A 144,179-nucleotide genomic window follows, 5' to 3' on the forward strand; every position below is an offset into this window, starting at 1 on the left:
CTGGGAGAAGCATCTTGTCAATGTGATAGCGCTGACCGACTAGCCGTTCGGCTGCATGGAGATAGTCTGCGTCACCTCTAAACTTGCCGAGTTCCGGTTGCGCAGGCATAGCTGTCTGCCACTTAGTGCGGAAAGTAGGCCGCTCGGGAAAACGAATATAGAAAAAATGCTCCTTCCAGTGTTTGTTGGAGCTCGGCATATTATCGAAAAGGACGAAGCCTATCCTAGATTGGAAAACAAAGGTACCCCACTCGGCTTGCTTGGGATAGTAGAAGTAGTGGAAGATTTTCGGGTTTAAGGGAATGCCGTTCAGTTTGAACAAAACTATCACTCCGCTCAGCAATCTAATAGAATTGGGAACTACTTGGCCGAGCGGAATGCGGAAATAGTTGCAAACTTCTAAGAAAAACTTGTGAGGAGGAAAACGTAGGCCGGCCAGGAATTGATCACGGAAGAAGACAACAGTGCCGGAAGGAGGATCGTTAGGCCGATCGGAAGGCATGGCTAACACTATTTCGTGGTCGGTCGGTAGGTCATATGCTCGAATAAGGCGCATGGCGTCTTCCTCGTCGAACCGACTTTCCATGTTCGAGTACCAAAGACCCGGAGCACCGCCGGTTGACTGCGAGGTACTGGTCATGATCGAAAGGCCAGAATGCGGGATAGAAGAGGATGGTTCAAGCAAAGGAAGAAAACCGACTGACGAGGATGATTAACAGAAAGAAGAACGCGTCTCGAGCGAGAAAAAGGATCTTACAATCGAGGGAGATGATCGGAAGTTGCCGTGTGATCGTCGGGAAGTCTGAGCACAAGGTCGCCGGCGAAAGGAGGAGCGACAGGAATCTGGAAATGAAGAAGATGAAATGCGGCGGAAACGGAGTCAAGGGCTTTATATCGCCGCCCGGAAGCGATCTCCACCGTCCGATCCAGGTCGTCGATATCGAGGTTGTCATCTGATCGTCCGTTTCAAACGGCGGCTGTCCCATCGGAAGTGACGCAACCGCCATACTCTGACAAATGCACGATCGCCACGTGTCAGCCGGTTACTAGCTGCATTTAATGAACTCCCCTTACCGTGCGCAGAGCACGTGATGGGAGGTGTGGGAGAACAACGGACGTCGATTCCAAGAAAATACAAGGCATGGACAAAGTATCGCCGAACGGACAGATATCGCCGCATGGATGAGCAGCCGTATGTCGCGCCGAGCGGCCTAATGCAATAATCATTGTTCGGCAGATCGGCAGTCCAGTCAGTCGGACTTTGCCTCCTTCGACTAGACTCGAGAGGAAGGCAAGTGATCCGGCGGTAAAAAGCCGGAACCCCACAAGGAGTCAACGCTGAGGGGAGGTCAAAGGGGCCAGTGGCTCACCCGAAAGGGGCGAGCCGACCGGACTCGGAAAAAAGGGAAATCTGATAGTAAAAAGACACCCTGGTAGGGACCAGGGTTCCGACGCTCAAATGAAGCAGTGCACAATGACCGAGCGGAAGGAAGCACCCCCCGGACGGCGCAAAGAATCAGGGCCGTCCGGACGACTTTCACCGCGTCCGGACTTTCACCGCCCGCCCGGTGGGCCGGGCTCCCCAGACAGGTGATGGGTAAAAGATGGGAACATTTTCTGACAGCCGTCAAGTCGTATGGCTATGCCATACCTCTAGCCTGACAACGGGGGTCCTGCCGTCCCATCAAAGAACATTCTCTCACTGTAGCAGTATGGGATCAGGTAAGCTCTCTGACAAGTGCATACCGTGGTATGGGTTGCTGACACGTACGCATCTCGATGGGCGTGCATCAATTCTTTCTCCGTCCTATATAAAGAGGCTATTACTTCGCCAAAGGTACGCATGATACAGATTTAGCAGCCACTTTCTCCATAGCCTACCTGACTTGAGCGTCGGAGGACCGTCGCCGGGAACCTCTCCCGGCCCGGTTTGTTGCAGGTTCGCCGGAGCACTCGAAGATCCAGCAGAGAGCGCCACGTGCCCAGCGTCCGCTGACTCTTGGTTCGGACAGGATCAACCACCAAGTAAGGAATCTTAATAGTAGAATGAGAAAGTACAAGAGAAAGTGAAGGAAACATGAGTAGCTTATAAGGAATTATATATTTGTAAGTATGAACAAAACTTAAAAAAATATACAATAACCAGGAAAGAAGCTAAGAGAGTAGTGAATGAAGCAAAGAATGAAAATTTTGATGATTATAAGGATACAAAAGATGAGAAAAGAGACATTTATAAAATATCTAAAGTGAGAGAAAGAAAGACGAGATCTTATTTAAACAAAATGTATTAAAGATGAATGTAATATGTACTAGTAAACGATGGAGAAATAAAAGAGCAGTGAAAGAAGTATTTTGATCAACTTTTTAGTGAAGATTTAAGCGACCAACTTAACTTAGGCAATTTAAGGTCAAATGAGCATAGAAATTTATTTTTTTATCACAGAATTCAAATTTCAGAAGTAGAATCAGCTTTTAATTGGATATACAATGGAAAATCCATTGAACTAGATGTTATTCTGATAGAAGTATGGAAGTGCCTAAGGAAACAAAGTATTGAATGACTTTCAAAATTATTTAACATGATATTGGAAACAAAAAAAAGTCTGAGTAATGCAGGATAAATACTCTAGTTCCCTTATATAAGAACAAGGGAGACATACAAGATTGTGCAAATTATATAGATATTAAACTAATGAGTCATACTATGAAACTTTGGGAAAAAATAATAGAAAAAAGATTAAGGAGACCACGGTGATCAAAAATTAATTTGGGTTCATGTCTAGAAGGTTGACAATAGAAGTTATACATCTTCTTAGACAATTAATTAAAAAATATCGGGGAAAAAAATAAAATCTACATATGGTATTCATTGACTTGGAAAAATCTTATGATAGAGTTTAAAGAGAAATTATATGGAGAATTCTAAAAAAGAGAGGTGTTAGCATAATATATATTGAACTAATTAAGGATATGTACAAGAATGTAACGACTAGAGTAAAGATTTCAGACGAAGTAACTGAAGAATTTTTAATAAAGATAGAGTTACATTAAGGATCAACTCCAAGTCCTTATCTTTTTATACTAATTATGGACGAACTCACTGCATACATTCAAGGCACGGTACCATGATGCATGTTGTTTGTAGATGATATTATTTTGGTAGATGAAGCACGTGAAGGAGTAAATGCTAAACTAGAATCTTAGCGGGAAACACTAGAATAGAAAAATTTTAGGCTTAGTAGAATAAAGACGGAATATATGGAATTTAAGTTTAGCAATATCAGACATAATGAGACAATTGTTATGATAGAAGATAATGAGTTGTCCAGAACCGAGAGCTTTAGATATTTAGGATCATTTTTGTAAAATGGAGGAATTGAGAGAGAAGTCGTACATAGAATACAAGCATGATGATTGAAATGGAGGAGAGTGTCGGGTGTTTTAGGTGACCATAAAATACCTCTAAAACTTAAAGAAAAATTCTAGAAAATCGTAGTTAGACTTACTATGTTATATGGAGCTGAATGTTAGGCTATAACTCGAGCACATGAGAAGAAGATGAGAGTTGCAGAGATAATGATATTAAGGTGAACGTAAGATGTACGAGAATGGACAGAATAAGAAATGAGAGCATTAGAGAGAAAGTCGGAGTTACATCTATTGATGAAAAACTTTAAAAGATACGTTTAAGATGATACGAGCATACTTAGACAACCAATAAATGTTCCAGTTAGACGATGTGAGACTATGACAAACATGCATATCAAACAAGGAAGAGGAAAACCAAATAAGACTTGTTTAGTAACAATAAAATAAGATAAAATTTATTTAAGTATAGATGACGATATAGTAGAAGATATATCTTAATGATGTAAAAGTATCTATATAAATGATCCCATTTAGTAGGATAAAACTTGATTGTTATTGTTATTTTTGTTTAGGATGAAGCACTTGTTATTTTTATTCACATTTTTTTTTTAATTTTGTGTATGCTTAGTCTATTTGTTGGTCACAGAGATGGAATTGTCATAGAACTTGTAAAAAAGGCTCCTTTAACATCAATGGTCAACTAAGGCACACAATCTATCTAATTTGGCATTTTCAGTCCTATATTTATCGTGTTGTTCGTATGTTATCATTCACTACCACTGTTCATATGGGATTTTATGTGCTAAGCTGAATTTACTTTACAAAACCCAATTTAAAGCCATGGCTCTAACACAAAAGAGGATATGACCATTAAAGTGAACCTTTGGGAATAAACATGAAGGAGAAATTAAGATTTATTTCACATATTATTATGAAGCATAATTAAGATTGATAATATTTAACATATTATGAAGTATAATTAAGATTTGTCATTTAACTGATAATGTTTCTCATATTACGAAGCATAATTAAGATTTGTCATTTATGCAAAAGATCAACAGTTCATCAATTACTAATTGAGCATCAAACCTTGCAATATAAATTAGTAAACTTTTTACATGTTCAACAAATTCACATAAAACCCCAAAAGTAAGAAATCACAATCAACACTATTTCCAAAGTTATGTCATTGTAAGGAAACAAAGCATTTCTCTTAGAGCAGACGGTTTAGCAGTCACCGATCGGTGTCTTATGCAACAAATCCTAAGCAACCTATCGAATTATGTAGACTCGGAGGAGATTTTGATAGATACCAATAAAAGGTTAAGACGGTAGCATTTTCCATGTACTAGCGGCTGCATCACTAGCCACCTTGCTAGTCGTGCCTTCACCACTGGCGCCCCTTGTTGTCGGAGCCGATTGGCTGAATTTCTCACTGAGTCAATATTGCTTCACCACGTTTGTTTAACTCGGCTTCATCGAGCCTCATAGTGCTACTTACGATTTCCTTCCACGTGGTTCTATCTGCAAAATAAAAGGAGAACTTCAATTAGCAATAATAGCGAGGAGACTGCACTTTTCTTACCAAAAGAATAAAGCAGCTGGGTCTCGATCGGACTCAATCCAAAAATATAATGTCCTCTTGGAGCAATTTAACAATGTTAAACTTCAAACCGGAAGGCCTATGAAGCAAACAAATAATTAGGCTCCCAATGAAAGACACCCAATTTAAGAGAAGGAGGAAGGTCCATCTACTAGTCGGTCGGTCATTAAAAGAGAGTCCGGTCGGACAAAGAAATAGTGAGACTTTCATCCCTTATTAGAAGAAGTCATCTTATCAAAAAAGACTGCCTTCGGTCGAGCTTGTAAAATGAAAACCCCCGCCTCTACTTTTTTAGGATAATAAAAATAATGAAAGATATTGGGAGATGGGGACTCGACACAACTTGAACAAAATAACTACCCCAAATAGTAAGTGAATCGAGTTTGGTGCCACTATTGAAGGAGAATGTGAAAATACTGAGAAATTTCAATAAAAAAAGCCCGGGATAGAAAAACAAAGGCCCCCTATAAACTAATCTCTATAGAAATTGACATAGCTTGGAGGAGAGAGATGGGGACAATTGAGGGTGTTAGGAATAATAATATGACAGTTCGACGAAATGTCGTAAGTTAACTTAATCTGATCCACCTCCTTGCCATCGATATCTGAAAGCATGACAGGTACCATAGGGAGGAGATGTGAACCAGAATTTCTAGAGCCATAGAATCGAAACAAAGAGAGAGAAAAACACTAAGAACATACGAAAGAAAGTAAGAAGGAAAGGAAGAACGAGGGCGGCGAAAAAGCAGCTGGCGAGAAAACAAGGGCGACTGGGGAAGATGAACGCATGGACATTTACTCTAAGTGGCCTCAGTTTATATATCCCTTAGGGTTTAGGTGCTTACCGTCCGATTGCTTGGACAAAAATATAGATTAAAAGATCACTACCGTTCGATCAACGAAATTCAGATTGTCAAATGTCTCTTCAATAAACCTATCATGACTAGCGACGTGGGTAAGCCACGTGGTAGCATAAGAGGAATTGACATTTATGATGGATGAGATAGATGAATCATAACCATGATATGCCCTCACACATATTGTCGCGTCTTACCGTACATTTATGGCACCTACATAGCATATCATTTCCCATTATCAAAACATTTATGAGGCATGACAACCCATTTTTTGAGGACGATGGTGGCAAAAATAACTTGATGGAAAGGTATCAAATTGTCTATCTAATAGACAAAATTAAGTCAATGTTTTTAGTCACTCGGCATGAATCTCCTTCGACTAGACTTGAAGGGGAGACTTGTGATATTGTGAATAGAAAAAGGAGTCAAGGAGCTTGTATAGGTGGCAGTCAAAGTCCGCGGATGGTTAGAGAGCCGACTGGCTAGCCTAGAAGTGCCTCATATTCCCGATTGGCCCTATTGATTGGACTATTCCCACGTGGATCCCTCTCCCAGCATAGACGATTCCTGTGGGACTCAGTGTCCCACATTCTTGATTGGCCCTGTAGAGTAGACATGTTCCATGTGGACCCCACTCCCATCATCGACCGGGCTCCTATGGGACTCAACGCCCCATATTCTAGATCGGCCTTGCCGATCAAACAAGTCCCACATGGACCCCTCTCCTGACATAGACTAGATTCCTGGGAGACCCAGCTCGCTTCCCTCCCGATCGGCCTTATCGATTGGAAGTGCTATCTGTGGGACAATTCCAGGTTGATCGAATTCGCTCGGGGCTCTGTTCCCACTCTCTCGATAGGACGAGCCCTAAAAAAAAGCCAATGTTGACTTGCTAGACCGCTCATCAAACTATATTTCCTTTGAGGATATCACTAAGACCCAGTTAGGCTATATATATAAATGAGCTATCTGAGAAGCACATCTTCTAAATAGCAGCCCAAGAGATCTCTCGGCCTAAAAACCTAGTTACTATCATTAAACATCACATGGGTGTGTCAGAGGATCGTATTTGTGGACCGATATTTACCATATATGATGTCTCCATACTGATGTGATTGATGGATGTGGTATAGGCATGATGATGGGACATATTGATTGATTGTAGGATACTGCCTCATTAATATACGATTAATGCGGTATAGTCAAGGAGCTTGTATAGGTGCCAGTCAAAGTCCGTGGATGGTTAGAGAGCTGACTGGCTAGCCTAGAAGTGCCTCATATTCCCGATTGGCCCTATTGATCGGACAATTCCCACATGGATCCCTCTCCCGACATAGACAATTCCTGTTGGACTCAGTGTCCCACATTCTTGATTGGCCTTGCAGATCAGACATGTTCCACGTGGACCCCACTCACATCATTGACCGGGTTCCTATGGGACTCAACGCCCCATATTCTAGATCGGCCTTGCCGATCAAACAAGTCCCACGTGGACACCTCTCCTGACATATACTAGATTCCTGGGAGACCCAGCTCGCTTCCCTCCCGATCGGCCTTGTCGATTGGAAGTGCTATCTGTGGGACAATTCCAGGTTGATCGAATTCGCTCGGGGCTCTGTTCCCACTCTCTCGATAGGACGAGCCCTAAAAAAAAGCCAATGTTGACTTGCTAGACCGCTCATCAAACTATATTTCCTTTGAGAATATCACTAAGACCCAGTTAGGCTATATATATAAATGAGCTCTCTGAGAAGCTCATCTTCTAAATAGCAGCCCAAGAGATCTCCTGGCCTAAAAACCTAGTTACTATCATTAAACATCACATGGATATGTCAGAGGATCATATTTGTGGACCGATACTTACCATATATGATGTCTCCATACTGATGTGATTGATGGATGCAGTATAGGCATGATGATGGGACAGATTGATCGATTGTAGGATACTGCCTCATTAATATGGAGATTGTGAGAGACATTAAGGGGGTCCTTCTCCATTGGCATAGGTACGTACACACACACACACATACACATTTTGTTTCCCTTTTGCTACTTGTATGATCTTTGCACCACCGTCATTGTTGACTGGATCATCAGAGTAGCTGTGTCAAAGACCCCCTGGCCTACTTACTAACGATTTGCTTATCTTCTTAGGAGTTCGTGGACTAGTCAACCTACGAGTCATATCACTGGCGGTCCATCCTCATCGCTTTCAAACAGGATCAAATACTATTCATGTAGTTGGACAAACATTAATCAACTCGATTCAACTAACCCAAACCCAACTAGTGATCTATGGGATATCCTATTGAATAAAAAAATAAGATCATCCAAGTAAACACAACATTAGTGGCAAAACTACATTATGATCAAAAATATTTCAAGTCAAACATTGCACATATTACAATGTCCATCGAAGTCAATCAAACCAGACGAGTATTATTATTTTTAGCTAAGAAAATTATACAATCCTTTTGCTATTGATTCATCTTAGGACTTAATACTATGCTCTTTCATTTTATTTCTATGCAGTATTTACACACACACAACCAATCTATAATTTATAATTTTCAAAATGGATTAGTAGTTTTAAATTTCATTTTTTGTCATGAGGCTTAATAATGAATTATCTAGTATATGGTAATCTTCATGATCATGTCAGTCTTATATTATCTAGAGGATCACTTACGGATCAAATTGAGCTTTGGTTGTAGAAGTCTGTCCATTAATATGAAGATTTACTACTTAACAGTTTGTGGGCGGTTGATGAGGGAGATAAACTCTGTCGATGCAAATAAGACAATCTTTCAACAATTAATTGGCAAGATAAAATAAACTGGTTCATGTTCTAAATTTTATTTTATTTTTTTCTTAAATATATATATATATATATATATATATATATATATATATATATATATATATATATTTGCTTGCCACGAGATCGAATTGTATGGAGAAGGTAAAAGAACTTACACAGGCATTATGTGCATGTTGAGGTAAATTCCAGTACTCAGTTCTCGAGAATTGACCCTTGACCATTACATCAGAGATGTCATACGGTCATCGTCTGCACTATGCCCTGGTGCATATTATTTTTTTTTCTTTTAGGTTGATGCACTTGTTTTTTTTATTTATAGTTTTACCATTTCTGTATGCTTAGTCTGTTTGCTTACCACAAAGATGGAATTGTTGCAAAACCCGTAAAAAAAAAAAGCTCCTTTAACATCAATGGTCAACTAAGGCACACAATCTATCTAATTTGGCATTTTTGGTCCTAGATTTATCGTGTTATTCATATGTTATCGTTCAATGTGGCTGTTCATATGGGATTGTATGTGCTATGCTGAATTTACTTTTCTAAGACCAATTTAAAGTCATAGAGCTTAGCCATTAAAATGAACCATTGGGAATAAAGATGAAGGAGAAATGGTAGGACTTCATCTGCTGTAGTGAATTTTATTGTAACCAAGTTTGATGGCACATGAAAGATCAGTAATATTTTCTATTCAATTGTGAGGTACGGTTGTGGTGGTAAAACATGTTGATAAACACAAGGCCTGCAAGCACAATCTAATCGAGTCTATCCAGGGAGAAATAAAGTAAGAGTCAACTCCCCTTGATATGATTGAAACCACACAAGCTTAGAACGCGGTTTGATTTGGATGGACTCGTGCTCCATTGAGGAATATTTCAACTATGATTTGATTGAGCCCGTGCATCATGGTACAAAGTTTGAAGAAAATTGAAGTTCCATCCCATTCCCACCCCAATAAGCATATATATGCATCCTTGATAAAGTTCGAGACGCTACGATTATTAGGCTACTACACCTTAGTGTAAGCAGTATAATTGATTAATCATCATCGACTATGAAGCATAATTAAGATTTTTCATTTTCGTAAAAGATCAACAGTTTATCAATTACTAATTGAGCATCAAAAACTTGAATTGGTTGCAACACACACATTCTGCAAACCTTGCAATAGAAATTAATTAGCTTTTTACATGTTCAACAAATTCACACACAAAAGTGAGAAATCACAATCAAAACTATTTTCAAGGTTAGGTCACGGTAGGGAAACAAAGCAGCAAGTTCTGTGCTAAATACTCATAACACGGTCAAATGTTGTGTGAAGATCACTTGCAAAGAATCTTTAGGCTCTGGAAGCAACTTCTCCTTGATGATAGAAAAGCATCCCCTCCCACATCATCTCTCTGGTCTTCCTCAACATCATCATCAAAACCAAGATCGACGGGGCCATCGGTAGCAGGATCAAACAGGGGGTCGTAGAATGAAGCCATATAAGGATGTTGTAGTGCCTCAGTGACATCGATTCTCTTTGATGGATCAAAAACTAACATCTTCTTCAGCAAGTCGATGGCAAAGGGATTGGCATGGGGGTATATGCTAGCGAAAGGAATGCCTAGATTCTGTGGCAGTGACTTGATGTACTTGCGAATATGTTCATTGCCAACGGAGTTGAGATCAACATCACCCTTGATGCCAAGAACATTGACAATGAGCTCGAGTTGGTTGATATCGTCAGTGCCGAGAAAGAGAGGTTTGCGCCCAAGTTGCTCAGCTACAATGCAACCAACAGACTACATAGCAATGGAAGTATCGTATCTATCTGAGCAAACGAGCAGCTCTGGTGCTCGATTCCATTGAGTAGCAATATATGAACTCATTCCTCAGGCACTTTGAGTCATGGAACGAGCTAGTCTGAAATCACCGATTTGAAGCTTGCAATCGGTGCCATTGACAAAAAGATTCTCTGGCTTCAAGTCTGTGAATTACATTGGCCGAGTGAAGATACTTCAGTCCTTGAAGCAACTGTATTAAGAAAATTAATTCATTGTTACACCTACACTTTCATCCTCAGCCGATGCCTTCTACCTCATTCGATGTCTGAGTGGGAGGAGAGTTCAATGCATGCTCCCTCTGAACATGAGGTCAATCTTCAGGACCTCACTCTTTCGGATAGGACATTGACAGATCCTCCGATGTAGATTGACTACATCGTGGCGTTGACAATATCTTCTCTACCTCCTCCACCAACAGAGTCGATTGGGCCTCGTGATAAAGGCCTCTACTCACAAATTGGATATACGCCCAAATCAAAATTCAAGTCAAGCTTGCAAGGGTCTGAGCCCGTTAAGGTCAGCGCTACATTCAAGTTGTCTTCTCACAAATGGCTCTGTGCACCAATCCTTCTGAACTCTTCGCACCCCAACATACAATCAGGATGAAAGGTCCCCTAGCCTAGACCTGAGCCGACTGCTTGGCACACACGCCCGAACGCTCTCCATAAGAACTGACCGATCGCTTCTCTTAAGATGTCACCGGGGTGAGCGTTTTCTTTTAGTAGATTTTCCCTTTTTCTTTTTTTTTTTACTTTTCCTTAACCTTCCCTTTTCATCATTTTTGGGTGGTAGGATTGGCCCTATGCCAAAAGATGGCAGAAATGAGTCATGCCTATCGGACCTAGGGTTCCACTCGATAGAGGCAGGAACTTCCTCTACCTCCCCCGATCGACTTCGTGTAGAGATGACCCATCCTAAAAAGGATTTGGAGGTCCATGGTGGACTACTACTAAGGGCCGAGAAGGTTGTCACTAAGGAGAAGGAGAGAGGACTCACGCAGGAGGCTAAATTGGAGAAGCTCCAGAGACAAGTATAGACCGCCGAATCCCGCCCTAAGTCCGAGACTGCCCGCAAAATAAGGACCATATCTGATATGGACCAGAAGAATGTCAAGGCCAGGGCACTTGCTGAGAAGCTAAAAGAAGTAAAGACCACTCACGCTTTTGAACTGGCTAACAAGGTAGTGGAATTGATTACGAAGGAGTTGTAGATTGAGGAGAAACAATAAGTCTTTGATAGCAAGGACGCCGAGATGGAGGAGTTAAAGACTGAGCTGGCCAACTCTAAGGCAAGAGAAGTCGATCGGTTTGAAGCCCATAGAGTGGGCTATCTCCATTCTCATGCATTTAATCTCCTCCTCAGCTGGTGGACTTCCAAGATGTTTACCTTCAGCGTGGAAGGCGCTATCAAGCAGCTCAAATAGGTTGGCCACCTTACAGTGGACCTCCTAACCAACTTCATCAGCTGACAAAAGATCTTAGAAGATGTTCCAGATGATGCCTTCTCGGACTTTGATGAAGGGTTGTAAGAACTTTTACTTTCGGGGTTTTATCCCCTTGGTGTTGTAAGATCTCGTACTACTTTGCTATGAATATCTTTTTATTATTTTTTGGCTCTCGTATTCTTTTGTTTATGTTGTGTCGAACTATATGTATGAATTTATCCAAGTAGCACTTAAAAAGATGTCGCACGACTAAGCATCACCTCGACTGATCAGACCCTTGGCTAGGCAATCTTCTAAGTGGCACAACTTGTTTGAGGGTTTATCAGGAAAACACTGAATAAGCAAACAAAAAGTAGCTAATTTTTGGTCGCCTCAACTTTATCATGAATGTGAGGTGCTCAACCCCTCAGGCATTTTCCCATGAGCAGCAGACAGTGGAATTCTAGGCTAAAACCTCAGCCATAACCCAACTTCCCTATCCCCGAGCAAGTGGCAATGCATCATTAAGCATACGACCGAGCAATGGAGAAACTATACTATTAATCTGCATCTTTAATGGGTGCACTTCTGGTGTACTTGAGTCTCCGACTGGATGTCCGAAGGGCATAAAGAAACCTGCTTATAACTCGGCACGGAGGCATGGGACTTTGGAATGGAACCTTTGACTGAATGGTTGAAGTGCATGGGGAAATCCGCTTTAATTCAGCATGAGAGTCTGAGACTTGGGCATGTAAGCAGACACATTTATAACTCAGCCGAGCGGCCTGAGAGTCTGGAGATTTACCTTCGATCAGACGATCGAAAGGCACTGGAAACCTCGCTTGTAACTCGACGCCAAGGATCGAGACTCTGAGACTTAGGCATGTGAGCATGTACGCTTATAACTCGGTAGAGAGCCTCGAGAGTTTGGAAATTTACCTTCGGCCAAATAGTCGAAGGGCACGGGGAAATCCGCTTATAACTTGGAGCGGCGGCACGAGAGTCTGAGACTTGGGCGGTGAGTAGGTACGCTTATAACTCAGTTGAGAGGCTCGAGAATCTAGAAATTTACCTCCGACCGGATGGTCAAAGAGCACAGGAAAACCAGCTTATAACTCAGCACAGAGGTACTAGAGTATGGGACTTGGGTGCGTGAGCATGCACGCTTATAATTTAGCAGAGAGGTCCGAGAGTCTAGATCTTGGGGCGCATGAGCAAGCATGTTTATAACTAAACCAAGCAACATGAGAGTCTAGAATTTGGGTGCATGAGTAAACACACTTATAACTTGGTCGAGAGGTCTGTGAGTCTGGATCTTGGGGTGCGTGAGCAAGCACGCTTATAACTCGGCCGAGCAGTATGAGAGTGGAATTTGGGTGGGTGAGTATGCACACTTATAACTCGGTCGAAAGGTTTGATGCTACAATTGCTAGAAAGAAGGTCACATAAAGAATGAGCTCAAGAAGGAGAAAGAAAAAGGGCCAAGGTGAACGAAGCACAAGAATCTCAAGGCCACCTGGGATGAAAGTTCTTCATCATCAGAATCCGAGATAAAAGCTTACACTGGACTAGCACTAATGGTGAGTCGCGAAGAATAAGGTAACTCAAAAGCAAGCATCGATTAAGGGGGAGCCACATCAGAAGACAACAATGATGAAGGGGGAGAATCGAGCTTCAATCTGATATGGTAAATGAGATATGTCTTTTACCTCCTAATCAATCATATTCATGTATAAAATCTATGTGTAAGGCTCTATGTAAACTTAAAATAAAAAATTAAAAATTAAAAATTAAAAAGGAAAATTTTAGAATTAAGAGTAACCTTAGCAGAATCTTGTCGATCAGAAGATTTCGACAAATTTAAAGTTAAAAATGAAAAGTTAAAGGATCAAATAGAAAAACTAGAAAAAGATCATTTATGCAAACACGTTCAAAATTCTAGGAACTATTAAGGGTTAAATTGATATTTTAAATATCACAATGGCCAAATTAGAAAAGTAACAAGGAAATATATTTCAAGAAAAATCTTGATTAATCTAGTAGGTAGGAATCTATATTGGATTCCTAAATTATACTTAGGTTAAATCTTTACACATGTTTTAATTTTAATTTGTCTTAATATTTTCTTTTCTTTGCATGCTTAAAATTGTTTAATTTTTCAAATAAATTGTCTCATATCCTTTTGTTCGAAATTAATTAGATTTTAATTTTTTTGTTGTGAAAAAGGAATTTATTACTTATTGATAGAAAAAATTGAGAATTTTTTTACCATCAAATAATTTTTTATAAATTTTTTAATGAAAATTATATTTTAATATTTAAAAAGGTTTTGCAAGTTATTTTTGTAAAAAATTATTTTTCTATTATAAAATATTATGTTTTTTGCTATAAGAAAAGTTTTTAATATTTTTTGTCTGTTAACTGATTTATTTTGAATTAATTACCAAAAATAATGCTCTTATAATTAAAAATTATCTAGATACTATCTTTGAAAATTTTAGTTTTTCTCTAGATACACATTAGATTTTCTATATTCAAAAAATTATCATGATTTTTAGATATCAAATTTTATTTTTAAGCATTTAATTATGAAAATTGGTATCTTTGATTAAATAATTTGTACTAGCCAAAATCAATATTTATTTGTCATCAAATTTTTTATTTTGACTTTTTTGTTTCTATTTGACCATTAGAAAATTTTTCAGTATTTTTGAAAACTTAAAAATAATTTTGAAATTATTTTTACCAAAACTGATTGTTTTTAACTGTTGGAAATTTGTATAGTCATAAAATAATTTTTGAAAAAATCTTCTCAAACTTAGATTTTTTTTTATAGTTTTTTTAACCCCTAATTTTTTGATATGATCAAAGGGGGAGAGTAATTTAGGGGGAGATACTTTGCAATACTTTTCTTTTGTACTTAATAGAAATATCCTACTTGTAATAATTGTCAAATTATTATATTATTACAATAATTACTTATTTATATTTTGATTAACCTTAACTTAATTTGGGTTGATGCACATCAAAAAGGAAGAAATTGTGAATACTCCAGATTGGTTTTGATGTAGTTAACCAAGTCAAGTTAAGTCCTGTTGTGTTTTGATCCCTGTGTCTAAGTGTGTAGGAATTTAGGAATACAAGAAGTCAATAAGAAGATGTCGACGACGAGAAGGATGACACGAGAATCGAGTCAATGGGCTCGGTGCATCTTATGGACTAGAAGTTACGGAAGAGTATACCGGTAGAATGAGAAGGATGCATAGTACTTCCGAGGGACGAGAAGCCGGAGCGGAAGACTACTCGAGGACAAGGCCGAAGTTAGGTTCAGGTGACCTCAACTTTGAATTGTCAGATAATCACCCAAGCATTCAGAGCTAAAGTCGGACAAAGTCAATGCTAAGTTGACCTTGTCCAAGCGCATGGACCAAGTCCAGGCTCCCAGAGTCCGGGCGCTTGGACCCCCTGAGACCGCAGGGGTGCCTCAATGAGCCGTTACTACGGATGATGTCGTATGTCCATGTCAGCAACACTCCAGGTACCAGGACCGGATCTAGGTGCTCAGGCGAGGATAAAGTTTTATTTACTTAGTCATTTCGAGCAGATGAGAAGCACCGCTAGGGGCGCCCAGACTGGGTCCAGGCGCCCACAATCGCTGTTGGTTGCTACTCGGAAAGCCTAACTATTCCACTGTACAAAAATTTTGTACAAAGGTCTGAACCTTTTCCTAGCTACCATGTGTTCTTTTAAATTAAACTTGGATCACCTGCGGAACTTAACACGTTTGATCCTAAGTTTAACTTATTTGTTCTTTTAGGTTTAGACTTGGATCTCCTGCAGAACTTAACACGTTCGATCCAAATCACCTAGGTCACGAAGATAATTAAATATCTATTTCCAAAATCGGCTTCCAGTACTGCATGGCGAGGCACTTGGCCTTCTTGGATATGAGAGCAACCACTACCGACTAGACAAAGCCTTTTAAGGAAATTAAATATTTAACCTTCCCATAGTAACCCTAGGTTAACCACTAAGAACAATCAAATCACAAGGAAAAGAAAAAAATAAAAGAACACAACTTCGAAAACTAATTCGAAAAACTAGAATCGCATGCCTCTTGTATTTGGTATTTTTTTTACAAAGAAACAAAACTAACATGATGCGAAAAACAATTATTAGTTATACCTTTCTTTGTGGATAATGACCTCTTGATCTTCTACCGTATTCCTCTTCTAATCTCGGATGTTGTGTGGGCAACGATCTTCCGAGAGGAGAACCACCTAACACTTTCTTCTTCTTCCTTCAAGTTTCGGCCAAGCACAAAAACTCCTAAGGATGAAGAACCTTTTCCACCAACCAAGCTCCAAGGGATGTAAGCTTCCTCTTCTTCTTCTCCAAGCTAGGATTCGGCCACCACTTGAATTCCAAGAGGAAGAGGAGGTTCAGCCACAAAGATGGAGAGAAGAGAAAAGGAATAGGCCGGCCACACCAAGGAAGAAAAGAGGGAGAAATAGAATAGAGATTGTATCCATGAAAGCACCCAAACCCCCTCTTTTATAATCCTTAGCCTTGGCAAATAAGGAAAATTTAATAAAATTTTCCTTAATTCTTTTGCCATTGAAAAGGAAAATTTTAATTAATTAAAATTAAAATCCTTTTCTTAATGCATATGGCCGGCCACATCAAAACAAGCAAACAAGGAAATTTTTCGCTAGAAAAATTAAAGCTTCCTAATTTGCTTCTGAAAAAATTTTAAAATAAAATTTCTCTTTAATAATCCCTTCATGGTTGATGTTATAAAAGGAAATTTCTATAATTTTAAAATTTATCTTTTCAACATGTGGATGATTTATAAATAAGGAAAGTTTTTAAAATCAACCTTTTAATCTACAAATAAGGAAAGAGATTTAACTCTTCTCTTAATCTTTTGTAGAATCTTATAAAAGGAAATATTTTAATTTTTAAACTCTCTTTTAAATCATGTATTCCACATAAGAAAAATTTTAAAATTAAAATTCCTTTTCTATTTTTAATGGCCGACCACACATAGATTGAACCCATGCTTGGGTCGACCACAATCATTCCCATCTAAACATGGTTTGGCCGGCCCTTGCTTGGGCTCCAAGCAAGGCTTGGCCGGCCCCTTTTAGATGGGTACGAAGGTGGGTATAGGTGGGTATAGTACTCTATAATTAAGAGGCTACGATAGGGACCGAGAGGAGGAATTGGTTTTGGTCTCCTGATAAAATTAAGTATCCCGTGTTCGCCCCGAACACACAACTTAATTTTATCAATAATAATTCATCCACTAGAGAACTATTATTGAACTACCGCACCAATCCCAAATTACATTTTGGGCTCCTTCTTATTATGAGTGTGTTAGTCTCCCTGTGTTTAAGATAATGAATGTCCACTAATTAAATGAGTTAATGACAACTCACTTAATTAATATCTTAGTCCAAGAGTAGTACCACTCAACCTTATCATCATGTCGGACTAAGTCCACCTGCAGGGTTTAACATAACAATCCTTATGAGCTCCTCTTGGGGACATTCTCAACCTAGATTTCTAGGACACAATTTCCTTTTATAATCAAAAACACACACTATATGTAATATCATTTCCCAACTTATCGGGCTTATTGATTTATCAAACTAAATCTCACCCATTGATAAATTAAAGAAATAAATATCAAATATATGTGCTTGTTATTATATTAGGATTAAGAGCACACACTTCCATAATAACTGAGGTCTTTGTTCCTGATCCGGTTGTAAGAACAGGGGCCCCCCGTCCGGTGGAGTCAACGCCACGTGCAAGGCAAAGTGGCAGGTGGCCGGCCGGAGAGGGATGGGTTCGACCGGCAGGGCGGCCAGCCGGTGTCTAGTTGATGGTTGAAGGCGCCCTGTCGAAAGTTAGGGTTCCGACGCTCAGCGGACAAGATCGCAGGGCCGATCGGACTGCACGCTCGGCCAAAGCCATCAGGTAGCATACTGCTAATAGTCTCCACAAAGCACGTGATTGAGAATCTCCCTAAGTAAACCACCGTATACGTCCGGCCGGATATTGCGGAAGCTGGCCGGCCGGACGCTCTCCAGGGAGTAAGGACAAAAGGACAAGTGACATCTTTTTCTGACAGCGGGTATGTTCCACATGTAGGCCATACTCCAAATCTTATGACAGGGGGTTCCGCTGTCCCATCGAGGGCATGCTTGGACTGTACCAGTATGGGTCAGGTAAGCTCACTGACAAGCCCTTACTAGGGTATGGGCCGCGGACATGTGTACACCTCGGTATGTGTACACTCGCTTCTCCGTTGCCCTATATAAATGCCCTCATCCTTCGTCGGAGGTACGCGTTCTGATATTTCGAGAGCCACTTTTTCACTGCTTGCTTGCCTGACTTGAGCGTCGGAGGGTTGTTGCCGGGAACCCCTTCCCGGCCCGACTTTTGTGCAGGCTCACCGGCGATTCGTGCGACCAGACGGAGGCCTACGTCATCGACTAGGAGAGCGCCACGTGCCCAGCATCCGTTGGTTCAGCGATTCGGACAGGATCAATTTAGCGCCGTCTGTGGGAACGCTCCTGCATCCGAGCGGAAGCAATGGACGAAGCTGGACGACAACACACGGTGACGCTTTCCACGGAAGAACTCGACGCTCTGATCGAGTTGAGGGCCGCCAAGCTCGTGGAGCAAAAATAGAAAGCACCAGCCGAGCAGCCTGAGCAGCAAGCCACATCCGCTTCAGGTGGCCGAGCGGAAGCACCACCAGCCACGGTTCCATTCCATCGAGCTTTATTCCGCACCCCTGAAGCCACAGCAACTAATCGAGATCGGGGATCATCTTCGGATGAAATGCCAAGACGAGATAGCAGAAAAGGAAAAGCCCCCCGAGCAGATGCATCGCCCGAGCGGATCAACCGCCAATTTTCAGAGGCTATTCTAAGAGACCCTTTGCCCAAGCACTATGTGCCTCCGACGATCGGCGAGTACAATGGAACCAGCGACCTGGATGATCATTTAGGTAAATTCGATAACACCACAACTCTGCATCAATACACAGATGGGGTGAAGTGTCGAGTTTTCCTCACCACCCTTTCCGGATCGGCTCGACGATGGTTTCAGAGGCTGCCGGACGGATCCATCACAAGCTTCAAGGACTTCCGAACAGCCTTCCTCCATCATTTTGCAAGCAGTCGGTGCTATCAAAAAATCAGCGTTAGTCTGTTTGTCATCAAACAGGAAGCCCGCGAATCGCTCAGAGCTTACATCCAGCGGTTCAACAGAGTGGCCATGGACATTCCAACGGCCACCTCGGAGACCATGATGAATGCCTTCACACAAGGCCTCGTGGATGGGGATTTCTTCCGGTCACTCATTCGAAAGCCGGCCCGAGACTACGACCACATGCTGCACCGGGCTAACGAATACATCAACGTGGAGGAAGCACAAGCAGCCCGGAAAAAAGAAACTCCAGCCGAGCGGGCTCCTCATGCCGAACGGAAGCCGCACGCTGCTCATCAGCCACCCAGAGGACCAAAGGGCCGAAGCAATCTGCTCCCCCCATGCTAGGTCCCACGTGCAAGAGGTAGCTGCCGCGCGGCCTAGGCCAAAGAAGAGATGGACCCCGATGTTCTGCTCCTTCCATCGGACGGACACACATAACACCAGGGATTGCCGTAGTCTTCCACTAATCGCCCACCCCGTTCCCAGAGGTGGCGGTCGTCGATCGCCATCAGTCGACAGACGACAGAAGCCTAGTGAAGCCGATCGGACGGTAGCCGACAACAGACTCCCGAGCGGCATCGCTCTCCGAGGCGGGAGAATCTTCGGATGTCTAGGGAACGTCCCCGACCGTCTGCTCGGGAAGAAGAAAATAGAAGCAATACTTCCCGAGGCGAGATCAACATCATAGCTGGTGGGCCGACCGGAGGAGACTCTAACCGAGCAAGAAAGGCGAGCGTCCGGCAGCTCCAGATCCATGCGGTTGGCTGCAGTCAGGAGCGAGGACCCGAAATCAGTTTCGGGCCGGGGACTTGGAAGGAGTTGAAGCCCCACGACGACGCTCTCCTCATCAAAGCGGTAATAGCCAACTACACTATTCACCGCATTTTTGACACAGGAAGCTCGGTCAACATCATATTCAAAAGGCGTTTGATCAACTACAAATTGACCGAGCTGCTGCCCATGACAACCCCTCTATGGTTCACGGGCAATGAAGTCCTACCGGTCGGACAAGCTATCTCACTGGGAGAAGAACCGCTCAAGAGGACGCGAACACAAACTTCGTGATGGTGGACTCTCCTCATCATACTAACGTCATTTTGGGACGGATTTTCGTGAGTTCCGGGCCCACCTTCCACCGGAAGATCAAGTTCCCGTCGAAGACAAAGTGGGAGAAGTACGGGGAGATCAATCGGCCCGGCGATGCTACGTCGAGATGGTCCGAGCAGAAGCAAATTCCGCTCGGAAGTCGCCACGGATCGAGGTGAATGCTATAACTGAAAAGCCTCCCTGTTTAGTTTATGAAGAAAAAGAGGAAGTGCAGATACACCCGACCCGATCGGAGGCCACGACATTCATCGCGTCCAATCTGGAAGCGAGTCAGAAGGAGGAAGTGATCCAATGCCTCCAAAGGAACCATGATGTCTTCGTCTGGTCGACCCATGAGCTGCCCGGAATTTTACCAAGTATAGTGCAGCATGAGCTCCACGTCCGACCGGACGCTCGGCCAGTAAAGCAAAGAAAAAGGGACTTCAGCGCCGAGCAGAATGCTATCATCCGAGCGGAGGTGGAGAAACTCTTGGAGGCCGGCCATATACGCGAGGTCCAGTTCCCGAGCTGGCTGACGAATGTGGTGCTAGTTTCCAAGCCCGGCAACAGGTGGAGAGTGTGCATCGATTTCCGGGACCTTAACAAGGCGTGCCCAAAGGACTTTTACCCCTTGCCCCGAATCGATCAACTGGTGGATTCTACGGCCGGCTGCGAGTTGATATGCATGCTCGACGCCTATCAGGGATATCATCAAGTGTCGCTCACCCGGGAAGATCAAGAAAAAGTTAGTTACATGACGGTCGATGGCACCTACTGCTATAATGTGATGCCGTTCGGATTAAAGAACGCGGGAGCCACTTATCAACGCTTGATGAACAAAGCGTTCAAGGAGCAGATCGGGCGGAATCTGGAAGTTTATGTGGATGACATTCTTATCAAGTCCGTCCGAGCGGCCGATCTCTTCAAAGACATGGAGGAAACCTTCCGAACGCTGCGGAAATATGCAGTCAAGCTAAATCCCCAGAAGTGCTTGTTCGGAGCAAAAGGAGGGCGTTTTTTAGGTTACATAGTGACCGAGCGGGGTATCGAAGCATATCCCACCAAGGTGAAAGCTCTACAAGACATGCCGCCTCCAAGAAATATGAGGGAAGTGCAGCGTTTGACCGGTCGGATAACTGCTCTCTCCAGGTTCATCTCCAAAACTGCCGACCGGAGCCTTCCTTTTTTCAAGATCTTGCGCAAGGCCACTAAGTTCCACTGGGACGAAGAATGCGATCGGGCGTTCGAAGATTTGAAGGCATATCTGTACTCTCTCCCGGTATTAGCCAAGCCGGCTGCGGGTGAGCCACTTTGTATCTACTTGTCTTCAACCGAGCAAGCAATCGGCTCGGCACTGGTGAGGACGAGCGGAGAAGAGCCTGTGTATTTTCTTAGTCATATTTTAAAAGATGTTGAATCTCTCTACACTGGGCTCGAGAAGCTGGCTTTCGCTCTGGTCCTCGCCGCTCGGCGCCTTCGTCCATACTTCCTGGCGCACACCATCATTGTCAAAACCAATAGCCCGCTCGGGCGTGTATTAATGAATCCAGAAGCATCCGGGCGGCTCATCAAATGGACGACGGAGTTAAGTGAATTTGACATCCAATACCAGCCCCGCTCGGCAATCAAAGCGCAATCCTTGGCTGACTTTGTGACTGAGGTGCATAATTCAGAGTCGAAAGCTATGTGGAAAATATTTGTGGACGGATCGTCCACTCGGCTCGGAAGCGGGATTGGAATACTGTTGCTCTCCCCTCAAGAAGAAAAGATGCACTTATCCGTCCGGCTGGATTATAAAGCTACAAACAACGAAGCAGAGTATGAGGCCCTCATAGCCGGATTGCAGACAGCACGGCATGTGGGAGCCGGTCGGGTAACGCTCCATTCGGATTCGCAGTTGGCCGCTCAGCAGCTCTCTGGCACCTTTGAAATCAACAGCGCTCGGCTCAAGCTCTACGCTGAAGCCTTTGAGAAGCTCAAAGCCAATTTTAGAGAAGTCATTGTTCGGAAGATACCCCGATCGGAGAACCAAGCCACCGATGAGTTGGCCAAACTCGCAAGCTCAATAACGCCGGTCGCCATCCAGCAGCCAATTGAACAAGTTTCGCTGGTGGCTCATGTCGACCGGATGGAGGGCCTCTCGTTTCCGAGAGACTGACGGACACCCATCATGGAGTTCCTCCGCTCGGGTTCTACGTCGTCCGATCGGGATGAGTCCCAGCTACTAAGGAGGAGAGCCGGTCGGTTCACGCTCATTGGAGATCAACTATACAAGAAGGCTTTCTCCCGCCCGCTTCTGAAATGCGTGAGTTCAGAAGATGCAGCATACATCCTCCAAGAAGTGCATCAAGGGTCGTGTGGGGACATCCGGGCGGGCGATGACTAGCCAAAAAGATACTGCTGGCCGGATACTTCTGGCCAACTTTACAAGCAGACGCCGCTCGGAACGTCGCGAGGTGCCTTTCTTGTCAAAAGTATCATAATTTCTCTCACCGACTGGCGGAAGAAATGAAGGCCGCAACTGTCTCTTGTCCGTTCGACCAATGGGGAATGGATATTGTGGGTCCGCTTCCCATGGCGATCGGGCAGCGGAAATTTTTACTAGTAGCAGTCGATTATTTTTCCAAATGGGTGGAGGCCGAGCCGCTATCACCGAGCAGATGGTCAAGAAGTTTATCTGGCAGAACATCATCTGTCGGTTCGACATCCCCCGACGACTTATTTCCGATAACGGGCGGCAGTTCACAGGAAAATTGCTTGAAGATTGGTGCAAAAGCTATGGCATCGAGCAACACTTCACATCTGTAGCCTATCCCCAAAGCAACGGTCAAGCCGAAGTAGCCAATCGGGAAATTCTTCGCATTCTGCGCGCTCGGCTCGACCATTTGGGGGGGAAGTTGGGGGGATGAAGTGTCGGGCGTCCTATGGGCCATCCGAACGACTCCAAAGGAAGGAACGGGCGTCATGCCTTTTCATCTGGTATACGGCGGCGAAGCGGTGATTCCCGTGGAAGTCGGTGTCGAGTCCGTCCGAATCCAGAATTACGATGAGGGCAATGCCGAGCGGAGGAACATGGAGCTGGATTTGGTTGATGAAGAGCGAGCGAAGGCTTCCGTCCGGCTGATGGCGTACCGTCAACGGATGAAACAAAACTACAACAGGCGCGTAATCCCCAGATCATTCCAGGTCGGCGACCTTGTCTGGAAGAAAGTCAAGCCGGTCGGCGACGTCAGTAAGCTGGCAGCTCCCTGGGCGGGCCCCTTCAAGGTCATCGAAAAGCTCCGCTCGGGCGCTTACTATTTGGAGGATGAAGATGGGCGGCAGCTGGATCGGCCATGGAGCGCGAATCATCTCCAGCCTTATCGAGCCGGATGAGAGGTGCACTAATGTAACTCATTTTTGTGTATATTCTAGCCGCCCATGCCCTTGTAATGCAGGAAGCAGAAATGAATTAAAGAATGGCTAGTGTGTCCGCCGAGCGGCTATGTTAAAGTTAGCCTTTAAGGCCGTCGAGATCCGACATTAAATATCGAGAGACGAGCCGGTGTCTATAAATAATCCGAGCGGAAGACCGTCGAGCGCCGACGTTAAATATCGAGAGACGAGCCTGCGTTTATAAATATTCCGAGCGGAAGACCGTCGAGCTCCGACGTTAAATATCGATAGACGAGCCGACGTCTATAAATAATCCGAGCGGAAGACCGTCGAGCTCCGACGTTAAATATCGAGAGACGAGCCGGCGTCTATAGACCGTCGAGCTCCGACGTTAAATATCGAGAGACGAGCCGGCGTCTATAAATAATCCGAGCGGAAGACCGTCGAGCTCCGACGTTAAATATCGAGAGACGAGCCGGCGTCTATAAATAATCCGAGCGGAAGGCCGTCGAGCTCCGACGTTAAATATCGAGAGACGAGCCGGCGTCTATAAATAATCCGAGCGGAAGGCCGTCGAGCTCCGACGTTAAATATCGAGAGACGAGCCGGCGTCTATAAATAATCCGAGCGGAGACGCCGAGCTTGACGTTAAATATCGAGAGGAGCCGTCTATAAATAATCGGGCGGAAGACCGTCGAGCGCCGGCGTTAAATATCGAGAGACGAGCCGCCTATAAATAATCCGGCGGAAGACCGTCGAGCGTCGGCGTTAAATATCGAGAGCGAGCCGACGTATAAATAATCGAGCGGAAGACCGTTGAGCTCCGGCGTTAAATATCGAGACGAGGGCGTCTATAAATAATCGGCGGAAGACCGTTGGCGCAGCGTTAAATATCGAGAGCGAGCGGCGTCTATAAATAATCCGGCGGAAGACCGTCGAGATCCGACTTTAAATATCGAGAGACGAGCCGACGTCTATAAATAATCCGAGCGGAAGACCGTCGAGCGCCGACGTTAAATATCGAGAGAATGGCGCTATAAATAATCCGAGCGGAAGACCGTCGAGCGCCGACATTAAATATTGAGAGACGAGCCGGCGTCTATAAATAATCCGAGTGGAAGACCGTCGAGCTCTGAGGTTAAATATCGAGAGACGAGACGACGTCTATAAATAATCCGAGCGGAAGACCGTCGAGCGCCGACGTTAAATATCGAGAGACGAGCCGGCGTCTATAAATAATCCGAGCGGAAGACCGTCGAGCTCCGACGTTAAATATCGAGAGATGAGCCGGCGTCTATAAATAATCCGAGCGGAAGACCGTCGAGCTCCGACATTAAATATCGAGAGACGAGCCGGCGTCTATAAATTATCCGAGCGGAAGACCGTCGAGCGCCGACGTTAAATATCGAGATGAGCCGCGTCTATAAATAATCCGAGCGGAAGACCGTCGAGCTCCGACATTAAATATCGAGAGACGAGCCGGCGTCTATAAATTATCCGAGCGGAAGACCGTCGAGCGCCGACGTTAAATATCGAGAGACGAGCCGACGTCTATAAATAATCCGAGCGGAAACCCGTCGAGCTCCGACGTTAAATATCGAGAGACGAGCCAGCGTCTATAAATAATCCGAGCGAAAGGCCGTCGAGCTCCGACGTTAAATATCGAGAGACGAGCCGGCGTCTATAAATAATCCGAGCGGAAGACCGTCGAGCTCCGACGTTAAATATCGAGGGATTGCAAGTGTCCGAGAAGCTCTGTCAATATCGTTCGACCGAATCTACGTCCCGCTCGGCTCAGAGCCAAAAGGTAACAGAGGCGTGATTGTAGGCAAGCAGACAACACACATATTCACCAGCAAAAGGGCAGAGTACATGAAAGAAAAACATTGCATTAAAATTAAAACTTTAGGCCGGACGGCCTAAGTACAGAAAAGATCATTTTTTGGCCTAGAGGCCCAACTACATCTACCGACGTCTACTCAATGTAGTCATAAAGGGTCTTGGGGATGTTATCCAGAAGCGCCACCTGATCGCCAGCCGGAATAGTAGCGGACTCCGGAAGAAGACCTTTAGACTTTAGATATGTGGTGGTAGCGGTTATAGCCAAGTTGAAGGCTGTGTACATCCGCTCGCAGATTTTCTCCGAGAATTCAGGCGAGCGGATGTAACTATGTCTCAGGGCAGCGACTCGACTCAGCTCGGCCTCTTGATATTCTTTGAGAGCCGTCTGGGAGGCAGTGAGGGCCTCATCCAGATTTTGAAGCTTGTTTGCATCTGCCGAGCGGCCCGCCTTTTCTCTGTCGAGCTGCTCCATTAGCTCTTTTACCTTCAGCTCTAGGCCCCGAGCCTCCACGTTCTTTTTCTCCAGATCGGAGATGGCCGTGTTTTTTCGAGTGGTGGCCAAGGTTATTTTTGTGTCGAGCGACTTGACTTGTCGCTCGGACTCGGCCAAGGCGTGGGCCTGATCGGCCGTCTTCCTCTGCTCGGCCGCCAACAGGTCTTGAGTTTTCTTCAGCTCCTTTTGCAGCTCGACATACAAGGGGCCTTGAGAGCCGGACGGGCCGCTAACCGCCTTCAGTTGTCTCAACTCCTCGTCCACTATTGCCAGGCGGTTAGAGACATCTATTTCTTCCACCCATCTCTGGCGAGATAATTAGAAGTTGTTAGTGGTTGAGCGGAGATAATGCATGCCAAACACTGAAGAAAACAAACTTACCCCCGTGGCCTCCTGCATATGGCTATTGGCCAAATTTCGAAGGGGGATCAACGCGACGCTCGCCCGAGCGTCCGCCCACATCTCGGCTAGGGGCCCCTTCAAGGTGATGGTGTGCTCGGGCATGGTTGGACGATCGGCCTCTGGCAGCAGCTCTTCAGTCGGGAGATGAAGAGAGACTCGTACAGTGCGGCCATGGCCGGGGGTCGTCCGACCGGCGGTCGAAAGAGGATCAGAAGTCGACGCCGAAAACTGAGAATGAATGGTTGAGTGCTTGACTGGTTGACGAGCGGGCGGAAGGGTGTTGACCGGAATAGCCTCAATAGGGGATGTCGGCTCGTCCCATTCAGAAGGCGTCCGGTCAGATGAAATAGCTTCGATTTCTAGCGCCTTGCCGCGAGCATGTGCAGCAGCTCGGGCAAGCGGTTGAACAGTAGAGGTAGCCGAGCGGAGTGGAGTTTCCACTCGGCGCCTCTTCGGGGCGGGTTGTCCCTCTTCCCGAGCGGAACCTTCATCTTGGACAGTTTGTCCTCCGCTAGGAGTGGCTCCGCTTGCCACATGCTGTTGAGAAGCCTGAGCGGCCGACTCTGCATGAGTCCCGCTCTCCCCTTCATGCGAGCCGACCGGCTGGATGCCGAACGCCTCCATCTCCTTTGCCGCCGTGGCTTCGAGCGCCGCCGCCTTTCTCTTCAGAATGCCGGCCATTACCGACTCCATGACGATGTCCGCTGCAAAGGAAAGGAGAGAAATCAATTAGCAATCAAAGCAAACGCCCAAGTAAAATTCTTACCGAAGCCGGTCGGAAGAGGAGTCCGAATGAGACTCAGACCGAAGATGTACATCACTCCTTCATGAAGAAGCTTATTGATGTCAAGCCGTAGACCGGCTAGCATGTTTGCAACATGGAGATAGTCCGGTCGGGTCTTGAATTTCTTCAGCTCAGGAGTGGGGGGTAGGTCGACCTGCCACTTGGTCCGGAAATTGGCCTGCTCGGGCATACGGATATAGAAAAAATACTCCTTCCAATGTTTATTGGAAGAAGGCAGTTTGTTAAAGAAGACCAAGACGGGCCGAGCTTGAAACATGAAGGTGCCCGGCTCGGACTGCTTGGGGTAATAGAAATAATTAAAGACCTCCGGTCGGAGGGGGATGTTGTGAATCTTGAACAAAACAACAACACCACAGAGGAGACGAAAGGTGTTGGGTACCAGACTGCCGAGCGGAACACCGAAAAAATTACAAACATTTATGATGAACGGATGTACAGGGAAACGCAGACCGGCGGTAAACTAGTCGCGGAAGACACAGAAAGCTCCGCGCGGCGGCCTGTGCGGCCGGGCGGAAGGACCGGCTAAAAGAAGTTCAAAATCTTCGGGGATTTCAAAATTATCGGTTAGAATGTCAAAGTCACGCTGATCAAATCGTGACTGCATGGTAGTGTACCAAGGACCAAGGGACTGGTCTTCAGGATGGGAAGAGCTAGCCATAGGCCGATCGGAAGAAATCAAAAAGGCAAAAAGGTAGGAGAAAAACAACAGCAATCGAAAAGAAGTTTCAAGGATTGAAACTGGGGAGACAAATACGGAGTAAACACCGGGAACAAGAAAGAAAAGGTATATAGCCTTACTGCGAGGAAAAAGGATCAAGGAAGAGGCGCCGGAAAGCGTCGGAAAGCAGGAATGGAATCGCCGGAGCACCGAAACGCCAGACATAAAGGTAGAAATCACGAAAGCAAGTGAGGGGAATAGGAGAAAGCGAAGATTTTATATAGCGGGGGTCGGGCGGCCTCCGCCATTGGATCCAGGTCACGGGAATTAAAGTGCACATCGCGCCGTCCATTTCGAACCGCCTCGATCCCATCAAAGCACCACACCGCCGCCGCCGTATGATGACGACAGTTCGCCACGTGGCGGTCGGTCATTCGATGCATTTAATGAGTGCATGCTCAGCCTTAATGTCGAAGATGGGCACGGGTTACGAGGAGATCCGAGGAAGGTTGCTGTTGACTAACCTTAAAGGTCATCCCTGTTAAAAGTCGAGCGGATTAGGTGTGCCTGAAAGCGCCGCCCGGCTAGGCTAACAGTCCAGTCAGTCGAACTAATCGCCTCCTTCGACTAGACTTGAAGGGGAGGCAAGTGATCCGGTTGTAAGAACAGGGGCCCCTCGTCCGGTGGAGTCAACGCCACGTGGAAGTCAAAGTGGCTGGTGGCCGGTCGGAGAGGGATGGGTTCGACCGGAAGGGCGGCCAGCCGGTGTCTAGTTGATGGTTGAAGGCGCCCTGTCGAAAGTTAGGGTTCCGACGCTCAGCGGACAAGATCGCAGGGCCGATTGGACTGCACGCTCGGCCAAAGCCATCAGGTAGCATACTGCTAATAGTCTCCACAAAGCACGTGATTGAGAATCTCCCTAAGTAAACCACCGTATACGTCCGGCCGGATGTTGCGGAAGCTGGCCGGCCGGACGCTCTCCAGGGAGTAAGGGCAAAAGGACAAGGGACATCTTTTTCTGACAGCTGGTATGTTCCACATGTAGGCCATACTCCAAATCTTATGACAGGGGGTTCCGCTGTCCCATCGAGGACATGCTTGGACTGTAGCAGCATGGGTCAGGTAAGCTCACTAACAAGCCCTTACTAGGGTATGGGCCGCGGACATGTGTACACCTCGGTATGTGTACACTCGCTTCTCCGTTGTGTAGGACCGTTGGGCCGGCTAGAAGGGGGGTTGGATAGCCCTGCAAAAATCAAAATGCAAACACCCTTCTCGAACTCTTAAACTAACACTTGTAAAATAAGAGAAATAAATGAAAGCATAAAAGTAAAAGGCACACCGAGATTTACTTGGTTACAAACGGGAAGGTTGTTAATCCAAGAAAGCGTAGCACTAGTATCTCCTTCAGGCGGAGAAGCCTTTTACAGCAATGAAGCGCACAATAGAAGCTTAAAACAGAAAATCGTACAAGTGTAGAATGAATGCTTGAGTTCTCAGTTCATTGATAGCTTCTGGACCAAGGCTATATTTATAGTCTTGGTCGGGGTGCCTGGAAGGGTTCCGGGCGCCCTGGGGGGATAAAACTTTATCCCCCAACGTCCAGAACGCGAAAGACGCGTTCTGGTCAAACTTCACGTTCCGGGCGCCCCGGACTGTTCCAGGCGCCCCGGAGCAAAAAGTCAACTCTGGTTGACTTTTGCGTCCGGGACCTCTGCTCCGTTTTAGTCCCACCTCGGTCCGGGTCTTCCGCTCCGGATCCGCTTACTTGGGTTTATTCTACCATCCGGAAAAGGGCTCACCCGAACCCAACTTCCGGTCTTCTCAAGCGGGCTTCCCTCCGGCTTCTCATCCCTCGGAATTGCCGTGTGTTTCCTTCTCGTCCGCCAGCGTACTCATCCGCAGTCTTCGTCCCTCGGTCGTCGACCTTCTCTCTAGCTGCGTCTCTTGCTCCCCGAGCAATCTTCCGCTCCGGCTTTCGTCCCTCGGAACCACCGTGCGCTTTCTTCTCGTCCGCTGGTGTACTCTTCCGCAGCACCTCGTCCCTCGGACTGCCGTCCTTCTCGCTAACTGCGTCTTCCGCTCGACTACCTGTGTTCCTAAGCTCCTGCACACTTAGACACAAGGTTAGAAAACAACGCAGGACCTAACTTAACTTGTTGATCACACCAAAACAACCTTGGGGTTCCAACAATCTCCCCCTTTTTGGTGTGATCAACCCAAGTTAAGCTAGGGTCAAAACTAGACATAAAATTAAAACAAATTATTGCAATAATGTGCAACAAAATTAAATTTCAAAAATTTTCAATTTTCAATTTCTACCTCTCCTAGACTTATACTAATTCTTCTCCCCCTTTGATCACAAAAAAATGGGGTTTAAAAAGAACTAAGGGTTAAAGACTTAGAGTAAAAAAAATTTCTTAAAGACTTTAAGCAGAAATTTTCAATTTCAAAATGGTCTTTTTAACTTAAACAAAATTGTCTTATGAAAATTTTTCTAAATTAACAAAAAATGAGAATTTTTCTAAGTAACTTAAGTAGAAAATTTTTCTAAGTGAAAACTTTGAGAATTTTTCTAAGTGAAAATTTGACTTTGGCAAAAAGTATTTTTCTAAGTATAAAAATATTTTGGAAAAAAATGTTTTTTTTTTTAACTTTGAAAGCATTAATTAATTCTAATTTTAATGCTTTGACAGAAAGTTAATTAAACATTTATTTCAATATTTTGGCTTCCAGGTCGTGGCGAGGCACTAGGCCTTCTTGGTTATTGGAGCAACAATCACTTCCTTAGACAAAACCTTATAGAGAAATTCATTGTTTAATTTTCTCACTGAAAAGTGCTAATTTTAATCTTAATTTTAAAACTTAGACTAAGCAAGATTTAGGAACCCAATAAAGGTTCCAGCCTACTGGATTGATTAAAAATTTCTTAGGGACATATTTTCTAGAGATATTCTTAATTTGTCCCGGGTGATATCTATAATACCAATTTAAATTTTTAAATTTTCTAGAATTAGATGAACATGCATGATTTTTCAAATTATCTACTTGAATTTTCAAATCATTATTTTCAAGTTTCAATTTTTCATTTTCCAATTTTGATTTATCTAATTCTTCTAGAGGCAGGATTTAACTAAGATTATTTTTAAATTTTTTATTTCTTTTTCTAATTTACAACAGTCTTTAGTTAATAACTTAACAAATTTATAAGGTTTATCGGGAGGAAGTGAACGTACCTGACTTACCTTGTCGAGTTCGTTTTCCGTGTCTCCCCCTGAACTACTACTTTCCTCTGACGAAGCTCCCCCTTCATCGATGCTCTCGATGCTCATTTCGGACGCAGTTGTCGTCTTGATGACTTGCCATTAGAGCAAGTCCGGAGAATGCCTCGACTTCCGACTCCGACGACGTATCATCCCACGTCGCCTTTAGGGCTTTTCGCTTTTGGATAGACTTCTTACCCTTTTCATTGTTCTTGTTCTTCAGCTTGGGGCAATTGTCCTTGACGTGCCTTTCTTCGTCGCAGTGGTAGCAGCGGATCGTCCTTTTCTTCTTCCCCTGTGGATGGTTAGTAGATTTGGATTTACAAAGCTTCTTGAATCTTCTTACCATCATTACCATTTCCTCGTCATCGAGAGAGGATTCTGACTCTGGTTCGTCTCTCGAAGCTTTAAGGGCGACGTTATTCTTGGGCTCCTTCATTCCTGCACATCTTGACTTATGCACTTCAAAAGTAGAAAAAAATTCTTCTAACGAGATCTTTTCTAAATCTTTAGAAATATAAAAGGCATCTACTAGTGATGCCCATTTTGAATTTCTAGGAAATGAATTTAGTCGTGCACTTTAGCGAATCTCGATTACTACCGCTTTCTCAGATTTGATAGTCCTGATGATCTCTTTGATTCTCGAGTGCAAGTGCGCGACTGTCCCAGGCAGGTGAGCTGATTCGAAGCAGATCTCTTTTGGCGAGCTTGGCCGGAAGTCCCTTAGAGCTTCGAGGAACTTTTCCCAAAGTTCCTTTGCAGAGTGGTATTGTCCGATTCTGTTGACTTCTTGAGGTGGAAGAACGCTTAGCAGATGGTATTCTGCTTTGCCGTTCGCCACGAATTCAGCCTGCTCCTTTTTTTGTCCATTGACATTTTTTCTTACCTTCTGGAGCTACAAAACCGGATTCCATTGTTAAAGTTAATTCAAAGTCTGTGGTAAAAAATACCTGCATCAAATTCTTCCACGTAGCGAAATCTCCTCTATATTTCGGCGGGTGGATGCTTGGTCCGGCCATTATCTTTACTTCGATTGGCGGTTAGTCCTCCTGAAGCGTCTTGGCTCTTATACCACTTGTAGGACCGTTGGGCCGGCTAGAAGGGGGGTTGGATAGCCCTGCAAAAATCAAAACGCAAACACCCTTCTCGAACTCTTAAACTAACACTTGTAAAATAAGAGAAATAAATAAAAGCATAAAAGTAAAAGGCACACCGAGATTTACTTGGTTACAACCGGGAAGGTTGTTAATCCAAGAAAGCGTAGCACTAGTATCTCCTTCAGGCGGAGAAGCCTTTTACAACAATGAAGCGCACAATAGAAGCTTAAAACAGAAAAGCGTACAAGTGTAGAATGAATGCTTGAGTTCTCAGTTCATTGACAGCTTCTGGACCAAGGCTATATTTATAGTCTTGGTCGGGGCGCCTGGAAGGGTTTCGGCGCCTGGGGATAAAACTTATCCCCAACGCCCGTAACGCCGAAGACGCTGCTCGTCAAATCTCACGCCCGGCGCCTGATCGCTGGCGCCCGGACTGCTCCGGCGCTTGGCCTCGGCGCCGACAGCTCGGCGCCGAGCAAAAAGTCAACTCGTTGACTTTTGCGTCCGGGACCTCTGCTGCGTTTAGTCCCGCCTCGGTCCGGGTCTTCCGCCTCCGGATCCGCTTACTTGGGTTTATTCTACCATCCGGAAAAGGGCTCACACCCAACTTCCGGTCTTCTCAAGCGGGCTTCCCTCCTCGTCCCTCGGAATTGCCGCGTGTTTCCTTCTCGTCTGCCAACATACTCATCCGCAGTCTTCGCCCCATGTCGACCTTCTCTCTAGCTGCGTCTCTTGCTCCCCGAGCAATCTTCCGCCGGTTTCGTCCCTCGGAACCACCGCTCACTCTTCCGCAGCACCTCGTCCCTCGGACTGCCGTCCTTTTCGCTAGCTGCGTCTTCCGCTCGACTACCTGTGTTCCTAAGCTCCTGCACACTTAGACACAAGGTTAGAAAACAACGCAGGACCTAACTTAACTTGTTGATCACACCAAAACAACCTTGGGGTTCCAACACGCTGCCCTATATAAAGGCCCTCATCCTTCGCCGGAGGTACGCGTTCTGGTATTTCGAGAGCCACTTTTTCACTGCTTACTTGCCTGACTTGAGCGTCGGAGGGTCGTCGCCGGGAACCCCTTCCCGGCCCGACTTTTGTGCAGGCTCGCCGGCGATTCGTGCGACCAGACGGAGGCCTACGTCATCGACTAGGAGAGCGTCACGTGCCCAGCGTCCGTTGGTTCAGTGATTCGGACAGGATCAGTTCCTTTATAAAGTCAGTATAAAAGAAATGACCTCTAATGGTCCTACTCAATACACTCTAAGTGTACTAGTGTAATTATATAGTTAAGATAAACTAATACCCAATTACACTACGACATTCCAATGGTTTGTTCCCTTCCATCTTGGTCGTGATCTACTGTTTATAATTTATAATGTACTGATAACATGATCCTCTGTGTGTGACACCACACACCATGTTATCTACAATATAAATTAATTGAACAACTACATTTATCATAAATGTAGACATTTGACCAATGTGATTCTTATTTCTAGATAAATGTTTATACCAAAAGCTAGGCTTTTAGTATACATCCTAACAATCGTCATATCAGCAAATGACTATTTTCTATTAGTGGGCTATAAATAGAGCCTCAGTTTTCTTCATTTACAACAAGATTTGACAATATTTTTTGTACTTTCATTTTCACACTCTGTACTTTCTTTTCTATTCTTCAACGCGTGTATGAAATTTCTCCGCCTCCGAGGATTCACTTGTAGAAGGAGATAGTAGTGTGCATTTATTATCTTGGAGTAGCAATCTTCTAATTATAAACCAAGTAAATTCAGTCGTCTCATACTTTCTTTTTATATCATTCTAATTTAAGTAAGTGTTTATCTAACCTAAGAAGAAAGTTTTTGAGAAGGTATTTTTGTAATTTCTGGCCGCACGGGACCAACACTAATAAGGTTTGTAAACTTCACAAAACACTATATGGTCTCAAACAGGCTCCTCGAGCATGGTTTACCAAATTTAATTCTACTAATAGACATCTCGACTTATAGTCTAGCTCTTACAATCATGCCTTGTTCTTACGCAAAATATATCAAGGGAGTGCTCTACTTTTATTGTATATGGATGGCATGGTAATTGTAAAATACCAGAAAATAGGCGAATATTAATAAGAAAATTTTCCGGAATTTTTGGAAATTTTTCGGGAATTTTTCGGAGCTTGTATGGACGAGTTTACGGGGATAAAAACGGGGTCCGGAAAAGCCTGTTTAGGCGACCCATTTTAACGAGGAAAAGTTTTCTTTTCCTTTATATTTTCTTTTCTTTATTTTCTTTTCTTATTTTTTTCTTTTCCTCCGGTTTCTCTCGACGCCGACCCGAGTCACTTCTTCTCTCGCGCCCGACGCCGGCCCTAACCGCCGGCCGGCGGTTCCTCCTCCCCGAGAGCACAAAACCCTCGGCCACTTCTTCTCCTTCTATTTCTTCTGGCCCGAGCCTCACCCGACGCCGATCGCGCACCTTCTTCCCGTGCCCTAACCGGCCGCACGAGCAGTTTCTTCTCCCTACTGCCGAAGCCCTAGCATCGCCGGAAGTTTGCTCTCTGCCCACTGACGCCGACCATCTCCTCACTTCTTCTCTGTCTCGGTGCCCTAGCCGCCGGCGACCACCCCGATCATCTCCACCGCCGCACACCGCTGAGAGACGACTCTCCACTGTGCCCTAGGTTCTTTGCTGGCACGGTTTTGCTCGGGTATGTGCCCGATTTCTTTTTTGCTCTGTACTGTTTTAAGGTATTTTAGGTTGGAGGACAGCAGTGTGTTGTTTGTTCTTGTTACCTTTCGTTGACACCTTTGATTTTGGGGTAGATCGTGAAGTCACAGATTGTATGAAAGCTTCCGGCTGTGTAGAAGTTTGCTGTCATCGCCAACCTAGGGTTTCCGACGACAAGATTTGGGTGGATTTCCAGCAGCTACTAAATTGCAGCGGCTGCCCTACCTGGCTGAGGATCGACGGGAGAAGTTTTGTGTGAATTGTTAGCTGATCATAGAGGAATTCTGTCATTGTTGATTTCTGCAGCAGCAACTCCTAGTTCCGGTCATTATCGCCCAAGGTAAGTGTCTCCGGTAGTGACTCAATAGCCGGGTATACGGATTTGGGTGAGCCTTGATGTTATTTCATTTCTATAAAGGATGATAATAGTGATGTGGATTACGGTCTTACCCTAATTTAGTGTCAGAGCTTTTTATTTAGCTATTTATATTGGAATTTTAGCTAAATAAAATATATCTCTGTTGGTATCACAGGATCTTGACGCGAGACGAGTATCTCGACGTCGTGTTCGGACCAGATTTGACATTTCCTATTGGAGGCGGGTACTTTTGACTTATTGTCTTTGATATGCTTAGTAATTAAATTAACAAGATGCATTAATTGTGTTTCTTACTTGTTTCGGTTAATCACTGCCCAATACATGCTACCTGTTGATTGATTGTTTGTTTACATCTTGTATGGATATGTACCTGATTCCACATGCTCATGGGTAGTGATATAACCATATTTTACCATGTCAGGACCTAGGTTTGATACCTTATATGATCAAATACCTTGATATGATTCATTTGCTTTGGTGCACATTATGATATGTCCAGAGATTGGTTTAGTATATCACCATGTTTAGTGACATGCACCATTCGCATGATTGCATGCTGAGTGATTGATTGCTCATTTATTGTCGAGCACTTTGCCGCTTTCATCACCGCTCGGTGCCAGCGCTTCATGGGTAGCGGGACACGCAGTGGTAACCACGTCGGTTTGACTCTTCCTCCGTTGATCCGCTCATGGGTAGTGTGACGCAGCACGTTAGAGATTCCTCCCGTCATAGTGTACGGGAGATGAGAGCATGCGCTCCCCATTTATGATTTGGGGTAGAGTATGTACTCGACAAGATCTCGTCCACTCGATCACCATCGTGAGTAGTGTTGTCTTGAGTGCACGGTTGTCACCCTACCCACCGGTCCCATTGTTGTTGTGAGTCGATTGATCGCGTGGGTGACCATGACATTGGCATCATATGCATGATGCATTTACTGTTTGTGTTTGTGTTTGTTGCACTTATATGCTGCATATTGCTTGGATACCTTGATTGACATGCATACAGGTTTTCTATACCTTTCGGACTGTTTGTCCTTTTTACCGGGTCCTGGTTAGTACAGATTCTCTCCTGTTCTCTTCGATTTGCATCTATCTTTATTATTGTCAGGAGACTGTACGCATGATTAGTGCTAGGTGTTGTTTCTTTACTTTGCATATCAATTGTACCTGCTGAGTGTTGGACTCACCCCGCCTCCATTGTTGTTATTTTCAGGTTGATGCTGTCAGGAGGGAGTTCCAGTCGCTAGTCCCCACTGCACGTAGTGCTACTCCGCTGCTGGTTTTTGAGTTGTTGTTTCATTCTAGCTTTTCGCTATCAGACTTTGTTTTAGTTTTGTTTTGGACTTACATATGGATATTGTATGGAATCTTTTCGTTGGATGGACTTTTAGTATGATTTGGATTTACTCTACTACATGCCTGCCTAGACGGCAGAAGAGGTGAGTTCGTCGGTTTTGAGCTTTACGAGTGTAGTTGAGTAGGGTGGATTTCGAGTCAGAGTACTATTGTTGTTTACTATTATATACTGCGTGGTTGTGACAGCCAGAGGCTGAATATATATATAAACTGCGTGGTGATTGTTTTTATTTCTTGTTATTATTCCAGCTACCTTGTGGTTGAGGTATATGAGATGTAGAAAGTTTCAGATTGTCCACATGGGAGATCTGTCGAAATTTTCTCGGACAGGGTCTCCTCTGGGGCGTGACAATTTAGTGGTATCGAGTACGGTTTTACGATCTTTTGTTTCATATTTTGGATTTTCGGATTTATCTCGACATCATTTATTTGGTATCGAGCGGGTTATGATACTGCTTGGTGTTCGGAGATTTATCGGACACCGTTGTTGGTATTCGGATATTTGGGTTAGCCAGTTTACGAGTCAAACTGGGCATTATCGGATTTTCGATATGGTTATGTTTCGGATTTCCGCTTCCGATTTATTTGGATTTCCGCGATATGTTCTGAATTTTGAGGTCAAATTGGGGACCGGACAATGACGCATCTCCAGACGACAAATAGGTATGTTGTTATTTTATGTTGGTTATATTGGTATTGATATCTATAATTTAATTTAACAGATATGAGACGATCTACTCGTATTGCTGCGAGACGTGGTGCTGGACGACCACGTGCGAGGACCACGGATCTCTGGATATGCCGAGATGCCCACCGTGAGCCTATCGGTCGTGATGACTCGGGATGCAATGAGCATCGGGCTCTCAAATCCCGATAGCTCCTGTAGAGATACCTACTTTGGCCACACCGACGGTATCCACTCCTACCGTATTTACGATCACCAGTGTACCATTGGCGTGCCCGACATTTGCACCGGCCAGCCTACGACGTACTCGGCACCACCGCCACGGACCTACGGCACCCGACACCGTGGCACCCGTGCCTCTGAGAAAGCGGTGCACCATATCCTACCATTACCTCGTACCGCACTCCACCGCCACCACTTTTGTTCCCAGGCAGGTACCACCGACGGCCTATGCTCCCAGATATACAGAAGACCGGGAGTTCCTCCTCGGTTTATTCCGGTACCACTGTAGTATCGCTCCAAGAGTTTCCTGGGCCTCTGCACCGCCTCGACAGGATCATCGATATTGTCAGCCATTTGCTAGGATTCCAGACCGGCCGAGTCGATGAAGACTCGTTTCACTTTCTGCGGGGATCTCGATCCAAGTATGGCTCTGTCATGGATAGAGACTATGGAGCGACTTTCTTCTATATGGCTTGCTCCGAGTGGGAGAAAGCTGGTCGCCTACCATTTACGGGATGAAGCTAATGCCTGGTGGGTTACTCAGCGTATTATTGGTGAGCGTCCATGGACCAGGTTCGAGAGGCTTTTGAGAGCCGTTTCTTTCCACTGTCCTATTAGATGGCTCGACGACAGGATTTTATGAGTCTGAGGCGGAATAATCGCTCTGTGACCGAGTATAATACTGAATTCCTCCAGTTGGCTCAGTTTTGTCCAGAGTTAGTTAGTTGCGGAGGACAGAACTCGCATGATGCAGTTTATACAGGATTGGATGGTTATCTGCATGTACAGCTTGCTTGATTAGGGATTACATCTTACTCGATGCATTGAATCGAGCTTTGATGATAGAGTTAGCTCAGACAAGATATCCGACAGAAAAGAAAGCATACTGGTGGACTTGTGGCAGTCCAAGAGACACAAGCGGATGCAGCCTCAGCGAGAGGCAGTCGGTCGTGGTACTGGGCGTCTCGTAGGCCTCGAAATCGGGCGGTTTTCTTGTGACGCTCCCTTTTCGTGAACCAAGAACCACCTTCGGTGATACTCGGTGTTTCCATGTGGTTCCAGACCACATCACTTCACCAAGATTGGAATGCCCGTTTGCTTTTATTGCAACCGCGGCACCTGAGCCGAGATTGTCGGTGAAGGCTCGGCATACGCCCCTGAGGGTCGAGCGAGAGGGACAATCTAGTCACGTGGTCTCGGCGAGAAGGGCGGAGATTCACACCCTCACAGCGTCAGCAGGGAGTAGCTCCCTCTGCAGAGTACTCCAGTGCTTCTGTAGCACCCCAGAGTTTTGTTCCGGGATCTTATTATCCGACTCGGGCGTACCAGACTCGGTCCCAGCCAGCTGCACAGTATCAGTCACCATCCTCTCGGTCTTATCGCACATTATCCAGCCGCAGCAGCCGCTGGCAGCGTTACCTCCTCCTCCTCCGCCAGAGACTGGACGAGTTAATGCGATTACCAGGGAGGATGCGCAGCGAGCCGACGGATCCGTTTTCCGCGGTATGATTTCCATTTATGCATTCTTCGCTGATATTTTGATTGATACTGGTAGTTCGCACTCTTTTATATCCCGTACCTTTATGCGGGAGATTGGTAGATTACCCACTTGCAGACCCCAGCGATTGACCGTCTCCCTACCGTCCGGTGATACTTTAGAAGTCACCCAAGAGATCAGAGGTTGCCCGTTAGACTTTGGAAACATGATACTTACGGTAGATCTTTTAGTATTGGAGATGGTCGAGTTTGATGTCATACTTGGCATGGATTGGCTGTCAATATATCATGCTACCGTTGATTGCGACGAGGGTGGTCACCTTTTGACCTCCGAACCAACCCTCGTGGAGTTTCACCGCATCGAGACGACGGCATCTCGATTATTTCGGTGATTCAGCGGTGTGCCTCACAGCCATGGTTTTCTCGTTATCGCTTGATCAAGACGAGGGAGTAGTTCTCTCGATGTTCCCGTAGTCCCGGAGTACCCGATGTATTTCCGGATGAGCCGAGTTTGCCTCCCAGAAGGCAAGTGGAGTTCGCTATTGAGCTGATTCCGGGAACCGCGCCGACATCGAAAGCTCCGTATCGTATGGCACCAAAAGAGTTGAACGAGTTGAAGATTCAACTCCAGGAGCTTTTAGACAGGGGATTCATTCGCCCTAGTGTTTCACTATGGGGTTCTCCAGTTCTGTTTGTCAAGAAAAAGGATGGTACTATGAGGTTGTGTATTGATTACAGGCAGCTGAATGCAGTGACCATCAGAAATAAATATCCATTACCACGGATCGAGGATCTGTTTGATCAGCTCAGAGGTACATCAGTGTATTCTAAGATTGATCTGCGATCCGGATATCATCAGTTGAGAGTCAGAGATTCTGATATCCAGAAGACAGCTTTCCGTATCAGATACGGTCATATGAGTTTTTGGTAATGCCATTTGGGCTTACCAATGCTCCAGCGGTGTTTATGGACTTGATGAACCGCATCTTTCTGGAGTATCTGGATCAGTTTGTTATCGTTTTCATTGATGACATATTGGTCTACTCTCGTTCCGAGGAGGAGCATGATCTTCGCACAGCTTTGGAGATTCTTCGACGGCATCAGCTGTACGCGAAGTTCAAGTGCATTCGGCTATCTTCGTCGGATTTTTGGGACACGTGGTTTCTAACAGGTATTTCATTGATCCTCGAAGATCGAGTATGCACGGTTGGGAGCGGTAGAAGTCGGTCAGAGATCCGATTTTAGGATTCTTGGGATATTACCGATGTTTTGTCGAGGGCTTCTCGCGTATTGCCACCGACACGTCTTACCCGAAAAGGCGTGAAGTTCATATGGTCCGAGTTGCGAGACCGCTTCCGAGGCTGGGCGGAGATTAGTGTCACCCGGTTTTGGTTTTACCTACGGAGAGGATGGATTGTACTTTACACCGGCGCGTCTCTCTGTGGTTTGGGCGTGCTCGATGCGACGCAGTAGTCTCGATGCTTCTCGTCGGTGAAGGAGCATGAGAAGAACTACCCAGTTCATGACTTGGAGTTAGCCGCCATCATCTTTGCTCTGAAGCTTTGGCATCATTTATACTGTATCACATTTGAGATTCTCACGATCATAAGAGTCTCAAATACATTTTCACTCGGAAGGAGCTTAATCTCCGACGGAGGAGATGGATGGAGTTCCGAAGGACTACGATTGTACCATTAGCTACCACCCGGGAAAGCTAATGTGGTTGCGAATACTTTCACAGAAGTCAGAGGACTTTGGCTTGCCACCGGACTTGATCACGGACTTGATTGAGTTTCTGAGTTAGATCTTGAGGAGCAGGGGCCCAGAGTAGGGTATTCTTGTTACCATGGTTGCTCGATCGTCGATCGGACGAGGATCCAGAGGCAGCTAGTGATCGGCATTTGCGCTTATTAGCAGATAGCTTAGGCAGACAGAGTTTACACGAGACGAGGAGGTATTATATTCTTCCGAGGCGATTATGCGTACCTCGGTCATCCGGTCTTACAGAGCTACTCAGAGGCACACCGTTCTCGATTTGCGATCCATCCAGCGAGACCCGTATGTATCGAGACTTGAGACGTTCCTATTGGTGGAACGGTATGAAGAAAGACATCGCGGATTTCGTAGCTAGGTGTCTTGTTTGTCAGCAGGTGAAGGCCGAGCACCAGAGTTACTTCAGTGATTCCTATTCCCGAGTGGAAGTGGGATCACATTACCATGGACTTTGTGGTAGGGTTGCCGAGGACACGACGAGGCCATGACGCGATTTGGGTAATCGTTGATCGATTAACCAAATCCACGCACTTTTTAGCGATTCGGAGGACCGATCCCCTGGATCGATTAGCGATTTGTATTGTCGGAGATTATCGGACTACATGGTGTTCCGTTGAGTATCATTTCGGATAGAGATCCACGGTTCTGGTAGAGTCTGCAGCGAGCCTTGGGCACACAACTCCGTTTCAGACCTTCCATCCGCAGACAGATGGACAGTCAGGGCGGACCATTCAGACTTTAGAGGACCTGCGAGATCATGTGTTATGGATTTGGAGGCGGTTGGGAGGACCATCTGCCGTTGGTAGAGTTTGCCTACAACAACAGCTTCCATTCGGCTATCCAGATGGCACCGTTTGAGGCGTTGTATGGTAGACCTTGTCGGACACCCGTCCTTTGGGATGAGGTTGGAGAGGCTCAGTTGTTGGGACCTCATAGAGTTCAGCAGGATGCAGAGTTGGTCCGTACTATCAGACGGAGGATGTCAGAGGCGCAGGATCGCCAGAAGAGTTATGCTGATCGGAGACGCAGACCACTAGAGTTCTCTGTGGGCGACCATGTATTTCTGCGAGTTTCACCCACGAAAGGGGTGAAGAGATTTGGCCTCAGAGGTAAGCTAGCTCCGCGGTACATTGGTCCTTTCGAGATCTTAGAGAGGATCGGAGCGGTAGCTTACCGATTGGCACTACCACCGTCCCTGTCAGGCGTTCACGATGTATTTCACGTATCGATGCTGAGGAGATACGTGCCTGATCCGACACATGTGCTGGCAGATATTCCAGTTCCAGTTCAGCCAGACATTACTTATGAGGAGGTTCCAGTACGGATACTCGACCGGAAAGAGCGTCAGTTGCGGAACAAGACTATCCGGCTGGTTAAAGTCGGATGGCAGCATCATTCAGACGAGGAGGCTACTTGGGAGCTCGAGGATACTATCCGAGCTGGATATCCCCATCTTTTTACATGAGGTATGTGATTTATTTACCGTTCAGCATTTATACTCTATATCTGTTGTTAGTACTTGCTGATGGTAGATAACGAAATTTGGGGACCAAATTTTTATTATTGGGGGAGAATGTAAAATACCGGAAAATAGGCGAATATTAATAAGGGAATTTTCCGGAATATTTGGAAATTTTTCAGGAATTTTTCGGAGCTTGTATGGACGAGTTCACGGGGATAAAAACGGGGTCCGGAAAAGCCTGTTTAGGCGACCCATTTTAACGAGGAAAAGTTTTCTTTTCCTTTATATTTTCTTTTCTTATTTTTTTCTTTTCCTCCGGTTTCTCTCGACGCCGACCTGAGTCACTTCTTCTCTCGCGCCCGACGCCGGCCCTAACCGCCGGCCGGCGGTTCCTCCTCCCCGAGAGCACAAAATCCTCGGCCACTTCTTCTCCTTCTATTTCTTCTGGTCCGATCCTCACCCGACGCCGATCGCGCACCTTCTTCCCGTGCCCTAACCGGCCGCACAAGCAGTTTCTTCTCCCTACTGCCGAAGCCCTAGCATCGCCGGAAGTTTGCTCTCTACCCCCACTGACGCCGGCCATCTCCTCACTTCTTCTCTGTCTCGGTGCCCTAGCCGCCGGCGACCACCCCGATCATCTTCCTCTCTGCCCACTGACGCCGGCCGTTTGTCCTCAGCAGCCGACTCTCCTCTGTGCCCTAGGTTCTTTGCCAGACGGTTTTGCTCGGGTATGTGCCCGATTTCTTTTTTGCTCTGTACTGTTTTAAGGTATTTTAGGTTGGAGGACAGCAGTGTGTTGTTTGTTCTTGTTACCTTTCGTTGACACCTTTGATTTTGGGGTAGATCGTGAAGTCACAGATTGTATGAAAGCTTCCGGCTGTGTAGAAGTTTGCTGTCATCGCCAACCTAGGGTTTCCGACGACAAGATTTGGGTGGATTTCCAGCAGCTACTAAATTGCAGCGGCTGCCCTACCTGGCTGAGGATCGACGGGAGAAGTTTTGTGTGAATTGTTAGCTGATCATAGAGGAATTCTGTCATTGTTGATTTCTGCAGCAGCAACTCCTAGTTCCGGTCATTATCGCCCAAGGTAAGTGTCTCCGGTAGTGACTCAATAGCCGGGTATACGGATTTGGGTGAGCCTTGATGTTATTTCATTTCTATAAAGGATGATAATAGTGATGTGGATTACGGTCTTACCCTAATTTAGTGTCAGAGCTTTTTATTTAGCTATTTATATTGGAATTTTAGCTAAATAAAATATATCTCTGTTGGTATCACAGGATCTTGACGCGAGACGAGTATCTCGACGTCGTGTTCGGACCAGATTTGACATTTCCTATTGGAGGCGGGTACTTTTGACTTATTGTCTTTGATATGCTTAGTAATTAAATTAACAAGATGCATTAATTGTGTTTCTTACTTGTTTCGGTTAATCACTGCCCAATACATGCTACCTGTTGATTGATTGTTTGTTTACATCTTGTATGGATATGTACCTGATTCCACATGCTCATGGGTAGTGATATAACCATATTTTACCATGTCAGGACCTAGGTTTGATACCTTATATGATCAGATACCTTGATATGATTCATTTGCTTTGGTGCACATTATGATATGTCCAGAGATTGGTTTAGTATATCACCATGTTTAGTGACATGCACCATTCGCATGATTGCATGCTGAGTGATTGATTGCTCCTTTATTGTCGAGCACTTTGCCAGTTTCATCACTGTTCGGTGCTCCGTTGTGACGCTCATGGGTAGCGGGACACAGCGTGGTAGCACGTCAGTTTGACTCTTCCGGTGCTCCGTTGATCCGCTCATGGGTAGTGTGACGCAGCGTGTAACACGTTAGAGATTCCTCCCCGTCATAGTGTACCGGGAGATGAGAGCATTGCGCTCCCCCATTTATGATTTGGGGTAGGAGTACGTATGTACTCCGACAGCATCCCGTCCACTCGATCACTCATCAGGAGTAGTGTTGCTGAGTGCACGGTTGTCACAGCCCTACCCACTCGGTCCCACTGTTGTTGTGAGTTGACCGGCGTCAGGGGTGACCATGACATTGGCATCATATGCATGATGCATTTACTGTTTGTGTTTGTGTTTGTTGCACTTATATGCTGCATATTGCTTGGATACCTTGATTGACATGCATACAGGTCTTCTATACCTTTCGGACTGTTTGTCCTTTTTACCGGGTCCTGGTTAGTACAGATTCTCTCCTGTTCTCTTCGATTTGCATCTATCTTTATTATTGTCAGGAGACTGTACGCATGATTAGTGCTAGGTGTTGTTTCTTTACTTTGCATATCAATTGTACCTGCTGAGTGTTGGACTCACCCCGCCTCCATTGTTGTTATTTTCAGGTTGATGCTGTCAGGAGGGAGTTCCAGTCGCTAGTCCCCACTGCACGTAGTGCTACTCCGCTGCTGGTTTTTGAGTTGTTGTTTCATTCTAGCTTTTCGCTATCAGACTTTGTTTTAGTTTTGTTTTGGACTTACATATGGATATTGTATGGAATCTTTCCGTTGGATGGACTTTTAGTATGATTTGGATTTACTCTACTACATGCCTACTTGGACGGCAGAAGAGGTGAGTTCGTCGGTTTTGAGCTTTACGAGTGTAGTTGAGTAGGGTGGATTTCGAGTCAGAGTACTATTGTTGTTTACTATTATATACTGCGTGGTTGTGACAGCCAGATGCTGAATATATATATAAACTGCGTGGTGATTGTTTTTATTTCTTGTTATTATTCCAGCCGTCTGTGGCTGAGGTATATGAGATGTAGAAAAGTTTCAGATTGTCCACCGTACAGGGGAGATGCTGCCGAAATTTTCTCGGACAGAGTCTCCTCTGGGGGCGTGACAGTAATCATTGGCGATGACATAAATTGCATGAATGATCTCAAATCTTTTCTTCATCAGCAGTTTGAAATGAAAGATCTTGGAAACTTAAGTTATTTTCTGGGTATTGAAGTATCCTTTAATGCATCAGGTTATTACTTGTCATAAGCAATGTAAGCCACAGATCTCATATCTCGAGCTGGCATCACTGACACAAAAATCGTTAGTATGTCATTTGACTCCACTGAGCATTTGTCCACTATTGATGGTACTCCTCTCAGTGATGATATATTTTATCGACAACTAGTTAGAAGTCTTATATATCTCACTGTCTCTTGGTCGGATATTGCCTATATCATTCATATTGTGAGTTAGTTCATGTCAACCCCTCGTACCATTCATTTTTCAGCAGTTCTTTGCATATTATGATACATTCGAGGAACTCAATTTCATGGGCTACACTTTTCTCACTCATCTCCTCTGAAGTTGTGAGCATATTCTGATGGTGATTGGGCTAGTGACCCAATTGATCGTCGATCCACCAATATTGTTTCTTTCTTGTACATCTCTCATTTCATGGTGCAATAAGAAACAAACTATTGTGTTTCATTCCAGTATTGAAACAGAATATCGAGCTCTTGTAAATACTACCTTTGAGCTTTTACAGATAGGATAGTTACTTTAAGATATGGGTATTCATTGTGTTCCATTATCCCACTCTTCTATGATAATAACAATGTCATACTGAGATTGATTGTCATCCAGTACAATGTCATGTCACTCATGGTACTTCACAGTTGATTCCTATATTATCACAAGCTCAACCAATATTTTCACCAAATCTCATCCACATTGGCGATTTCAAGATCTTGTGTAAGGCCTCACGAGCGATAATCACAAAATTAATTTACAGAAATTTTCTATGAATTTTTATTAATTTTTCGGGATCTAAAATAAATTTGTATGGTATGTTTTAAGAGAATAGAGCTATTAAGGTTGATGGAAGTTTATGGCGACACCAATTAAATAGGGAGCTGAGTGATCTAATTACCCTAAGTTAAGTAAAGTAACCTAGGTATAAATTCCCAAATGTCCACCCGATTCCTCACTGTCCCTCCACTTCGCCGACTCCCACCTCGCCCATCTCCACCGCTTCGACGGAGTTTCCCACGGAGCCTGGAGCTTCGGCTAAACGTCGCACCGCATAGCTGATCCCCATGTAGGACATCACGATCGTACATGGATCATCGTCGTCGGTGTGGTAACCTAGAGTGAGGGTTGCCGGCGGTGGCAAGAGGCGAAGAAAGGCAAGTGCATTTCCTTTATGTTGGTATGGATTCAAGGAGGTAAGGATTAAACGCTTTGGGGAGTTGAAATGTTTAGGTCTTTGATGTCCGAAGGAGGTGTTTGGTTGCGAGTCTATTTCCTTTGGAGTTCTTGTTCCTTCTCGCGATTATTTCATTTTTCGCAACGGATTTGGGTACTTGGGATTGAATTCGATGTGTCCTGCTTCTTCTTGTTGGTTCGAGTTCCTTATTAGAATTTTTCTTAGAGATTTAGGATGGGATTGATGAAGTCTGCTTCCTTCTATCACTTTCGGAAGGTTTGGAATAGGCTGAGGATGGATTAAGGTTTGATCGGAGTTGTTTTCGCTTCTTCTTGTTGTTTCTGAACATTTGGATAGATTGTTGGAGTTCTAAGCCTTGATCAAAGATGTTTTTGTTTGATTTCCTATTGCTTCAAAAATGCCAGACTGCTTTGAAAGATGTGGGTTCAATTCGATATTGTTCGGCTTCTTCAGGTGGCTGCGAAAGTTTGTGTGAAATCAATTTGATGATTGTTCTATTTCAGTAGATAGCTGCGGATGTTGTGTGAATTCCATATGATGATGTTTTGATCTTTTGATAGTTGTGGATCTTGTGTGGATGCAAACCGATGTTGTTTGGCTTTTTCGGATAGCGGTTGTTGTGTGTATTCAATGTGGTTCTGCTCTTTGTGATGGGTTCAGACTTATGTTTCTCTTGGACAGATTTAGTACGTTTTTGGTTCAATTCTGAGGGTGCTCTTGTTTTTTTAAGATGTTTTCGAATTCTGGACAGAATTGGTATTGGTTGGAAAGGATTTCAGGGTGGTGATTGTTTTTTTTGGATGATCTTAAATTTTGGGACAGATTTGGATTAATGTGTAATCCTTTCTTTTAGATAAGGTAATGTTGTAGTTGTTCCTCCTTTATTTCTTTAAGATATGCATGATTATGGAATGAATGGAGTTATGTTTCTTATGAAAGAGTTTTGTTCAAGTATTGCTTATGTTGTTGCTTTGCAAGATATGAGTAGGTCATAATTCATTGAATAGGGATGCTTAGATAGATATGTGCATGTGTGGTGACAGCCAAACATGGCTGATACTGTAATTGACGTTGGCTTCAGCTATATGATTGCATGTTCTCCTAGGAGATACCTCTAAGGTTATGATCAGGAACCAAATGAATAGGCTCAAATGATAGTTATCACATGTGTGACATATTCATCTTAGCTAGTTATATAGATATTTCAACTTAAAGTGTCTTCCTCTATTTCATATTTAAGTTTGTATTCTATGTTTTAGTTACTGGTTCTACTTCTTATGGATGTCATATTTTCATATTGGGTTGCTCTTGCTGGATCTATAGACTCATGATGTATATGATGCAGATGAGGGAGACATCCCCAGGGTATTATGGAGGGCATGCACACGGAGTAGACGAGGAGGCGAGATAGTACCCCGACACACTGCCCGGGAACCTTTAGGAGTGTTGTGTAGACTCTTGGTTATTGTGGAGTCCGTCCTTTACATGTATGAGGAGAAGTGTTGATGTCTCTATTTTCTTTTTGTTTCCTTTGCTCAAACTCAATCCCGAGGAACTATGGTTTGGGTTGGTTATGGTGGTTCATGTAATTGAGAGGTTTTCTTTTTTTTCTACTATGGTTCTTTAACAGTAATGTTTGAGAGGTTTATTATTTGATTGATTGTTGGTCTTCAAGTTGGTTGGTAAAGGTAGCAAATATTGTTATGCGCCCTCGATATGTGTGGTAAATTAAGGGTCTTTTCATCTTGTCTACAACCTCTCATGTTGTCTAATGATTTTCCACCTTGAGGTTGATGGAGGGTATTAGTGTATATATGGAAATAGCTTAGGATTGTAATCAATCATAATTAATTAAGGATCTCTTCCTTAATTAACATGTGTAGAAAATTATATTCTTCTTATTCTCTCTAAGTTTTTATAGGCCAAAAAAGTTATCCCATAACGAGTAATGTTATTTACTGAAACTTTGGCATGACATATAGCATTCCCGTGCCAGAACACCATTCCAGTCTTCCAACTAATCCTAAATATAATTGATTGAGTTATTTTCTATTTATCAAAAGCTCAAGTTGGTTAAGGATGAAATCAATACATTTATATTTATCATACTGTTCAATTAGTTGGACAAATATCAATCAACTGGATTCAACTAACCCCAACCTAACTATTGACCTACCTAACTATTGACCTATGGAATATCCTACTGAATATAAAATAAGACATTTTATCCCATTGAGTTATTTTGTTAGCAAATTTTATCAAGGCCTCTTCAACTTATTTGTACAAGTTAATAATCTGTATTATTTTTCATAAATTCTCATCTATGTCTTCCATGACTTTTGGTTGAAACAACAAGAACAAAAAAAGAAGCAGAAGGAAATTAAAGGAAAGGAAAAGGAGTGGAGGAAATCAATTCCTAATACAATCTTTGTATTCATAGGTTTTTCCTCTTCTTTTGAGTTAGGTAAATAGAGAAGTGGAGCACCGTAGGCTTGGAGATCATGCTCTCTTGTTGCTTTAAAAATCCATCCAAGTAAACAAAACATTAGTGACAAAGCTACATGATGGTCAAAAAAATATCTCAAGTCAAACGTTGCATATATTACAATGTCCATCGAAGTCAATCAAACTAGTCTAGTATTATTATTGTTCTTAGTTGAGAAGAAAATTGCACAATGCTTCTACGATTGATTCATCTTAGGACTTAATATTATGTTTACTTATAACTAAATCTATTATTTATAATTTTCAAAATAGAGTATTTTTAAATTTCATTTTTGTGATGAGGGTTAATAATGAATAAGCTACATAAATCTAAAGGATTAATCAAATATCAAATTGTACTTTGGTTGTAGAAGTTTGTTCATTAGTATGAAGATGTGCTACTTAACCATTTGAAGCCGATTGATGAGGGAGATAAACTCTATTGTTACAAATAGGACATAGACTTTTCAAAAACTAATTGGCTAAGTAAAAAAATTGGTTTATGGTCTAAATTTTAATTTCTTTTTTTCTTTTAGAATGAAGCACTTGTTTTTTTAGGGAAAAATACCTTTAACCCCCCTCTATTTTCTATCAAGTAGCATTTACCCCCTCCCCTTGTATTTTAAAAAAAACATTTAACCCCCTTTGACCAAAGTTAAATGTGAAAAAAAAATTGTTAAAGACAATTATATCATTGTCTTTTTGATATATTTTTTTTTATAATCTTAAGTGGAAAAAATCACATTGAATGTATTGATAATTTAAGTTCACTTCTACTTTGTTGATATCTGAATTAATTCTAGATAATTTAAGGCTCTAATTGATATTTTCAACATATGCATGATTATTGATTTACTAATTAAAATCAATAGATTGTATGTAACCTCCAACAATATATAAAGATTAATACTTAATTATATGAATAAAATAAAATTAAGTAGTTTAAAATATATATTTTAGTTGCTCTAGTTGTGCAGCATTCAAATACAATGTATAATAATTATTTTCTTCACTTTCTCTTAAATTTAAAATTTTAGATTTGCCCCTGTCTATAATTATATAAGGTTTCACGAAAATAGGTGAAGGTATAATTTTCTTTTCTTTCACGAAGACAAATTTTCTTCATCTTCTTCAAAATCTTTTGCTTTCTCATGCATGCACCTGGGCCTTATATTTCAGATCATCACTGACTTAACCGTTAAAGAGGGTAATACCAACAATATCAATTCTCAAGTAACAAGCTTTGCTTTGTACGATTCCGAGAGTGGACGCACCGAAAAACCAACATGAACCACAGATCCGAGCGAGTGACGAAGGACACCATCACTGGATGCTTTTAAATTTTTTTTATTCTTTTATGTATATTTTTCTCCTTGTGCACACTATCGATCCAATTAATCAATAATTAAAGAGTCAACCCCCAAAACAAATGTAATTATTTTTCATATCAATTCAATATATTTTTTTTCCTCTTAATATTATCAAAAAAAATATATAAAAAATATAAGGACATAATTGTCTTTTATAATTTTTTCATATTTAGCTTTGGTCAAAGAAGGTTAAATGTTATTTTTTAAATATAACAGGGTAAAATGTTACTTGATAAAAAATAAAGGGAGAGTTAAAGGTATTTTTTTTCCATTTTTTATTCATATTTTTAATGTATACTTGGTTATTTGCTTGTCATGCACAAAATGGAATTGTCATAGAGTACTTTAAAAAAAAAAAAAACTCCTTTTAACATCAATGGTCAACTAAGGCACACAAATAGACTAAGTTCGATTAAGATCAGTATTCACCATGTATATCTGGAAGTATAAATCAATGCAACAAGACCTAGAAAGTAGAATACGCAACATGTTGCACTCAGTGCTCATGTTTACTCCGTAAATTATTGGAAGCCAATTCATTTGTTATTCAGAAACAGAGGTCTCTGCAACATATCATCGAGTAACTCGTTTGCGCAATCTATTCAATGGCCTTAACGTGACAAAGCTAACCCAGAATGCCATGCGAATCTCCACTCGGAAACCACATCAACAGGAAAGTAATAGGCCTTAAATGAATCACACACTTGCAAGACAACCATTGATCCCTCTCCATATGAACTCAGCAACGAAATGTGGAACTTCCTGGTTCATGAAGTGAGCACGAAAGGTGGAATTTGCTGGTTCTTGGAGTGAGCATTGCTGCGGCTGAACCACCGTGAAACAGCAGTGACAATGATGATCAATACCACCAAAAAGAAACGCAGGGTTGTCGATGGGAACTCCATAATGCTTTGGTTCGACAAGGAAGGCAGAGTAGAAAGTCGAAGCTCGATTCTGCTATGGTTCGCAACCGACCTAGAGGGAGTTCTGTTGTCCGCTTCAAAGGGGAAGGGAGGGATTAGTCACATTCACGGGTTTTAGTCCCACATCTCGGAGTGGAATAGAGAGACAGCAGGCAGGCGGGTATAAGATAGGAGCTGTGTGCAACGTTGGATCATACTTACCTGGACGGGGTCGACGGGCGATCAACAAGACTCGTGGCCTAAATCAACGGCCTCCATTGCACTTCGGAGGGGCGTTGGTTTACCATCTCCCCAAGTGGGAGAGTGGACGTCATAATTTGTGACAGAGGGGGTACGCGCGTGCGCGGCCCCTGCCATTACAAATGGAAATTTGTGGAATGTGGCAGGCTGGTTGCGTGCGTGCGCAGCCCTTGCCATTATAAACAAAAGTTTAGTTTGATTTTTCGTTTTTAGTAATTTATGTATTGTAGAATTTTTATTTATGTATTGTAGAATTTTCCCACTTGGGGTTCTGCTGCTCTCATTGTAGGATTTAAAGAATCCAATGAGTAAGGTTATTTCATTTTTTTCCATCTAACTAAAATCATTTGTTTATATTAACTAATTGAACGTTTTTCATGCCTGCTTCATGATTTCCTGATCGTTTGCATCATTCTAAATCAGCCATGATTAAATAAGGTCCATCATTGCAGTGGTATCTTGAGGTATTGGATATGGTTTTGTATCTGTAACGTTGTAAATGAAACAAGAAGTAAACCTTTCAAAAATTAAGTGGCCAGGTGAAATAAATTTCATTGTGTAAATTTTAATTTCCTTTTTGTTTTAGGATAGAGAACTTGCTATTTTTACTCACAATTTTACGCACTTAGTCTATTTGCTTCTCACATAGATGGAATTGTTATAGAACATGTAAAAAAGGGTCTTTTAACATCTATGGCAATGGCGAAGTCAGCCTGGGTGATCTACCCGGGCTGTGGGCCACGCCGATATCGATGCCGACATCAACGCCCGGGTTAGCATTCGTTTTCTCTTCCGTTTTTTCCTTTTTTCTACAATGAAATCAACATTTTTTTCTTCTTGTCATCGTCGGACATCCGCCTATAGCCTGGGTAGAACTGTACCTAGTTCCGCCCTTGATCAATGGTTAATTAAGGCACACAACCTATCTAATTTGACATTTTCAGTCCTACATTTATTGTGTTGTCTGTGTGTTATCATTCATTATTGTTGTTCATATGGGATTAGCTTAATTTACTTTACTAACCCCAATTTAAAGCCGTAGCTCTAGCATAAAAGAGGATACTGACTGTTGAGTTTAGTCATTCAAATGTACCTTTGGAAATAAAGATGGAGAAATTAAGATTTATTTCACATATTATGACGCATAATAAAGGTTGATAATATTTAACAAGCATAATTAAGATTTATCATTTAACTGATAATGTTTCACATATGAAGCATAGTTAAGATTTATCATTTAACTATAATGTTTTACATATTATGAATCATAATTAAGATTTATCATTTCCACAAAAGATCAACCGTTATCATAATTAAGATTTGTCATTTAACTGATAATGTTTCACATATTATGAATCATAATTAAGATTTATCATTTCCACAAATGATCAACAGTTTATCAATTGCTAGTTGAGCATTAAACCTCCACAAAGGATCAACAGTTTATCATAATTAAGATTTCTCATTTGACTGATAATGTTTCACATATTATAAATCATAATTAAGATTTATCGTTTCCACAAAAGATCAATAATTTGTCAATTGCTAGTTGAGCATCAACCTTGGCAATAGAAATTAGTAAACTTTTTACATGTTCAACAAATTCACATAAAAAAAAAAAAGAAATCACAATCAAGTCTATTTTCCAGGTTATGCCACAGTAAGGAAACAAAGCAACGAGTTCTGTGCTAAATACTAATAACACAGTCTAATGCTTTGTATGAAGACTTGCAAAGAATCTTTAGGCTCTAGAAGCAATTTCTCCTTCTCGGTTATAGAAAAGCATCTCCTCCCACATCATCTTTCTGATCGTGTCTTCCTTGACATCGTCATCAAAACCAAGATCAATCGGGTCATCGGCAATAGGATAAAACAGAGGGTCATAGAATGAAGCCATATAAGGATGTTGCAATACCTTAGTGGCATGGATTCTCTTTGCTGGATCAAAAACTAACATCTTCTTCAGCAAGTTAATGGCCAAGGGATTGGCATTGGGGTATATGCTAGCGAAAGGAATGCCTAGACTATGTGGCAGTGACTTGATGTACTTGTGAGCATGTTCATTGCCAACAAAGTTAAGATCAGCATTGCCCTTAACGCCAAGAACATTGACAATGCGCTCGAGCTGGTTGATATCATTAGTGCCGGGAAGAGAGGTCTGTGCCCAAGTAGCTCAGGAAGAATGCAGCCGACATCCCACATATCAATAGAAGTATCATATCTATCTGGGTAAACGAGCAGCTCTGGTGCTCGATACCATTGAGTAGCCATTGACAAAAAGGTTCTCTGCCACTCATTCCTCGGCCACTCCGAGTCATGGAATGAGCTAATCTGAAATCACCGATCTTAAGCTTGCAATCAGCGCCATTGACTAAAAGGTTCTCTCGCTTCAAGTCTCTGTGAATTACATTGGCCAAGTGAAAATACTTCAGTTCTCAAAGCAACTACATTAAGAAAATTAATTCATTGTTATTGATTGTTGGTAATAAATTCTTCAATATATATATATAGTCTTTTTTCCAATTAATATTTTCATAGTGAATGCATACCTAGAAGAGGAAGTATCGACATTGGCAATCGGAAAGTGGCTGAGGTGATTGAATGATCTTGCACAAATCCGTATCCATAAGTTTAAAGACAAGGTAAACGTCTCTGAATGATCTTCTGTTGGGAGGTACCATGACGTCCTTCAATGCGATGATATTATCATCCTTCGGTTGTCTCAAAAGCTTGATCTCCCTCAGAATTCTCCATGAACGGATGAGATTTTCGAAGTTGTTGTTTATCTTGTTGATAGCAACTGTCTCTTTTGTTTCACGGTTGATCGACGAACAAACTAATGACAATAATGGAAATAATCTCTAATTGATTTCAATAATTGAGATTTATTATATTTGACACACAATTAAGATCGACATGAATCAAATAGGAAAAATAATATTTCCAAATCTATTATATTACTATGTTTATAATTATTATGATTGTATGCCTTATTTAATCTTTCCATTATTCTTCTGGACAATTTGTATAAATAAGTGTATTAATTTTAGTAATAAGATTATCAAAAAGTTTTATATTGTTTCTTTCCTCTACCTATTGATTTCTATATGGTATCAGAGTCATGATCCTCCCTTTTCCTTATCTTCCCTCAAAATAACATTAGTCAGCAACAACGTGAACATCTTGGAGCACAACAGCAACTTAGCACAACCCAAAGATCAACGTGCTCTAGCAACATCTTGCAGTCTCATCGATAATCTCCTTTCTTTCCAATTTTATGCGGCAACCTCGGGAACTTCGACAACTACAGTAATAATCTTTTTTTTTTCAACTACAATTTTGTTTTGTTTTTTTCCTCCTCCGTTTGGCCTTTTCTTAAGAAAAACAGAAGGGGGAAAAAAAAGAAGAAAAAAAACATAAGAAAAAAAATGTGAAAAAAACGAGAGAGAAAGAAAAAAAACGAGAAAAAGCAAAAAAAAAAAAAGGAGAAAAAATTTTTTAAAAAAATTTCTTCTCTCGAGTCTACTGAAATCTCTTCACCATGACAAAATACCTCTTTTTCAATCCCTATGGTCCTTCTTTCTCCGTTAAACTTGACCATGATAATTATTTACTATGGAAATTATAATTTCTTCCTTTACTTTGTGTTCATGATTTACTTGGTCATGTTGATGGTAGTTTATCCCCACCTCAAAAAGATGATTCTTCCTATACTATTTGGTTTAAGAAAGATTAATTAGTCTTGACTTAGTTAATTTCATCAATTACTGAGTCTATACTTCGCATGCTTGTTGGGCTCAACACTTCACGCTATGTTTAGGAAGCTCTTGATCATTCTTTTGCATCTCACTTTCAAGCATGAGTTCTCCAGCTTCGTCTACAATTACAGTCTGTACAACGAGAAGATGCCTCCATCAATGACTATATGCAATCAGTCAAGACCATTGCCAATCATTTAGCTGCAATTGGACATCCAGTCTCTGATCCATAACTATTAATGCATGTTCTTGCAGGTTTAGGTCCTCAATATGATAGCTTTGTTCCCAGCGTGATGACCCGCATGGATCAAGTGTCACTTGAAACACTTCATGGTATGTTATCCTCTCATGAAAGACTTCTACAAATACAATCTCAAAGGATGTCAGATTCTCTATCTTTATCGGCAGGCATGCTTAGCAAGGCTCCACAACATGATAAACATAATCAACCTCCTCCCCAATATGGTCAACAAAATCAGTTTGGAGGTTTCAGAGGCCAAGGTTGAGGTCGAGGTCGAGGTCGAGGACGCTATCAGATTTGCTCCAATTATGGTCATTATGCTTAAAATTGTTATAAAAGATATGATTCAAATTTTCAAGGAGAGCCTATATCATCAAGTTGACCCTCTCCCTCATCTGGGCAATCTAGTAGTTAATCATCTAATTCTGGAGCATTTTCACTCTCCATCTCTCCTAATGCAACGTCATCAGTTCCTGAAACCCCAGGATGACATCCAGATTCTAGAGAAACTCATCATGTTACACCGGAGTATAATATTCTTACAGAAGCTTCACCTTATCATGGACCCGACATAATACAAATAGGCAATGACTCAGGTTTGCAAATTGCTCACATTAGAACCACATCCTTTCATTCATATGGGCATACTTTTCGCATGCGCAACATTCTTCATGTTCCTTCTATTATTAAAAATTTGTTTTATGTCCGTCAGTTTGCTCTTGATAATAATATATTTTTTTGAATTTCATCTAATCATTGTCTTGTGAAGGATCCCGCGACAGGAACTATTCTACTCCAAGGGGACACTAAAAACGGTATTTATCATTTTCAACCCACCTCTCTCAAGACCTTTATTGGAGAATGTATGGATAAATTCTCGTGGCAAGCACGTCTTGGTCATCCGGCTCTACGTCTTGTTCAAAATATTATTAATCGTTTTGGTTTACTAACTTCTTTAGCATCACCATCTCATTTATGTGAAGCTTGTATGAAAGCGAAATCTCATAAACTACCTTTTGTTTCCTCTACTTGCAACTGTAGTTTTCCTTTAGAACTTATTTACTCTGATGTATAGGGTCCTGCTCCTATTCTTTCTAATCAGGGTTTTCTTTACTATGTTATTTTTATTGATAACTTTAGCAAGTTCACTTGGATTTTTCCTATGAAAAGAAAATCTGATCTCTTTGATATTTTTATCGTTTTCAAAAGCATGTTGAGCGATATTTTGATCGTAAAATACTCTCCGTTCATTTTGATTTGGGGGGGGGGGGGGGAGTATCAAGCGCTACATCATCTTCTTCTTCTTGCATCCTCCACCGAGTCTCTTGTTCCCACACTCTTGAACAAAATTGATCCACTGAAAGAAAACATCATCATGTGGTTGAGACTGTCTTAGCTCTTCTTAATCATGCCTCAGTTCCACTTAAATTTTGGGATGACGTCGTCTAAACTGCGATCTACCTTATCAATCATTTACCCACTACACTACTTCAAAATAAGTGTCCCTTAGAAATACTTTATAATCGTTCTCCAGATTACTACTTCCTCCATATCTTTGGTTGCACATGTTATCCTTGGCTACGACCTTACTCTAAATACAAGTTAAACCCTCACTCTCAACAATGTGTTTTCCTTGGTTATAGTAATTTACATCATGGGTATTGTTGCTTCTATATTTCGACCGGATAGATAAATATTTCTCGACATGTTACTTTTGATGAATCTCTTTTTCCATTTGCAGTTGCTACCTCGGATCCTCCTTCAGATAATCGAGGCACCTTTCTAATATCACCGAGTAATATACTAGAATCCTCATAGATTGCTCCATCTGGACATATTGAAAGACCAAGGGGGGATGACATCTTGGGTCCTGCTCCATCTCCACAAATGCCTGTAGACTCAGCGGCTAGTGGTGATCCACGCTCTAGTTCTAATTCTCATGCTTCATCTCTACAAATTCCTGTAGACTCAGTGGGTAGTGGAGATCCACTCTCTAATTTTGATTCACATCCATCTGAACACTCATCTCTGAGTAACTCTGATGATGATGCTCCTCGACGAATACTTCCTCTAAGCGATATTTATGCACAATGTCAACCAGTTTCCACTCGTTATCCTCTTCCACGTGCTCTTATTGCTTCTTCAAATTGTGTCGAACCTTCTAGTTTTACACAGGAAGTCAGAGATCCAAATTTACGTGTTGCGATGACTCAAAATATAATGCTCTTCTTTGCAATGCAACCTGGAGCTTAGTTCCTCGTACCTCATCTATGAATATTGTGGGCTCTAAATGGGTTTACCGAATTAAGTATCGTGTAGATGGTTCTATTAAACGTTACAAAGCTCGTCTTGTTGCTAAAGGCTTTAATTAGCAGCCAAGTATTGACTTTAATGATACTTTTAGTCTAGTCGTCAAAATTACAACTACCAGAATTGCTACTATCTATAGCTATTAGCTTTAATTGACCAATATGACAATTAGATATTTCCAATGCTTTTCTTTATGGACAACCTTGAAGAAACTGTTTATACGGAGCAACCCCCTGGATTCATCCACCTATAACTTCCAACACATGTGTGTCAACTTCAGAAGTCTATATATGGTCTTCGACATAGTTTCATCGTCTATCTACCTGGCTTCATTCTCAGGGATTTTCTGACTCAAAAACAGACTCTTCCCTATTCTACAAATGTCATGAGAAATTTTTAATATTTGTTCTGATTTATGTGGATGATATATTAATAACTGGTAGTGATCAAAACGACATTACTACTTTACTACATCTTCTCCGACAAGAGTTTCCAATTCGAGATCTTAGCAATGCTCGTTTTTTTCTTGGCATAAAGTTTCTTTCACATTTTGAAGGTTATCTTCTCTCTCAGATAAAATATATTGGTGGACTCCTACAACGAGCTAAAATGGATGGTGAACGTCCTATCTCCACTCCAATCATTGAGGGTGGTTTCACTGCACCTTCATCCTCCTCTTCAATGTCTGACTCCTATATCTACTGTAGTATTGTTGGTGCCCTACAATATGTCACAATTACACGACCCGATATTGCTTTCGCTGTGAATTGTGTCTGTCAATTTATGCATGCTCCTATTGAACATCATTGGGAAGGTGTTAAGAGAATTCTTCGATATCTCAAAGGTATTATTCTACATTGTATTCTTTTATATCGTTAGTCTTCACGAGAGTTGATTGTCTACAGTGATGCAGATTAAGCTGGATCTCCTGAAGATAAACATTCTACTAGTGGATATGCTATATTTCTTGGGCAAAATCTTATTTCCTGGCTTTCAAAAAAGTAACCTACAGTCTCTCGCTCAAGTACTAAAGCTGAATATAAAGTTATCGCTAAGGCAACGTGAGAAATTATTTGGCTACAATCTCTTCTTTTGGAATTACACTTTTTCCCAACTACTATACCTAAAATCTGGTGTGATAATATTGGAGCAACTTATCTTGTGGCAAATCCTGTTTTCATGCTCGTACCAAGCATATAGAGATTGATTTTCATTTTGTTCGCTAGCATGTGACTACTCGACAACTTTCGATTTCTTATATCTCTACGGAAGATCAAATTGTTGATATATTTACCAAGTCATTATCTAGATAACGTTTCACCAAGTTAACACTCAAACTCAACGTTCAGACACTCCCGTTGAGTTTGTCGAGGTGGGGGGGGGGGGGATAATGACAATAATGGAAATAATCTCTAATTGATTTCAATCAATTAGGATTTATTATATTTGTCACACAATCAAGATCGACATGAATCAAATCGGAAAAATAATATTTCTAAATCTATTATATTATTATGTTTATAATTATTATGATTGTATGCCTTATTTAATCTTTCCATTATTGTGTTGGACAATTTGTATAAATAAGTATATTGACTTTAGTAATAAGATTATCAAAAAGCGTTATATTGTTTCTTTCCTCTACCTATTGATTTCTACACAGACGACGTCATAAGCGCCTCTCCTGATGGGCTCGATAGTTATATATTTAGTATCGATCTCAAATAGTACAGCTCGTCAGATAGTGTAATAGCTCTTTCCTTTATTCTCAAAACCTAGTGGAGGATGCGCTACCGATATATACCATAGCCATGTCCTATAAATCCAACAAAAGCTGGAAACATTAATTCATAAAAGATATATTGGCTGATCGATATCTAGCTACAAGGTTTTATAAGTGTTGATTTTATTCAGGAATACCATATTGCACACATCAATCACAAATCAAATCTCAAAGCAAGAAGATGAGCGGTAAGCTTACTAGGTGTCGAGCGAGGGCAGGAAGCCTCCGGAGAATCCCGCAAAACAAGTGCAGATATCAACCGATCGCTTGACTCAAGAGGCGAAGAGGTTAGGACGACGCAAGTGCTTGTAATCTCAGTGACTAGAGATGTTTTATAAAAAAGGTAGATCAGCTACCTTAGCGGTCCTCCTAGTACCGGCCCCACGGATAATAAAAATGACTTTTCACAGCGCGCAAATTCACTTTTCGCAGCGTGCATTGCATGCTGCACAATTAAAAGCTGTTAAAAATCTTAGGTTATTAACAGTGTGCTTATGTATGCTGTGGAAAACACATTCTACAATGCAATGTGCGCTATGAATAATAATTTCCGTAGCACACAATGCATGCTGCGAAATATATTTTCTATGGCGTGTATACTTATGCTGTTAATGTTCTTCTACCGTGTCAGTTTGCAAGTCGTTAAAATCAATTTCATTTGATTTCATTGATGAAAAATCAATTTCATTATAGATAAAAAAAAATCAATTTCATACGACAACAATAAACCAAATATTTTACAATAAATTATATGCTTTGATTGAATTTCATTGTCTTAATTGTTGTCCATTGCCATCGCTGTGAAAGTTGGAAATGCATTATTTCTAAAAGTATAGCAATGCTGTTCAATACAGTACTCACCGTTCAGGCTAAACTACTATTAGCAAAAAGCGAGAATAGGAATGATAGAAGAACAAATATTCGACAAGCAAGTATGACTGATCGCTAAGAACAAGCTATCTAAGATGGAATATTGTATCAATCCTCTAAATTCATTCTGCATCCAGATTCAGGGTATATTTCTCCTCCCAGCTTCCATGAAGTCGAGAATTGTGCTTGTGTTTCTCGCATAGCTCCCATCCTGATGTCTAGATGCAACAACTACACTTTCAGCCTCAGAAGGCCTCGTGTGTAAGGAGCTGGCAGCAAATGGCTACAATGGCACATTATCTCTGGCATTGGACAGTCGGACACGGCCTGCAAGTATGCATGGGGCAACCAACCTGCGCAGCCACAAGGCTAAATTATCACTTGACCTAAACTAGGAAATTAAGAAACTGAACAACAATCAGTACCTTGTAGGTCGTAGAGGGGAGGGAAAAATTGCAGGTAACAAAATGAAGCTACGACCAATCCTACACAAGTGTAAATAGGTTAATTAAAAAAGAAGTCATAAAGAGCTTTGGCATGCAATTGAGGCTCTCGATGACCAATTGGGTTCTGAAACAAACCTAGGAAACCTCCTGCAAATATATCTTTCCAATAATGCCAATAATCATCCACTCTGGAAATCGCCATGAGTGCTGCAGTGAGCAGAGGAAGAAACACAATGCACAGCTTTGCAACGTGGCCTCTGCCATCAAAAGTCTTGATCTTTCCTGCTAGGTACCATGATAGGAAACCGAGACAAATGGTTATCTTTATTAGCATTAAATTCTCTAATTTTTATCAGGAACGACAAAAAAAAAAAACTTTGGTAACTCATGTCTGTATTTTTCTCCAAGTCTAGACATATGTATTTTTTGTCTGCAAGCGTGAGTTTAGGTTCCCATAGGTATTGGTTTGGATTATAATCAGCCCTGAATGTCTTCATGCCAAAATATGCAAAATTTGTCAAAATGTCATAGTAAATAGGTCTTATAAATTCCAGAAAATAAATACCATACAATATCTATTATTAAAAAATATGTTTGCCATAAAAAATAATGCTAATAAGATGACTAGCTAGAAGGAGTGCTAATGTCGGTCCTAGAAAGAAGCTTAAGCGGACGCCTAACATAGAGATTTTGTGATCCCCTATATACAATCGGGGTTAGCATGCAAGACTAGATATGCAGTCTATAAGATCATATACGCAGACATCACAACAAACTGAGATTTTGGTTCATCCAAATTAGCTTGAGCTTAAAAACAAATTAAGTGAAATTGCCAATATTACTTGCCCTGGCCCGCAAATACTAACAATGTTTTTGTTGTCTTTTCTTCTCAAAGGATTAGTTTTCATGATTGTAAAACACTTTCAAATGAATCTTAATTGTACTTACTGCATGGTAAGGTGTTACCCTGCAAACATTTTAGCACCACATAGAGCTCAATAGTAAGATAAAAATAACATCTTTGTAACCATCACTGAAGAGTTAGGAAGCACTGCAAGTAGTTATTGTTTTGGTTGAATGTTGAAATTTGAGACATGTGAACTATGGAGATTTCATGTTTAGCATCCTAAAAATTCCATAGTTTCTGTATAATGATAAGATAGTAAGAGTGTTTGATTCAATGGATTGTCATTCATTCCCATGTAAAAAAATGAGGATGTAAAATATTGAACTCAATCTATAGCATACAAAGTTAACTATAGAAACACTTCCAAAGCCGACAAGAACTCAACAGGTCCAAGTATGAAGATCAATATACAAAAGTGACTGTCATTAATCAGGTGAACTATGCATAAAGAGAAGATCAAATATCTATTAGATTAGCATTTCCTGATAGAATCTGAAGTTTGAGAAGTAATAAAATGAATGCTAGCTAAAGAGGAAGTTCACCTCCAAAAACAATGATATTTTTATTTCATCCTGCTCCAGAAGACTAAATGATTCACAATTTAGAGAAATTCTAGGAAATTAAAAGAAGAAAAAAGAGATTAACCAACAAATCCAAATCATAACAAAAATATCCAAAACAATACTGAACAAGAGAAAATTAAAAAAAAAATCATAATAACATCTTAATCACGCTCGTATCATATTCGGCATCATTCACAGCATTTCACAAGACGCACAACAATTGGATTCAATTGTCATACCCTCTTTATATTCGCGGCAATAAACTCCCATGGTGCGTTTGGCTTGTTATCCGGCAAATCAATGTGCTGAAAACAAAATGCAAAATCGAATCTTTAGCAGCTCCAAGCCTAATTCGAGAACCTAGCAAAAAAAAAAAATCGCATATCTATGTAATAGATCCCGTGATTTCTAAAGACTCACATAGTTCAGGGTTGTGGACATTAGGGATCCACGAAGAGTTCGTGAGATAAAATCGAAGAAGGCAAACCCTACCGGCAACGACGGACACAACACCCGACAAATCTCCAAGAGGCACTTGGCCACCAGACGTGAGAACATGACGAGCGATCGACGCAGAAGGGTTCTCAGGGATTCGTCAAATCAGAGCGAGAGAAGAGAGCACTCATGCCCTTTTCAGTTATGTTGTTATTGTCGAAGCTCCGATTCCAGACGACGTGGCAGTTTACGACGGGAGGTGAGAAGGGCGATGAGCTGCATGGGAGAAGGATTAGGGCTTTCTCTTTTTTCCATTCTTTTCTCATTTAGGAAATAGGGTGTACGTATGTGTATATATTTATATTGGGTTATTAAATATTATGATATATATTTATTTTGTGGTAAATTATTAACAGCGCACTTATAAGGGCATGCCATAGCTAGTAGTATCTACAACGTGCTTTTAATGCACGCTATTGTTTCTGTCATGTGTAACAATATTAACAGCGCATATATGGCTAGAGAGGTTTTATAGTGTTTCCGACAAGTGACAACGATGTTTTTTTGGAAAGTTAACCATTTTCTCCAACAAATTTGGAATTAGTCAATAAAGTGAACTTTAAAATGTGACAAATGTCTTAATCGCGTGGTTGTCAGATTTCAAACACTAATTTGTTAGGAAAGAGATCTAATTAGATTGTCGGAACTTTAAAAAAAAAAAAATTCTAGATCTTTAAATTTGAACGGTTTAAAAAGTTTAAAATATATAAAGTTAATTCTAATTTTTTATATGATGTAACAAAAAATAAAATTGTTTTATAATGTTTCCGGCGAGATACAGCAAAATTTCCTGAAAGTATTAACTCAATCTACCCAGTACAATCAAATGAACTTTAATATTAAGATTCAAATTTGGTATAGATTTTATAAGAAAATTGAGTCTTCACTCTACAAGATAAGATAAGATAATTTTAATTTTTTATATGATAAAAAATTAAAATTATTTAATGATGATGTTTATAGTTTAGATTTATTTTCAAAATAATCGTTTTATGAATGATAAATTAAAAATTAAAAATAATATTTGAGATGTTAAATTTTATAAAAATAAATAAATTCTTTTTGTAATACCTGAATAATTTATAAAATACTACTCACGATACTTAATATAGCTTCAGTAGTAAAAAAAAAGGTTTTCCAAAATTAAAATTAATATCTAAAAAATTAAATAATTTAATAATATTATTGATATGGGTTATGTGATAGTCAAAGTTAAAGTGACGAGATAGTCAAAATCAAGATAATGTGACAACCACATTCAAGAAGGGACAGTATCCCTTCACTTGGTTCTGGTTAATTGTCCGGGCCAATGTTGAGATTCTTAGATTCAATCAAATCGAGTCATAACTCAGTCGGGATGTGATAGTTAGCCCTTAAGCCGAGCAAGTTAGGGAACTTAGTATATTGAGGTGGCCAAGGTGGAGGTCAGTCGATCACATGTATCGATCAGAATGATCAACTCATTTAATAACAGATTAACCATAAGTATGATCAATGGGAGAGCTAAACTCCTACTTCATATGAACCCTCATATACTCGACTGGGTAACCTTGATTGTCGGTCGCCCTAATTGATTTCCAGACGACAGTGTGCCTGTGTGTATCCGTTCGTCCACAAAGGTAGACAAGCTTTAGACACCTCGGTCATACCAAAAACTGATTAGGCAAAGATAGGATGTGTCTTGATTTGGTATACTGGCCAAATCTCTCAGAGTATAGCTACATTTCTCTTAATGGCCCATTATATGCCTGGTTGAGTAAAAAGATGAGCGGGCCCATAATGTTTATTATCACAGTATAATTACTCGGATGGAATTCCAGCAAAACATAGATTATCAACAGATTATCAGAGGGATTTCAAGGAAGCATGATGCGCTGCAATATATTTCTTGAACGGATTTCCAACATAATCAAGAAACTACATAATGCTCGAAACAAATATCTCAGGGTGGTGCAGAATATAGTCGAGCGACTTAATGGTCGAAGTAGGTATAAAGGCAGTCGGCCTTAATGGTCGGCCCAGATACATGTAGTATAATATACAATAGGAAATATTATAGAGAACACAACGTACAACATTCCAATCAAGTGACCAGCTCAAAGATCAATTGGGATGTATTCAACAGACAACATTTCAATCAGGCGACTGGGTTAAGGATCGGTCGGGATATATTCAACAGACAACATTCCAATCAGACTGTCAGCTTAAGGACCTGCCAAGAGATATTCAGCAGACAACATCCTAATCAGGATATTCTTCTGGAGTCTTCTTTAGGGGCCACCTTGTCCCTCATCAGCATATTTCTTCATTAACATCAACGATAACAGAAATTATAAACGACAAAACAGATATACATATGGGTAAATAGAAGTTTCTCAGATAATTATGGCATATCGCCTAAGTCTACCCTCTCTTTTAACTAACGAGCTCTGACACGCTATGTCACCTCATGATTATGGAGATTAGTGTTGGTGCAATATCCCCTAGGTCAGGTTAACCAGGTTAACTAAGCTTGAGTTGACTCAAGCTTGAGTCTTGATTTGAGTTTCGATGTTTGACAATATATGGAAATGTAGGTGCAATCGTCCAATTGGGGAGATTGTTGATGCAATTTCCCACTGGTCAAATGTTTGACCAAGTTGACAAGAAGAAGAGTCAAGTAGGTCAAAGTTGACCGAATACTTGATTGAGAAATTCCTAACTGGAGGTTAGACAATTGGAAAAACTTGGTGAGTGAAGCCAGATGAAAGTCTTGGTGAGTGAAGCCAGACAGTTGAAAATCTTAGTAAATAAAGCTAGGTGAAAGTCCTAGTGAGTGAAGCTAGGCAAAAGAAAATCTTGGTGAGTGAAGTCAGGTGAAAGTCCTAGTGAGTGAAGCTAAGCAGAAGGAAACACTTGGTGAGTGAAGCCAAGCATGAGGAAATCTAGATGGATCAAGGTTGACCGGACACCTGGTGTTGGGAAGTCCAAGTAGGTCAATGGAATGACGGAACACTTGGCACAAGGAGAAAGTCCAAGTCGATCAAAGGATTGACCGGACACATAGTGAAAAAGTCCCAGCAAGTCAAGGTTAACTGGATGTTAGGCATGAGGAGTTCCAATATATCACAGTTGATCAGATGTTAGATTTGGGGACCCTAGACTTGAGTTAGGCAAGTTAGGGTTAGTCAATTTGATTAGATGATCAAATTGGACCAAGCCCAATTGACCAACCGATCGATAGGGAGAGTGCTGCGATAAACAACAACCCAATCGATCGGCCGATCGATTGGGAAGCATTATCGTGAGCACAGAAGGGGCCCCAATCGATTGGGGCTGGATTTCTCACACGGATGCGAGAAAGATGAATCGATCGGTCGATCTATTCAAGCTGTTACAGCGAGAACACAAAGGCGCTCTGAATCGATTGACCGATCGATTCAAGCCTCCCCAATCGATTGGTCAATCTATTGGGATATGACCGTTGCGTAGATAGCGAGCGATAGACAACCAAGATGGTGCGAATCTGATGTGATAATCGATTGGGAGCCCTAGAAGTGTTGAGTATAAAGCTGTGGCAAGCTTTTTTCTCCGTAGTGCTTACACGATTCTTCTCTACTACTCACTGTCAGACTAAGAGCTTGGAAGAGAAGTGTTGTTGTACTTTCCAAAGTGTCCAGAGGCATCTTCATCAACAAGAGATCAAGCAAGAAAAGGTTTTTCATTTGTATTCTTTTATTTTCTTCTTGTGTGTGTTGTATCTTGTTGTGTGAGTGTTGTACGAGGTCTCCCCACCTCCGGTAGTTACCGAGAAGGAGTATTTTATTAGTGGAGTGTGTGTCATGTATGGATCCTTGGATTAGTCACCTCTTCTTGAAGTGGATACCAAGTAAATCCTTTGTGTAAGCATTGGAGAGGTTGCTTCAAGTTTTATTCTGCTACAAATCATCACGAAGCAAGCCCATGAAGGACGATGAGATATTCATCCCCTCTCTAGCTACAATCGATCCTAACAAGTGGTATCAGAGCGAGATCGCTCTTCATCGAAATCATCGTCGAAAAGGCAACAAGCTAGAGGGAGAAGAAGTTGATGCAAGTTCAACAAAATAAAGACTTCAAAAGAACTCAACTTCAAATGGAATTCCAAGATGGGTTTAGATACGACACAAGGGTGCCTCCACCATACACATCGACAAGCTTCAATTCTTGGAAATCAAGAAACAAAAACTTCTTTATGATGGAGATAGAGCAATGGTTTGCTATCATGGAAGGCTTTGAAGCGCCAACAAATAGAAAAGTCAAAATTCTTAAGAAGAGCAAGTGGAGCCAAGAGGAAATCCAAAGATGTGAGGTCAATGATAAAGTGACCAAGCTATTGGTCAATCTATTGCCTAGCAACATCTTGAAGCAAATGGGAGAATTTGAAAATGCCAAGGAGTTATGGAGCAAATTGGCTAAAATCTATGAGGTGTCCTCCACTACACCAAACCAAGAATAATCCAAAGAGGGCAACTCATTGGATCAAGAAGTTGAGAACTCTGAGGTTAAGAGTTGCTCAACATCGGAAGAAGAGGAAGAAGTGTCATCCTCCATAAAGTGCAAAGGCAAAGGTAAGGAGGGAGCATACTCCTTATTTCATGTACAAGAGGATGAAGATGAAGAAGCCTCCACCTCTAGGATTGAGGGGGAGCATTATTCATTGACACCGGAGTACGAAGAGGCTTCCACCTCTTGGTCAAATGAAGAAGAAGAAGAAGATGATGCCACCTCGACAAATCAAGAAAAATCAATTGGAGGATTATGTGTCACCCCTACAAGCAAAAGTATAACAATTTCAAGTTTGAATAATAAAAATCACATTATTTGCTTTGAGTGTAGGGAACGAGGACACTACAAGAGTAAGTGTCCCAAATTGACCAAGAGTAAGGGTCAAGTGGCGCCTAAGGGCAAGGAGAAGCCCAAGGAGACCATCCCCATGACAAAGAAGAACAAAAGGCATATAGTGTGCTTCTTGTGCAATCAACGAGGACATTATCGGAGTCAATGTCCTAAGGGGAATAAATCGGTCAAAGTCAAAGGAGGAAGCTTAAGTCAAGGGGAGCTCTCAAGAGCAAACCCAAGGTATCATTTATTAAGTCAATTCCTTTAAGTCATGGTAAAAAGCATGCTAGAAATAATCTATATCATTTTAATACAATTTATCATGAAAATAGGAAACATGATAGAGTTAAGGACAAATATGTAGCATATCATGCTAAGACTACCACACCTAAGGTTAGGAAGGTAGATAACTTAGGTAATAACCTTAAGGATGTTAGACACTTGCCTAAGAAAAAGAATGTTCAAGGATTTAAATAAAAATCAAAATCTAAAGATTTAATATTCGAAAACCAAGCCTTGAGGTCAAGGCTTGATAGTTTGGAGAAGACCTTAAAGAGAATGAAAAATATTCTTAAGTGTCAAAATGAGCATATCTTAGGCATAGGAACACAAAGGTTATCCAAGGGTCATAGAGGTTTGGGATACAAATCTAAGACTAAGAAGGATGTCACTTCTTATCATAGGGTTCCATATAGCTATGGAACCAACCTTAGGTCTAGGAGTCAAGTCAAAGATACAAGGGAAGTTATCCTTAGAAGTATTTTTACCAAGACCAATGTGACTAATGTTAGAGTGTATACTAAAAGCCTAGCTTTTGGTATAAACATTTATCTAGAAATAAGAATCACATTGGTCAAATGTCTACATTTATGATAAATGTAGTTGTTCAATTAATTTATATTGTAGATAACATGGTGTGTGGTGTCACACGCAGAGGATCATGTTATCAGTACCTTATAAATTATAAACAGTAACTCACGACCATAATGGAAAGGAACAAACCATTGGAAGGTCGTAGTATAATTAGGTATTAGTTTATCTTAACTATATAATTACACTAGTACACTTAGAGTGTATTGAGTAGGACCATTAGAGGTCGTTTCTTTTATACTGACTTTATAAAGAAACAAAGACCTCAGTTATTATGGAAGTGTGCGCTCTTAATCCTAATATAATAACAAACACATATATTTGATATTTATTTCTTTAATTTATCAATGGGTGAGATTTAGTTCGATGAATCAATAAGCCCGATAAGTTGGGAAATGATATCACTTATAGTGTGTATTGTTGATTATAGAAGGAAACTGTGTCCTAGTGATCTAGGTTGAGAATGTCCTCAAGAGGAGCTCATAAGGATTGTCATGTTAAACCCTGCAGGTGGACTTAGTCCGATATGATAATAAGGTTGAGTGGTACTACTCTTGGACTAAGATATTAATTAAATGAGTTGTCAGTAACTCGCTTAATTAATGGACATTTGACATCTTAAACACAGGGAGACTAACACACTCATAATAAGAAGGAGCCCAAAATGTAATTTGGGATTGGTGCGGTAGTTCAATAATAGTTCTTTAGTGGAATGAATTATTATTGATGGAATTAAGTTGTGTATTCGGGGCGAACACGGGAAGCTTAATTTCATTGGGAGACCAAAACCAATTCCTCCTATCGGTCCCTATCGTAGCCTCTTGTATATAGAGATTTATACCCACCACATACCCACCTTCTTACCCAACCAATAGGGGTCAGCCAAGCTAAGCTTGAAGCTCAAGCTTAGGGTCGGCCAAGCCTAAAGGTTGGCCTTAAGGTGGCCGGCCAATAGCTTGGAGCCCAAGCTTAGGTGGTCGACCACATCATATTAAAAAGGATTTTTTAAAATTATTTCTTATGTGGATATCATAGTTTTAAAAGAGAGTTTAAAAATTAAATCTTTCCTTTTAAAGCTTTCTACAAAAGATTAAGAAAAGATTTGAAATCTTTCCTTATTTGTAGATTGAAAGGAGATTTTATTTTTAAGAAAACTTTCCTTTTAACCATGATAATAATTTAAAAGAAGTTTAAAATTAAATACTCTCTTTTATTAGTTTCTACAAAAGATTAAGAAAAGATTTGATATCTTTCCTTATTTGTAGATTGAAAAGAGATTTTAATTTTTAGAGATAACTTTCCTTTTGGAAATTATCCACATGTTTAAAAGAAGAATTTTAATTTATAAAATTTCTTTTTATTAACCAATCATGAAGGGATAAAATTATTGGAGAAAGTTTTATAAATTTCTAGAAACAAATTAGGAAGTTGTAAGTCTTGTGTAAATTAAATGTGCCGTGTTATGGGAAATTAGACTTGGCCTGCCATTATTAGTAAAAGAAGAAAATTGTGTGTGAATTAAAATAATTTTTCTTTTTATGACAAAAGAATTAAGGAATTTTTATTAAAATTTCCTTATTTGTCAAGACCAAGGATTATAAAAGAGGGGTAGAGGTGCCTTCACGGGTGATCAACTCTATAATTCTTCTCCTCTCTTTTCCTCCTTGGTGGCCGACCTAGCTTCTTCCTCTTCTCTTCTTCTTATGGCCGTGACAACCTCTCTTGGAGCTCTTGATGGTGGCCGGTTCTAGCTAGGAGAAGAAGGAGAGAAAGGTGGTTTTGTTTCTTGCATCCCTTGGAGCTTGGTGGTGGTGGCCGGACCTCTACTTCTCTTGGAGAATTGTGGTGGCCGAAACTTGCAAGGAAGAAGAAGGTGCTTGGTGGTTCTCATCTCGGAAGATCGTTGCCCACACAACGTCCGAGGTTAGAAGAGGAATACGGTAGAAGATCAAGAGGTCTTTTTAGAAGGTATAACTAGTAATTTTTCCTTTCCGCATCATGCTAGTTATTTATGGAAATAATACCAAATACAAGAGGCTTACGATTCTAGTATTTCGAATATGTTTTTCGAAGTTGTGTTCTTTTATTTTTCTTTTCCTTGTGATTTGATTGTTCTTTTTGGTTGACCTAAAGTTATTTTAGGAAATTAAATATTAGCTTTCCATAAAAGGTTTTGTCTAGTCGGTGGTGGTTGTTCCCATATCCAAGAAGGCCATGTGCCTCGCCACGTCAGTACTGGGAACCAATTATGGAAATTAATATTTAATGGAATTAATAACTTAAAGTGACTTGGGTCGAACGTGTTAAGTTCCGCAGGAGATTCAAGTCAAAACCTAAAAGAACAAATAGATTAAGTTTTGGATCAAACGTGTTAAGTTCCGCAGGCGATCCAAAATTTAATTTAAAAGAACACATGATAGCTAGGAAAAGGTTCAGACCTTTGTACAAAATTTTTGTACAGTGGAACCTCTAGGTTTTCCGAGTAGCAACCAACAACTAAGACTTAGAAGAAGTCTAAGAAAGTCACTAAGAAGGTCACAAGGGAAGCAATCCCTAGAGTTGACCTAGAGGAAGTGACCAAGGCTTCTAAGAAGCCTAGAAAGGTCATTAAGAAGGTAACTAGGGAAGGTATCCCTAGTGAGTACCTAGAGCATCCAAGGAGTACCAATAGGTTTTGGGTTCCTAGGAGCATATTCTCTATACCCTAGATGGGTTTAGAAAGTGTCAACTCTAAATGGATAGGGTGGTTAACCCAACCTTGATAAAGTTGACACTTGGAGGTATTTTCAAGGTCTTGGTTAACCTTTGAAAATGTAAAGGATTAATTGATTACTCTTTGGAAGAGTAAAGTGTGCCAAAATTTGAGGATTTGGACTTAATTCTAATTGGCATGAGTAGGAAGAGCAAAAGAAATGCCAAATTAGGTTTTGATATTTTCTTGAGAAAATGGGGGCAATCTAGATTTAATTTTAAGCTTGATTAAGAATTAAGAATACTTAGATAGATTATCTAGGTATATTTTATTTATGCTAAGTTGTCATGATTGATTGCTTATTATATGTCATGACATCATATTATGAATTCATTTTCATATTATGGAAAATAAACAAAAATACCATGTCATGTCATATATACATCATGTAGTTATATCAAGTTTTCTTTTGAAAAATCACTTATGTTGATGTATGGCATAAATCATCATACATTATTTTAATTTCCTTGTAATTAAGGACAATGACATTTACTAACAAGTGACATCCTAGATGGATATTCATAATTCCTAAAATTCTTAGATAGATATGCATGATCCCTAGTTTAGGGCAAAACCAAAATCTGCATCTTACAAAGACTATAAAGTGACTTATATGTGTTTTAGTGCACATTAGATACAAGTGAGATGTTAAAATGATGAACAAAACTCAAGATATTGATTTAGTGCATCAAATTGAGTTTTAGTTTCATAAAAACACAAAGTTATGTGTTATCCAATCATTGGGAAAACTAATGTACAAGTCATGTGCTTTGAGCCCAAAGAACATGGTTGGAAATTGATTTTGAAAATGATTTCAAAATACTTTTGGAAAACTTTGGTGAAGGCTATACTTTGATAGTAATCATCATTGTATAGTTAGACACAAAACTTGAAAGAAACATTGAAGTTTTTACAAATTTCTAATTTTGTGTCAATCTTTGAAAATAAGATGTATTTTCTTAGAAAACGATTTTTCCATGATAGTATTTGCCTTGAATAATGTCTACAAGAATTTTCATATCTTTTTTTAAATTTTATAGAATTTTTAAGGCATTTCTGAATTTTGCTGAAATTTGATTTCAGGAAATCAAAACTCCAATCGATCAGCCGATCGATTAGACTATCTCAATCAATCAGTCGATCGATTGTGACTGAGTTTCTCACGAGTAGAGGCTCGCAGAATCGATCAATTGATCGATTCAACCTTGCTGAATTGATCAGTCGATCGATTCAAAAAGTTTTCCACGAACAGAAGCTCGCGAAATCTATCAACCGATCGATTGAATGGATTCAATCGATTGAGTCTCAACCCCAATCCATTGAAAAGGCTAATTTTGGCTTGAGAAGTCTGATTTTAGCACTTTAAGTTATTTTTAGTCTCATTAACCACTTCTAACCCCTTGGAATATATTTATATACATTTAAAGGTAGTTTTCATGATGAAAATAAGGAGACATGGTTAAGGAACACTAGGTTGAAGTTTATGATGAGGTTGGTGTCAATATTGAATCTTTTAAACCACAAATCTTCAAGTTTTGGGTTTCCTAAAGGTTTAAGAATTCCAAGTCATTGTTAATGCAATGTCAGAAGTTTGGAGCATATCTTTATGGGGAGTCACTCTTTAAGGACATGAAAATTATTTTTTTTAAACACCATAGAAGGTGGTTAACTTTTGTTAGAGTAAATGCTCAAGGTTGAGCATTGAAAAATAATGGAGTGGATATCTTCATTGTTGAGTTGTGGATGCTCTAGGATGAGTATTATGAAGTGGATTTATGCTCAAGGGTAAGCATTGGATACAATGAAGGATATGAGACCTTCATTGTTGGAATGATGAATGCTCTAGGATGAGCATTATGAAGTGGTTAATGCTCAAGGGTGAACATTGAAGACAATGAAGGGTATAAGACATTCATTGCGGTGTTGTGAACAACGAGTGAAGTTGTGAACAACCTGTGAGTAACTCTCCAGGAGGAGAGTTTTTGATGTATGCCAAAGGGGGAGAATGTAGGGTTTAAGTTAAGCATTCATTACCTAAAGAGAGAGTTTGCCCTCTAGGAAAGGGATAGAATAAAAAAAAAACCTCATTCATGCTTTGACATGAAGGAAAGTTGAGGCTGTGAGATTAGCCTAACTTAAAGGTATTGTCAAATATCAAAAAATGGGAGATTGTTGGTGCAATATCCACTGGGTCAGGTTGACCAGGTTGACTAAGTTTGAGTTAACTCAAGCTTGAGTCTTGATTTGAGTTTCGATATTTGACAATATATGGAAATTGCAGAAGGAAAGACCTGGTGAGTGAAGCCAAGCATGAGAAAATCCAGGTGGGTCAAGGTTGAGCGGACACCTGGTGTTGGGAAGTCCAAGTAGGTCAAAGGATTGACCGGACACTTGGAACGAGGAGAAAAGTCTAAGTGGATCAAAGGATTAACCGAACACTTGGTGAAGAAGTCCCAGCAGGTCAAGGTTGACCGGATGCTAGGCATAAGGAGTTCCAATAAGTCACAGTTAACCGGATGTTGGATTTGGGGACCCTAGACTTAAGTTAGGCAAGTTAGGGTTGGTTAATTTGATCAGATGATCAAATTAGACCAAGCCCAATCGATCAACTGATCGATTGGGAGAGTGATGCAATAAACAGTAGCCCAATCGATCGGCCGATAGATTGGGAAGCATTTGTTAGAATGTATACTAAAAGTCTAGCTTTTTGTATAAACATTTATTTTGAAGTGAGAATCACATTGGTTAAATATCTATATTTAGTTAAATGCAGTTGTCCATCTAATTTATATTATAGATAACATGGTGTATGATGTCACACAGAAAATCATGTTATCAGTTCCTTATAGATTATAAATAGAAGTTCACAACCAAGGTGGATTGAGACAAACCATTGGAATGGTTGTAGTGTAATTTGGTACTAGTTTATCTTGACTATAAAATTACACTAGTACACTATATGTGTATAGAGCAGGACCATTTGAGGTTGTTCCTTTTATATTGACTGCATAAAAGAACAGAACCTCTGTTATTATGAATGTACGTACTCTTAATCCCGATATAATAATAAGCACATGTATTTAGTATTTATTTCTTTAATTTATCAAAGGGTGAAATTTATTCATTAAATCAATAGGTTCGATAAGTTGGGAAATAATATTATTTATATAGTTTACTGTTGATTATAAAAGGAAACTGTGTCCTATTTATTAGGATGATGATGTCCCATTGAGGAGCTCATAAGGATTGTCATGCAAACCCTGCAGGTGGACTTAGTTCCGACATGATAATGAAGTTGAGTGGTACTACTCTTGGAGTTAGATGTTAATTAAGTGAGTTATCAGTAACTCATTTAATTAATGGACATTCGATATCTTAAACACATGGAGATTAACGCACTTATGATAAGGAGCTCATAATGTAATATGAGATTGGTGTGGTAGTTCAATAATAACTCTTTAGTGGTATGAGTTATTATTGATGAACTTGAGTTGGGTGTTCGAGTCGAACACAGGAAGCTCAAGCTCATTAGGAGGCCAAAACAAATTCCTCCTCTAGGTCCCTGTTGTAGCCTCTATGTATAAAGTCTCGCATCCACCCAAGTCATCCTTATGGCCGGCCACATCCTTGCTTGGTGCCCAAGCAAGGGGCCGACCACGCCTTGCTTGGTGCCCAAGTAAGGGGCCGACCAAGATGGGTTTAAAAGTGGGTTTTTAATTTTTTAAATCTTTCTTTTTATAGTCATCTACAATGTTTTAAAAGAGAGATTTTAAATTTTAAAATCTTTTCTTTTTTGAAGTCATCCACATGGTTTTAAAAGAGAGTTTTAAATTTTAAAAAACTTTCCTTTTGTAACCATCTACAATAGTTTAAAAGAGAGATTTTATTTTTGTTAAAACTTTCTTTTTTTAACCATATTTAAAAGAGAGGTTTTAATTTTTAAAAATCTTTCCTTTTTGTAGTCATCAACAATGTTTAAAAGAGAGATTTTTTTAATTTTAAAACTTTCCTTTTGTAGTCATCTACAATAGAAAATTTAAAAGAAAGATTTTAATTGTTGTTAAAATCTTTCCTTTTTAGCCATTACCAAGGATTATAAAAGAGGATAGATGGTACCTTAGATGAAATAATCATCTACATAATTCCTATTCCTCTTCTATTCTCGTTGTGGTCGGCCTCCTCATATTCTTATTCTCCCCTTACTTTCTCACCTAAGGCTGGCAGCATCAAGAGGCTTCAACCATCTTGTGGTCGGCGGATTGTAAGTAAGAAAGAAGAACAAGAGGTGGTGTTCCTAGCTTTGATCCCTTGGTGGCTGAAAGTCTTGGAAGAAAGAAGGACTTGGGTGGTCCTTGCGTCTTGGTAGATCGTCACTCACACGACGTCCAAGAGGAGGAGAGGAATACAACAGAAGATCAAGAGGTCTTTAAGATACAAAGAAAGGTATAACTAGTTAATTGTTTCCGCTGTGTACTAATTTATTTTTCCTTTGTATGGATCCTGAAATACCAACACAAGAGGCTAGCGATCTTGTGCTTTGTTTGAGGTCTCTGTAGTTTAACCTAGGGTTTACTGTAAGGAGTTTAAATATTCAATTTCTTTAAAAGACTTTGACTAAGAAGTGGTGGATGATTTCATACCCAAGAAGGTCGAGTGTCTCGCCAACGACCTAGAAGTCAATCCTTGAAATAGATATTTAATCAACTTCTGTAATATGGTTTAACTTCTAATGAACACATGGGTTGAACTTGGATTAATAATGTTAAGTTTCGTTTGCAATCCAAGTTTAACTTCTGAAAAACACATAGGTTGCTAGGAAAAGTTCTGTGCTTGTACAAATTTTTATACAAGGAAAACAGAACGGAATTCCGAGTAGCGCCAGCAGCATTATCACAAGCATAGAAGGGGCCCGAATCGATCAGCCGATCGATTGGGCACCGTCAATCAATCAATCGATCGATTGGGATTGGATTTCTCGCGTGGATGCGAGAAAGCTGAATCGATCGGTCGATCAATTCAGACTTTTCCAACGAGAGCACAGGGGCACTCTGAATCGATCGACCGATCAATTCAAAACTCCTCAATTGATTGGTCAATCAATTGGGATATGACCATTGCGCATGTAACGAGTGATGGATGGCCAGGATGGTGCGGATCGGACGTAGCAATCGATTGAGAGTAAGCCCAATCGATTGGGAGCCCTAGAAGTGTCGAGTATAAAGTCGTGGCAAGCTTTCTTCTCCGTAGTGCTTACACGATTCTTCTCTACTACTCACCGTCGGACTGAGAGCTTGGAAGAGAACTGCTGTTGCACTTTCCAAAGGGTCCAGAGGCATCTTTATCAACAAGAGATCAAGCAAGAAGAGGATTTTCATTTGTATTCTTGTATTTTTTTCTTGCGTGTGTTGTATCTTGTTGTACAAGTGTTGTACAAGGTTTCTCCACCTCCGGTAGTTACCAAGAATGAGTATTTTATTAGTGGAGTATGTGTCATGTGTGGATCCTTAAATTAGTCATCTCTTCTTGAGGTGGATACCAAGTAAATCTTTTGTGTTAGTATTGGAGAGGTTGCTTCGAGTTTTATTCTGTTGCAAATCATCACGAAGCAAGCCCAAGAAGCACGACGAGCTATTCAGCCCCCCCTCCTCTAGCTACAATCGACCCTAATAATTAGGTGTGGTAGTATCTAAAGGGGAGTCTTCTCCGTGATGAAGGTACGCTCACTGAACATTTGCAACTACTCTCGCGCGCATGTTCTTACTGTTCTTAACCTACTCACTCAAATTCAGACTGGCTTGAGCATCAGAGGGTCTTCACCAGGGACTCCCCTTAGTTTTTAGGCGCTGACATTTTATTAGCGTCTCTTGGTGCGCAGGATCAAAGAAAAGCTTCTTCTAGGAGAGAAAGATCTTATGTTGGTCAATTATCCGTTCACCGTGTTTAGCGTGTCATTTCTACATGTCTTAGACAAGATGAATTATCAATTGAAAAATATTTATTATAAATTTTAATATAATAATTTTACATTTTAAAAAGATAAAAATTAAATTTTATCTATAATTTATTTTTAAAAACTAATATTTAATCAAGCAATAAATAACAATATGTTAAAAAGTCAATAGATGAAAGATATAAGGGCCGATATATATATATATATATATATATATATATATATATATATATATATATATATATATATATATATATATATAAAGCTAAGGTTTTATGTTGATTCTATTAATTATATGTCTTTCAAATATCAAGATCGCCAGTGTTATTTGACGACAAGGCGATAACCAGTAAGATTCGCTGGGAGCAGTCGGCGACGACAACGAAAGGAATGGATATGGTGTCGATCGAGTGCAAGAAGCCTCTGGAGAATCCCCTGAAACAAGTACAGATATTGAGCGATCGCTCAATTCAGGAGGCAAAGAAGTTAGGGCGACACAGATGCTTATAATCTCAGTGGCGAGAGAGACAACGATGTCTTCAGAAAGTTAACAATTTTCCTGAACAAATTCATCACTTCAAAATAGATTTGAAGATAATTTTAATTTTGATATAAAATAATTTAAATTATTTGATGAGTTTCGGGGAAAAAAACTATTTGAATCTTGAAGATTTTTTTTTTAAAAAAATATACATGTAGTTTAGAATTAGTTTAAAATTTAAAAATAATAATAATAAATCTAAAATTAAAAAAATCTTTAAGATATTAAATTTTATAAAAAAATAAATTTTTTTTATAATAATGAATAATTTATAAAATACAACTGACAATACTTATTAATATAATTTTAAGAAATTGAAATTATTAAAATCTTATTTGACTTAATAATATCTCGAAAAAAAAATTATAAATTGAAATATAAATTTTAATTAGTAATTTTGTATTTCAAAAAGATGGAAAATACTTATATTTATTTTTTTAAAAAAAATATTAAGGTCTCAAATTTTTGTTTTTGTCTAGATCTTAAAAAATAATCGAGACACATGCTGATCTTGTCTGGAATCGGAGTCAGACGGAGGCCGACGGAGATGACGTTGGTGTTGACGAAGAGGCGACTTTGACGCACCTTGTGTACGTACGTCTAAAAGGTTAACCCCCACGTGGAACTCCAAGGTCTGTAGTATGAGAACTAGTGGTACTCGAATTCTGCACATACTCAGACAAGCACCTAGAACGTTAGAAACTAGAAACCAGGGAAAAAGTTCCCAGCGTAGGCCCTCCAACACTTAAATCAGGTCCTTTTCCCCAGAAGAACAGTGTACGAAAGAAAAAAAGAATTGTTGAAGACGAGTGCGTATGCACGCGTATCTGGCTAAGGAAGAGGACCTCCCTTTTTATATGACGCTGCATACCTTCAGAGTCTGCCTGTTGTTAGAGAATGTCAGGTGTCAGAGCCTATTGGGTGAGAGAGGATGTACAGTGGCCTCCTATTGGTGGAAGGAAGGTTTCATTCACAGGTGATAGCAGACCACTTGAATATTTCCTGGTGTATGGTAGTTATTCTATGATAGGATGTTACAATTCTCTGACATTGTTATCACTTAGCACTTTCTGTCCCGCCCGAGTTCAGCTACAGACAGCTCGAGATGACCGCTAAGATGTACCACCAGACTCGAGCCTTGATGAGGAGGATGAGCTATGGTGAATCGACCGAATTTTATCTGAGATTGTAGCGAGAGACCCATCTTTCACATCTTGATCGCTGAAGAACCAACCAGGAGTTGTCTTAGTAAAAGTAGACGACTTGTCTACACAGGCCGAGCTGGGGAAGTCCGATCAGTCGAGGGCAGGTCAGGAACTAGTCCAAGTTCCATCTTATGTCTCAGATCTAGGGACCTGCCCCTGACTGTGACCGACCAGGAATTATGCAGCTGATGACGTGAGGCGGTCTAACTCCCTCCTTCTCTTGACTGTTGACTGTCAAACCCCTTGACTTTTAACTGTCACGCACCCTTTAACTTTTGACTGTCATGTCCCCTTGATTAATGACCTCCTGGTCTTATCGGGCCTCGCCTTTACGCACCGTATAACCTATATTTTATCGAGATCAAATTCTCTGTCCCAAGATTCATGTGTCCTCGTGTCCCCTCGCCGATCGGACGAGCTAGATCACATCTCAAAGATATAGTACATATCATAAGGATGTCATGATCGTCCGATCGATGAAAGAACACGGGATATAAAAATCTTAGGATAGAGGATCTGAACTCTATTTTATCACATTTAAACAAGACGTAAGAAACAAAAAAAAAAAAAAAAACACTATCCATATCCTTCATCTCTCTCTATCATATTTAAATAAAACGTAAGATGTTCATCTCTCTTTATCATATTTAAATAAAACTTAATCAACTTTTAATACTTCATATTTGTAAATTAAAGAGAAAAAATATCTTTAATCCCTCCATTTTTATTAAGTAGTATTTTATCCTTTATATTGAAAAAATAAACCTTAACCTTCTTTAACCAAAATCAAATGTGAAAAAGTTATAAAAGATAATTATAACTTTATATTTTTTTATTTTAACTCTCTTTAACCAAAATCGAATGTGAAAAAAAAAGTTATAAAAGATAATTATATCATTATGTTTTTGATTTTTTTAATAATATTTAGAGGAAAAAAATATATTGAATTGTTATAGAAAATAATTACATAGGTCTTTGGTCTATTCTTTAATTATTGATTAGTTGGACCGATCATGTACACAAGGATAAAAATATATATAAAAGGATAAAAAAATAAAGAAGCATCTAGTAATGGTGTACTTCATTACTCGCTTGAATATGTAGTTGATGTCGGTTTGTCAGTGTGTCCGCTCTCAATATCCAACAAAGTAAAGTTTGTCAGCTGAGGGTTTGCATTGTCGGTGTTACCCTCTTTGATGGTCAAGTCAATGATGAACTGAGATGTGAGGCCCGTATGCACGCATGAGAAAGCAAAAGAGGCGACGAAAAAATAGATTTTAAACTACTCAATTTTGTTTTATTTGTATAATTAAGTATTAATTTTTATATATTATTAAAGATTATATATAATTTAATAATTTTAATTAGTAAATAAATTAACAATCAATTCAATATGATTTTATTATAAAAAATACAAAAAAAAAAAAAATAAGAACATAATTGTCTTTTATAATTTTTTCACATTTATCTTTCGAACGGGGATTAAATGTTATTTTTAAAATACAAAATACTACTAGATAGAAAAATAGAGGGATTAAAAGTATTTTCCACTAAATTAAATAATAGAATCAAGTGATTTGTATCACGCCCTGGGGGAGTCCCTACCAGAGGAAATTCTGGCAGCATCTCCCTTGTACGGGTGACAATCTAAAACTTATCTACAAACCCTCAGGGCCCCTCAATCCTCGGCCAACACGGCCGGAACATATACAATAAAATAAACAAACATCGACGCATTTTATATAGTACACCACTACAACGAAAAATCTTCGCAACGGAAAACATGGGCAGCATACCTGAATCACGATTGATCCGGCGGTAAGAATGGGGGATCCACTTCCTGAAGGGTCCCAGCTTGAGGACAGATGGAGGGCTGACTAAGCGGTTATTGGCCGCGCCGAGCAGCTAAGTAGGTCCGAGCGGAAGGATTGAATGGTCGAGCGGGGCGTCTGCCCGGCTGGAACCGAGGGGCCGAGCGGGTTGTCCGTTCGGCCAGGATAAGGGCGCGGATACAAAGGTTAGCCGAGCGACCTATTCGTTCGGCTCTAGATATGGGATGTCAGCAGAGGCATGTCTAATGATTATGCCGTACACAGAATTTCACGATAGAAGATCTTGCCGTCACATCATGGAGAGGTTGATACAGTAGCGGTATGACCTCATGGATGCCCTTCTGACAGACCCATACCTGGGCATGGTCGAAAGCAGGAGATTGCTTCGATTGGCGCGCCCAGGCTTCTTGGAGAGGTCTATATAAGGTCTCCATTTCTTCACCGGAGGTACACGAGTCTTCATCTTTGAGCCACCTCTTCATCTATTTCCTCGTCTGACTTGAGCGTCGGAGATGAGGACACTCCCAAGCTCGGTTTTGTTGCGGGTTGGGAGCACTCGAGGATCAGCGGAGCGCCACGTCCCGAGTTCGTTGACCCTGGTTGGACAGATCAATTTGGCGCCGTCTGTGGGAAAGCACTTGCATCCGAAGGGAACAATGGACGAGGGGACGACAACACACGGTGACGCTTTCGACGGAAGAACTCGGCGCTCTGGTCGAGATGAGGCCATGAACTTGTGGAGTCAAAACAAAAGCATCGGTAGAAGCGGCGGAGCAACAAGCAACATGCATCGGGTGGTAGGCGGGCGCACCTCGAGCCACCGTTGCATTCCATGGGCCTTATTCCGCACCCCCAGGGCCATCGGAGATAGAGGATCTTCTTGGATGAAATGCCTGGGCGAGGCGCGAAGGGAAAACCCGCGGACTCATCTCCGGCGGATCAATCGCCAATTTTGGAGGCTATTCTACGAGACCCTCTGCCTAAACATTACGCGCCCGTGATCGGTCTGATGGAACAACAAACCGGATGATCATGGGTAAGTTCGATAACACTACGCTCCATCAATATCTGAGATGAAGTAAAGTCGAGTCTTTCTTACCACTCTCTGGATCGGCTCAGCGGTGGTTTGGAGGCTGGACGGATCCATCACTAGCTTGAGGACCTCGAGCCTTCCTCCACCACTTAGCGGTCGGCGTTATCGGAAGACAAGCGTCGACTGTTCGCCATCAAGCAGGCCGAGAGAATCACTTGAGCTTACATCGGAGATTGACCAAGTGGCGATGGATATTCAGCGGCCACATCGGAGGCGATGATGAATGCCTTCACGCAAGGCCTTGTGGGCGGGGACTTCTTCGGTCGCTCGTCAAAGCCGCCAGAGATTATGATCATATCTTTGCCAAGACGATGAATATATCAACATGGAAGAAGCGCTGACGGGAAAAAAAACACCAACGAGCAGGCTCCTCTGGGCGGAGACCCTTGGCCGCTCATCAGGCCTTGAGAGGACCAGGGGTGGGCGATCCGATCCCCATGCGGATCACACGTCTGAGGTAGGCTGGCTCATCCGAACGAAGAGATGGACCCCTATGTTGCTCCTTCCAGGACGGATCGCACAACCACGAGGATTGTGAGATTTTCCCTCGTGGCTAATCCGTCCCAAGTGTCGAGCGGCGTTCTCCTCCCATCGGGAGACAAAGGACCCGTGAGGCCGATCGGACCCGCGCATCAACATCAGCATCAAAGGAGAAATAACACAAGTCCCGTACGAGCTTCTGCTGAACGAACAAGATCCTCAGCTCGAGAAGAGGAGAACCAAAGCAATGCCGCTTAGGGCGAAATTGGAATGATCATCGGTGGACTAATCGACGGTGATTCCAACCGAGTAAGAAAGTCGTACACTCGACGACTAGAGATACACGCTGTAGGATGCAGCAAAGAGAAGGCCGAGGGACCAGAGATCAGTTTTGACCCTCGAGACCTAGAGGGAGTAGAAATCCCTCACGACGACGCATTGATCATCCAAGCGGTAATAGCTAACTATACTATTCATCAAACTTTTGTTGATATAGGTAGCTCAGTGAATATAATATTTCAGAAGGCGTTCGGCCAATTGTAAATCGACCGGAGCGAACTGCAGCCCATGACGACCCCGCCCTTCGGGTTTACGGGCAATGAAGTATTGTCGATTGGTCAGGCTCTGTTGGTCATATCGCTTGGAGAAGAACCTCTTAAGAGGACCAAGACTATAAATTTCATTGTGGTGGATACGTTGTCCGCCTACAATGTCATATTGGGCCGATCGACCCTTAATGAGTTCTGAGTTGTGGTGTCCACCTTCTGCCAGAAGATGAAGTTTTCAGTAGACAATGAGGTGGGCGAAGTTAAAAGCTACTAGTTGGCCTCTCGGCAGTGTTACGTCGAGATGGTAAAATCTGAAACAAGGGCCGCGCAGAAGATCCCGCGTCTAGAAGTGAATGTCGTCATGGAAGAACCTCCTGCGCTAGTCTATAAGGAAAAGAAAGAGGTTCGGATCCATCCTAGCCAGTCGGAAGACACTACATTTGTCACTACCGACCAGATAGATGAGAAGAAGGTAGAGATGGTCGCACACCTTAGGTGAAACCATGATGTGTTCGCTTGATCGACACACGAGCTCCTGGGCATCTCACCAAGCGTAGCTCAACACAAGCTTCATGTCTGATCAGACGCTCGACCAGTGAAATAGAGGAAGAGGGACTTTAGCTCGGAGCAGAATCAAATTATCCGAGTAGAGATAGAAAAGTTACTAGAGGTTGGTCACATTCGTGAAGTACAATTTCTGAGCTGGCTGGCTAACGCCGCGTTGGTCTCCAAGCCGAGTAACAAGTGGCGAGTCTGCATTGACTTCCGCGATCTAAATAAGGTCTGCCCAAAGGACTTCTACCTCTTGCCTCGGAGAGACGAAGTGGTGGACTCTACGGCGGGTTGTGAGCTGATCTGCATGCTCGATGCATACTAAGGTTACCACCAAGTGTTGCTCACCCATGAAGATCAAGAGAAGGTCAGCTTCATTACGACTGACGGGACTTATTGCTACAACGTCATGTCGTTTGGATTGAAGAACGCTAGCATCACCTATCAAAGATTGATGAACAAGGTATTCCAATGACAGATCGGCCGTAACATGAAGGTATATGTCGATGACATCTTCATAAAATCTCTCGAAGCTACTGACCTCTGCATAAACATCAAAGAAATCTACCGAACTTTGAGAGCATATAGAATCAAGCTGAATCCAAACAAGTGTCTGTTCGGAGCAAGGAGTGGTCGATTCCTGGGCTATATCATCACCGAATGAGGGATCAAGGCGAATCCGAGCAAGGTGAAAGCACTGCAGGACATGCCCCCGTCTCGCAACTTGAAGGAGACCCAATGGTTGACCAGACAAATCACCGCATTATCTAGATTCATCTCTAGATCATCCGACCGAAGTAAGAATTGAAGACATATCTAAATTCTCTGCCTGTACTTGCCAAGCCGATCGGGGTGAGTCACTTTATATGTATCTGTCTTCAATCGAACATGCTGTAGGCTCAAGACTTGTGAGGGCGAGCGGCGAAGAGCAACCGTGTATTTTCTAAGCCACATTTTAAAAGATGTGAATCTCGTTACACCGGGCTCGAGAAGTTGGCCTTTGCTTTGGTTCTAGCCGCTCGGCTTCGACCGTATTTCTTGGCTCACACCATCATCGTCCGGACAAACAGTCCACTAGGAAGAGTCTTTGTTGAATCCCGAAGTGTCCGGACGGCTCATCAAGTGGACAGTAAGTGAATTTGACATCCAATACCAGCCCCGCTCGGCGATAAAAGCGCAATCCTTGGCTGATTTTGTGACCGAAGTGCAGAGGCCGGAGCCTAAGCTCTGTGGAGAATATATGTGGATGGGTCTTCCACTCGGCTCGAAGTGGGATTGGAATATTGCTGCTCTCACCTCAAGAAGAAAAGATGCATCTATCCGTCCTACTGGACTACAAAGCCACCAAGAAGCAGAGTATGAGGCCCTCATAGCCGGATGCGAGGCGGCACGACATGTAGGGCCGGTCGGGTGACACTCTGTCAGTTCACGGTTGGCGCTCGGCAACTTTCGGCACCTTTGAAATCAGCGTTGGCAAGCTCTGTTGAAGCCTTTGAAAAACTCAAAGCTACTTTCCGAGGTCCTTATTCAAAGATTCCCGAACGGAGAACCGGTGAGCGATGACTTGGCAAACTAGCAAGTTCTATAGTGTCGGTCACCATTCAGAACCAATTGAAAAAGTACTGCTGGTACACGTCGACCGGATGGAAAGCCTCGCGTTTCCAAGCGCTCGAGGACACCCATCATAGAGTTCCTCCACTCGAGCCACACCTACCGATCGGGATGAAGCCAAATGCTCGGGAGGAGGGCGGTCGGTTCACACTCATGGTGATCGCCTCTAAGAAGGCTTTCTCACGTCCGTGTTGAAATCGTGAGCTCGGAGACTCGGCACATTCTCCAAGTACATCAAGGATCGTGTGGAGGGCATCAGGCGGACGATCATTAGCTAAGAAGATCCTGCTAGCCGGATACTTTTGGCCGACCTTACAGATAGACGCCGGACAGTATCTACATGCCTTTCGTGCGGTATCACAACTTCTCCCAAGGCCGACGGAGGAGATGAAGGCATCAACCGTCTCATGTCCGTTCGATCAATGGGGAATGGATATCGTGGGTCCATTCCAGGTGGTGACCGAGAGGAAATTTTTATTGGTGGCGGTCGATTATTTCTCCAAGTGGGTGGGCGAGCCACTGAGACAGGATCACCCGAACAGGATGGTCAAAAAATTCATCTGGCAACACATCATCTGTAGGTTCGGTATCCCTCGCCGATTGGTTTCCGACAATGGGCGTCAATTCACAGGGAAAGCGCTAGAAGATTGGTGCAAAAGCTACGACATCGAGCAACACTTCACATCCGTGGCTTACCCCCAAAGCAACGGTCAAGCTGAAGTAGCCAATCAGGAAATCCTCCGTATTCTGTGCGCTCGGCTTGACCACGTGGGAGGAAGTTGGTCGGATGAAGTGCCGGGCGTTTTATGGGCCATCCGGACGACTCCTAAGGAAGCAACGGGCGTCACACCTTTTCATCTGGTGTACGGCGGCGAAGCGGTCATTCCGGTTGAAGTCGACGTCGAAGGTCAATAACGATGAAACAGCGGAGGAACATGGGTGGTTGGTTGACGAGGCGGGCCAAGGCGGCGTCACGGTGATGGCGTACCGTCAACGGATGAAGCAAAACTACAACCGGCGCGTCATTCCCCGATCCTTCCAGGTCGGCGACCTCGTCTGGAAGAAAATCAAGCCGGTCGGCGACGTTGGCAAGCTTGAAGCTCCGTGGGCAGGTCCCTTCAAAATCATCGAAAAGCTCCGCTCAGGCGCGTATTATTTGGAGGACGAGGACGGTCGGCAGCTAGATAGGCCGTGGAGCGCAAATCACCTCCAGCCTTACCGGGCGGGATGAAAGGTGTGCCAATGTAAATCATCCTGTATACTTTTTCCGACTGAATGCTTGAAATGCAGAAACGAAAAATCTAGAGAATAAATATAAGGCATCGTCAAGGAAAATCGAAGGCCCCGTACCGTTCGGACGGAGGTAAATTATCCGAGCCAAAATGCTCAATGCGGAAGACCCCGTGTCGTTCGGCCGGGCGTACGATACCCAAGCATCGACACAAAAACCGAAGGCCACGTGCGGGAAGCAAAGTGGTGTAATATGGCGCTAATTGTATATTTTAAAGCTGCGCCGAACGGGATCGGTAAAATTAGCCTTAACGGCCGTCTAGCCCAGACGTTAAACCGTAGAGCTGCGCCGACCGGCTATAAATATCCGCGCCGACGAGCTCCGTCGTTAAAGATCGAGAGACGAGCCGGCGTCTATAAACCCTCCGAGCGGGAGACCGACGAGCACCGCTATAAAGATCCGCGCCGACGAGCTCGCCGTTAAAGATCGAGAGGCAGTGCGTCTATAAACCCTCCGGCGGGAGACAGACGAGCACGTCGTTAAAGATCGAGAGCCGCCGGCTATAAATATCCGTGACGATCTCGTCGTTAAAGATCGAGGCAGTGGCGTCTATAAACCCTCCGGCCGGGAGACCACGTCGTTAAATATCGAGAGCCGCGCCGATCGGCTATAAATATCCGCGCCGACGAGCTCCGTCGTTAAAGATCAAGAGACGAGCCGGCTCTATAAACCCTCCGGCGGGAGACCAGACGAGCACAGTCGTTAAGATCGAGTCGTGGGCCAGGCTATAAATATCCAGACGAGCTCAGGTCGTTAAAGATCGAGGCAGGCGGTCTATAAACCCTCAGGCGGGAGACCGACGAGGCTCAGTCGTTAAACATCGAGTCGCTGGCCAGGCTATAAATATCACGACGAGCTCAGTCGTTAAAGATCGAGGCAGCAGCATCTATAAACCTTCCGAGGCGGAGACCAGCAGGCCAGGTCGTTAAACATCGAGGCGCGTCGAGGCTATAAATATTCGCGAGCTCAGTCGTTAAAGATCGAGAGGCAGGCGTCATAAACCCTCCGGCGGGAGGCCGAGCACGTCGTTAAAGATCGAGAGCCGTAGGCCAGGCTATAAATATCCGCACGAGCTCAGTCGTTAAAGATCGAGACAGGCGGGCGTCTATAAACCCTCCGAGCGGGAGATCGACGAGCCCCGTCGTTAAAGATCGAGAGACGAGCCGGCGTCTATAAACCCTCCGAGCGGGAGACCGACGAGCCCCGCCGAGAGATGAGCCGGCGTCTATAAACACTCCGAGCGGGAGACCGACGAGCACCGTCGTTAAAGATCGAGAGCCACGCCGATCGGCTATAAACATCCACGCCGACGAGCACCGTCGTTAAAGATCGAGAGCCTCGCCGATCGGCTATAAACATCCGCGCCAACGAGCACCGTCGTAAAAGATCGAGAGATTGATTAAGGCCGATCGGCCGTCGGTTTGCCAACACTTCGCATTCACTGAAGGCAAACAGTATAGCCAAGCGCTAAACGATTTTGAGGAAACAAGTCAATTGATTAACCCGATCAGTCGTTTAGTAGGAAACAAGGGGAGTCCAACTGATTCTACGAATAAGCAGCAACACACTAAAAGGAGACAATGAAGGGCAAACAAAAAATACAAGCAAAGGAACATAAGGAGGCCGAACGGCACGTACAAAAATTTTTTTTGCATCCGCTGAGCGGAGGAAATACAGAAAGCACTCGAAAGAACTCGCCTCACTCCGGGTCTTCAAAATTAAAAAAGGCGTCCGGGATATCATCAATCATGGCCGCCAGGTCGGAGGAGGGAATATGCATTCCCGTAGGAAGGTGGTCACCCTTCTTCAAATACGCCATGGTGACCTTGACCGCCTCGGCGAAAGTGGAGGAGACGTTGTCGCCGAATTTTGCACCGAAGCGTTCCGAGCGGAGATATTCTTGGCGCGCTGCTACTAAGTGACTCGGCTCTCCCTCCTTATATTTTTTAAGCACCGCCCGGGAGGCAGTTAAGGAATCTTGGACTGCCTTCAAGTCCATCTCAGCTTTTGTGCGTTCAGCCGAACGGACCTCCCGCTCGGCGTTCAGCCGAACGGACCTCCCGCTCGGCGTTCAGCCGAACGGACCTCCCGCTCGGCGTTCAGCTGGGCCTCCAGATCCTTGGATCGCTGATCTAGAGCACGGACATCTACTTTCATCTTGTCCAGATCAGCTATCGCTCGCTTCTTCCGGGCAGTAGCGCGTTTGGCATCCGCTTCGCGCTTCTTGATTTGGCCCTCCAGCCGAGCCACCTCTGTAGACAGGTCGGCGGCCTTTTTCTGTTCGGCCTCGAGGGTTTGTTTCTCCCGCTCGGCCGATGGACCCCCCGACACTTGGAGTTTCTCCAGGAGATCCTCCAGCTCGGCTAGCCGATGGCTAGTGGCGATTTGCTCAGCCCAGCGCTGTAAGGAAAATAATAAAATGAGGAACCGGACAGTAGCATGGCACAGAAAGAAAAATGAATTCACCTGAGTGGCCTGCTGCATGTTGTTATCGCCGAGCTGCTTAGGCGTCATGAGGGCCACTTGAATCTGGGCATCCTCGAAGAGCTTGGCGAGCGGACCAGTCAGGGTTATTTCATGAACGGGGCTGGCGGGCCGATCGGCTGACAGTAAATATTCCTCCGATGGGAATCGAAGGGTAGTTTTGATGGTCGGGTGGCCGGTCGGCGCTTCCTCAGCCGCAGTCGCCTGGCCCGAGGACTCCCCTATGGTAGAGGTTTCGCCCAACCGTCGTAAGCGACGGCGAGTTCGTGGAGGAGAACCAGAGGGCTGTGCGGTGGGCAAGGCCGCTGGAGTCCCGATATGCGACGGCGTGCGATCTGGTGGCTACCGTCGGCGCGTGGTCCGCCCTCTTGGGTCGTGGAAGGGAGTCTGTGACATTTCGCAGAACTTCGGTGGGGATCCCGGCACAGGGGACTCTTAGCTCTGCTGGAGCAGAGGAAGCAGGATCCGCCTCAACCTCCGTTAGGCGGTGAGGTAACTTTCTGTTTGATGCGTCCCCCTCTCCATGGTTGTCGGACGGTGAGGATAAGCCCAGCTCGTGAGCTCTCTTTTGGTGGCCGCTTGATTTCCACGGCCTTGACTTGGATGAGCGGTAGCTTTGGGCGCCACATGACTTGGTGCAATAGAAGAAATTAAAATCGTTAGACAAAAAGGCGAGGTAAAAGTCCTTACTCATGCGGAAGGGCGATTAGCGACGGAGATAATCCAAAATATACAACACCTTGAGAAGCAATGGTCGATCTTGTCTTGACCGGACAACCATTCGCCGCGTGAAGGTATGCGGTTATACAATTTTAGAGCTCGGTTGGGTCGGCAGTGATCTGCCATTTGGTTGAAATCTTGGTAGCTCAAGTCGAGATGTAGAAGAAAAATTCCTTCCAATGCTTGTTGGAGGTGGCGTATTATCAAAAATTTAAAGCCTATTCTACTCGAAAATGAAAGTGCCGACTCGGATTGTTTGGGGTAGAAGAAGAAGTGGAATATTTTGGGGTCAAGTGGGATACTATGCGACAAAGAGGACAACCACCAGCTCGGCAACCTAAAGGAGTTCGGCCTAAGTTGGTAGGCGGGATCTGAAATAATTACAAACCTCAAAATGAATGGATGGGTAGGAAATCTAAGGCCGCCAGAATTGGTCTAGAAAAAAGCAAATGGTGCCGATCGGCGAGTTATGGGGCCGATCGGACAGTACTATAATTACTTCGTGGTCATAGGGGATCCCATACGTCAAACAAGGCGGCTCATCAAACCGACTCTCCATGGTCATATACCAAGGGCCATGAACCCCAACAGCGGGCTCAGAGGAGCTTGCCATCTCGGAGAAGCAATAAGATGGCAAGAAACCAGAGGAACGGGAACGAAAGAGGCAAAACGACTTGGGAGGACCTTGTAAACGAAGGGAGAAGACTCACTGAGAAGGAAACGGCGAAAAAGATCACCGGTGGGTTGGTAGCCGCCAAAAACAGGAACTGGATCGTCGGAGGTCGCAGCGGAAGAAGAGGCGGAAGGACAACGCACAAGCAAGCATGCGGCGAAGGAAGTAGACGGAGGCTTTATACAGCAGAGGCTGGTCGGCCTCCGCCGTCGGATGCAGGTCACGAGAGACGATGTCATCATCTAACCGTCCATTTCAAAGTAATCGGCGTCCCATCGTACGAATCATCACCACCACACAAGAAGAGCCACATGGCGCTCTGTCACCAGGCGCAATTAAGGCGCCCATACCGCGCATGCTTCGGTTTAATGAAGAGGATTTGCGTGATTTTCGAGAAGATTTAGACAAGCAAACATCCACGTTGAGCGACAAGACAACCAAAACGAAGAGCCGAGCAGCTGAATTTGGCATAAGGGCGAACGGCCCGGGATATATAAGCGGAAGGCGGCGGCCACGCTCGGACACATAGTCGATCGGTCGGACTCACCGCCTCCTTGACTAGACTTGAAGGGAGGCAAGTGATCGGTGGTAGAATGGGGATCCACTTCGAAGGGTCGGCTTGAGGGCAGATGGAGGTGACTAAGCGATTATTGGCGTAGAAAGCATAAGTAGGTCGGCGGAACGAATATAACCCAGGCTTGGGTTTCGGCCTTGGCGGGAGGATTGAATGGCCGTGAGGCGTCTGCTGGGCAAAGTAAGCGGGTTGTCCGTTCGGCCAGGATAAGGGCGAGGATACAAAGGTTAGCCGAGCGGCCTATTCGTTCGGCTCTAGATATGAGATGTCAGCAGAGGCATGTCTAATGATTATGCCGTACACAGAATTTCACGATAGAAGATCTTGCCGTCACATCATGGAGAGGTTGATACAGTAGCGGTATGGCCTCATGGATGCCCTTCTGACAGACCCATACCTGGGCATGGTCGAAAGCAGGAGATTGCTTCGATTGGCGCGCCCAGGCTTCTTGGAGAGGTTTATATAAGGTCTCCATTTCTTCACCGGAGGTACACGAGTCTTCATCTTTGAGCCACCTCTTCATCTATTTCCTCGTCTGACTTGAGCGTCGGAGGGCCGTCGCCGGGACACCCCCCCCCCCCGGCTCGGTTTTGTTGCAGGTTCGCCGGAGCACTCGAGGATCCAGCAGGGAGCGCCACGTCCCCAGCGTTCGTTGACCCCTGGTTCGGACAGGATCAACGATATAAAATCCAAGAGTGCAAAACACACACATCACAAGTATGTAGTTCACTAACAAGGAAACACAAGTCCGAAAATAGATAACCATCTCAACTCCTAGTGGAGACTAGCGACTAGAACCTCCTGACGGCTTTAACCTGAAATAGGAAAATAAAGCAATGGTGTGAGTTCAACGACTCAACGGGCATCAAGCTGACATGCATAGTAAAATATAACCAACAGTAATAATCATGTAGTACAATCTCCTGGATAATAACTGGAAATGCAAAACCAAAAGACAGGAGAATAACTGTATTCACCTGGGCCTCCTATCCTGGCATAAAGGTCGTCAGACCAAACTCATCATGTCTCCTGTATGCATGTCAATCATATGCAACCACAGAAATGCAGCATCCAATATACAGCAATTACAAGCAATAAATGCAATCCATGCATATGATGCAAATGACATGGTCACCCCTGACGCCAGTCAGCCATCTCACACACGATGGTGAGACCGAGTGGGTAGGGCTATGACAACTGTGCACTCTGCCATCACTACTCCTAAGTGACCGAGTGGACAGAATGATGTCGGAGTGCACCTATCCTCCTACCCCAAATCATAAGTGGGGGAGCCCAATTAATGCTCTCATCTCCCTGTGTTATAGTCAAGGGGAGTGATCCCTGTCTTGCCGCTACAATCACACTACCCATGAGCGGACCAGTGGAACCCTTGATAGAGCAACCTGTTGCAACACACCCTGCCTGATATACCACTAACTCATGAGTGATTGTATGTGCAGATCCATGTAACTAGCGATGTGCTCAACAATAATGGAGCCGACAATCGCTCAGCATGCAATAGTATAAGATGGTGCATGTCACTAAGCATGTAAATCCTGAACATATCCACCCCATAAAGTATGTACCAAAAGGTAAATGGATCCAAACAAATGATCTAGGTACACCTGACAGGTATAACAAATAACTAGTCTTGTATACAATAAGGCATGATAGGTCACTACCTCTATGAACATAAAATACACATGGCAATAATCAAGAGGGTATAAGCATGGATGAATAGCAAATTAAACAACAAATAAAGCATGTTACAGGTATCAAGTAAAGATCTGACCTACCAATGCAGATATATGCATAACCATTACTACTCGTTATAATCTACTACGCATATCAAATGACAATATTAAAAAGATAAATCAAGGTACCCGTCTCAAAAATGAAGATCGTATCCAAAAGATTCCACGTTGAGACGCATGTCTCGAATCAAAGTTGTGTAACATAGTACTGATTAGAAATCGTATCTTACCCCCCAAAAACTAACGTAATCTCAATCCAATTATAAACCCTAATTGCATCATTTGACTCCTCAATCAATTCTAACCAATTCATTCTTTTAATTATCAATCTACTACATAATGCATCAAAACAATCCAAAAACTCACCCAAATTCAATCAAGCTATGGCTGACCCACTATCGGAGAAGTTTGATGCTAGAAATTGGTGGCCGAAGCTGGATGACGCTGCTGACCACCCAAACAGAGGCCCCAAATCAGATATCTAACATCTCAAACACCTAAACTTGCTACTAGGGCTAATTTGTTACCTCAACCCTCTCCGACAGTTGTGGATCTGTCCCCTAGTTGCCACTATCCCTCAGGGATCACCAACGGCCAGGATATTGATAGGGAGACAGTTGCTGGTGATCAGGCAAGGAGGAAAAACAGTGATCGCCAAGATTCTGCAGTCTTGAAACTACGATCAGTGAGCCGAATCGAATGAACACTGTGGCCGGCGATTAGGTACGGGATGGGGTCGCCGCATGTAGGGATCTACAATTCGGAACATCACTGATCCAGTGACAACCACGGCGACAATCGAAATGAAAAGACAACAAGAGTACCTTACACCTTCTTGTGGCCGAGAGGGGGAAAAGACCGTGCGGAAAATGGCCGAGGAAGAAAGGGAAACCGGCCAATCAGGAGTCGACATTGCAATGGAAGCTAGGGCACGACTCGGAGGGTAAACGACGACGCCTATGCTCCGGCGTCGGCTCACAGCAGCCAATGGTGAATAGGAACGGTTAGGGCACGAGACCAGCCATCGATCGACTCCGACGATCGACGCGTCGGGGGAAAAAGATGGTGCTCGCGATGGAGAAGGAGCGAGGGGCGAGTCGGCGGAGAGTGGGGGAGAGGAAAGGGAATCGACACAAACTTCCTTGGCCAAGGGCTTTTGTACCCGTGGGAGAAGAAGAAGCGAAGCGTCGGTTGAGTTGGCGAAGATGAAGAGCTCGGCGTCGGGTTAGGGAGGAAGGCGCAAGTCGGGCGGAGTTAGGGCACGAGAAAGGAAATAAAGAAAAAGGAAAAAAATATTTAAGGAAATTAAATATTTTCTCGTTCAAATAGGGTGGCTTAAATATGTTTTTCCTAGCCTAATAATTTATCCCATTATCATACGTCATACGAACTCCGATTAAATTCCAAAAAATTTCATCATAGTTATTCGTCCTTTTCAGTATATTACAATTTGTGTTTGTTGATAACAAAATCAAGCCATGTAAATTCTTGTTAACTAGTAGTCTTCAGATCTCAACAAATTAATAAAAGAAGCTCAAATCTTCTGTCAAGAGCTTTAATTGCATCAGAATTCATGATTAGTTGCATTCATAACACAAGCTCTGAACATTTACAGGTAACACCAATATATAAAATTTGTACATGTTTGATCAATCGAGAGTTTAGAAACTAGACAAGCCGTCAATGCAGGAAAATAGAAATGATGAACTTGTATAATAATGATACATCAGAAACTACGATACTGATCGAGTAACATAATCTCCCATTAATATGGCTCCTCCTGTTTTAAATTATCCAAGTGTTTCATGGAAATCTACAACATGATGATCATATCAAACTAAGGAATCTTAAATAATAGGAGACTCCACTCATGTGTTGCTGTGAATTGCTACCAATCCTCTTGCCGTTGCAAATGGGCAAATGCTTTATCGAAGATCAAAACTAGCCTATGTTAAAACTGAATTTATCTGAAATTCTCTGATATTGCAGCTATGTTCTGATGATGAAACTTGCTCAGACTAGTGCGCACAAGTGCTTCCCCAAATAAGGATGCTTTTGTAGACCTTAATATACGAATTTCAACAAAATCTCCTGCTTCTGGTTTTCGCTCCCCATCTGTTTGGAATGAGTGCGGAAGAGAGACGTTAAGAAAGCAAACCTTATGACCTCGATCACTCCTTCCTATGAGTTCCGTCTCAGGTGCTCTCTTGTTGGGTCCCTCAACCAAAACAAGTTGGACGGTGCCTACTTGAGCAGCAAACCTCTGTCCGGTACTTTCACGGAAAGCATCAATTAGTTCACTGAGCCGCCTCTGCTTGACACTATCAGGCACATCATCCACATAGTTCCTGTGGGCATGAGTTTTTTCCCTCATGCTATAAGCAAACATGTATGCCATATCATATCCAACCTCCCTCATAAGGCTTAGGGTGTGGGTATGCTCTGCTTCTGTTTCTCCACAAAAACCTGCAACAGAGCTCCTAGTCATTAGTGCTAAAAAAAAGTAATACTACAATTAGAGGGTTAACATTATAAAGGAATCAAATTCTCTTGCAATTTCTATAACCAGAACTGAACACAGTACATCTTTGAGCTTTGCATTTCTGTGAAGCGTCACAAGACTTGCCTCTTCTAGTACGAGGAATGACATAGTTAAAGATTTTAATGTCATTAGGGGTTTTTCCTAACAAAATAATTGGGTTATTTAAGTCTATTATTCCCTTTTTTTTTAAAATTATTATAAATTAGAGATAAGTTAGAGTTTTTTTTTACTTCGTATTATGTTTATAAAAAGGAGCATGTCATAATATTATTTAATTTTATGTTCGTCGAGAGCTATAATGATATCACTGATAAGACAAGTCAAAAAAAACTCTCCTGGTCATATTTGCTCTCTCTCTCGTTTATTATTAAACATCTTGGCTTTCAGTCTAACACTTACAATATAATCATGCTTTCTTCTTATGCAAAATAGATCAAGGGAGTACTATGCTTTTACTATATATGGATGACATGATAATCATTGGCGATGACACAAATGATGACACAAATGACATCAAGAATCTCAAATCCTTTTTTTATTAGAAGTTTGAAATGAAAAATCTTGAAAACTTAAGTTATTTTCTAGGCATTGAAGTATTCCTTGAATGTAGCAGGTTATAACTTGTAACAAGCAAAGTATGTTACAGATCTCATACCTCAGGTTGGCATCACTGACACAAAAATTGCTAGTATGACATTTGACTCCACTGAACATTTGTCTATTACTGATGGTGCTCCTCTCAGTGATGGTACACTTTATCGTCAACTAGTTGGAAGTCTTATATATCTCACTATCTCTTGACCAGATATTGACATGTCATTCATATTGTGAGTCAATTCGTGTTATCCTCTCATACCACTCATTTTTTTAGCAGTTCTTCACATATTATGGTATATTTGAGGAACTTTATTTCATAGGCTACACTTTTTTCACTCATCTCCTTTGGAGCTGCGAGCATATTCTAATGTTAATTGGACTGGTGATCCAACTAATCGTTGATCCATCTTTGGATATTGTTTCTTTCTTGGTACATCTCTCCTTTCATGGCATAGTAAGAAACAAATTGTTGTGTCTGCACACTCTGGGCTTCTATGATTATGATGGTTACTTCAAGATATGAGTGTTTTTTAGTCTTCTACTATCCCACTCTTCTGTGATAATAACAGTGCCATACAGATCGCTCACAATAATGTCTTTCATAAACACACAAAACATATTAAGATTGATTGTTATATGATGCAACATCATGTCACTTATGGTACTCAACAGTTGATTCTCATATCATCACAAGATCAGATTGTAGACATTTTCATCAAATCTCATCCATTTCGACGATTTCAAGATCTTGTCTACAACATCAAGTTGTCCAATGAATTTTCACTTTGAAGTTGAGGGAGGGTATTATTGTACATATGGAAATATATTATGAATGATTACAATGTCCATCAAAGTCAACACAACATCAGTGGCAAATATAGATGGTCTAAAATATCCCAACTCAAACATTGCATATTATCAAAGTCAATCAAACTAATCTGATATTATATTATTATTATTATTATTATTATTATTAGCTAAATAGAAAATTGCATAACCCTTCTGTGATTAATTCATCTGAGGACTTAATACTCTATTCTTTTTTTATTATGAAAATCTATAACCTTTTATTTCTATTCAGTGTTTACCCACACAACCAAATCTAAGATTTATAATTTTCAAAATGGAGTACTTTTAAATTTTATTTTTTTATGAGGATTAATAATGAATAAACTACGGGTATCTAGAGCATTAATCAAGGATCAAATTGTACTTTGGTTGTAGAAGTTTGTTCTTTAGTATGAAGATGCGTTATACTTAACAATTTGTGATTGATTGATGAGGAAGATAAACTCTATTCAAAGGGCATAGACCTTTCAAAAATTAATTAGTCAAGTAAAAAAATTTGATTCATGGTCTAAATTTTAATTCCTTTTGTTCTTTTAGAATGAAACACTTGTTTTTTTTTTATTCATATTTTGACGGTTTATGTAAACTTAATCTATTTGCTTGTCATTGTGGTAAAAAGGAGAAACGCTCGCTCCCAGTGTCTCTGTCGCACCCGACCCAAGGCTATCACTGTTGGGTTTGGAGCACAGCGAAAGACATATAATGAATCATGGATCTTTCGTGGTACATATAGTTTTGCACAAAATTATATAAAACATACCTCGAGTCCTTGATAGGTATAAATAATATCACGGACAAATAAGACAGATAAGAGCCCCACGTGTGACTCCTCTAGCGGTATCTACGCGCACTAGATCACGAACTTGACACGATCCGTTAGTGCTAGCCACTTGGATCGACAAAGTCTTGGAAGAACTACCGATCTCTTCTGGTGGAAGACGAAGTTGACGAAGGAGAAACGGAGAGAATGAAATCCTTACATTGAATCTTTCCGAGGATGGCTATTTATAGCTTCCAAGAAATACGAAGAGTTAAACCTTCAATTAATTCATCATTTATGATCTTCATTAATAAGGAAGATGAAGAGTTATAGGCTCCATAAATTCTTCATTTATGACCTTTATTATGATAACTCTTCAAATTCTTCATTAATTATCATTATGATGACTCTTCGAATTCTCCATTAATCATCATGATTTTGGCTATTCGAATTCTCTCTTCTTTATATCAAATAAATTCATATTTGATCTTGATCTCGACTCGCTTCCGATACTCTTGTTCATGTCTACGTGCTATGCGTGCGCCCCTCTAGGTTTTATACACGAAGGCAGTGTAAATCCATACACAGACTAAGGTAATCGTCTAGCAACAGTTTTTAGCCACCCAACGTGATAAAATTAATATCAGTCATAAACTGTAAACGACTATGAACCGATTACTGTGTAATTCAATCTCTTCATCTAAGCCTACATCCCAATTAATTTGATACATTATGCATCATTACCAAATTAATTGTTTTACTTGATTTTCAAGATATAATAGACTCCTCTTTAATGATAAATCATTCCTCTCATGGCCATGTATTTTGAGTCACTAATATCTCTATCAAGCGGCCAGGATGTTAACTCCTAATCCAAGAGAGCGATGAATTCTCTATTGACTCAACACTATTCTCTCTACGCTTTGTCATACACCCAACTACCGTATTAATCACAATCCGATTAAAGACTGCTTTTAACGGCATCAAAGTACATAACTCCATGCATAGAATAAATGAAGGTCTCAAGTCAAAAGATCAGTTACACTCCTTCATAAGATGAATAACCAATGATACTTAATATGTGGTTTCCTCTTGAGCGGATCGTGTCCAGTGTACCTCTAAACTCAAGGAACCCTAAGTACAACTTGGATATCCATCCCTCCGGTCTATCTCGACCTAGTCATACTCAGCGTTGATCTAGATATCCATGCCCCTCTAGATATCTATCCGATCAAGAACTGTTTTTCAGATTAATATACCCATTAATCTGTGGGACTTTATCATTAATCATATACGTACAGAAAAGTAAATAATTAATGATAAATTCTTGTCTTTATTAAATAATTATCCACAAAATACATAAGGAGTGTCTGTTAGGACCAAAAGTAGCTAGAGGGGGAGGGGGGGGTGAATAGCTCGTCGCATTCGCTCGTTGTTCGGCGTTGCTTGTTTCTTCAAGAATATGCAGCGGAAAATACAGAAACAAATACAACAACGCTAACACGGTTGGTTTACTTGGTATCCACCTCACAAGAGGTGACTAATCCAAGGATCCACACCAACACACACACCCTCCACTAAATAAAACTCTCCTTTATGGTAACGACCAAGGGCGGAGAAGCCCTACAAGACTCTCGGTACAAGAAGAAGGAAAGGGAAACAAAATACAAGCGCAAAGCTTACAATGAATGCAGAAAACCCTAACCCTAGCTTCTCTTCTTGCCTTTGATCCGCCTCTTGACTCGGAGAGCTTCCAAGAACCTTCAAGAACTGGCGATCACGAGCTTTGAGAGTGCTGTGGAGGAGCTGGCGAAGATCTGAGATGAAACCGTAGAAGGGATTTCCGCAGCCATCACACGCCTGCAGCTATAAACGACGCCAACGGTCGGATCCCGATCGATTCGAATATTCCCAATCGATCGGGGAGGCTTTGGATCGATCCACGGATCGATCCAGAGCACCTCTGTGCTCTGGATCGATCCACGGATCGATCCAGCGCTTATCGCGCGAAGCAGTCGCGTCCCAATCGATCCACTGATCGATTGGGACCTCTGATCGATCCACGGATCGATCCAGAGGCTCTCTGTTCGCTGGGACAGGTCTGGATCGATCCACTAATCGATCCAGAGCCTAGATCGATCCACTGATCGATCCAGAGCCTGGATCGATCCACTGATCGATCCAGCACTTGATTTTTGTCCAAAACCAAGTCCCAAACCTCCCAAACCAACATCCGGTCAACCTTGACCTGTTGGTATGTCATGCCTAGCATCTAGTCACTCCCTTGACCTGCTAGGACTCCCTTACCAAGTGTCCGGTCAATCCCTTTGACCCACTTGGACTTTTCTCTGTGCCAAGTATCCGGTCAATCCCTTTGACCTACTTGGACTTTTCTCTGTGCCAAGTATCCGGTCAATCCTTTGACCTACTTGGACTTCCCAACACCAGATGTCCAATCATCCTTGATCTATCTGGATTTTCCCTTGCCTGGCTTCACTCACCAGGACTTCCACCTAGCTTCACTCACTAGGGTTTTCCATCTGCCTAGCTTCACTCACTAGGACTTTCACCTGGCTTCACTCACCAGGATTTCCATCTGCCTAGCTTCACTCACTAGGACTTTCACCTGGCTTCACTCACTAGGATTTCCATCTGCCTGGCTTCACTCACCAGGACTTGTCTTCTGCCTGGCTTCACTTACCAGGACTTTCCTTCTGCCTGGCTTCACTTACCAGGACTTTCCTTCTGCCTGGCTTCACTCACCAGGACTTTCATACTGCCTAGCTTCACTCACTAGGTCTTTCATTTTGCCTAACATCCCAGTTAGGACTTCCCAGTCAAGTATCCGGTCAACCTTGACCTACTTGACTCTTCTTCAATCAATATCTTATTGTCAAACATCTAAACCCAAACCAAGACTCAGCTTGGTTACCCAGGTCAACCTTGACCTGAGGGATATTGCACCAACAATCTCCCCCTTTTTGATGTTTGACAATACCACAATAACACTTACAATCCCATATGTAAGTTAGGCTAATCCCATAGCCTCCTTCTTCATGCCACTAGGTAATGAAAGCATAAATTACTCCCTCCTTCTTCATTCTCCCCCTAAGAGGGCAAACTCCCTCTAGGTAATGAAAGCCTAACTTACTCCCTTTCATGAGTCCTTTCATTCTCCCCCTATGACCTTCCCATAGGTAATGAAAGCCTAAACTTAACCATACATTCTCCCCCTATTGGCACACATCAACCCATCGTTGGACACACATCAACCTATGCTCCAATTCTGGGCACACTTCAACAAATCCATTTGTTGAAGACTCTCCCCCTGAAGAGTTGCTCATCGTTGTTCACAACATCACTCGTTGTGATCAACACGATAATGAAGGTCCCATACCCTTCATTTATCCTTAACTTCTCCCTCAATGTAGACAACTACCCAACCTTGAGCATTATCTACCACTTGAAATAATGAGGATATCCACTCCCCATTTCTCCCCATTTCAAGTTTAAATGCTCAACCTTGAGCAAGTTCACAACAGAAGGTTAACCACCTTCCAAGGTTCATGAAAAATAATTTTTCATGTCTTTAAAGAGTCCCTCCCCCTAAAGACATGGTGGTAACTTCTGTCATTGCACCAACAATGACTTGGAATTCCTAAACTATTAGGAAACCTAAATTTAGAAGTTTTGAGGTTCAAATATTCAAAATTTGAAACAACCTCAACCTAAACTTCTACTTAGTCTTCGTTAACCAATCCATCCTTGTTTTCAACATGAAAACACCCTTTGTATGTATACAAATGTATTTAAGGGGTTTGGAATGGTTACCTAGACTCAAAGAGGTTCATAGATGCTGAAATCAGGCCTTCCCAGCCAAAACCAGCAACTTGGATCGATTGAAGTTGGGTTCCAATCGATTGAACCTTTCTGAATCGATCCACTGATCGATTCAGACTCCCTGGATCGATCGGCTGATCGATCCAGCGAGCTTCTGCTCGCGGGAATTGCCGTTTGAATCGATCCATGGATCGATTCAGGAACTCCAATCGATCCATGGATCGATCGGAGCCCTGATAGTTGCTGAAATTCCATTTCAGTCAACTTCAGAAACCCCTAGAAAATTCTACAAAAATCTAAAAATTATGAAATTTCGTGTAGACATTATTTAGGGCGTTTACTATCACGAAAAAATAGTTTTCTATGAAAATACTTCATATTTTCAAAGATTGACACAAACTTGAGAATTTGCAAAAACTTTAGTGTTTTCTTCAAGTTTGTGTCTAACTATTCAATGGTGATTACTATCAAAAGATAACCTTCACCAAGGTTTTCCAAAATCATTTTGAAAACATTTTCAAAACCAATATCCCATCATGTTCCTTGGGCATAATGCACATGACTTGTACATTAGCTTTCCCAATGATGGGAAAACACATAACTATGTGTTTTGATGAACCTAAAAACTCAAAAGAATGCACTAAATCAACATGTTGAGTTTTGTTCATCATCCTAACATCTCACTTGTATCTATTGTGGACAAAACACATACAAGTCACCTTATAGTCTTTGTGAGATGTAGATTTTGGTTTTTGCCCTAATCTAGGGATCATGCATATTTATCTAGGCATTTTAGAAATGTTAGACATCCACCTAGGATGTCACTTGTCAATAAGTGTCGTTAAATGCCATTTGTCCTTAATTACAAGGAATTAAACTTAATGCATGATTATGTTATGGCATACATCAAAAGAAAATAATTTTCAAAAGAAAATATCCTATTGCTACATGATGTATGAATGTCATGACATGGTATTTTTGGAGTTTTCATAATAAAACATGAATGTAAAAATAGACATGATGTCATGACATATGATGGGCAAACAATCATGGCAAGATTTAGCATAAATAAAATATACCTAGATTAACTATCTAGGTATCCTTAAAGTCTTAGCTAAACTTACACCTTAAACCTAGATTGTCCTAAAGTGCTACAAGAGAATGCCAAAGCCTAAATTTGGCATTTCTAATTTCCTTGATTTAATGCATGCCAATTGAAAATAAATATGTCCTCAAATGTTGGCATATTCCATTTTTCCTCAAGAGTAGCACTTTTAAATTTAAGGCCCGGATTGCCTTAAATTGCCTAAGAACATACCAAAATCCCAACTTGATAGTTCTTATGAATTTCCCAATATGTGCCATTTAAGATTAAAATCAATTCTTCCACCATTAGGCACATTTTACTCTTTCAAGGAGTAAGCAATAGGTCCATTTCATTTTCAAAGGTTAACTAAAACCTTGAAAATACTCCTTGAGTGTCAATTTCCTCAAAGTTGGGTTAACTACCCTTCTAATCGGAGTTGACACTCTCTAACCCATCTATGGGGTAGAGAAGATGCTCCTAGGAACCCAACACCTATTGGTGCTCCTTGGATGCTCTAGGTACTCACTAGGGATAACTTCCCTAGATACCTTCCTAGTGACCTTGTTGGGCTTCTTAGAAGCCTTGGTCACATTTTCTAGGTCAACTCTAGGGATAACCTCCCTTGTGACCTTGTTTGTGACTTTCTTAGACTTCTTAGAAGTCTTAGTCACATTTATTGCAAAAATACTCTTAGGGATGACTTCCCTAGTATTTTTGGCTTGACCACTAGACCTAGGGTTTGTTCCATAACTATATGGAACTCTATGGTAAGAGGGCACATCCTTCTTAGCCTTTGGTTCGTATCCCAAACCTCTATGGCCATTGGATGGCTTTTGTACCCCTAAACCTAGGTTATGCTCATTTTGCCCTAATAGGATATTTTCCATCCTTTTTAGGGTCTTTTCCATTTTATCAAGTCTTGACCTCAAGACTTGATTTTCTATCACCAAGTCCTTAGTTTTAGATTTTTCATTTGGTTCATGAGCATATTTGTTTTTGGGCTTGTATCTAAAATCTTTAGAGTTATTGCCCAAGTGTCTATCTACCTTCCTAACCTTAGGTTTGGTAGTTTTGGCATGTAGGGCCACATGTTTTTCCTTAAAGCCCTCATGCTTTCTATTCTTATGGTAAATTGCATTAAAATGATAAAAGTTAGAACTATCATGCTTTTTACCATAATGTAAAGGGGTAGGCTCAATAAATGTTACCTTCTTCTTTACCTTGGAGGCTCCCCCTTGACTAATGCCTCCTTGAGCCTTGACCATCTTCTTCCCCTTGGGGCATTGACTTCGGTAATGCCCTTTTTGATTGCAAGAGAAGCACACAATGTGCTCCTTGCTCTTCTTTGTTCCGGGGATGGTCTCCTTGAGCTTCTCCTTGCCCTTTTTTACCATTTGGCCCTTCTTCTTGGCCAATTTAGGGCACTTGCTCTTGTAGTGCCCATGTTCCCTACATTCAAAGCATATAATATGATTTTTATTATTAATTGAAATATTTATACCTTTGCTTGTAGGGGTGACATCTTTTTCTTTGGATCCAGAGGTAGAAGCTTCCTCTTGATCGGACCTTGATTCTCCTCCATTTGATTTTTCTTGACTTGTGGAGGTAGAATCTACTTCCTCCTCTTCGTCTCTTGACCCGGATGTAGAAGCTTCTCCTTCTTCTTGATCCGGCGTCACCAAGGATTGCTCCCCCTCAATCTTAGAGGTGGAGGCTTCATCATCTTGAATATGAAACAAGGAGTATGCTCCCTCCTTGTTCCCTTCGTTGCATTCCCTTGAGGATGAAGCTTCTTCTTGGATCTTCTTCTTCGGAGGTTGAGCATCTCTCAACCTCGGAGCCCTCCTCTTGGTCTTGCTCCAAAGAGTCACCCTCTCTGGATACTTCTTGCTCTTGTACAGTGGAGGGGATCTCTTCATGAAGCTTGGCCAATTTGCTCCATAGTTCCTTTGCATCTTCAAATTCTCCAATTTTGCAAAGGATGGTACTTGGCAATAAATTGACCAAAAGCTTGGTCACTTTGTCATTGGCCTCACACCTTTGGACTTGCTCTTGGCTCCACTTGCTCCTTTTGAGTACTTTGCCCTTGGAATTTGTGGGAGCTTCAAAACCTTCCATGAGAGCAAACCATTGCTCTATCTCCATCATAAGAAAATTTTCGATTCTTGATTTCCAAGAATCGAAGCTTGTAGATGAATATGGTGGAGCCACCCTTGTGTCAAATCCAAGTCCATCTTGGAATTGCATCTTGAAGTTGAGCTTGATAAAATCTTGAACTTGAAGAATTTGCTCCAACTTCTTCACCCTCTAGCTTTTCTTGTTATACTTGACCCTTCCGGCGATGATTCTGGTGAAGAGCAACCTCGCTCTGATACCACTTTTTAGGACCAAAAGTAGCTAGAGGGGGGGGGGTGAATAGCTCGTCGCGTTCGCTCGTTGCTCGGCGTTGCTCGGCGTTGCTTGTTTCTTCAAGAATATGCAGCGGAAAATACAGAAACAAATACAACAACGCTAACACGGTTGGTTTACTTGGTATCCACCTCACAAGAGGTGACTAATCCAAGGATCCACACCAACACACACACCCTCCACTAAATAAAACTCTCCTTTATGGTAACTACCAAGGGCGGAGAAGCCCTACAAGACTCTCGGTACAAGAAGAAGAAAAGGGAAACAAAATACAAGCGCAAAGCTTACAATGAATGCAGAAAACCCTAACCCTAGCTTCTCTTCTTGCCTTTGATCCGCCTCTTGACTCGGAGAGCTTCCAAGAACCTTCAAGAACTGGCGATCACGAGCTTTGAGAGTGCTGTGGAGGAGCTGGCGAAGATCTGAGATGAAACCGTAGAAGGGATTTCCGCAGCCATCACACGCCTGCAGCTATAAACGACGCCAACGGTCGGATCCCGATCGATTCGAATATTTCCACGGATCGATCCAGAGGCTCTCTGTTCGCTGGGACAGGTCTGGATCGATCCACTGATCGATCCAGCACATGATTTTTGTCCAAAACCAAGTCCCAAACCTCCCAAACCAACATCCGGTCAACCTTGACCTGTTGGTATGTCATGCCTAGCATCTAGTCACTCCCTTGACCTGCTAGGACTCCCTTACCAAGTGTCTGGTCAATCCCTTTGACCTACTTGGACTTTTCTCTGTGCCAAGTATCCGGTCAATCCCTTTGACCTACTTGGACTTTTCTCTGTGCCAAGTATCCGGTCAATCCTTTGACCTACTTGGACTTCCCAACACCAGATGTCCAATCATCCTTGATCCATCTGGATTTTCCCTTGTGCCACTCACGGGACTTCCACCTAGCTTCACTCACTAGGGTTTTCCATCTGCCTAGCTTCACTCACTAGGACTTTCACCTGGCTTCACTCACCAGGATTTCCATCTGCCTAGCTTCACTTACTAGGACTTTCACCTGGCTTCACTCACCAGGATTTCCATCTGCCTAGCTTCACTCACTAGGACTTTCACCTGACTTCACTCACCAGGATTTCCATCTGCCTGGCTTCACTCACCAGGACTTTTCTTCTGCCTGACTTCACTTACCAGGACTTTCCTTCTGCCTGGCTTCACTTACCAGGACTTTCCTTCTGCCTGGCTTCACTCACCGGGACTTTCATACTGCCTAGCTTCACTCACTAGGTCTTTCATTTTGCCTAACATCCCAGTTAGGACTTCCCAGTCAAGTATCCGGTCAACCTTGACCTACTTGACTCTTCTTCAATCAATATCTTATTGTCAAACATCTAAACCCAAACCAAGACCCAGCTTGGTTACCCAGGTCAACCTTGACCTGAGGGATATTGCACCAACAGTGTCTTGGCACATAAGTGCACACACTAACAATCTCCCACTTACACTATTGCCAAACATTACGGACTCTCAGTTCTAGGCTCCTCACATGGGTCTCATGTTTCTGTAGAGGTAAGGCCTTTGTGAGTGGGTCTGCGATATTATCGCTGGTATCTACTCTGCTAACCAACACATCACCCCTCTGAACAATCTCCCTAAGGAGGTGATACTTCCTTAGTACATGCTTGGATCGTTGGTGAGACCTTGGCTCCTTTGCCTGTGCTATGGCTGCATTATTGTCACAGTATAACACAACTGGATCAACAATGCTAGGAACCACTTCAAGCTCCGCTATGAAGTTCCTGATCCACACAGCTTCCTTTGCTATCTTTGAAGCTGCTATGTACTCGGACTCAACTGTTGAATCTGCAACTGTCTCCTGCTTGGAACTCCTCCAGCAAACAGCTGCACCATTCAGACAAAACACATATCCTTGCTGCGATTTCAAATCATCTTGATTTGTCTGAAAACTTGCGTCAGTATATCCTCTGACGACTAATTCCTCGTCTCCTCCGAAAACTAAGAACATGTTCTTTGTTCTTCTAAGATATTTGAGGATAGTCTTTACCGCAGTCCAATGACCCTCTCCAGGATCTGACTAATATCTACTCGTCATGCTTAATGCATATGAGACATCTGGTAGAGTGCATATCATAGCATACATTATGGACCCTATAGCCGAAGCATAAGGTATCTTGTCCATTCTACTTCTTTCCTCTTGTGTTCCTGGACACATAGCTTTGGAAAGATGCACACCATGTGACACAGGTAAATATCCTCTTTTGGAGTCCTGCATACCGAATCTTTAATGGCTTTGTCAAATAGCAGATTCCAACTCCGAGATGCTTGCTTTAGTCCATAAATGGACTTCTTGAGCTTACATACTTTATTGGCGTTCTCGGATTTTATAAAACCGGGAGGTTGTATCATATATACTTCCTCCTGTAACTTTCCATTTAGGAAAGTAGTTTTAACATCCATTTGCCAAATCTCATAATCCTTGTAAGCTGATATAGCTAGCAAAATTCTAATCGACTTAAGCATTGCAACGAGCGAAAATATTTCATCATAGTCAATTCCTTGACGTTGATTGAAACCCTTTGCCACAAGCCTAGCTTTATAGATACTTATGTTCCCATCCATGTCAATCTTTGGATTTTACCCCAACTGGCACATCAACCAACTCCCAAACTTGATTGGTGTACATGGAGTCCATTTCAGATTTCATGGCTTCCAGCTATTTCTCAGAATCATTTGAAGCAACTGCTTCCTCGTAAGTCGATGGTTCATCATCTTTGATGAGTAGTACTTCCTCATCTTGGGTTACCAGCCAACCATATCTGTTTGGCTCTCGGTGTATTCTTGTAGACTTACGTTGATCTCACGTTTCTTGAGCAGTCCCGGATGAATAAGACACTTGTACTTGTGACACTGTTTCATTGTCCAACTGTTCATCATCCAACCTATTTGTAGAGTCTATAATTTCTTCAAGACTTACTTTACTCCCACTATTTTCTTTAGAAATAAATTCCTTTTCCAAGAAAGTAGCATATCGAGCAACAATAACTTTGTGCTCACTTGGGAGATAAAAATAATATCCCATTGTAGCTTTGGGATAACTTACAAACGTACATTTTATGGATCTTGCTGCAAGCTTATTAGAATTTTCATTCTTCACGTAAGCATCACAACCCCATATCTTAAGATAAGATAAATTTGGTTTCTTTCCAAACCATAATTCATAAGGAGTCTTATCTACTGTCTTGGTTGGAACTCGGTTAAATGTGTATGCTGCTGTTTCTAAGGCATAGCCCCAAAATGACATTGGAAGACTTGCATGACTCATCATTGATCTAACCATATCCATGAGTGTGCGATTTCTCCTTTCCGAAACACCATTCCATTCCGGTGTTCTAGGAGGTGTAAGTTGGGAAATTATCCCACACTCTTTTAGGTAATCAATGAACTCTTAGCTTAGATACTCGCCACCTCGATCACTCCGAAGGGCCTTAATCTTCTTGCCACGTTGTTTTTCTACTTCATTCTTGAACTCCTTAAACTTATCTAGAGTTTCAGACTTATGTCTCATTAAGTAAACATATCCATATCTACTTAAATCGTCAGTAAAAGTCACGAAGTAGGTATACGCTCCTCTAGCCTGAATTTGCAATGGCCCACAAACATCACTATGAATAAGTTCTAGTGGTTCCTTTGCCCGTTCACCTATCTTGGTGAAAGGCTTCTTGGTCATTTTTCCTTGTAAACATGCTTCGCATGTATCTATGGGCTCTAATTCAAAAGAGTCTAAATACCCATTATTGAGTAATCTAGCGATGCGTTTCTGGGTTATATGACCAAGTCTACAGTGCCAGAGAGATGTTAAGTTTGAGTCATGTAATTTCTATTTCTTATTTTCAATACAATAGATTGGTTCATCTAAGTTAAGAACATAAAGACCATTATTCAATGAACCATTCCCATAGAATACATTATTCAAATAAAAGGAACATAACTTGTCCTTGAATTGAAATACAAATCCCTTGGTGTCTAAACTTAACACCGAAATGATATTCTTTAAGAAACTAGGAACAAAATAACAGTTTTCTAAATTTAAAATAAGTCCGCTAGGCAAATTTATTGAATAGGTTCCTACAGCTAACACAGCAACTCTCTCTCCATTAGCTGCTCGTAGGTCCATTTCACCCTTGGACAACCGTCTGCAGTCACTTAGACCCTGCATGTTCGCACAAATGTGAGAACTACTTCCAGAATCTATGATCCATGATGAAGAAACAGAAATATTGCACTCTATCATAAAGATACCTGAAGCATCTGCTCCACTGGCATTCTTCTTCATGAAAATATAGCAATTTTTCTCCAGTGACCTTTCTTGCCACAATGGAAGCACATGGCCTCCTTCTCATCAGATTGGGGTACCTGCATCCCTTTATTAAGCTTCTTTTGAGCTTGATATTTAGGATTCTTCACTGCATTAGCCTTAGGATTAAACTTCTCGGTGCCAGGGCGCTTGTTGGTATTTCTGACCATCATTGCATGCAGTGAAGGATTTACCTTCATATTCTTCTCAGCGATTTTCAACATTACCATCAGATCAGTCAAACTCTTGTCCATGCTATTCATGTTGAAGTTCAACACAAACTGAGAAAATGATGGAGGTAGTGACGATAAGATTAGGTCAACAACCAAGTCTTGGTCCAACTTGGAACCTAAGCTCTCGAGCCTCTCTATGTACCCGATCATCTTAAGTACATGAGACCCAACTTAGTTTCCTTCCTCCAGCATGGTACGAAATAGTGCTCGAGAGGTTTCATACCTCTCTACTCGCGCACTCTCTTGGAAGAGCTTACGCAAGTGCTGATCAATCTCCCTAGCACTCATGTTCTCATGCTGTCTCTGCAACTCGGGAGACATAGAAGACAGCATAATGCATTGCACATCCAGTGCATCTTCCATATACTGTGAATAATATGACTGATCTTCCTCTGAAGCATCGGGTGTAGGCTCTTTCAGTGGTTCGTCTTCAAGCACATAAATTTTTCTCTCATGTCTTAAGATGATTTTTAGTTTCCTATACCAATCTAGGTAGTTGGAACCGAGGAGCATATTCTCTTTCTCGAGAATGCTTCGCAGCGATAAGGTACTTGTGTTTGTCATCTAAAATTTAAAACAGAGTTTTAGTATTTGTGGAATTATTTAATAAAGGTCTTTTATAACTCCTATTATTTTATTCAAGTCTAACAACCCTCACTGTCAGAATCGGGAATTAGTTGGTAATAATTCCTAATAGGACCGAAACCTTGAATTATATAGAATGCACACAGCTGAGCTGTACCTACATGCTACATTCATCAAGTAGGCCTTAACTTGCCAATCACAAATCTATGTGACTTTCGGTATATTCTTGTTGAGCCTTATATTCTCAACTCTCGCCCCTCAAATCAGTTAATCTTAGCTGAGCTAAACAAGTCAATGAATTTGAGTTAAGTTGACCCACTAATAATTATGATAAATTATAGATGTTTTGACACAAGCCCATAGCTGAACTGTACCGACTTATGTAAAAACTCTAACTATCATCATAGTTATTAGTGGAGGGTATTTAACAAATCTTGACTTTAATATATTTAAGGGATTTTTGTAATTATTAAAATATCTCACCATAATTAACTACTTGTGCATTTGCACAATCTTATTACGGAATTTATCTCCATTAATCCTTATAGTCTTTTAAGACAAATAGGTCTCGGAGATTTTTAGCATGTTAATCTACTTATGTCACAAGGAATTTATATCTAAATTACAACATGAATTACTTCACATGTTTTTAAATAAAAATAATTTCTATCATAAAATGCTACGGCATATAACTTGAAATAAAGAAATTAAGATTTCTTTGAAATCTCTCGAAACACTGATTGCTCAAATAAATTTTGAAGAATCTGCTTCGTACTATATGATCCAACCATGAATTGCTCTGATACCACTGTTGGGTTCGGAGCGCAGCGAAAGACATATAATGAATCATGGATCTTTCGTGGTACATATAGTTTTACACAAAATTATATAAAACATACCTCGAGTCCTCGATAGGTGTAAATAATATCACGGACAAATAAGACAGATAAGAGCCCCACGTGTGACTCCTCTAGCGGTATCCACGCGCACTAGATCATGAACTTGACACGATCCGTTAGGTGCTAGCCACTTGGATCAACAAAGTCTTGGAAGCACTACCGATCTCTTCTGATGGAAGACGAAGTTGACGAAGGAGAAACGGAGAGAATGAAATCCTTACATTGAATCTTTCCGAGGATGGCTATTTATAGCTTCCAAGGAATACGAAGAGTTAATCCTTCAATTAATTCATCATTTATGATCTTCATTAATAAGGAAGATGAAGAGTTATAGGCTCCATAAATTCTTCATTTATGACCTTCATTATGATAACTCTTCAAATTCTTCATTAATTATCATTATGATGACTCTTCGAATTCTCCATTAATCATCATGATTTTGGCTATTCGAATTTTCTCTTCTTTGTATCAAATAAATTCATATTTGATCTTGATCTCGACTCGCTTCCGATACTCTTGTTCATGTCTACGTGCTATGCGTGCGACCCTCTAGGTTTTATACACGAAGGCAGTGTAAATCCATACACAGACTAAGGTAACCGTCTAACAACAGTTTTTAGCCACCCAACGTGATAAAATTAATATCAGTCATAAACTGTAAACCACTATGAACCAATTACTATGTAATTCAATCTCTTCATCTAAGCCTACATCCCAATTAATTTGATACATTATACATCATTACCAAATTAATTGTTTTACTTGATTTCCAAGATATAATAGACTCCTCTTGAATGATAAATCATTCCTTCCATGGCCATGGATTTTGAGTCACTAATATCTCTATCAAGTGGCCAGGATGTTAACTCCTAATCCAAGAGAGTGATGAATCCTCTATTGACTCAACACTATTCTCTCTACGCTTTGTCATACACCCAACTACCGTATTAATCACAATCCGATTAAAGACTGCTTTTAACGACATCAAAGCACATAACTCCACGTATAGAATAAATGAAGGTCTCAAGTCAAAAGATCAGTTACACTCGTTCATAAGAGGAATAACCAATGATGCTTAATATGTGGTCTTTTCTTGAGCGGATCATGTCCAGTGTACCTCTAAACTCAAGGCACCCCCAAGTACAACTTGGATATCCATCCCTCCGGTCTATCTCGATCTAGTCATACTCAGCGTTGATCTAGATATCCATGCACCCTTTAGATATCTATCCGATTAAGGACTGTTTTTCAGATTAATATACCCATTAATCTGTGGGACTTTATCATTAATCATATACGTACAGAAAAGTAAATAATTAATGATAAATTCTTGCCTTTATTAAATAATTATCCACAAAATACATAAAAAGTGTCTTGGCACATAAGTGCACACACTAACAATCACGAGAGAGGTAAATCGTAGCATCCGAGCGAGCATGTGACGGACAGAGTGTAACACGAGGATAGGAGATTTATTCCCCAGCTATCCTGAAGATCGACCCTGTGACCTAATTGTGGCAACACCTGCCATATATCAACTCGGATGACCCGCAGGATCAATCTATTTGCTTGTCATGCACAGAAATGGAATTGTCATAGAACCTGTAAAAAAAAGCCTCCTTTAACATCAATGGTCAACTAAGGCATACAAAATAGACTAAGTTCGGTTAAGAAGATTACTACTCACCATGCATATCTGGAAGTAACTTCTGTTATATCAAGTATAAATCAATGCAACAAGACCTAGAAAGTCGAATACGCAACATGTTGCACTCTGTGCTCATGTTTACTCCGTAAATTACTTGGGGCTAATTAATTTGTTATTCAGAAACAGAGCGTCTCTGCAACATATCGTCGAGTAAGTCATTTGCGCAATCTATTTAATGGCCTCAATGTGACAAAGCTTAGCCAGAAGGCGAATCTCCACTAGGAAACCATATCAACAAGAGAGTAATAGGCCTTAAATGAATCACACACTTGCAAGGCAACCATTGATCCCTCTCCATATGAACTCAGCAACGAAAGGTGGAACATCCTGGTTCATGAAGTGTGCACGAAAGGTGGAATTTGCTGATTCGTGAAGTGAGCATTGCTGCGGCCGAACCACCGTGAAACAGCAGTGACAATGATGATCAATACAACCAAAAAGAAACGCAGGGTTGTCGATGGAAACTCCATGATGCTTTGGTTCGCAATTGACCCAGAGGAGCACTGTTGTCCGTTTCAAGTAAACAAAGGCAACCTTCTCAAAATCATGGAGATAAAAGAAGGGCAGGGGGAATACATGTAGGCTAGTGAAGTGAGCACATTGCTGCATTCGAAGAAACAACCGCGATGATGATCAAAATCGAGAGAAGGAAGGCAGAGTTGAAAGTCGAAGCTCGATTCTGCTATGGTTCGCAACCGACCTGGAGGGAGTTCTGTTGTCCGCTTCAAAGGGGAAGGGAGGGATTAGTCAGATACATGGGTTTTAGTCCCACATCTCGGAGTGGAATAGAGAGAGAGCATAAAGACCGGTATAAGATGCGAGCTGTGTGCAACGGTGGATCATACTTACCTGGACGGGGTCGACGGGCGATCAGGAAGGCTCGTGGCTTAAATCAACGGCCTCCATTGCACTTCGGAGGGGCGGTGGTTTACCATCTCCCCAAGTGGGAGAGTGGACGTCATAATTTGTGACAGAGGGGATACGCGCGTGCGCGGTCCCTGCCAATAAAAAGAAATTTCGTGTAATTCATCCCTTTCTATTATTAATATGTTATATTTTTACAACTTAGGGGCACTTCTGGTTCAACGAAGAATTTAAAGAAAGCCAGTACGTAACATTATCATAAGTTCTTTGTCCGTTTAACTAAAAGTATCTGTTTATTTGAGTATACTCACTGTTTTTCATGCGCTGCCTCATGATTTCCGGATCGTTCGTATCATGCTAAATCAGCCATGATTAAAATAAAATGATAGCAGTGCTATCATGAGGTATTGGATATTGTTTTTGTATATGTAAGGTTGTAAATGAATCAACAGGCTTCGAGTTTGTTCATCGATGTGCTACTTAACAGTGTGCCAGCCAGCCAGTTGATGAGGGAGATGAACTCAATTGGTGTAAATAGGACGTATACCTTTCAAAAATTAATTGGCCAGGTGAAATAAATTGGTTTATTGTCGAAATTTTATTTTATTTTTTTCTTTTAGGATGAAGCATTTGTTATTTTTATTCATATTTTTATGCTTAATCTATTTGCTTGTCACATAGATGTAATTGTCATAGAACCTTAAAAAAAAGCTCCTTTAACATCAATGGTAAACTAAGACAAACAATCTATCTAATTTGGCATTTTCAGTCCTACATTTATTGTTTATTGTATTGTTCGTATGTTATCACTGCTGCTGTTCATATGCGATTTTATGTGCTAAGCTGAATTTACTTTACTAAACACAATTTAAAACCCTAGCTCTAACATAAAAAGAGTATACAACCATTAAAATGAACCTTTGAGAAAAAAGATGGAGAAATTAAGATTTATTTATCATTTAACTGATGTTTCACATATTATGGAGCATAATTAAGATTTATCATTTACGCAAAAGACAACAATTTATCAATTACTAATTCAGCATCAAACCTTTACATGTTCAACAAATTAAAAAAAAAAAAAGAAAAAGAAAAAAAGAAATCACATTCAAGACTATTGTCAAGGTTATGTCACATCAAGGAAACAAAGCAGCAAGGTATGCTAAACACTTATAACAGTCTGATGTTTTGTATGAAAACTTGTTCAGAATCTTTAGGTTCTGAAAGCAACTTCTCCTTCTTGGTGATAGAAAAGCATCTCCTCCCACATCATCTTTCTGATCGTGTCTTCATTGACATTATCATGAAAACCAAGATCGACGGAGCATCGACAACAGGATCAAACAAGGGGTCGTAAAATGAAGTCATATAAGGATGTTGTAGTGCCTCAGTGACATCGATTCACTTTGATGGATCAAAAATTAACATCTTCTTCAGTAAGTCGATGGCCAAGGGATTGACATTGGGGTATATGCTAGCGAAAGGAATGCCTAGACTATGTGGTAGTGATTTGATGTACTTGCAAGCATGTTCATTGCTACCGAAGTTGAGATCAGCATTGCCCTTAATGCCAAGAACATTGACAATGCGCTCAAGCTGGCTGATATCGTTGGTGCAGGGAAAGAGAGGTCTGCGCCGAAGTAGCTCGGCTAGAATGCATCCGGCAGATCACATATCAATGGAAGTATCATATCTATCTGAGCAAACGAGTAGCTCTGGTGATCGATACCATTGAGTAGCAATATATGAACTCATTCCTCGGCCACTCCGAGTCATGGAACGAGCCAGTCCGAAATCATCGATCTTAAGCTTGCAATTGACACCATTGACAAAAAGGTTCTCTAACTTCAAGTCTATGTGAATTGTGCTGGCCGAGTGAAAATACTTCAGTCCTCGAAGCAACTACATTAAGAAAATTAATTATTGTTATTGATTCTATTGTTGGTAATAAATTGTTCTCTCTAGATATATAGTCTTTTTTTTCCAATTAATATTTTCATAGCGAATGCATATCTGAAAGAGGAAGTATCGACATTGATAATTAGGAAGTGGCTTAGATGATTGCATGATCTCGCACAAATCCGTATCCATAAGTTCAAAGACAAGGTAAACATCTCTGAATGATCTCCTGTTGGGAGGTACCATGACGTCCTTCAATGCGGTGATATTATCATGCTTTAGCTGTCTCAAAAACTTGATCTCCTTCAGAATCCTCAATGGACGGATGGGATTTTCAAAGGTGTTCATTATCTTCTTGATAGCAACTTTCTCTTTATTTCATGGTCGATCGACGAACATACAATGCCATAAGTGCCTCTCTCGATGGGCTCGATAGGTATATATTTAGTATCAATCTCAAATAGTACAGTTCGCCCGATAGTGTAATAGTTCTTTCCTTTATTCTCAAAACCTAGTGGAGGATGCGCTACCGATATCATAGCCATGTCCTGTAAATCCAACGAAAGCAGCAAACATTAAGATATATTTCTCTACTATTTAAGGATATTAATTCATGAAAGATATATTGGCCAATCGATATCTAACTATATGATTTTATGTTGATTTTATTCAGGAACCATATTGCACACATCAATCACAAATCAAATCTCAAGGCAAGAAGATGAGTAGAAAGACTTACTGGGTGCCGAGCGATAGCTGGAAGCTTCCGGATAATCCCACAAAATAAGTGCAGATATCGAGCAATCGCTCGACTCAGTAGGCGAAGAAGTTAGGGCGACATAGGCACTTATAATCTCAGTGGCTAGCGATGTTTTATAGTGTTTCCGGCGAGTGAAAACGATGTTTTCATAAAGTTAACAATTTTCTCCAACAAATTTGGAATTAGTCAATCTATTCAGTTCAATCAAGTGAACTTTAAAATGTGACAAATGTCTCAATCACGTGTTTGTCAAAGAGATGTAATTAGATTGTCGGTTTTTTTGTTACAAAAAAATATTTCTAGATCTTTAAATTGAACGGTTTAAAAGTTTAAAATATATGAAGTAAATTCTAATTTTTTATATGACGTAAAAAAAATTAAAATTGTTTTATAGTGGTTCCGGCTAGACACAGCCATGTTTTCTGAAAGTATTAACTCAATCTACCCAGTTCAATCAAATGAACTTTGATAATAAGATTCAAATTTGGTACAGATTTTCTAAGAAAATTGAGTCTTCACTTTACAAGAAAAAATTAAAATTATTTAATGATGATGTTGATAGTTTAGATTTATTTTCAAAATAACCGTTTTATGAATAATAAATTAAAAATTAAAAATAATATTTTAGATATTAAATTTTATAAAAAAATAAATTCTTTTTATAATACCTGAATAGTAATTATAAAATACTACTCACAATACTTAATATAGCTTCAGTAGTAAAAAAAATGCTTTCCAAAATTGAAATTAACATCTAAAAAAAATAAATAATTTAATAATATTATGAATTGAAAAATATTTATTATAAATTTTAATATAATAATTTTACATTTTAAAAAGATAAAAATTAAATTTTATATAAAATTTATTTTAAAAAACTCATATTTAATTTAAAATATATATATACATATATAATGGTCTCAAATATTTATTTTTGTCTACATCTTAAAAAAAATAATTGAGACATCTACCTTTTATCATATTTAAATAAGTCACCATAAATGACTAAGAATAATAAATGAAAAAACATATCAATATCCTTCATCTCTCTCATTACTATAATACTGTCCAGTCAGGAAATATATATCGGAGATATTTGAGTAATTAGCTAAATCCAACTAGGGTGCTATTTGGAATGATTCAGTTATTTTGTATGGCTCATGCATATCATAATTGTACTACTACACACTCATACGTGAAAGAAAGTCTCTCCCTATGTATTTATTCATGTCATATATACATGTGAACTAATATAAACTAACTAATACATCTTGAAACATCCATTATATATATATATATATATATATATATATACTACAGACCATTTGTCACGTGCCCCTTGCGAGTGGTCCAGCCACGTGGATTTATTAATTTTTTTTGTTTTTTGTTTGGATATATTATGTATATTTAAGGTTCAAGATTTTAGAATTTAGGAGTTAAGTTATAATGAGTTTGAGTTAATCAGATTTTTCCTCTAGGATTCAGACTTCCTTCTTGGGTTAATAGTATTCAAAACTAAAAAGTTTAGATATTCATACTGTATATTATATGTATTTAGGTTTATAGATTTTAGAATTTAGGACTTAGGTTATAATAGATTTAAGCTAATAAGATTTTTCCTCTAGGATTCAACCTTCATTCTTGAGTTATAGTGTTCAAGATTAAAATTTTAAATACTCAAGGGATATAGTGTTCTTTGAGGAGATGTGGATTTAAAAAAAAAAAAAAAAAAAATTTGAATGCAAGTATCTAGATTAAATCCAAATGCTTGCACCACTGTGGATCTAGATGCCTGATCGAATTCAATTTAGACGCCTGAATCATGGTATGATTTACTTCCTTTCTTATATAATAGACCGGTCTATAGGATCCCAAGTGAGGACTATCACCTTTGATCAATTATGTTTAATATTCTTATATCAGTTTGCAGCTTATAGGTCTCATGTTAGTTGTTAGTTGTTAGTTGTTAGTTGTACCATAGCTTTAGAATAATATTAATCGTTATATTCATAAATTAAATTATAAAATCAAGCAATTTGTAGTGTTTATTGATAATTAAGTTAATTGGGTCGTTCAAGCTACATTACTACAAGTCAGTGGCTGTTTTATGTCCCGGGAGTGTTTCATATTGTTCTATTTAATTATATGATTATTTTTATTAAATTTTAAATATGAATATATTCTTTTCACATATTTGATATTGATCCAACGAATTAAAAAAATATATATTATAATTTTGATCTAAAATTATTGTAAGATTTCAGCTCATCTATATTTGTAAACTGACTCCATGAATAAAAATAAATAGACATCTAACATACTTGGTTCTGATTAATTAGATGATTAGAAATTTAATATATAATATAGAAAATTAAATATTGTATCTTAACAAATTACAGAAAGTCATTGAAATATTAAATAATAAAAGAAAAATGATATACATAGGAAAAAATCTTAGGAAAAATCTTAAGAATAGACACATAAAATAATGAGACCTACAAAAAAAATAAAAATGATTTATCATTTATTTATGTGTCTATCCCTGAATTTTTCTCTAAAATTTTTTCTCTCTGCGTATTATTACTCATAAAAAAAAGGTTTAATATTGGTATATCAGTTCTAAAGATCTTGAATTGCAGCATTATGATTAGTGGAAAATTTAATCACAGCCATTAATGGATGGATTAATTAATATCTTTAATTTATTTGAATCCAATGACTTTGATGGATAATCAATATTTCTTCATTCGTGGCTATAAAAAACAGACCATATTGGAAGTGCATCTTTTCAATTGAAGTGGTGAAAGGGCATGATCTCTATTTGGGGCTTCCTACTTTTTCACTCGAGCAAGCACATTCAATTCTCTGCCTCGAGAGAGTGGATTCTTAAAAGGATAAATGAATGGTCTCCCATTTTTTTCTCAATGGGAAGCAAAGAAACTCTCATAAAATCGGTGTTACAAGCTATCCCAAACTACGCTATGTCTTGTTTCAAGCTGTCGAGTACATTGTGCCATGAGCTGGAACATATTTGTGTAACCTTTTGGTAGAGTTCGAACCATAATTTCAAAGGAATGCATTAGTCTTGATGAAAGAAGTTGTGTAAACCGAAACAATTAGGAGAGCTGGGATTTCAAAGCATATACGAATTTAACCGAAATCTACTTGCAAAACAATCATATGCGAATTTAACCGAACTCTATTTGCAAAACAAATTTGGCAGATAATTCAAGATCCTTCCTCTTTTATGTCTCAAATTCTTAAAGCGCGCGTATTAATTCAAACATATTGATATCATGGAAACAACTCTGGAGATCAATAGTATGGAGTTGTGATCTCATTCAAAAAGATCTTTTGTGGCGGGTGGGAAATGATCACTAGATTATTGTTAGAAATGTGAATGGAATAAAGAGATGGAGAAGAAAATACTTTATTGTGCATAGGTTTTTAATCTCACATTAAGAGTCTCTTGACTTTATTATTGGTTTAGATTATGACACATATATTGATGTTGTGAACATTTACATGGGGAGAGACTCTTTCTCACGCGTGGGTATGCAAGGGGTGCAAATCGAAGGTCTGAATTTGCACTGAACCAAGTGGACTCGTGTATGAGCACGACCTGTATATGTCGATGTCGGACAGGTCAAGAAAAAATTTGCCTAAATGAATGAATCAATGCTTTGCCACCTGAATCTCTTTTTTGCTACCTGCTTAAGAGTGTAACAGAAACATTAAACTCATCAATTGCGATTCTGTAACGTCTTGACAATAATATCTTATATTAAATCCATTAATGATGATTCTATAATGTTTCAATAATAGCTTACATTAAATCCAATAATGATGATTCTGTAACGTCTTGACAATAATAGTTAGCATTAAATACATTAATGATGATTCTGTAATGTCTCAGCAAGAATGACTGACATTAAATCTATTAATGGTGATTCCATAATATCTTGACAATAATGACTAACATTAAATCCAACATTGAATGACCATGACTAGATCATTCATTGCAGCTAGGGGTGAGCCCTACTATATAAGGTGGCTAGATCTTGAGAAAAGAAAAAAGCAAAATTAATAACAAAAGAATTTCTTCACCATCATTCCCGATTTTTTTCTCTTAATTGTGTATCCTCTCAACTGAACTATTCGTGATAACACTTGGGCGTTGGGTAAACCGATGTGGGTGCATACTAAAACACATTTCGTAAACATGCGCAGTGGAAAATAAAAATAATAATAATTCATAAGTATTACATCACACACACCATAAGCATACAAGGATACAACACGTCAGACATGATCGCATAATAAAAATTTTATGAAAAGTAAATTTACGCTAGGTATACCTGTCGGATGATGCGTAGAAGATTCCATCGGATGATCCAGGGTGAGAAGGAGATCAACCAAGTGATACTCAGAAGTCTCACCTCTACTTGTATCCACGCCGAGCTATCTTCGAGATGACTTCAATAAGTCCAAGTCGTGTCTCCGCTTTGGTACTAGCCAAAGGTGGGAGACGGTGTAATCTGAGAGAGGGATCATGTTCGATTTGTATTCGGAACCGAAGCAACCCCACAATACAAATCAACTGGCAAGCAACTATCACAAAGAGCAACTATCACAAAGTTACTGTCCGGCGGCGACAAAGTCGCGGCCGGTGGCTGCAGTAGACGGCAAGAGTGTCCGAGGTCAACAGGTGACCATCGGGAGAAAACAGATGGCCGACGTCAATGCTGATCGGTGACACAATGGTGGTAGCGCACACGAATAGCAACAGTTTGTCTGTCGGTCAGATCTGCTTACCAACAGCGACAGAAGCCCCTGGAACAGCAGCAGCAGATGCTGCTCATCAGCATACAACGGTGATAAGCAAAGAGGCAACACCTCTTGTGTTTGGGCAATGCCTCTTATTCTTTTGGGAAAATTTTGCCTCAATCGGTCTGGCATTCGGCATGCGCAGGTCATACTCGCACACGAGTTAGCCTTGGTTCAGTACAATTCGGGCCCTGGATTTGCACTCATCCCTACACACTCATGCGTGAGAGAGTCTCTCCCCATGCATATGTTTACAACAACAATGCATGTGCCATAATTTAAACCAACAATAAATCCAAGAGACTTCTAATGTGGGACTAAACTCATGCACAATAGAGTCTCTTCGTCTTCACCTCTTTATTCCATTCATATTTCCAACAATCCTCCACATGAATGGAAAATAGGGTATATGATAGCATTCAACAGTTGAGTCAAATATAGGATAGGTAGGTTTTACCCTTTGAACCTTCCCTTGTGAAGATATGTTTGCTTACTGGCTGATGATAACCATGATTTTGGCTATATTATTTTGATTCGTAATGCGTGTTTTTAATGGTATTTTTATATCTTAAATTCATATTCATTCTTTATTTCATAATTTCATTTTATCTTGGACTTAATTGCAAATTGGTTTAATTTTATGGTATTTGGTGCTAATATTTGTGTATTATTTTGTAGGCATCAAAAGGGTCATGGACCCGATCAGATCAGTCCACACTTGGGCTCAAATCTAGGGCTAAACGAAGTGATCAAGCCTTGGAGTGTTCTGGACCGTCCGTTGAAGATCAAGCAGATCTGGGCCATCCGTTGAAGATCCGGCTCATCCGACCTAAGGGAGAGCAGATCTAGACCGTAGATGAAGATCAGTACACTTGGATCCAGATGTGAGACATTTTCCACCGTTGATCAAGCTCAGATGATTCTCGGCCGTTGGATCTGAACTGAGGATATTTAAAAGGGGCTTCGCATGAGAAGCTACAGGGAGCTCGGCGTCGCGATTTTCCAGCACAGTGTCATCTTCTTCGCGCGACGCCGCAGCTTCCCCATCCTTCTCCAGATCTACTTTTCAGTGATTCTCGTTGGCGTTGGAGCTTCTATCCATTGGCTTCCAAGTCTCGATCTTCTGCACGCGCCGGCGATTTCCTCTCCGGAGCTCAGATCTGTGCGATTATTTCCTCTGTTTCAGCCATCATCGGAGGAATTCCTTGGTGACAGTGGCTCGCTTCCATCAGAGAGCATCGATCCAGAGACTGCATTCCTCAGATCTGCAGAATTTCAAGCTCGACAGTGTTAATCTTCACCAGCTTTTCCTGGAAGCATTTCTTCGGTGCTGGACGAGATGGTACTGAGTCAGTGATCGAGAGCTCCTTCACCATTCAGATTCCTTGTGTGACGGCAAGGGAAGACTCATTAGAAGAGTAGATTTGGGTGGAGATGGTTTAGATTTAAATCTTGCAATTTATGAATTCTAGTTTTAGTTTTGTTACTAGATCTTCTTATTTGCAATTCAATTCTGTTACTTGCATTTCTGATTACTTCAAATTTCAGTAACTCCACCCATGTTAAGCTACTAATTCAGTTTGCAATCTATTTCTTATTTTGTGTTCTTAATTTTAGGTTAAGCTAGCTAATGTTTAGTCACTAACAAGAGCTTATCTAGAGTTTTGTTTTGAATGTCTAGCTACTAATTTGGATTTCCTTTATTAGAGTTGATTTGATTCTTAAACTTTGTGGTACTGCGCTGAAGTTGATATTGGAATGATCACAAAATGTCTTCATTATTCATCTTTGTTTGGCATTATAGAATATGTTTGAGAATTGAAAATGTAGTGTTTGAGTGTTTACTTTGATTGTGATGGTGAATGATTCTTTAATTCTATTCTTGAATGCATTAGATGAGGACAAGTTGATTTGTAAGTCAAAGGATGAACTTAATTGACTTTGTTGATGTAATAATTTGATTGGAACCAATTCTAGAACTCACACATTTACTAGTTAGCCCTTGGAAAAATACGACTTGAGACTCCTTACTACATGTGATTACTTTAATTACAATGAGTTCCAATCTTTATTAATTTGGAGTGTCTCGTGACATGCGAAATGGCTAACACCAGCTGACAGTAGACGTGATGTCCTTAAACTGTTCTGTCGTCTGTGTAAGTATTGACATATCTCACCCAAGACTCTCCCTGATACAACTCAGTTCTCATGAGTGTGTTCGTTCTTGGCCATGAACACACCTGGTTCTGTGAGAAGTTCTAAGAATTGTGCCTCCAATTCTCTTTGAAGTGACCCCACTTCTTCCTTACATAGGTGATCTCTCAAGAGTATTCCACATTGCTCTTCTTGGATCATTAAAAGTCATGTGCTTAACCTCCATTCTTCACTGATTCATTAGGTTATCTCCCATAGTGTGTCTACTCAGTGCAGATTGGTTGTCCCTTTGAACCTAGTTCTTGGGATCTCCAGTCAGCATAGGTTGGGTGCAGGCCATATTCACGAGTATACCTTAAATATTTCAGTACTCTTGTTATCACTTTCCAATGCTCAACACTGGGATTACTCGTGTATCTACTCAGTTTACTTACTGCGTAGGCCAAGTCTGATCGTGTACAACTCATCAGGTATATCAGACTTCTAATCACTCGAGAGTACTCTAGCTGAGAGATACTTTCACCTTGATTTTTTGATAGATGTTGACTCATATCTATCGGTGTTCGTGTCAACGCAGTATATGTTAGATCGAAACGCACTAGAGGGAGAGTGAATAGCACTCATGTCTTTCACTTTTCGTATTCGTAAAACTTAACGAGTAATTGCAGCGGAAATTAAAACAAGCACAGAAGGACCTAAGTATTTTTACTTGGTTCGGAGCCTTGGACGACTCCTATTCCAAGGTCCACTCTCGTTGAGCGTTTACTTTAGGAAACAACTATAATCGCGCAAAATTACAAGTATGAAATACAAATAAAACAATAATTATATTATACTGACAACAGAAATAATAAATTTAAAGCTCCTGGTCGTCGGGGTGTTGCTACAGTTGTTCTGGATCGTCTCTTTAGCAACACACGAAAGAAGGATCGCTTGGAATGTCTTGATACAAGATGCTGGTTGAGACTGCCTTATAAAGGCTATTGAGGGTGCCTTCAAGCCCCTTGAGGGTGCCTCCAATCTCCGGGGCAGCCGCACATGGATAAGGCATGACTTCTTCGTCGCTTATCCTCTTGAAGGCGCCTCCATACTCCTTGAGGGCGTCTTCAAGGCTGTCTGAGGTGCCTCGAGCCTTCATGAGGGCGCCTCCAGCTCCGCTGCGCAAACTTCTTCTGCCTTGCACCCAAGGCGCCTCCAAGCTCCATGGAAGGCGCCTCAGGTACTGTTCATCCGAGGCAAAACATGCTCCTTTGTCCCTGCAAGATATGTTAGTCCCAAAAATACCATGCACCACAAAGTTAGCACATAATAATGAATATAAAAGGATGTTCGACAGTCACCGGACCGACTGGTTCTGACTTCGAATTTTCGACCGGAAACCCTAGGTCGAACCGACGCCTACTATTCCCTCAGCGGGGAACGCATTCTTACCTACTCAACTCAGGAGAATATACCTGTTTGTCAATCCGGTCCTCCAGACCGATTGGATTTTTGCTCAGCGCCCGAGTCTTCAGGTCTTTCCGCTAGACGTTCGCTCCACGACCCGCCCAGAGTTTTCACCTGGTTCGCGACACCAGGACTTTTCACCTAGGGTTACTACCCCTAGGACTTTTGCCCGAAGCTTTGACCCGCCAAGACTTTTTGCCTAGGGTTACCACCCCCTAGAACCTAGGGTTACCGCCCTCTAGGATTTTCCACTTGCCTAACCGCAGCTAGAACTTTTGCCTAAGATACCTTAAGACTTTTTCTGCACGCTTATTCAGTATATTAGATAACAAACCAACTTAACTTGAACCCTTTGACATAATCAAAACACCGGTTCAATCGTCGGATGCTTCATGCACCAACAATATTACCCTTGGTGAATTTTTCAAGAATTTTATCCACGTAATGGGACTGACTAAGAACGAGTTCTTATGTTGTTCTAAGAATTTTGTTTCCTAAAATCACATCAGCTAGGCCCATGTTTCATGGCAAATCTTGAGTTCAATATATCTTTAATGGATTTGATTATCTTATCATTACTCCCAAAGATAAGTATGTCATCTACATATAAGTACAAGATAATATAGTCACTTTTTGTTGATTTCATGTAGACACATTTATCACATTCATTAATCTTGAATCCACATTTCTTCATGGCATTATCAAATTTTTCATGCCACTGCTTTGATACTTATTTCAAGCTATATAATGACTTCACTAATCTACATACCTTGTTTTTCAATCCTAGCACAAAAAACCCCTCAGGTTGCTCCATGTAGATTTCCTCTTCTAAATTCCCGTTTAGAAAGGCAATCATTACATCCATATGATGTATTTCGAGATTTCATAGAGCGACAATAGCCAATAATACTTTAATGGAAGTTATTCTCGATACCGGAGAATACGTATCAAAGTAATTAAGGCCTTCTTGTTGTGTCATTTGATTACCAATCTGGTCTTATACTTTGATTACCAATCTGGTCTTATACTTATCAATTATGTCATTTGATTTCATTTTTTTCTTGAAGATCCACTTGAAATCTAATGGGTTACTTCTCGGAGGAAGATCCACAAGTTCCCAAGTGTGATTTTGCAAGATAGAGTCTATCTCATATGCAATTACCTCTCGCGAGTGAGGTCCATCAGAAGAGCCTACAACTTCTGAGTAACTTCGGGGTTCACTTTCCAACATGAAAATGATAAAATCTGATTCATAGAATTTTTCTACCCGAGTTCTTTTGCTCCGTCTAAGCTTAACCTCCACTGGTTCGTCATCATCATCTTCGCCTTATGTTTTATATGCCTGCTTTGAGGAGCTAGCATCCTCTCGGGTCTTATACGGAAACACATGCTCGAAGAACGAGACATTTCTCGATTCTATTATCGAGATCTTGTATATCTTCAGTATTTATGATTCATACACAACAGATCGATAAGCACTACTGTTATGTGCAAATCCAATAAATACACAATCAACAGTCTTTGGTTCTATCTTAATCCTTTTTGGATCATGCACCAAAACTTTGGCAAGACACCCCCACATTCATAATTATTTGTAGGACGGTTGTCTTCTATTCCACAATTCGTAAGGGGTCTTATCTATTTTCTTCCGGGGCACCTTATTTAAAAGGTAATTAGTTGTCAACACAGCTTTCCCCCACATGAACTCTGGCAATCCAGAGCTCAATAGAAGAGCATTCATCATCTCCTTTAGAGTTTGACTTTTTTGCTCAGCAACTTCATTTTGCTGATGAGTATAAGGAGTTGTTGTTTCATGTCTGACCCCATGTTCAGCACACAACATAGCAAATGGTGATACATATTCATCTCCTCGGTTACTTCAAACCACCTTAATCTTTCTATTAAGTTGGTTTTCAACCTCATTTTTATAAAGAGCAAATTTCTCTATAGCTTCATCCTTACTTTTGAGAAGATACACATAATAGTATTTTGTATTATCATCTACAAAAGTGATGAAGTACTTATTCCCACCATGTGTTGGTGTACTTTTGAGGCCGCACACGTCTGTGTGGATTAACCCGAGTGGTTCGTTACTTCTTTCAATATGTTGAAAGGATGACCTTGTCATTTTTGCTTCAACACAAATTTTACACTTGTGTTTTGGGTTAAGGTGGAATGTAGGTATGCTTTGCATATTTATTAATCTACGCAACACATCATAATTAACATGTCCTAGTCTACCATGCCACAGACACGAAAACTTAAGCATATAAGTGGAAGAGCTTTCATTCTTATTTATCTTGGACCTAATGGTCATTACATTGAGCTTGAATAACCCATTAGATACATAGTCCCTTCCTACAAATATTCTATTCTTGGACAATACAACTCTATCCGACTCAAAGACAATGTAAAAGTCATGCTTGCTTAACAGTGATCCAGACACTAGATTCTTCTGAATCTTCGGAACATACAATACATTGTTTAGAGTAAGGTCCTTGCCCGAGGTCATCTTTAGCACCACCTTTCATTGGCCCATGATGTCCGAGGTTGCTGAGTTTCCCATAAACAATTTGTCTCCAGTTTTCGAAGTTGTGGAGTAGCTTCTTATTGCAGCACATATGTATGGTGGCTCCAGTATCGATCCACCATTGTCGCGAGTTTGAACCTGTTGGAATGTATACTAAAAGCCTAGCTTTTTGTATAAACATTTATTTAGAAATAAGAATCACATTGGTCAAATGTCTATATTTATACTAAGTATAGTTGTCCATTTAATTTATATTGTAGATAACATAGTGTGAGGAGACACACAGAAGATCATATTATCAGATCCTTATAAATTATAAATAGTAGCTCACAATCAAGATGGAATGGACAAATCATTGGAGTGGTTGTAGTGTAATTTGGTATTAGTTTATCTAGACTATAAAATTACACTAGTACACGATGAGTGTATTGAGCAGGATCATTTGAGGTAGTTTCTTTTTATACTGACTGATCTGGCGGCAAGAACGAGGGACCCCCTTTCTGGGGAGTCAACGCCACGTGGTGGTCAATGTGCCCGACGTCCGACCGGAGAAGGGGAGACCGGTCGGACGAACGGGGTCCCTGCTGAACCAAAGACGACCCGACGGAACTAGGGATTCCGACGCTCGGGTTGAACAGAGTCATATGGCCGAGCGGATAGCCCGTTCGGCCAAAGGCATAAAGTAGCATACTGCGAACAGTCTCCACAGAGCACATTACCGGGAATCTCCTAAGTGGACCAGTACATATGACCGGCCGGACGTGAGGTGAGTGCCGACCGGCCGGAAGCTCGACATGGAGTAAGAAGAGAAAAGGACAAGGAACAACTTCTGACAGCGGGCATGCTCTATGACCAGGCCATACTCCAAACCTTACGACAGAGAGATCCACTGTCCCATCAGAGACGTGCTCAGACTGTAGCAGTATGGTGTCAGGTAAGCTTTCTGACAAGCCCTTACTAAGGTATGGGCTGAGGACACGTATTTACCTCGGTATGGGTGCATGAGCTCCTTCCCAGCTCTATATAAGGAGCCTCACACTTAACCGGAGGTACGCATTCTACGATTTTTGGAGCCACTTCTGTGTTGTCTGCTTGCCTGACTTGAGCGTCGGAGGGTCGTCGCCGGGAACCCCTTCCCGGCCCGACTTCCCTGCAGGTTCGCCGGAGGACCGTACGATCGGTCGGGGATCTATGTCAGCAACGCGGAGAGCGCCACGTGCCCAGCGTCTGTTGATTCAGCATTCGGACAGGATCACTATCTATATAAGAGAATAAAACATCTATTATTATGGAAGTGTGTGCTCTTAATCGCGATATAATAACAAGCACGTATATTTAATATTTATTTCTTTAATTTATCAAAGGGAGTGATTTAGCTCGTTAAATCAATAGACCCAATAAGTTGGGAAATGATATCATTTATATGGTGTGTTGTTGATTATAGAATGAAACTATGTCCTAGTAAACTAGGTTGATGATGCCTCTTGAGGAGCTCATAAGGATTGTCATGTAAACCCTGCAGGTGGATCTAGTTCGGCATGACAATGAAGTTGAGTGGTACTACTTTTGGAGCTAGATATTAATTAAGTGAGTTGTCAGTAACTTATTTAATTAGTGGATATTCTATATCTTAAACACAGGGAGATTAATGCACTTATAATACGAAGGAACTCATAATGTAATTTGAGATTGGTACGGTAGTTCAATAATAACTCTTTAGTGGTATGAGTTATTATTGATAAACTTGAGCTGGGTGTTTGGGGCGAACACAGGAAGCTCAAGCTCATCGGGAGACCAAAACCAATTTCTCCTCTCGGTCCTTGTTGTAGCCTCTATAAAACCTTGTATCCACTAAGTCCACTTCTTATCCAAGTAATGGGTCGGACACAACCTTGCTTGGAGCAAGGGGGCTGGCCAAGCATAGGCTTGGAGCCCAAGTAGTGGCCGACCAAACCATGTTTAGTGTCCAAGCATGGGGTCGGCCGCATAGGATTAAAGGGAGATTTTATTTTTGTTAAAATCTCTTCTTTTGTAGTCATTCATGAAAGGGATTTAAAAGAGAAATTTTATTTTTAAAATTTCCTTTTATAGTCATCTTCATGGTTTTAAAAAGAGAGTTTTAGATTTTAAAATCTTTACTTTGATAGCTATCTACAAAAGATTAAAGAGAGATTTTAATTTTATTAAAATATTTCCTTATTTGTAGTTGTTTATAATGTTTAAAAGAAATATTTTAATTTTTGATAAAACTCTCCTTTTTTGTAATCATGATTTAAAAAGAAAAGTTTTAATTAATCTTTCCTTTTTTGTAGTTGTCTACATGTTTTAAAAAAAAGCGATTATTTTTTAAAACTTTCCTTTATTGTTATGTGCAATAGGAAATTTAAAAAGAGAGATTTTAATTGTTATTAAAATTTCCTCTTTTAAAGGGAGATCACAAATAAGGAAGTTTTAATTATGTTTAAAATTTTCCTTTTTGTAGGCATCATGGTTTAAAAGGAAGCTTTAATTTTTTGTTGTAAAATTTTTTCCTTTTTAGACTCCATGATGTGGTCGGTCATAGGAAGAAAAAAGGAAGTTTTAATTAAACTTTCCTTTTTTTGCCAAGATCAAGGATTATAAAAGAGATGGAGAGGGTGTCTCATGAGATAACACAATCTAGGTTTTCTCCTCTCTTCATTGTGTGGTCGGCACCCTTAGTGTTTCTTTAAGGGTCGACGACACACAAGCCTTGATTCCTTGGTGGTCGAATCTCTTCCATGCTCTTCTCTTTTGTTTTCTTCCTTTGAGGTCGGCAGTTCTTCAAGTCTCATCATCTTGGTGGCCGGTTGCTTGGAGAGGAAGAAGAAGAGAAGAAATTTTCCTATTTTAGCATCCCTTGATGACTCAAGAGTCTTGGAGAAGAAGAAGTGGTCCCGGTGGAATTCATCTTGGTAAATTGTCGCCCACACGACGCCCAAGAGGAGGTAAGGAAAACAACAGAAGATCAAGAGGTCTTTAGCTATAAAGAAATGTATAACTAGTTGTCTTATTTCGCATCATACTAGTTTTCTTTGTATGAATTTGAATTACCAAACACAAGAGGCTAACAATTCTAGGCAATCGAATTTATGTTTCGATTTTGTGTTTCTTTTGGTTTTCGATCTTGTGATTCGATTGTTTTTAATGGTTAAACCTAGGGTTACTATAAGGAGATTAAATATTGAATTTCGTTGAAAGACTTTGTCTAGGAAGTGGTGGATAATCCCGTACCCAAGAAGGTCTAGTGCCTCGCCATGTTTAGCCTGGAAGCCGATCTCTGAAATAAATATTTAATTAACTTTGTAACATGGGTGGATTTGGATTAATAATGTTAATCATCGTTTGCGATCCAAGTCTAAACCTCTAAGAACATATAAGCTGAATTTGGAATCAATAACGTTAAGTTCTGTTTGCGATTCCAAATTTAATTTCTAAAGAACACAATAGGTTGTTAGGAAAGGTTCGGGACTTGTACAAAAATTTTTGTACAGGGAAAACAGTACGATATTCCAAGTAGCAACCAAGAGAACCGACCAGGTTCAGTTCTGAGACCACTGCACAGAGGTCGTCCATTTCTAGTCCCTCGTTCAGGTTGGCCTCCTATTTCTTCTTCGGCTTTCTGCACTCTGAAGACTTGTGACCAACTTTGTCACAATTGAAGCACTTCCCAGAGAACTTCTTGTTGATGCCTCCTCTGGGTCCCATCTTGGAAGACTTCGGGTTCTTCTATTTCGAGCTTTTAACCGTGCTCGACCACGTTGGCTTTCACAGTAGCATGAGATAACAGTTTCCTCTCTGAACTCTTGTTGTCTTCTTCGATACAAAGTCTAACAATGAGTTCCTCCACATTCATCTCCTTCCGCTTGTGCTTCAGGTAGTTCTTAAAGTCCTTCTAATCGGGAGGCAGCTTCTTAATGATAGCAGTCACCTGGAAGGTTTCACTCAGAACCATCCCTTATGAGTGGATCTCATGCAAGATCACATGAAGCTCCTGGACTTGGCTTATCACTGTCTTGGAGTCAACCATCTTGTAATCCAGGAATCAGCTCACGATAAACTTCTTGGCCCTTGCATCCTCCTTGTACTTCTTGTTCAGGGACTCTCACAGCTCCTTAGTCGTTCTCTTCATGCTATACACAGCGTATAGTGAGTCGACAAGGTAGTTGAGGATGTAGTTTCGGCAAAGGAACTCAGAATAAGTTCATATACCTCCACTGCACTGATGGTTTGTACATCAACATCCTCAGCACGTTTGGGAGGGTCCTCGGTTAAGAACCGAGCCAGATTGAGTATAGTCAGGTAGAAGAGCATCTTCTACTGGCACCTCTTGAAGTTCAGACCACTGAACTTCTATAATTTTTCCCCATGACTGATTGGTACAGTTCCAATCGGGGCAGAGGGGGTCTGCATGTGTTAAGTCTGTTGCACCTCAACATTCTGTCCTGTGGTTATCTCAATAGAATCGACTCTGTTTCAAGATTGTTGGACAATCTGTTATCGGAGATATTGAGGAATTAACTAAGTTGAAATTACAAAAAATCAATTCTAACTTATCTGTCGAGATGACCTTGTTGGTGCAGCGGGGACCGGCAAGAGGGGGGTGAATTGCCTGCAAGTAAAAATCAAACCTTCCTCAACCAATTTAAACTCAAATAGATGCAATAGCTACAAGATTAAACAGAACTAAAGTATGAACAGAAAAAGAAGATTCAGCTATTTTAACCTGGTTACAACCAAGAGGGTTGTTAATCCAGGGCGATGAAAGGCGCAGTAAGAAACTCCTTCTCTGAAGGCGGAGAAGCCTTTTACACTTTGAAGAGCACAGAACTATTGCTTAACTAGAGAGTACAAGAGTTGAATTTCGTTCACTTATTCGTTGTTCTGAATAGCTACCCGAGAACCCCTTTATATAGGAGTTCTAGAGCTTATCAGTTAACCTGAACCTTCGGGATCAGGTTTGACTCGAGAGGGATCAGTCTACCGATCCCCAGGTTCGGTCGACTGAACCTGCTGTACCTGCCCAGTCTTCCGTCCAGGTGTAGTCTCTGAGGATGAGATTTTGTTCGGTCGACCTATCCTTATGTTCGGTCGACCGATCGACCAACGGTCTTCCAGCTGAGTTGGCCCGATCATCTTGCTCGACTAAGTCTCTGGATTAACTTCGGTTCGGTCGACCGATCAGGAGGTTCGGTCGACCGATCAGCTTTACCAACAGTCAGCTTCTGACGTGGCATTCGACGTGTCTGCTGCGGTTGGCTTGGGTTAAAGAAGGGTTCGGTTCGGTCGACCGATCAATAGGTTCGGTAGACCGAACCGTTGACAAGTCAACTTCCAGTTGTCTTGCTCCGGTTCGGCTCCTTGGGTGATTGCGGCCATCCGGAATAGGACTCACCCGAACCCAGTTCCCGGCCTTCTCCTTGAGCAGGCTTTCGTCTGGCTTCTCGTCCCTCGAACACCGCGCGCGTTCTTCTCGCTCCACCGGAGTACTCTTCCGCAGCTCTCTCGTCCTTCGGACGCACCGAGCCCGTTGGCTCCCTTCCCATGTCGTCCTTCTCGCTAGCTGCGTCTTCCGCTCGACTTCCTGCGCTCCTAAGTTCCTGCACACTCAGACACAGGGTTCAGACAAAACGCAGGACCTAACCAACTTGGTTGATCACATCAAAATTACCACGGGGTCCAACAGACCTGAGCTGATAATCTCAGGCTGCCAGCGGGGCTGATTCTGCCAAGCTTCCGGTGGTCCGTGTCACGGAGTCGATGCAGTGTGTAGTAGAATCGGGAGTTGATCATCGAGTAGGAAAGAGAATTCATCAAGTAAGATGCCAAGGCCTGCGCTTAACGCAGTTTCCTTGAAACTGATTCGTCCCACCTCCGGCTGTGCTTCGAGGTTCTCTCAGGTCGTATGATTCGCGGGATACAACGGCAAAATCATGAGCACAACCAAGCACTGGTTGTTTGTGACGAACCTAAGTGTTATCACGAGTAGTTCAGCCGAGCGGATGCACGATTGAGAGAGTTTTGTGGGAGAACACGGGTGGACAGAGGTTCGCTCCCTGCTCTTCCTCTCGCTTTCTCTTTCGCTTATCTTCTGCTCTACTCTTTGCTCAAGATCCAGCCTCCTTATATAGAAGCTCTCACCTTGTTTGCAATAAATGATCAAATTATGATCATTTAATGTTGGATTTAATATTGTCATTAATGGATTTAATGTCTTCATTAATGTCAAGATGTTAAGTATGCAACAAAAAGAGATTCAAGTGGCAATATGTTAGTTTATTCTTTTGGTCAAATTTTACCTCGACCGATCTGGCATTCGACATACGCAGATCGTGCTCGCACACGAGTCAACCTTGGTTCAGTACAATTCGAACCCTAGATTTGCACCCACCCCTACGCACTCACATATGAGAAAATCTCTCCCTATGTATATATTTATAATATCAATACATGTGTCATAATTTAAACCAACAATAAAGTCAAAAGACTTCTAATGTGGAACTAAACTCATGCACAATAAAGTCTCTTCGTCTCCACTTCTTGATTCCATTCATATTTCCAATAGATAGCAATTTGATAGCAATTTAAAACTATTATCTTTGGTTGTGTTTTGCATCATTTTAAAACTATTATCTTATTTAAATAATACATTTATAAAACTGTTGTTTTATATTTAAAAGATAAAATATTTAAATAATTAAAAATATTGGACTAACACTCTTCGAACTATATATCAAACAAACCTTATATAAAATCAATCGAAACATCATCAAAGCATTATTGATCAAGAATTTACATGCATGAATTACAATGAACTTGTCATCAATAGACTCATAATCTACCAACAATTAAATCAAAAAGTATGTAGTCATATTCTACAAATTTCTAAGTCAAGTTTACAAAATTAAAAGATAGAGAATCGTGTATACGAATTCTAAAATATCTTATATTATTGGATCAAATTTCCACTCATGTGTATCTTCTACGATATCGTTTTCTACCTGTGAAAACAAAAATCACATGATTTTAATAAAATTCAATAACAACAATAGCATAAAAAATGGGAATAAACAAGCACAGTTCAAATGTAAACAAGAAGTGCTCTAAGCAGAAGGTAAAAAAATATGCTTTAATGTGAATGCTGCCAATTGGATTCATGTAGCAAGAAAAAGTAAGTATTAGTTAAATCAAAGCAGCAAATAAGAAGCCAAGCCTGTCAAATTTTTTCTTTTCTAAAAAAGAAAATTGAATGAGCAAATAATTAATAAGAACGTTCGAGGAGATATGAGTTAGACCATTTTGTCTGTACAAGCCACTACTATGGGTTGCGAAAAAAACCCTCACTTGGAGCAAGTTAAATGACTATTATAACAAGCCACTACTGTGGGACTAACATACAAGGTGCACCAAATGCCATAAAACGTAAAATAAAAACACTTACACGTATTTGAAAATAACTTTGCTTAGCCAAGCATAAATCACATGACACAGCTACAAACTGGTTTTATTTGTTGTTTTTTCTGTTATTAGGTTTATTAGTCATACTCGATTAAATTTGGAATCAGAATAATTACGTGTATGAATATCCCTTTCTCTTAACCAAAAAATTAACAATAAGCAAATTCGTCGTGATGAGAATCAGAATAATCTGCATACATGAGCATTAGTTAGAAAGAAATAAATTAAATGAGTCATTATGATTTTAAGCATAATGTCACATCATTAATACCCTACACTTAGAAGCAATGAAGTGATGCACAACACAGGAACAACTATTTGAGTAAAAAGGTAATTCACCTGCTCATTTATTTATCTTTGAAGTCAATGTTTTAAATTATAAGTCAAATGAATGATATATCAGGTAGAAAGTAATTAAATTTATGGATATAATAACTGAGATTAATTAAATTATTTAAACTCGATTTTATCAACAAATAGAAAAATCACACGTGAGAAATACTCTATATATATATATATATATATATATATATATATATATATATATATATATAACACAAATTCATGGATATAATAACTGAAAGAAATTATTAGTACCTCATCAAGTATATAGATAGGTGCATGTAAGGATGGCAACGGGACGGATTCAGGTCAGATTTGGCTAATCCCAGAACTCGCTCTGTCAGAAAAAATGAACCTGAACTTGGACCCGCCCCACCCTGAATCTGCTCAAAACCCGATGAGTTCGGGACGGGTTGGACCCGCCAACCCGCTAAGTTTATATATATATATATATATATATATATGAATAAATAATAATAATAATAATATTATTATTATTATTATTTATTCATATTATTATATGGGGCGGGTTCGGGGTGGGTTCATTGAAACTCGTAACTCGCTCTGAACCCGCTTCTAAACTTGGTCAACGGCCCGCCTTGTAACCTATTTGACCGGTTTTAAACCCGATCCGAACAGGACGGGTTTAATACGGGGCTAGGTTTAAATCCGATCCATTGTCATCCCTAGGTGTAGGTTCGAAAAGAAACAATGACAAAATCAGAGAAAGTGCAAGAAGAGCATATTGTCTTCCACTATATGTTGATGAAGACTATTTTCAAATAGTACCAAATGCGACATGAATCTCCAACCCATCCAAGAAATTGCAACCTTTAAGAGGTATAAGCTTAGTCATCCTTCTAGGTAAATGTATCCTTAAGGACTATAAGTACCTCATTCTTGAAAAGTTAAGGTAACAGAGCAAACTGCAAAGATCTACCTACTCCGATGAATGTGAACATAGATTCAGTCAATGTTTTAAATTATAAGTCATTGTCACTACACTAAAAAGTTACTAATTAACTACTAGGCTCCAGCTTGTGTAAACATCACATTCATAATAAATCTATCATCATTGACGAAATAAACATAAAAATAGTAGCACAAGGGCATAGTTTGCTCTCACAAAAGATAGAAATCAAACAGAAGAACATATGAAGCTCTAACATCATCATCATATGTTTGAAAAAAAATATTCCATTATACTATCTTTTCAGTTCACACTCACCACAAAGAACATTTCAACCATTTTTGTTATGCAGGACCAGGAGAAAGATACAAGAAACAAATAGTTTCATATGGCCTATGGGATTCAATCAAAATATGCTACATATGTAGTGCCCTTTCCTGTACCAATATCTTTACTTTCTGAAACCTTACGCTCTCTTAAATCCATGATTATGTTCTTCTAAGCAAAGGAAGAAACACAAAGGATGAACCATTCAGCGAGGATTACTAGGAATCGAAGTGCACAATCCAATTTCAATATTGAAATAGATCCAAAAAGTAGACCCGATTCAACAAAAAGCATAAGAAAAAGAAAAGGAAGGGTAACAAAATAGCACGATTGGACCGGCAATACCTCATTCACTCAAACAAGATTGGCGAGACACAACGGGGTCCCTCCAAGTTTCTCTCCGACAAGCTGTCCTCCAGTAGGGCTCTGATTCGTGTACTGGGAGACAGCGAGCTCGGTGGCGGCGGTGTGCTGGGAGGCAGAGAAGGTGAGTGGTTTCGATCGAGGATTCGAGGTGCTCTCTCCCTCGTCGAGCCGAAGCTTGGAGTGGCGATTGGGTGAAGGGGGGTTTCGGGGGAGATGGGTTTCTCGTGGAGCGTTGGAGGCTAGGTTTTTCGTGTATATGAGGTTTGGGGGACGGATCATTTGGTCCGTAAAAGCTGGATCAATTCATGGTTTAGTCTTTGCATTAATAGGGTCATTGTTTTCCACTAATCCCCTTGTCTCGGTCCAGAAATGGACCAGGACAAGGGGACCAGAGGAATCCAGTCCCTGCGTTTTGGGGGAGATGATTTTTAGATGTAGGTTTTTCACGGAGGATGGTTTTAGATCTTAAAACATGCACATAGACAACAATTTAACAAAATTATTGTCTATTATCATGTAAACAATATTAATAAACAATGGTTGATTAAAATCATTATCGTAGGACTAAAAAGTAAGCTCATAGACAATGATTTTAAAAAATTATTGTCTTTGACATATATAAGACAACGATTTCTTAAAAACAATTATCCTTTTTTTTAAAAAAATGATCAACAACAACGGTTTTTATTAAAACCATTGTTAAATGGAAAAAAAGACAACGGCTTTTTAAAAACCTGTTGTCTATTGAATGTTGTTGAATCCCAAATCTTTTGTAGTAAGTTTTGAGATGTTCAAGCTTATTTGATAAGGTAGTCGAGTCAAACGAGACGAACTTAAAATGAATAAAGTCTTTGAAATGATTATTTAGGCTTGGCTTGGTTTATTTTTTATGATCTTGAACTTGTTTTAAACTTGACTTGAGCTTATTTCGTTAGATGTTATCGAACTCTCAATTCAATCTTGGCTTAAGTTTGGTTCAAACTTAGTTCGTTTAAATGTCATCGAGCACTTAATGTAAGATTGTTTGATTGTTTAAAACTTTTACTTATTTGATTAGTTATTGAACTTGATAATTCAAACTTATTTATTTATTTTATTTATTTATTTAGCATATGAATATGAGTTTTATTAATAAATATGATCCGTGAACATTATTCACAAATATTGTTCATGAATATTAACGAGTTGAATAAATATGTGTTAAAGTTTGTTTATTTAGTTTAACGAGTATTTCAAGTTTATTTATTTAATTGATCTTGTATATATTGAATGAACATAAATAAATTTTTATCAAGTCGAATATTAAATTTGTTCATGAACGTTTAATTCATTTACAATCCTAAACATAAATAACCAACTAAACTAACTTAGAAATTCGGTGTCATTTATTCGAAAGTCTATTTTAAAATGTAGATTATTTGATTAAATCAATTTGGTTTCGATTTTAAATTTTGAAAATTTATTAAACGATTAAACTGATTTTTTTATTAAATAATAAAAATAAGAATATTGAAAAAAAAATATTAAACTAATTAATATTTTTTTATTAGTTTAATTTGTTTAGTTTTAATTGTAAGAATCTGATTGATCGCATTACAAAATTTAGTTAGTTCGATTTCACTAAATTTGCTTTGATTTTAATTAAAAATATTCGCCGTGTTTACTCAACATCTGCGTTGAACCTCTTTCCATAAATGTGGCGGTTCGACATTTAAGTAAACACGGCGCCAAAACGGTCCCAATTCTGGTCGAAATTTACGGGCTTGTCTCTTCCACTGCGTTGACTGTTTGACCGGATCTTTCGTTAAAAAAGAGGATTTGGTCTTTTTGTGCTCTTTCTAAAGAATCTTACAAGAAACGCTAAAAGAATCAAGACCACTTGATTCCTAATTAACCAAAATCATGATCGAAGAACAAGGTCAAAAGATGAATATGTTCATTTTCATCATTCCGTTAATTTATTTTAAAATTAATACGGAGGAAATAAATCATGGATAATCAATAATGGATTCAGCAATTCAAGTATGGAAAGACGATTTTTATGCGGAACAAGGGATAGTATCTTCTATCTTCAGTGAAATTCCATAATACTAAGGGTTCCATCGTCGACAAGGGGACACGATTGTCGATGTCGCCTCCTCCCTCCTCTCGCTAGTTTCGTCTCCACAGACGATTACTAATCTTTGGAATAATGACTAACACATAAATGAAATATTTATTTCAATTTTTATCGAAATTTAAATCTCAGATTAGCAATGGTGTTATTTAGATGATGAGGCAGATTAGCAATGATTGATCTACTCGAGCTGATCCCGAACTGTGGGCCACCGGCGCGACACCGTCACCCCGGCTGTCTTCCTCTTACTCTCACATTTTTCCTTTCTCCGGCTGCAAATTCTAAAGCCCGGATAACATTATGAGACATGGTTCCGCCCTTACAGATCAGAACACAACAAAAATAGCTAGCCAAAGAAGAGAGAAAAAATTATTGGACAACAGCAACAAAATTAATTAGCTAGTTGCCTTTTCACTCCCCAATATAATTCAGCGCGAGACAGTTAATTATTGGAACGATATCATTAATACGACTACACATTGTATATATCCTTGCAATTATACACAATCTAATTAATTACTATTATTACTGCTTAATTTGCTTTATCATCATCGCCTGTTGTGGAGCGGATCGGGGCAGCTCGGGATGCGCCGCTTGTCGTCAGCCAAGCCGGCGGCGGAGGCGGCGCCATGGGGGGCGGGCCTCCTGCCGATGAAGGGATTGTCCGGACTACTCTTCCTCCAGTGGGCGCTCGCCCGAGCCGCAGACGCGTCGACGGTCGCCTCGCTTCTGTGGGAGCAGTAGAGCCAAGTGAAGCAGAGCAGCAGGAGCACCAGGCAGAGAGCCGCTTTCGTGGGCCGCATCGAAGATGAAGAAGAAGAAGAAGAAGAAGAAGAAGAAGAGGATTGGGAACGGGAATAATTATTGAACGGAAGCTACAGATTGATTTATATATTTTTGTTAATCACTAGTGAGTGACAATAGCAAGAGCTAGCACGTGATAACATGGCGACGAAGCAGGCCGCAGGTGATATGTAGTTTCCAAGGACATCAAATTTAAAAACCTCTCGTTTAATTTTTGTTTGTTTGTCTGTCTGGTGAATTTCCAATAGTTTAAATTCGATGGGGTTCGTAATTGGTCCATCATCCGGGCAAAGGTAGCTCGGTCCCTACCGACTGTGCTGGGCCAATTCAGAAACCACTACAACTCCACCATCGTATTAATTTCACACAGCCGGTGTGCAATAAATGTGCAGTAAATTAATCTGCCTCTAGGTACCTTTTCCTGCATGCCTTGCCTCGAGGCATTGGCTTGTCCCGCCCCGAGGGCCAAGGCCCGAACAAAAGAGGCAACGAGTGCTACACGGTCTATTCGAAATGCTGCTAAATCTCCGTCATCTCTGTGCCCTTCTTTCTCCCTCGATGCTTTCGGCTTTCCCATGCATGCAACGCAACAGCGACGCCCGTTTCGCCAATCCCGAGGCCTCGCTGACAGTGATCAGAGAGAGTACGATTGTTAGCATTCAGATCTAGTGTTTAAAGTATGTATTCGTGTTCAAAATATACGAGTTTTTGTTTCTTCCTAAAACAAAGGGAGCTTTCTGTGCTGCCGGACTGGTGAAATCCTGCAGGAGCTGCTAAGATATACGACGGGTACTTGAAAATGCGGGTTCTGAAGTTTTTTTCTTAAACAGTATGACCTGCTATTGATTTAGAACCTAAATTGGGGGCTGAATTCATATGTATCTGAAGCTTACTTCATTGCTGAAGCCTGAAATTGCTATTAGCACTTTGAGACGGTCTGCTTAAGATTTGGAGCTACTTTGATACACGAATATAATGTTAGTTTCTGTTTTCATTTTTTGGCATAGTTTCATACTGTTGGGTATGTAATTTGGAGAAGTTTGAGTTTATTTTGGGGATACACACCATATACAATCTTGTTTTATTGGCAATATAGACTCTAATATGAAGATCAAAGATCTAAATTGACACTAACATTGGAAAATAGTTAAATCCGATTCCTGTGTTGATCAAGTTTCTCTCTTCGTTTTTTTGTTCCTGAATGGAAATATTCTTTCCGGTGGTAAGGACGGGGAACCCTCATGGGCGGAAGGTCAAAGACACGTGGAGGTCAACCCCAAGTTCGCGTCGAATGAAGGATGCCCTGTCGAACGGAAGGATGTCGTGCTGAACGGAAGCATGCCGGGTTGAACGGAAGCATGCCGGGCTGAACGGAAGGATGTAGGGTCGAACGAAGGATGCCGGACCGAACGGAAGGATGTCGGACCGAACGGAAGGATACCCTGCCGAACGGAAGGATGCCGGGCTGAACGGAAGGATGCAGGGCCGAACGGAAGGATGCCCTGCCGAACGGAAGCATGTCGGGCTGAACGGAAGGATGCCGGGCCGAACGGAAGGATGCCGAGCCGACCTGACAATCGGTCAGGAGCTTCCCGGGCCGGACAGAAGACAACCAGACCATGGGCGGGTTTCCGACGCTCATAGTGAAAAGGGTCACCTGGCTGAACGGATAGCCCGCTCGGCCGAAGCATAAAGCATCGTTGTTGTGGAACACTCTCAGCCGAGCACCCGGTCGGACCGATACCTACGCCCGGTCGGACCTATGCCTGCCGAGCGGCTGGCCGCTCGGCGCGGGAACAGAAGAGACAAGGACAAAGGAAACATGGGGGAACATCTCCTGACAGCGGGTATGTTCAACGACCAGGTCATACGCAAGATCTTACAACAGAGGATCCCGCTGTCCCATCATAGATGTGCTCGGATTGTAGCAGTATGGTGTCAGGTAAGCTCTTCTGACAAGCTCATACCGAGGTATGGACAGAGAACACGTATGCACCTCGGTATGTGTGTCCGAGCCTCTTCACAGCTTTATATAAAGGGTCCTCACCCTTCGCCGGAGGTACGCATTCTACGATATTTGGAGACACTTCTTTGTTGTCTGCTTGCCTGACTTGAGCGTCGGAGGGTCGTCGCCGAGAACCCCTTCCCGGGCCGACTTCCCTGCAGGTTCGCCGGAGGACCGTACGAGCGGCCAGGATCTACGTCAGCAACGCGGAGAGCGTCACGTGCCCAGCGTCCGTTGATTCAGCGTTGGGACAGGATCAATTTGGCGTCGTCTGTGGGAACGCTCCTGCATCTGACCGGAAGCAATGGACGAGGCTGGACGACCGCACACGGTGATGCTCTCCACGAAGGAGCTCGACGCTCTAATCAAGGCAAGAGCAGCTAAGCTCGTGGAGCAACAGAAAAAGAATGCGCAAGCCGAGCGGCTGAAGCAACAAACAACGTCAGCATCAGGTGGCCGAGCGGAGGCAATGATCCCCGAGCGGACGCCTCCCCCGAGACAATGATCCAACCGGCATTCAAGGGGGAGCACCGCCGAGCGGATGAAGATGGATTGGGACTTGGATCAACCATGAAGCTCAAATCATCTCCAGCCTTTCCGGGACAGGGTGAAAGGTGCACTAATATAATGTGTGCTGTATATTTTCCGTTTGGCTGTATATTTGAAATGCAGGAAGCAAAATGTTAAAACGCAATTGGCATTATCTGCCGAGCGGCCTATCTCCATGATGTATAAGAGCCGAGGCACCGACTCAATGTCGAAGACCCCGAGCCAATCGGCCGGGCGTAAAAATTATCCGAGCCAAGTCATCGAAGACGAAGACCCCTCGCCGCTCGGTAGGGCGTATGTCATCAGTGTCAAAATTAGCCTTGAAGGTCGTCGAGCTCCGACGTTAAAAATCGAGAGACGAGCCGGCGTCTATAAATCATCCGAGCGGAAGACCGTCGAGCTCCGACGTTAAAAATCGAGAGACTAGCCGGCGTCTATAAATCATCCGAGCGGAAGACCATCGAGCTCTGACGTTAAAAATCGAGAGACGAGCCGGCGTCTATAAATCATCCGAGCGGAAGACCGTCGAGCTCCGACGTTAAAAATCGACGAGCCGGCGTCTATAAACCCTCCGAGCGGAAGGCCGTCGAGCTCCGACGTTAAATATCGAGAGACGAGCCGGCGTCTATAAATCATCCGAGCGGAAGACCGTCGAGCTCCGACGTTAAAAATCGAGAGACGAGCCGGCGTTTATAAATCATCCGAGCGGAAGACCGTCGAGCTCCGACATTAAAAATCGAGAGACGAGCCGGCGTCTATAAATCATCCGAGTGGAAGACCGTCGAGCTCCGACGTTAAAAATCGAGAGACGAGTCGGCGTTTATAAATCATCCGAGCGGAAGACCGTCGAGCTCCGACGTTAAAAATCGAGAGACGAGCCGGCGTCTATAAACCCTCCAAGCGGAAGATCGTCGAGCTCCGACGTTAAAAATCGAGAGACGAGTCGGCGTCTATAAACCCTCCGAGAGGAAAACCGTCGAGCTCCCATGTTAAAAATCGAGATGAGCCGGCGTCTATAAACCCTCCGAGAGAAAGACCGTCGAGCTCCGACGTTAAAAATCGAGACGAGCCGGCGTCTGTAAACCCTCCGAGCGGAAGGCCGTCGAGCTCCGACGTTAAAAATCGAGAGACCAGCCAGCGTCTATAAACCCTCCGAGCGGAAGACCATCGAGCTCCGACGTTAAAAATCGAGAGACGAGCCGGCGTCTATAAATCATCCGAGCGGAAGACCGTCGAGCTCCGACGTTAAAAATCGAGAGACGAGCCGGCGTCTATAAATCATCCGAGCGGAAGATCGTCGAGCTCCGACGTTAAAAATCGAGAGACGAGCCGGCGTCTATAAATCTTCCGAGAGGAAGACCATCGAGCTCCGACGTTAAATATCGAGAGACGAGCCGACGTCTATAAATAAGCCGAGCGGAAGGCCGTCGAGCTCCGACGTTAAAAATCGAGAGACGAGCCGACGTCTATAAATATTCCGAGCGGAAGGCCGTCGAGCTCCGACGTTAAAAATCGAGAGTCGAGCCGGCGACTATAAATCCTCCATGCAGAAGACCGTCGAGCTCCGACGTTAAAAATCGAGAGACGAGCCGGCGTCTATAAATATTCCGAGCGGAAGGCCGTCGAGCTCCGACGTTAAAAATCGAGAGTCGAGCCGGCGACTATAAATCCTCCTAGCGGAACACCGTCGAGCTCCGACGTTAAATATCGAGAGACGAGCCGGCGTCTATAAACCCTCCGAGCGGAAGACGACGAGCCGGCGTCTATAAACCCTCCGAGCGGAAGACCGTCGAGCTCCTACGTTAAAAATCGAGAGACGAGCTGGCGTCTATAAACCCTCGGAGCGGAAGACCGTCGAGCTCCGACGTTAAAAATCGAGAGTCGAGCCAGCGACTAAAAACCCTCCGAGCGGACGGAGGCAATCAATAGGACTTGTGAGCAAGTACCCGAGGGTATTCACCGTCAATATCGTTCGACCGCCTCTACGTTCCACTCGGCTCAGTACCCAAAGGTACATCAACATCAAGCGAACAACTTCTTTTGTCAAAGTAGGACATATTCAGCCGAGCGGACTAGTTATACAAAATACTTCGTGAGAAATCCCTTGCAAAGCGCAAGAGAGGTGGGATGAGAGGCGATTAACGAGGAGAAGCGGAGGATGGTTTCTTGGATGCGCCGCTCGGCACTACGGGCGTCCAGTCAGTCGGACTATGCGTCTCCTTCGACTAGACTTGAAGGGGAGGCATGTGATCCGGTGGTAAGGATGGGGGACCCTCATGGGCGGAGGGTCAAAGACACGTGGAGGTCAACCCCAAGTTCGCGCCGAACGAAGGATGCCGTG

General features: G+C 41.4%; 2 protein-coding genes, 1 long non-coding RNA gene, 2 other non-coding genes and 2 pseudogenes across 8 annotated transcripts; 2 read left to right on the forward strand and 5 right to left on the reverse strand.

Annotated features, from left to right (window-relative positions):
* Nucleotides 1–9,969: 9,969 nt before the first annotated feature.
* Nucleotides 9,970–46,312, reverse strand: LOC122031525 (annotated as a pseudogene).
* A 5,099-nt stretch (nt 46,313–51,411) lies between these two features.
* On the forward strand, nt 51,412–51,572 carry LOC122033035. The gene has a single exon (XR_006126317.1). It is a non-coding gene; the product is annotated as a U1 spliceosomal RNA (small nuclear RNA).
* A 1,627-nt stretch (nt 51,573–53,199) lies between these two features.
* Nucleotides 53,200–60,218, reverse strand: LOC122031526 (annotated as a pseudogene).
* Nucleotides 60,219–60,347: 129 nt separating this feature from the next.
* LOC122030976 (lipid phosphate phosphatase 2-like) lies at nt 60,348–63,629 on the reverse strand. 3 transcript variants are annotated; one of them, XM_042590023.1, is made up of 5 exons: nt 62,829–63,629; nt 62,576–62,641; nt 61,002–61,148; nt 60,846–60,905; nt 60,348–60,773 (listed from the first exon to the last, which is right to left on the reverse strand). In XM_042590023.1, the coding sequence occupies exons 2-5, from the start codon at nt 62,604–62,606 to the stop codon at nt 60,652–60,654; spliced, it is 360 nt and encodes a 119-aa protein (XP_042445957.1). In that variant the 5' UTR covers nt 62,607–62,641; nt 62,829–63,629; the 3' UTR covers nt 60,348–60,651. The 3 variants fall into 3 exon arrangements, with proteins under 3 accessions (XP_042445957.1, XP_042445956.1, XP_042445955.1); XM_042590022.1 differs by having other exon boundaries at nt 62,576–62,696; nt 62,829–63,628; XM_042590021.1 differs by having other exon boundaries at nt 62,757–63,625.
* A 29,135-nt stretch (nt 63,630–92,764) lies between these two features.
* LOC122032187 lies at nt 92,765–93,885 on the reverse strand. 2 transcript variants are annotated; one of them, XR_006125986.1, is made up of 3 exons: nt 93,446–93,885; nt 93,149–93,374; nt 92,765–93,065 (listed from the first exon to the last, which is right to left on the reverse strand). It is a non-coding gene; the product is annotated as an uncharacterized LOC122032187 (long non-coding RNA). The 2 variants fall into 2 exon arrangements; XR_006125987.1 differs by having other exon boundaries at nt 92,765–93,068.
* Nucleotides 93,886–108,129: 14,244 nt separating this feature from the next.
* On the reverse strand, nt 108,130–109,634 carry LOC122031527. The gene is made up of 4 exons (XM_042590631.1): nt 109,495–109,634; nt 109,046–109,293; nt 108,814–108,932; nt 108,130–108,318 (listed from the first exon to the last, which is right to left on the reverse strand). Exons 1-4 carry the CDS (start codon nt 109,632–109,634, stop codon nt 108,130–108,132), a joined length of 696 nt encoding a protein of 231 aa, XP_042446565.1.
* A 3,670-nt stretch (nt 109,635–113,304) lies between these two features.
* On the forward strand, nt 113,305–113,465 carry LOC122033036. The gene has a single exon (XR_006126318.1). It is a non-coding gene; the product is annotated as a U1 spliceosomal RNA (small nuclear RNA).
* The last annotated feature ends 30,714 nt before the right edge of the window (nt 113,466–144,179 follow it).

The sequence above is a fragment of the Zingiber officinale genome, chromosome 11A, assembly GCF_018446385.1.
Source record: "Zingiber officinale cultivar Zhangliang chromosome 11A, Zo_v1.1, whole genome shotgun sequence".
NCBI classification, from domain to species: Eukaryota; Viridiplantae; Streptophyta; class Magnoliopsida; order Zingiberales; family Zingiberaceae; genus Zingiber; species Zingiber officinale.

What these genes read in the sequence shown, in the direction of transcription:
- LOC122030976 (XM_042590023.1), bottom strand. Translation starts at nt 62,606, where the DNA reads ATGGGAGTTTATTGCCGCGAATATAAAGAGG. An exon ending in TTGCCGCGAATATAAAGAGG is followed by an intron (nt 61,149 to 62,575) that starts GTATGACAATTG and finishes GGTACCTAGCAG; the next exon opens with GAAAGATCAAGACTTTTGAT. An exon ending in TCCCCTCTACGACCTACAAG is followed by an intron (nt 60,774 to 60,845) that starts GTACTGATTGTT and finishes GTGGCTGCGCAG; the next exon opens with GTTGGTTGCCCCATGCATAC.
- LOC122031527 (XM_042590631.1), bottom strand. Translation starts at nt 109,634, where the DNA reads ATGGAAGATGCACTGGATGTGCAATGCATTATGCTGTCTTCTATGTCT. An exon ending in GAGAGTGCGCGAGTAGAGAG is followed by an intron (nt 109,294 to 109,494) that starts GTATGAAACCTC and finishes CAACATGAATAG; the next exon opens with CATGGACAAGAGTTTGACTG. An exon ending in AGAGAGTTGCTGTGTTAGCT is followed by an intron (nt 108,319 to 108,813) that starts GTAGGAACCTAT and finishes TTGCAAATTCAG; the next exon opens with GCTAGAGGAGCGTATACCTA.